This window comes from Haemaphysalis longicornis, unplaced genomic scaffold (assembly GCF_048455015.1).
Source record: "Haemaphysalis longicornis isolate Haplotype H1 unplaced genomic scaffold, Haemaphysalis longicornis Haplotype H1 scaffold_56, whole genome shotgun sequence".
In the NCBI taxonomy this organism is placed as follows: domain Eukaryota; kingdom Metazoa; phylum Arthropoda; class Arachnida; order Ixodida; family Ixodidae; genus Haemaphysalis; species Haemaphysalis longicornis.
In genome coordinates, this window is record NW_027526397.1 from 813,030 (window position 1) to 957,208 (window position 144,179).

General features: G+C 49.5%; 1 protein-coding gene and 1 pseudogene across 1 annotated transcript; one reads left to right on the plus strand and one right to left on the minus strand.

Moving 5' to 3' along the window:
- Positions 1-19,001: 19,001 nt before the first annotated feature.
- Positions 19,002-84,969, minus strand: LOC144140919 (uncharacterized). The gene is made up of 12 exons (XM_077672416.1): positions 84,724-84,969; positions 84,511-84,574; positions 66,660-66,897; positions 62,800-62,862; positions 58,839-58,899; positions 54,011-54,131; positions 53,580-53,730; positions 47,557-47,613; positions 33,130-33,199; positions 30,522-30,728; positions 28,981-29,255; positions 19,002-23,263 (listed from the first exon to the last, which is right to left on the minus strand). Exons 1-12 carry the CDS (start codon positions 84,812-84,814, stop codon positions 22,865-22,867), a joined length of 1,797 nt encoding a protein of 598 aa, XP_077528542.1. The 5' UTR covers positions 84,815-84,969; the 3' UTR covers positions 19,002-22,864.
- Positions 84,970-99,719: 14,750 nt separating this feature from the next.
- Positions 99,720-106,791, plus strand: LOC144140924 (uncharacterized; annotated as a pseudogene).
- The last annotated feature ends 37,388 nt before the right edge of the window (positions 106,792-144,179 follow it).

The following is a 144,179-nucleotide window of genomic DNA, read 5'->3' on the forward strand; positions in this document are numbered from 1 at the left end:
AAGGTCGAGCCCCACTCGGTCCCGAGATAATGCGTTCCACCTTGCCCGGGCCATTGCAGTGCCCTAATCCACACAATACACATGATATGCTTTTAATAACTTCACTCCAGGCAGCGAAAACGATCAACATTAAAAACTGTAATTCTCAGAAAAGCACCATATGGCGCACTTTATACCGGGATCATTTTAAAACTGTACAGTTATGTGGTACGCTGGCCACTCATTAACATAAAACAATGACCATATTACGAATGCACAAGTTCATTAAGCGCTGCCCATGTCTTGCAGACGCAAGATATTATGAAACAGTTAGGAATTCAACAAATAAAAGCAGGGTAAAACAAATCGCCAAAACCCCTACTTTTCAATATTGCCCTCATCGGCCTGCCTGAACAACTGGCGTCAATCCCCGACTTACCCCCGCAGGGGGCACCTTGTGTACTCAAGGTGTTTTGGTGAGTAGCGCCACCACGGTCCCGAGCTCCGCAGGGGTGCCTACTGCCGTAGGCACTTGGTGACTTGCAACACCACGGACCCGAGCACATGTGGGTTGGACCCACCCACGCCCCGGCTGTGCGTGGCTGAGCCGTGTCCGGGGAAAAGGAAATCCTGGTGGCTGAGCCAAAGCCGGGGTTGTTTTGGACCTTCATGGCCCCCCGGTAGAGGCAACACACCACTTTGGCCCCTGCTTCTCGCAGACGGTGCCCCCGGTCTGACCCGCCCGGGGGGAACCAGCCAGTCGCCTTTTCCTGCCTCCCTCTCAGCTCTTTCACCTTCCTGTCTTCTTTTCTACCCCTATCCTGTCATCTCTTCTTTTCCTCATTTCCACACATTTCCAGGCGGCGAGGGTTAACCCTGGGTAAGGAATCAACCTTGAGGACTTAAACAGGGTTATAGCAGCTATGTATGGCTAACGCGCATCTAGCGCGTTCCCAGGTTGGGCTCGGTGGTGGGCGGCCAGCATAGCTGCTGAATTGATTTCACTTGTTATGGCAACAAGATTTTCTGCATCCCATGATCGTCCTCCAAAACGGGGACGCAACGAAGCAGTCTAGCAGTTTTTCACTCCTAAAAAGTCAGAAAATTTCCTAAAGTTCCACGTCATGCACTGTGAAAAAGAAGGCTCGTCAATGAGACGTCTGTCACCATTCTTGGTAGCCAAAGTTCTAACGAATGAGCTAGGCGGCGGTTATAAAGTAAGCAAGTTGGGAAGCGGTGACCTTCTCCTAGAAGTACAAGATGCAGCTCAGTGTGCCAAGTTGACGAAAATAACCACTGTTGGCGACAATCCTGTGAGCATCAGTCCCCACCGATCCATGAACACTACCAGAGGTGTTATCTCTGATGAAGACTTTCTGAACTTGTCTGAGCAAGAACTCCTGGAAGGGTTCGAGGGCCAGAATGTTGTGAATGTTCAACGAATCAAAATACGTAGAGATGGGAAGGAAATTTCGACCAAGCATGTAATCCTCACATTCTCGACCAGTGTACTGCCCGATTCTGTCGAGGCAGGCTACGTTAAAATCCCTGTGCGTTTGTATATTCCAAACCCCCGACGCTGCTATAAATGCCAAAGATTTGGCCATGGTTCACTGAGCTGCCGAGGCAAGGCAGCATGTCCAAAGTGTAGCCTCCCCGACCACTCGTCTGACACCTGTGAAGCTCCACTCCACTGTGTAAACTGCATGGAAGAGCACGCCGCGTACTCGCGCTTGTGCCCGCAATGGAAGAAAGAAAAAGAAATAATTGCTCTGAAGTATAAGGAAAACATTACCTTTAGGGAAGCACGACAGAGACTGTTCCTGACACACACTAGCTTTGCCGATGTAGCGCGACGGGGGGCGGCGCTACACTCGGTTCGAGTTCCCCTTGGAACCCTCCCAGTGAGGCCCCAAGGGACACCCCAAGCCCCCTCAGTGCCGGTGGCTAAGGCCACTGCACATGCCACAAAAGAAGCGTCAAGGGCTGCCCCAGCACCCCTTGATGCCAACGCTAGGCCCCTTGCTGGCACTGCAGTGCCGGTCCCTGCTGAGAGGCAGGCTGCCGCAACCAGCCAGCCTAACCCTGCTGACGAGGCTTCGCAAGAAGCCATGGACACAGCGCCAAGCCCTCCGTTGCGTGGTACGCCGATAGGGCGCGGCACGTCGCTCGACCGTTCAAAGCAAAAGACACCTAGGGTCACGGCTCCTGGGAAGGTGTCTTGAGCCTGGGAGGGTAACAACATGGCACTTCCTTAATCCTTGTTCAGCATAAGCTGATGGTAACTGATAATGTAGTCCAATGGAACTGCAGAGGCCTCCTGAAAAACTTGGACGATATCTATGAATTGCTGTCACAACACCAAATAAGTATTATGTGTCTCCAGGAGACACACTTGAGGACGAACCAAACTAACTTCTTAAAGAACTACTCTGTATTTAGGAAAGACAGGGATGGCTGCATGCATCCCTCTGGAGGAGTTGCGATTATCGTGCAAAAATCAGTGGCATGCCAGTTCTTACCGCTACAGACCAGTTTAGAGGCTGTAGCCATACGAGCCATTATCTTTAATAAACTGGTAACAGTATGCTCACTGTACATACCTCCAGACCACGGGCTCTCCAGTATGGAGTTTGAAACATTAGTTGATCAGCTGCCAGAGCCGTATCTGCTAGTTGGGGATTGTAATGCTCACCACCCACTCTGGGGTTCTGCACGCACGGATGCTAGAGGACGCCTTGTTGAAAAGTTTCTGCTATCATCTGGAGCATGCATACTTAACAAGAAAGACCCAACATATTATAACACAACACATGCCACGTACTCCTGCATAGATCTCGCCATAGCCTCTCCAGTTCTGTTTCCAGCACTCCAGTGGAAGGTAATTAATAACCTGTACGGAAGTGACCACTTTCCAGTGAGCCTCAAGCTTGTAGACAATAAACAAGACAACACTCCATGCCCACAAAAGTTCGAGGAGGAGGCCGCAGACTGGAAAAAATTCAAAGAGCTCTCTGAGTGTCACTATACACTTATAGACAACCTTGGTATTGATGAAGCTGCTGAGACTCTGACCACCCATATAATTGAAGCTGCGCTGAAGTCCATCCCCCAGACTTCTTCTAGTAGGGTTGCTAAGCCGAAACCTTGGTGGAATGATGATTGCAGGCAGGCCCGTAAGGAACAGAATAAGGCATGGGGTGTCTTGCGTAGGTGCCCAACGACTGAAAATTTGGTACTTTTCAAGCGGGCAAAGGCCAATGGCAGACGGATTCGGCGTATTGCGAAACAAGAAAGCTGGAATCGTTTTGTGTCATCAATCACATCATATACTGACACGCGGAAAGTATGGAGGAGAATTAAAGCACTCCGAGGAAGTAACACTCTTACGTACCCTTTGGTAAGCACAAGTGGAGACACTTTACAAGACCAAGCGAATGCCCTAGGCAAGCATTTTGAGTATGTATCAAGCTCAGCTCACTATTCAAATAACTTCCTGAGACACAAGAATGCAGAGGAACGGAAGATTGTACGTGACAAACGGCAGTCTGAGGTAGGGTATAATTGCCCCTTCACTATGCAGGAGCTTAAAGTGGCGCTCACTACTTGTGGTAAATCATCACCAGGTCGAGACCGAATAACATACACCATGATTAAGCACCTGCACGACGACACGCTAGAAGCGCTCTTACTGTTGTTTAACAAGATCTGGCGTGCCGGGCAATTTCCAAAAGTGTGGAAAGAAGCTATTGTGGTGCCGATTCTAAAGGAGGGGAAAGATCCATCACTTGCAACTAGTTTCAGACCGGTCGCTTTAACCAGTTGCTTATGCAAGGTCTTCGAAAAAATGATTAACCGTCGCCTTATCTATTTTCTTGAGTACCATGGTATTATAGACAACCGCCAGGCGGGTTTTCGCTCTGGTAGATCGACAGCAGACCACCTAGTGGCTATTGAATCCTACAGCAGGGATGCATTTGTTCATAAGCAGCATTGTTTATCAGTTTTCTTTGACCTCCAGAAAGCTTACGACACAGCCTGGCGTTACGGTATTCTTTGCGATCTTCGCCGCCTTGGAGTTTGTGGAAACATGCTGAACAGTTTGAAAGATTACCTTTCGGAGCGCACCTTTCAGGTTAGGGTTGGAAATGTCCTCTCGAGGATGCTCGTCCAAGAAAATGGAGTGCCGCAGGGTGGTGTGCTCAGCTGCACCCTTTTTATTGTTAAAATGAATTCCTTAGGAACTGCACTGCCTCGCTCCATATCCTACTCGCTATATGTTGATGATGTGCACATTGCGTTTAAATCATGTAATATGTCCATTTGTGAGAGGCAAATCCAACTAGCTGCAAACAAACTTACAAAATGGGCAGATGAGAATGGCTTCTGTTTTAACCCAGAAAAAAGCACGTGTGTAGTCTTCTCTAGGCAGCGTGGTGTCCGCCCAGATCCTGTTATTAAACTCAATGAAACACCCATAGCAGTAAAAAAGGAGCACAAGTTCCTTGGGGTTGTGCTTGATGACAAACTTTCATTCATTGCACACCTCAAACGCCTTAAAGTTAAATGTTTGGATACAGTCAGGATCCTGAAAGTCCTCTCACACCAGTCTTGGGGTACTGACACAAAGTGCCTATTGGCCTTATTCAATAGCCTTGTGAGGTCCCGCATCGACTACGGGTGTCTTGTTTATCAATCTGCCGCGAGAACAGCACTAAAGATGTTAGACCCTGTCTACCATCTTGGCTTTCGTCTGGCTACAGGCGCTTTCCGAACAAGCCCTGTTTTAAGCCCTTATGTGGAAGCCAATCAGTGGTCTCTTGAAACACAGCGGAAGTACACTGGGTTGAATTATGCTCTAAAAGTGACATCCTTGACCGGACACCCGAACAGCACTCTAGGTAACCAGGCAATCAAGCTTTTTGAAGAGAGAGAGAGAGAAAATGACTTTATTGAAGGTTCCTGCGGAGGGTAGGGACCTCGGCCACGCAGGGCCTGCCCTTCCTAGACGAGTATTAGGTCGTCCCCGAAGCAGTGCCTCGCGGGCGTCGGCGCGGTCGGTGCGTGGTGGGTGTTCGGGTGTTGACCCGCCGACCCCCCGACGACGCTTCCCTGCGCTTCTGCCCTGCGAGAGCAGCCTCGAGCCGCTGGATAGTTCGTAGTTGCACCTCGTGCTCACCCGAGTTCATGGCATACGTAACGTCCTCGGGCAGGCGCGTTGCACCGTCTGCCTCCAGCGAGTGTCGTTCACATCCCCACAGCAAGTGGGCTAGCGTTGCGTTCGTTCTCGCGCACACACTGCACAGCACACTTTCGTAGACCTCTGGACACACGTGGCGTGCCAGTACCGGGGTGATCACCGAGTTCGTTTGTAGTTGTCTGTATAGCACGGCTTCCGCTCTGGTGAGCTTGGGGTGGGGGGGCGGCTTGAGTCGCCTGCCGAGCCTGTACCACTGTAGTATTTCCCCGTACGACGTGAGGGGTTCTTGTTCGGTTTCTGGGTGCCCGTCCGCCGGGGAGGAGCGGGGGGGCGCCTCGCGGTTGGAAAGTTCTCGCGCGGCGGCGTCCGCTGTCTCGTTGCGGTTGGGGTGCCTGCTGGCTTCGACGCTCGTGTGCGCCGGAAACCAGCGGATGTGGGTGACCGGCGTCGCCAGCTCGCCGGACGTTGCACGACACTGCACTGTACTCACTGCCCTATCGCACACTGTGTTCTTAGCGTAGTTCGCGATGGCCGAACGCGAGTCACTAAGCACTGTGGTACAGCGCGGGTGTGTTAGCGCGAGCGCGATCGCCACCTCCTCTGCCTGTAAGGCGGTCGTAGCACGGACACTGCACGCACTGTACACATCACCAGTTGTAGCCTTCACCGCCACGGCCACGTAGGTGTTCGGGCGGTCTGGGTATCTCGCTGCGTCCACGTAGAGGGCGCCCGTGTCGTTTGTGTGCGCCTCGGTGAGGGCCTTGGCCCTGGCCGCCCTGCGTCCCGGATTGTGATCGGGGTGGACGTTGCGGGGCAGCGGGAGTACCTTGATGCGTTGGAGCATCTCTCTTGGGAGGCTCTGTGTGTTTTGCGGTTCCGTCCCCGCTCGGCCGCGGCCGTAGCCAAGCCGTTCGAGGATATTCCTACCGGTCCTCGTGGATGAGAGGCGGTCGAGTTGCGTTGTTCTCTGGGCCTCGCTGATTTCCTCCAGGGTGTTATGGAGGCCCAGTTGCAGTAGTCGTTCTGTGCTGGTGCTGTTGAGTAGCCCCAGCGCGGCTTTGTAGGTCTTGCGAATGGCCGCGTTGATCTTGTCTCTCTCGTGTTTCTTCCACGGGTGAAAGGCCCCCACGTAGGCCACGTGGCTCATGGCGAAGGATTGTACCAGCCGTAGGAGGCTGGTCTCTTTCATTCCGTGACGTCTTGTGGATATGCGTTTGATGAGGCGGGTGGCGATGCCCAGCTTCGTGATGACGCGGTCCACCGTGGCGCCGTTGCTTCGGCTTGCTTCGAGGAGCATGCCGAGGACTCGGAGGTTGCTCACTTTGGGGATGACGGTGCCGTCGCTCGTGCGTAGTGTGATCGTGGTGGAGTCTTCCTCTGCTTTCTTGCGGTACCTGCCCGGTGGTGGGATGATGAGCAGTTCGGACTTTTGCGGGGAACACCTCAGCCCGGTGTTGGCCAGGTGGTCTTCAATGGCGTCGACTGCCTCTTGTAGTGTCGTTTCGATGTGGCCGTCGCTCCCTCCGGGGACCCACAGGGTAATGTCGTCGGCGTAGATGGTGTAGCGAACCTGTGGGATCCCCGAAAGTCGCTGGGCCACGCCGATCATCACGAGGTTGAAGAGCACCGGCGAAATCACCGAGCCTTGGGGGGTGCCTACGCTGCCCAGTTCCCTCTCTGGTAGCTGCAGGTCGCCCGCTTGTATTTCCACCGTCCGGTGCGACAGGAAGTCGTGGATGTAGTTGTATGATCTCTGCCCCAGGCCCAGGCGCGAGACCTGCGCTAGGATGGCTGAGTGACGCACCTTGTCGAAGGCGCTCTGTAGATCCAGGCCCAGCACCGCCCTGTTGTCTTGGGTAGGGACGGTCACGTCAAGGATGTCGTGTTGTAGCAGGATCATGGCGTCCTGGGTGCTGAGCCTTTCACGAAACCCCAACATGGCGTCGGGGTAGAGGCCTTCGTCTTCGAGGTAGCGCTGCCATCTGTTGTTGAGGACGTGCTCGAGCACCTTGCCCACGCACGATGTGAGAGATATCGGGCGCAGATTCTCGATGCCAGGTGGCTTGCCGGGCTTGGGGATGACGATCGTTCTGGCTGCCTTCCACTGTCGCGGGAGGGTTCCCGCGCGCCAACACCGGTTGAAGTAATCTGTGAGGGCCGCGATGGCCCCGTCGTTGAGGTTGCGGAGGGCTTTGTTGGTGACCCGGTCCGGACCGGCCGCCGACTTGCAGTTGAGGTTCTGTAGGGCCGCCCGGACTTCCCACTCATCGATGTCGCGGTCGAGGGTTGGGTTGGCCGGGCCGTGATATCTGTCGTGATTCTCGCTAGGTGTGCTCGGGAGGTAGCGTTCGTTGAGGCGTTTGCACGTCTCTTCCTGCCCCAGCTTCTTGATGGTAGTGTGTATGATTTGATCCAGGCGGTGTTGCTGGTACCCTTTGCTCTTCGTTTCGTCGAGGAGGTGGCGGAGTAATTTCCAGGTTCGACCCTGGTGGAGCTGCCCGTCCGCCTCGCTGCAGATGGCATGCCATCGCTGTGCGCAGAGCTCGCGGCTGTACTTTTCGATGGCGCGTCCGAGTTCGGCCACCCGCTTGCGTAGTGTGCGGTTATGGCGTTGGCGTCTCCATCGTCTCTGTAGGGATTGCCTGGCCTCGATCATGTGGGCCAGGCGGCTGTCGATTTGCTGCACGTCTTCGTCCGTTTCCACTTCCGTGGTCGCGAACGAGGTTGCTTGCACGATGTCTTTCGACCACTTCTCGATGTCCGTGATCTCGCCCTGCGGTTCCAGGCACTCCGCTCTGAAGCGGGTCCAGTCGGTGAGTTTGTGTTTTCTCCGGCTTCCGTTGGACCTGACGGCGGAGGTCGGTAGGTCCAGCTCGATGATAAAGTGATCACTGCCCAGGTTGTGGCCCGTGTTCCGCCACTCGACCCCCTTCTTAGCTGACGTCCTCGTGCGGACGAATGTCAGGTCCGGGTTGGTGTCGCGCGTGACGGAGGTGCCGATGCGGGTGGGCGCCGCTGTGTCCGTGTGGAGGGTGAAGCCGGCGTCGGCCGCCGCGTCCAGCAGGTCTCTGCCCTTGACTGTAGTGCGGTGGTAGCCGAGCTCTTTGTGTGATGCGTTAAAGTCCCCACAGCTTTTTGAAAAGCGACCTGCCATGGCTGAGCCATTCCTTCTGTCGGTGAGGGCACTGGCCGCAGACCTGGGAATATCCGCAGACCTGGGAATAACCAGCTTTGCTGACTTTGTCCCTCCATGGGATCTCTGCCCTATCTCTTATGATCTCTCTTTTATGAAGATTGACAAAAGAACCGCTCCAAAGGAATTAATTATGCAGCATTTTTTGTTTTTGCAGAACAAGTACAGAGCATCTGAATTCTACACAGATGCGTCCAAGTCAGCTGGTGCAGTATCATGTGCTGCACATGGTCCCAACTTTTCCACGTCAAAGACTATGCCTGCAGCCACATCTATATTCACTGCTGAAACACGCGGCCTTGTATTGGCTGTAGAATATATTATTGAGAACAATGTCCAAAAGTCAGTGATATTCACTGATTCTCAAAGTGCTGTGCAGGCTTTAGCGTCAGGAAAGTTACAAAAAAATCCAGTCTTTAATGAATTGCTAAAACTACTGTGCTCAGCCCACAAACAAGAACTTGAAATCACTGTCTGTTGGGTCCCAGGTCACTGCGGCATAGCCGGAAATGAGCAAGCAGACAGGAATGCTGTAACTGCAGCTCTTCGGAGTGACCTAGATATTCAAAGCGTCCCGTACGAGGATCTTAAAGCGTACGTACGTAAGAGGCTGCGCGACCAATGGCAGGAAGATCGGAATGGGGAAACAGCAAACAAATTGCACATGGTAAAACCCAAGTTAGGTAGATCGATCTGTGAGAAACGAGACAGGATCACAGAGGTTACTCTCTGTAGACTGCGCATAGGCCATACCCATGCTACACATGCGTACCTATTGAAAGGAACAGAACAGCCACGCTGCTTGAGGTGTGGAGGGTCGCTATCAGTCATTCACGTACTGGTAGAATGCAAACTACTTGAACCGCAAAGAAAGCTTCATTTTCCAGAATTGTACACACGCTTGATCCCTCAACACCCATTGCTGTTTTTATCAGACGAGCCATTTTTCTCTACCAACCGTGTTTTTAAGTACCTTCCAGACGTAGATTTTTTAAGGTATGTGTCGTATCACCCGTGAGCCGAGCCACCATCGCACGCTAGAACCCGGTAGGGCCACTCATTGCTACCGCAAAGACGGTGGCAAGGGGTGCACGTAGAAAATGCCTGTCATAGTGTCAAATGTTCTTAGTTGGCCCTCTGCACCAATTCTTGGCCCTCTACACCAACAGAAATCTGAGATACCTTTTATTATATATTGTCTACTTTATATTCTCACTTGAATAATCCTCACCATAGTACTGGCGCTCTTTGGCCTTGATGCCCTTGCGCCAAGAAAACCTAACATCATCATCATCAATCCCCGACTTACACCATGGTCTTTACGCCGACGATATCACGGTGTGGACCGGTGTGGGCTCGGTTGGGGAGATGCAGGACCGTCTCCAAATGGCGGCTGATACCATGAATGAGTATGCTTAGAACTGTGGACTCTCGTGCGCCCCAGAAAAATTAGAACTGCTCCTAGTGCGCAGTAAAGGTGGTAGGCGAGCCGATGCACCTTCAATGCACATCATGCTGGACGGTGCCACCATCACCCCGTCTCCGCAAATCAAAATTCTAGGCATGATTTTCCAAGCATATTGCGCAAACACCACGACGATAGGGAATTTGGAACGCACGAGTAGACAGATTGCTCACATGCTTCGTCGGATCACGGTTAAAGGAAGAGGCATGAAGGAGGCTGACACACTTCGACTTGTCCAGGCATTTGTCGTCTCAAGGTTCTCCATGTGACGCCCTATGCTTTACTAACGAAGACTGAGAAAAACAAGTTGGATATGGTCTTGCGTTAGGTGTACAAACAAGCGCTGGGTTTGCCATCCTACACCTCCAACGACTGTCTCCTCAAGCTTGGGCTTTACAGCACTGTGGACGAGCTGATTGAGGGCCACCTGCTCAGTCAGCGCTACCGGCTATCAAGGACGGATCCGGGCAGGCCCCTTCTACTGAGACTGGGAATGAAAATCCATGATCGCCCTTTGGAATCCACGGAAATAATCCTTGGCGAACTACGCCGAAACATCACAGTGGCCCCCTTGCCAAGAAGCATGCACCCGCAGTTCCACGAGGGACGGAGAGAGGCGCGAGTTAGAACCCTGGAGGAAAAATATGGCTCCAACGAAAAAGTTAATTACACGGAAGCCGCAGATTATGCAAGACGCGGAGTCATGGTGGCGACCGTAACGAAGATAGACAGACACGTCACGAGCCTCACTCTCACGAAAGTAACGACGCTACAGGCCGGAGAGGTAGCTATAGCACTGGCGATAACGCAAACACCTGCGGAAGTAATCATCACGGATTCTCAGTCAGCGTGTAGGAGCTACCTACAAGGCCGCATCTCACACACCACAATGAAGATCTTGAGCCAGTACGCTCTAAAAAATTCCCCCGCATTTCCCCGAGGGGGAGAATGTGAAAGTGCGAATGCCCGGTTGTCGGCCCGCTTGCGGCGCTTGCGCTCGGCCCCCGCAGCCCACCGCCTCGCCGCCTTCTCTTCCATCTCTTCCATCGGGTTTGTAGTATCACGTGTACACCACGCAGTTATCAAGCCGCTATAACGCCGCTGAGTCGCCAACGCACGCCGCTGACGACGTAGTTTGAATGCGTTAAAGATATAACGCGCGTCACTAACACTGATATCAGCGTCGCGTCCGTGGCTTGGTCGGTAGAGCGTCGCGCTGCGGCCGCAAAGTCCTCGGATCGAAACCTGGCGCCGGATGCTGTTTCTTTTTTAAATATAGAGGAGCACTGCGGACGCCGCCGCCGCCGGCGGTGGATGGTTTGGGGTCGCTTATAAAGTGCATTCGCACTTAAAAAAGGGCCTCGGTTGTCTGGACACCGGCTCACACTTCTGTCTGTGGCAATGTCTTTGCCCACGAGACTTCTCGAGGTCTAACCACCCGAGCGCCGCGAGAGATTTGGCTAGAGACAGCCATCCCCTGGACATCATTCCAGGAGGTGACGCAATACTACAGGCTAGCTCGGCTAACGCTTCCCCCTGCACACCCCTCTCTCAGCAAGAAAGAGGAGCGCTACTGGCGTTTCCCGCAAACGAACACCTTTCCCCATCCTACCAAGCTGCACTTTATCTGGCTTGCGCAATACGACCCGCAGTGTCGATTCTGCAAAGCACCCTGCACTCTATACCACATGGTGTGGCAATGCCAGCTCAACCCCTCACTTTCCGCGATTTCTAACCGCTCGGTTGAGCAGTGGGAGGGAGAACTGGCCAGCTCGAGCGCCGAAGAACAGCTTCGGCTGATTCACCGGGCTGAGACGGCTGGACGCTCCAACGGGGTCCTGGACTGAGAAAACCGACCATTTGGCTCTTTTTCTTTGATAAAGTTTACTCTCTCTCTCTCTGTCGTGGCTTGTGACAAGCTTGTCTATGGCCGTCCTGAGCACTGCTTGGCTGTTTCAGGTCCTCTTAGACAGCATTGCTTCCTTGTTCATGATTTTTGTTTTTTTAGGCTCGCCTAGCAGCGTGTTTGAGTTATATGTGCTCGGCAGGCAGCCAGTTGCACGCATTGCTTGCCTGTGCATGCGGGGCCCTGTGAGGTAAAGGATATCCCCGCAAAGTTGCACACGAGTACCTACCGTTAAAGATTATGCAGGGCGGGGTTTCAATCTACAGCCCTCCGGGTTACGAACCTAGCACGTTTAGCCTGCAGAATTCTGCTGGGAAAACGCTCTGGACGTCGGCCAAAACCTGCCCTTGCTATTGAATGTGTGGCAAGAATGTGTCTACTTTAAATGTGTCTACTTTAAACGTGATCTCCACTCGAGGCTTACTTCACGCACTTTGCTTCCTTGGAGCAAACGTTCTACAGGATCGAGTGGCGAGGCGAACTAATTTTAAAGAAGTCGGTCGTCCAACTGCAGTGACACTGCTGGGGCTGAACCCACTGCATTCACTGGAATGGTCGTCCCCAATACTGTCCTGCTCACCGACACAACAGGCCACCACCTCCCCAACAGCCCACAAAGACACCTGACACAGACCACTTGTTTTCAACAAGGCCATTCTCCCCCTCATAACATTCCAAAATTTCTCTTCTCACACACAAAAGAGCTCAACTATACTCTCCGTAGGAAAAATAATCATCATCGGCCTGTGTTTGCCCAGATGAGGATGATGGGCTCCTGCTGAAACGCGAGATATAACCGGACCCCGAGTACCTAGTTCGCTGGTAATACTACGAATCGTTTCCTAACGACGTCCGCCATCGATTGGGCCCACACACGACCCCGCCGGACCAGGAGTTGAGACGCAATGACCACCGACTGCCTGAGCGCGCCGGTGGCGCGGCTAAGCCTTGCTCAGCTGAGATTAGCACCGCCGTGAGTGACGGGCTCCGGCCCGATTTCCAGATTTCCGAAACAAGACAACACCACCGCAGGGGTCTTCCACGACTATGGAGTTTGACCAGATCAGCGGCCGCACTACCCACAAACCCGACCCATGGCAACAAATCTTACATGAGAGGCAAAATCGTAAGCAGCAAACAGTTTCGCCCGCCCCTGTCCGCAAGCCCACCCCCCGTGGTAATGTGAAGCTACGTCTTCCCGCCAATGATTTCAAGGTCGTATATCGTATTAAGGCCGGACTCCGCGTTGCGTCTTGGTGTGAGCTGCAGTTCACACAAGCCATCTGCGAAGCAAGCAAACTTCCTGAATGGACATCTTCTCCAGCGTAATTATCCAAACCCAAGTTACGCAGAACCTGATCGTCGCGAGCACACCCGGTGAAACGCTAGCTCTAACACTCTGCGAAGTGACGACCATCCAACGGGGGGCAACAACCCAAGAGCTCCCCCCTACCTCAAACCACTACTGGGCACGACTAGAGGAGTCATCACCGGCCTAGAGGTGGGGACTACGAATGAACAACTGCAGCTCATACTGGCCACCAACGGGCCGCGCATTTTACACGCCAGACTACTCGGCACATCGACTGCCGCCGTAATTACCTTTAAAGGCACCCGTGTGCCATACTACATAAAAGCATACGGCATCCTCACACGCTGTCGACCATACCGTCAAACTATCCAGTGCAGTGCTCTCTGCTGGGAGATGGGTAATCGGCAGGACATCTGCCCGAACACCGAGGTCATCATCTGCCCAACTTGCCACTTACGTGATCCCCCCATCGGACATCCATGCATCCCGACTTGCCAACTTTGTGGACTCAACCACCTTTTGGCCAGCCGCGAATGCCGTAAGAAATTAAAACCACCGCTACCACCCCCTCAGAGGAACGCCCTTACCAACCAAGGACCGGCCCCTGCCAACAGCTGGCCTTCCCTGGACGAGACCACCCCACCTTCACCACTCAAGAAACCCACCAACAAGGTAAGCTGGTCAGCCATGGCACTTGCTCCACCCACTGCTCACCCCTCACCTATATTAACCACCCCAACTACGCCAACCCTCCCTGACCAACGCATTCACCAACTGGAACAGGAAAATGCCAGCCTAAAACAGCAACTCGAGGCCACCAACGAACGTACTGTTGCCATTAAATCATGTATTGAGCAATTGCGTGCTCAAGTCGACAAACTGATCCACGACTCATCTCACGCTTCTGCAACACCCAGGGACACACTGCCTGACTCCCCGCGCGCTCACCCAAGCCCCCACGGACCTTTCCCGCATTGAGCGACTTATTTGCGATATGGGCGAACACATTAATGGCCGCCTTAACAGCCTTGACAAACGCCTTCATGCTCTTGAGGACAGCACGCGCATTACTAAAGCACGCAAAAAGCCCAAGATCTGTCAGATGCCCCCGGAATCAGAAGACACATGCTCGACCATCAAATCAGATCAAGAGGAGAACGAAGGCACGCATGATACCCAAAAACAACAACCGATCACCTCCGGCTCTCACCATCTGGCAATGGAACTGTCGCTCCTACCGCAACAAACGCCCCTCCTTGTTAGCATACGCACAACATTCCCCAGATATTATAGTCCTGCAAGGAGTGGACGCGGCGCCAATCACCCTTCACGGTTACAAATCTCACCAGACTGAACCCACCTCCCGCACCGCCATCCTCATTCGTACTGCGCATGCGGTACAGACCCATTCCTTATCGACGGACCTTGACTGCACATTCTGAGGTAAAATAATTCCACAAATGTGCAGTAAAGGTCCGACGGACCTCGACTGCACATATGTGGAACTTTTTTACCTCATAAGAAAACGCAACCCAGCTGATACATACTAAATATCTACAGCACCCCCTGACAACCCCTTCATGGCATCCAAGCACTACTACAAACAGTAGGGCAGCGAACCCGTGGCCACCGGCTTATTCTTCTTGGTTAAAGATCCCCAGGTGGTCAAAATTAATCCGGAGCCCTTCACTACAGCGCGCCTCATCGCCTACGTTGCGTCGGCGCGTTAAACCCTACAATCAACCAATCGATCAATCAATCAATCAATAAATATTCTTCTTGGTAATTTCAATGCCCCCACACGGCGTGGGGCTACCACTACGAAACTCCTAAGGGCCAGAACCTTTTCCATGCCCTACAACAACAGCATTTTCACCTGTGCAATTTACCAGGTCTCCCCAACCGTATTGGCACAAGCGTTGCCAGGGACACTACTCCGGACCTCACGCTCCCCCACAACGTCCCGCATCCACGACGAAACCCTGGGCAGTGACCATCACATCCTTCAACCCACGATATCACAGCAAGCACACCAAATCGGCACGGCCCGCATCACCAATTCGAAAGATTTCTGTAAACAAACACCAGCTCAGAAAATTGATTGCATCCACACATGGACACCTAAATTGCTGGACCTCTGTCGGCCACACACTACCACTGTCAACCTAACGCAAGAAACCCCTGCGGCAGACTCTCACCTCCTCCACTTATGGGAAGCTCTCCGCAGCCTCACTAAACGTTGGAAGCGCAACCGCACTAACCGTAAGCTTAGGCTCCGCATTGCAAAGCTGATGGAGGAGGCAGAGAACTACGCTCGCCAACTCAGCCAGCAGAACTGGGCAGAATTCTGTGTGAGACTTCAAGGTACCTTGGGCACAGGCCGTACCTGGCACATGCTCCGCTCCTTTATGGGCAAGACGGAAACGAAGGCTACCACACACCATCACATTAAGCGCCTCATCCACTCCTACCCTGGTACGGAAGACGAGCTGTTGAGTAGTCTCCAGCAGTCCCTCCATGAAGACCCGACACAACCCCCCGCCCGCTACCCGCCCTACAAGGGGCCCCCTAATCCCTCTCTCGACGCCCCATTCACGCTGCAGGAGCTAAAAGCTGCACTCCTGAAGCTCACACGCAACACCACCCAAGGCAACGACCAAATTCCGAACAAGCTTCTCCGGAACCTTGATCACGCGGAAATTGGCCATCTCTTAGATTAGTATAACCGCAATTAGGTTGCTGGCACCCTCCCCCAGCAGTGGCGGCATGCGGACATTACGCTGATCCCTAAACCAAACAAACCCATTACCACCGCAAACCTTCGCCCCATCTCCCTCACGTCCTGTGTTGGCAAGCTTTTACAACACATGGTGCTTAACCGCCCAACTCCTTACATCGAGGATAACGGTTACCTCCACACTACCGTGTTTGGAATCCGCCCGCACCTTTCTACTCGGACATTTTCTTACAAACCAAAGAGGATATCACTGATCACCTCCCCACCTCGAGCAAGCAGTCTATCATTGCCCTTGACATTAAAGATGCATTCGACAATGTCACACACCAGGCCATCCTCAAGGGACTAGCAACCACAAACTGCGGTCCGTGAATGCATGCCTATTTCACTGCATTTCTCCAAAACCGCACGGCCACCGTACGCCTCGGGCATCTGCGATCCACGAATTTTCCTCTCCGCTCCAGGGGGACACCGCAATGATCAGTGGTGTCTCCGTTACTATTCAACCTAGCGATGCAAGAGTTGCCACCATTACTTAACCCATGGTCAATCATGCTCTGTATGCTGATGACCTCACATTGTGGATTGCACAGGGCTCCACCAGCCAGCAGCTGGATTCCCTCCAAACTGCTGTTGATGGCATTCAGGAGTACCTGCAGGAGAGGGGCCTCAAATGCGCCCCAGAAAAATCTGCGCTTATCACACTGTGCGCTCGCGCGTACAAGAAACGCACCGACCTATTCCCAGATCCTGACCTCTTCATCGACAACCACCCAGTACCCAATGTTGCCTCACTAAGAATACTCGGACTTAACATCTCTAAGAACGGTAGCGGCTCTATCACCATCCCCCAATTCCAGCGGACGCTCACCCAACTCACTCAACTAGTCCTCCGTGTTGCCCACCGTTGGTTCGGCCTTCAAGAACACGATGCGGTTCGCATCATTCAGGCATTACTGACCAGACGCCTCATGTACGGGACGTCATACCTGGCCAACAAACCTGCGGAGCGAGACAAGCTTGTAAGACCGCGATCATTCGCCAAGCTTATAAAACCCAACTCGCCCTTCCGCCCACTACATCCACCCGCAAGTTGTTCCAATTAGGAATCCACAATACCTGGGAACAACTTCTTGAAGCGCACAAGCTGTCACAGCAATGACGCCTTCTTCTTACATATATGGGGCGCTGCACTCAATAACGCTTGGGTTATGCCACTCCCCCACCCGACGACTGCCTGGTCGGTATACCGCCTGATATCCGGAATCGAATAACGGTGGCTCCTATCCCCAAAAATATGCATCCGGAATACAACGTCGCCCGCCGAGCCACTCGTCCGGCCGCGTTGCACCAGCTACATTCCTCTAGCTCCATCACTCGGTACGTGGACGCTGCCTGTTACTCCGCCCAGCGAGCTTACGCCATTGTCGTTGTCGACCACCGCTTTCAACAGCTTTCGGCAGCCACTATTCGCACCACCACTGCCACAACGGCCGAAGAAGAAGCCATTTCGCTAGCAGCCACCACAGCCAAAGACTACGTCACTGTACTTAGTGACTCGCAACAAGCATGTCGCCGATATCTTCGGGGCCGCATTACTGCCACAGCTGTCCGCATCCTTCAGGCTCATTCCAAACTACCCGACATCCAACTCATCTGGGCACCTGGCCACGCTGACCTCCCCGGAAACGATGGGGCTCCACGCCGCTGCCGGCGAGTATGCACGCCAGGCCGTCTCCGACCGGCAGCCTCCTTGACCAGATACCCCTCTCACCCCCTTGATCTCCTTACCCACTACCGCCTCAGCCGCCGCAGATATCCTCCCCCTCACCCTCGCCTTAGTCGTCACGAAAAAATTACCCTCCGAAGGCTACAAACAAACTCGCACCCCCACCGTACCCTCCTCCACAAAATATACCCAACTCAATACTACATGACCTGTGCCTACTGCCCATCCCCTGGCACCCTATACCACCTGGTATGGGAATGCCAGCAATCCCCGTCTTCATCTCCAATCCCCAACTCTACTTACGAACAGTGGTTGGACCGGCTGACCAGCTGGGACCTTGCGGCACAGGAAGAAGTCGTCGCTAGAGCCCGGGCAGCCAGCCAGGACCAGGGCATCCCGGACTAAGGACGCCCCCCACACGGCTGGTACCCCTGCCATCTATAAGCACGAATTTGATTCTTTTCATTAAACGTTTATTTCTCTCTCTCTCTCTCCGTGGTGTTCAGCCCTGTTGGTATGCCTTAGGTCCACACCCAATTAAGATGTGCTATATGCCTCGAGAGGGCCTCACTTGTGTGTGGGTATAGGTTTTTGGGTTTTAAGCCCCTACTGGCATCAGCATGAAGTGCCAAGCATACAGACACCCCTTTTCATAAAGAAACTAGCCTGCACTTACCCCGGCTACTAAAACCATCAAATGTACTCGCACACTGAACGGCGTGGAGGGAAGACACCACAGTGTTGTCCTATGTGTCCTTTTACTTGCTATGCCGCCTCACTATTGTACTTACACGATTGTAGGTCGAACCCTCCGCATCGCAAGTCAAAAAAAAAGAAAAACAGAATACACGACTGCATTACACAACCACATTACATTGGTCACCTGGCCTACAGCTCGTCCTCTCTAGTGTATTCACTAGTGCTGCAGCTACCATCCCAATTGCTGCGGTCCCACAGCGCGTCGTCCTACACTGTGGGTTGAGTAAGAACAGAACAACAGTATTGCGAACAAACGTTTGGAATAATGTACTATTCGCAACAGGTAGAGTCAGAAAGCAAATGCACAGTTGCAATTACGCCGTTGGTCCCGGATTTCTCGTTTGCCTCGCCATCGCTGACAGTAGAAGTTTTAGTTTCAATTGTAGGTCGACTCCCCAAACTTCCGGTTTCCAAATTTGAAGAAATGAGTCGCCCTACAAGCGTGAAAATATGGTAGTTAGGCTGAAAGCGTTCCCAGTTGTTGGCTTTACTTACTGGTGCTTGTGACAGTGTCTAGCTTCAATGCTGTCATGTGCCTTTCCTTCGACCCTGCACACTGGTGCTGTTTTACAGAGCTGAAGTGCTCGATGGCCCTGGGCAAGGCCCCTTTCAACTCTTGTAAACTTTCCACCAAACTCTGGTCAAACCTCATTTCTAATCCTCAGCCTCAGAAGTGACCCACCAGCTAAACAAGGAAAGGGTGAGTCCCCCATTGTGCAAGAAGAATAACATTTATTCATCCATCTGTTCGATACCGCCAGCAGCCTGTTGGTTGCCAAGGCAGGAGTGTACACAAACATTTGCAACATTTGTACACAAACACATCACATACACGTGGAAGGAAAACAACAACAAACATTAAATGAGCACTATTCTAAGCGCAAGCATACAAATCTCTCTCAAGATCGCATTCACAACAAACAAAAAAACTAAGTGTGATCACATAGCATTTACGACTTTGTGATTGAACCCATGTGATTGGATATAAAAGAGACGGAAAAAAAGACAAAACACCAGGCACAACTACAATTGTGCCAGCTAGCACAAATTACAATAAAAACCCGTAAAAATCATGGCAGTGTCATAAATGCTCTGAATCGCCCACACATAACAAGTTGTTTACAACAGTACAGGCGAATTAGGAGACACAAACAAAGCTGTGGATGAAAAGAAAAAAGATTAGCGTATAAAAAAGGAAGAGCGAGGTCAATAGCATTCAGTATTAGACATGGCACACGGTTTCTAGAATGGCACTCTGCCGTCCAAAATCATAACAATCAGGATTAGAAGACGCAGGCACACAAGGGTGCATACAACTTGTTATAGAGCACCCGTCAAGAGAAAAGGCACCTTCACTTCAGAAATTTGAAGCAACTGCAGAACAGCTAAGTAAAAAACGAAGCACTGACCACGTGACACGAAGGTGGGCGCCAAACCTCTTCTCCCGTGTGTACGAAATTTCGGCGCCCGTCAAAGGTCCCCAGGTGGTCAAAATTAATCCGGAGCCCTCCCCTACAACACGCCTTATTGCCTACATTGCGTCAACGCGTTAAACCCCACAATCAATCAATCAAACCAAACATATCCTCCTTTGAAGGAAAGATAAATGGTGCACATTCATTTTAGGGCCTGGGACACGGTTGTGCTGCTTTTAGTTAGAAAAACTGAGCGTATTGTGATCCCCTCTAATGTTCTCAGATGAAATTTTTTTCCCCGTGAGGCTAGCGTTCAGGGATTGTACCTGCTGATGAAAATGACACATGAACCTTAGCCCTTCTGCTTGAATGCCCTCTACGCATGCAGTGTCTTTTTTGCGTGTGGGTCTGGGGTGATGCAGCGTGCATATTCCAGAAAATGACTCACCTAAGCATCCCTTTGGGCGAGTTCTAAATGGTAAACTCAGACTGGAATACTTGCGCTGCTTAGAGCAGTACAAAACGCAGACGGAGACAAGGAAACAACACAGCCGCAAGCTATCAACTGTTTGTTCTTTGGAGTGCACAGCAACGCAAGCATTAGAGCCTAAGTACAGTGAGCAACACACCGCATTAACCAGAATAGAGGTCACGAGTCCCTATTTTTTATGGATGATGTATGAATGATGTATGGTCCTGTTTATACGGTACCAGATCTGTCTGTGCTCTGCGTTTTGCCTTCCTTGTGCACTGTTTAAAGCATTGTTTCAAGAACCATAGTTTCTAGGTGATACCTGCTTAGTCTTTGGCTGCGGGACCTACTAAAGGTATGTACTCTGTCGATCGAAATGGAGAAACGTCGATTGCCCCCTCCTGCGCTCTTAGCAACGGTTTCGAAGCGTCTGTGTGATTGATTTTGTATGGGCCTACCACATTTACACGATTGTAAGTCGACTCGAATCTAGGTTGGTCTTCCAAAAATTGCATCTATCTCAACAACAAAAAAAAAAAAGAAAGAAAGAAAAAATGCAAGCGCTGCCTAGAAAATCTTCGCAAAAAGAAGCTCTTCCATCAACTACCAATACCCCTCATACGGTGGCTCTTCCATCAATGATCGATGCTCCCACAAGAGCCGTGCGCTCGTAGTGCGCGCAGTAGATGTTAAAAAAGAAAAGCTTTTGTATAAGCACGCGGAATAACCATGCGCTGTGGGTTGAGCGGAAAACTTTATTCCCAATTATGAGAACACATTCGCTGCGAGATCACAACCATACAAGCACCGGCAGCGGCCACTGCTGTGCGATACCAAAACAAACAACATGGCGGCTGACGGAAGCGGCCGCGCGCTATTTTCTTTTATTCATGAATACGTTACTCGCATTCAAGAAGCGTTCCGTTCGTCTCTAATAAACAAAATGAGCATTAGCGAATCCTTTGATTCAATACAAGGCGCTAACGCAGCCACTGCCATATCACATTGTTCAGTACATTTCGGAACGCGATGGTGGGAGGTTAGTCGCTCTAAGTATGGTGGACAGAGGGCACAGATTGGGAACGCCAACTTTCACAGTCAGCATGACCTTTATTGATGCCAGAATGTATGCTATGGCAAATTAATACGCTACGGTTCGACCAAAACCATGCAGACGAGGGTGCGAAGCTCTCCCCACCTCGTAGAACTCCCCTGATTTCTCGTTTCTCTTGCTGTTACTAGCGGTACACGGTTCGATATCGATTCTAGTCGGCCCCGCAACATTGGATTATCAAATTTGTAAAAAAGCGTCGACCTATATTAGTGTAAATACGGTACCTCCATCGGCCACCACCGGGGATTCCGTGTTCTAACCGACTCCTCTGAGAGAAGGACCGGCCCTAATTTTTCCTTTTTTTCATACGTTCCCGGTGAAAGTGCCCTGCCATCATTAGCATCTCCAGCCCAAGAGAGTGTTGGTCTGTCCTTGTCTGTGTCAGTGCTACCACACTTTCAATATGTCCAGGGACCCTTGGGAATGTGTACTCTAGTGCGAGCGTAGCTTGCCACTTCCCCTGCGGTAGAGTGAACTAGAGCAGAGTGGTACAAACGCCTATACTTTTAAAACATCAAAACAGAAGCCAAAAACTGGTAAAATTCATTAGTGGCGCTGCAATCGCAAGACTTCAAAATGTGGAGCAGTTGTAGAATACTCGCTTCACACGCAGAGGGTTGAGGTTCGATTCCCACAATTGCCACACTGTTATATATTTTTTGGTTTTTTCTTTTTATGTCCCTAAAACCTTAGACAACTACGCTTAAGGGTTGCTTTATTGACCTTTAGTTTTTATTTTCTATTCGGCACGACATGCAATAGTCATACTCTGACAGTGAAATCAATATTCGTGCTTCTTTGGGACAGACAGTCACGAGCAAATTTGTAGTTTGCGATTATAAGAAAAAACAGCACCGCATTTTTCTTAGCACTGAATACGTCATATACACATTTACACCATCTATACAAACAGAGTTTCATACAAATATTATTTTATGAAACCATATGCTTATACATGGTTTTGTTTTATGCGACATCACATTTGCTGAATCTTCGCCTGATAAGTCCGTGTTCATACAGCGACGTGCTAGTCTGAGCTCGGCAGTGGTTTTCACCAAATGCGAAAAATCGAGGGTAGATTAGAAGAAGCGTATATTTGGTGAACTGGTGTGTGACCGGTCCATATTTTACCCCAGAGGACTACTTGCTTCACGCCCGGTTTTTAACAGTTATGCGCTGTTTTCAAGCCACGGGGTGCATTATCTTCCATGCAACGGCTGCGCGTTGCAGAAGTTCATTTAGCAGACGACGTGAGAGTTTTTGCTGGCCGCCATCGCAAGAGTACCGAAAATTTATCTTCGAATTCACAGTAGTTATAATTAGGTGCATTTATTTAGGTAAATAATTATTTGCGTGTTTATATTTTTATATAATTATATAATAATTGATGTGTTTGTTAATTTCTTTTTAAATTATCCACGCAAAGGCTCAAGTTGCCACTGGCCACCAAGTGGCGGCTTGATGATCGCAACACTTCGGGGGATTCCTCTTTTGTTACCCCGTTCTTGCGTCATTTTTGGCAGCCCGTTTGGACCACTCCGTGTTCTAGTTCACTGTACCTGCGGTAGTGAGGGCGGGGGTCATCACACCTGCTCCTCCGGCCCCAGCAGCACGTCCCGCAGGTGTGCCAGTCCCCCCTGCCCGTCCCCTTGGTGTGCGCTGCCGGCCAGGGCCAGGGCCCGGTCGAGGCGGGCACGGGCCTCGGAGCGCAGGGCGGCCGCGATGCGCTGCTGCTGCTGCTGATGGCCGCCCCCCTTGGACGAGTCGTGCAGCAGGGCCTCGAGCAGGTGGGACAGGTGCTGGGGCAGCAGGAAGCGCTTCTCGGGCACCAGGTCCAGCCGGTCGGGCAGCGTCGTGTAGGGCAGCCGGGCCACCAGCAGGTGGCAGTAGTCGCCCAGGGCCTGCGCCTGCTGGCTCAGCAGCGCCGCATACGTCGTGTGGTACAGCTCATCCACGCTGCTCTCGCTCGCCATGCCCACGTCCTGCACCGGGGGAGGGCAAGGGCAGCACTGAAGCTGCACCAGTGGGTGGCTGCCGCCTGCTGGGTCCTTCGTCAACAACCCTTCACAGGACACTTTGGTCTTTGACAGGTGCCAAATTACGATCGAGGCTCAACAAAACTACTTCAATGTGCTTGCTGCCTACGTATAACAAATGGGCGACAAATGCAAATTAACGTGGCTATGAACAACAACAGGCAGGATAACGACACTAAATAGATGCGAGAGCCTCCACGACTAACCCTTACCGCTAGCCTGCAAATTCCCCTGTCAGCAGAAATGATGCTTGTGTCAAAGCTTGTAGCACCTTGGTGGTTCCAAGGCAGCAGCATTCCGTGAAGTCAGGGCATGGATATCAGAAGGCCTGCCAGGGAGTAGTGGCACCGCTGTCTCGCAACAAGATATTAGGACTGCTGTTTATTGTTCACCCTCCATCAACCATCTCGCAAGCGGGAGTAAGAAAGGTGACAAGCCGATACACCCAGCAAAGCATTCAGCGACCTTTGTACAGCAAAGTTTCATCATAAGATCGTTCGCAAGCATCGATCCTCGTTTCATGAAACTATCTATCCGAGTTACCCTCGACTTGGAACAACCTACCCATCGCTCATGTAACCAAATCCGTCATACAAGATTCCCCATGCTTTTCTGTCCATATCCAACCAACTCCAAAAAATGAAGGAAAGGGACCTTATACGACTCGTTCACCCAGTCCTTATACCAAGAATCACCTGTGTCACCCCCTATTTTACACTCCCTAAAGAGGATCTAGATGCGCTCAAGCAACCAAGCACGCTCTAAGCTTCTCCTGTTCTCCTCTACAAAGCATTAGACTCGATAACACCGTTGCCAAGCTGATAACACCGTTGCCAAGCCAGAGTCTCTGACTCGCCCAACCCTCCACAGGGCTTTCCCCTCCCAAAGATCTTTGCATCGCCATTCCTCAAACTGTAGCCGCTCAAGCCACCCCTGACGACCAACACCTTACAATAAGCATCCCGCAGTCCACCCAGGCCGACGTCTCGCTCGTAGCCAAGCTCACTAACGAGCATATGGCAAAGTCCCCAACGTCTGACATACAGATGGAAGCCCTTACTCCTTCTTGCTTAATTAAGATAAGGTCACAACCTGTGCCTCCGTCAACACCCTCTCCTCACTCAAGCTACACCTCTACCATACCTGCCAACTCGCAGACAAATATGATAGGGGTCTGTCGTCAGCCTGTGGTAGCTCCTCACGTCTGTAGTAGCTCCTTGTCAGGTAAGCTGGCCCTGACAACCCCCCGACAACACAGCAGCCATCACCACCCCACTCGGAACAACAACCTTGTTTCAACTCCAACTCACTTCTTGCTGACAGGCAACAACTATGGACATCAACAACTCTGCCCCCTTTTTTCCCCACGCTACCGAGGACACTTTGGACACTCCACCCCTGGTCCCACTCCAAGTCATCACCCAGCATAACTGCACCCTTGGACAAACCCTCCTGCCTCCTCATCATCCCAAACTACTCAAACAAGAAAAAATCTGTGTCTTTCCACTCTGTGAAGAAGTATGACCTGTGAAGCTGGACGAAGCCCACGGTGTGCACGAAACAAAGCAGTTTTGTTTATTTGCGATTGATCATACTTCCTAGCTAATTAACTGAATTAAACCTTGGAATCACCAGAGCTTTATTCTAGCCAACAATCATGGAGCTGTCTGTTTTCCTTCTGGGTCATTTGTGTTACACACCAGCCCAATGCGCCGGGACCACTGAGGACACCGGATAGGCCAGCATGAAATGTCTGACGTCTACATTTACATTTCTTGCCAGCACAACAGACATGTCATCAAAAGGACATGAAACCTATAGCTGCGCCTGCACGCCTCCACTCCTCCCCCTACTGCCAACACGTGCACGCATAAACTCGCAACCAGTTATGTACACGTGCTTAGAAGTGAAAGACACCGTCGAATAGGTTACTCTGAAAGATCTCTACGCTGAAAAAGTAATATTGGAGCACTATGTTACAAGCGGGAAAGTTACTCTTCATCCGGGAGGGATTCGCAGTTACTCGACGAGCGGGAACCTGCAGCGGAAACTGCTTTGTGTAGTTCTCGTGCCCATTCATGGTTCTGTTCGGGTCGACTTTTCTTCAATTCCCGCTTTTCCTCCTACAAGTGAACGACATGCGTCTGGTCCAAAGCGAGTTAAAACCTGGAAGGCCTCGAGCTTGATTCTAGTGGACAAACATGTTGCTGTCTCTTGCCCTCGCCGTTGTAGACATATTACTGTGTGTCTACACACCAAACCAGATCCAAACCGCTCGATTACGGACGATAGCGGACAGGGCGCTTTGAGCCATGAGACTTCCACGTTTAAATTTCCTACTAACACAACAGGCATGTCATCAGTAGCGGCATGAATCCCAGCTGTGCGCGCAGGCCGCCCTCGTTCTTCCCACACTTCAAGCGGCAATCGGTGATGGGTGCATAGTTAGGCGTGATATAAAACACTGAAAATGTTGCTCAGAAAGCCTTCCAACCTGAAGAAAAATTATGGGTTTGTGCTGGCGTTCCAACCGGCCAAGTTGCTCTTCAACCGGGCTGAATTTGAGCTACTCGGAAATGTGGAATTTGAGGCAGCAACGGCGGCGGCTGCATGCTTGTCAGCGGCGGCTTTCCGTTGATAATACACCCATGGGTCCCTTCGTTGATTCTCCACAATCACATGATAACGGCGCTATTGTGATTGTCAGATGATTGCGCAACCTGTTAAAGAGGCATCATTGGTGGCGGAGGGAATAAAAGTTGTGAAATAGGGGTCGGCAATGGCGAGGAGAAGCCCCGGAGCAGCACTGAGTAAATCAGCTTCACCGGAACGAAAACTGGGGGGTTTAGACATATATTGCTTCGCAGTAAAAACTACAGTGCAATCCACTTATAACGATCCTGCATATGATGATACACTGCTTATAATGATCGGTTTTACCGGGACCGTCAATTTTACCATAGAAGCCGTGTAAAAAAAAACAACATGACGATGTGATTTTCGTTTGTGTATTGCTCACAACGACCAAACCCTGGCTAATTGTGCCACATTTGCCGAGAACATTGTAAAATAAAGCTGAGATACTGAACGAGCGGTGGAAACACGATCGGAATCGTTGCGCAGGATCTCATTTAAAAAGCCTCGCAAGAAGGAATTCCTGCATTGCGCCTTTTAGACACTATCATCATCGACACAGCATAGCGGGCCGATCTGATCCGTGCCAATCCAATCCACCTTTGTTGGCTCTTCCTGCTGCGTAGGTGGCGAAATCGGTGAAGGGGCGAGGTTGGTTAATTATTTGCAATGGCGCCTACGCAGCACAAGGCTATATCGCTCGAGACGCAGCAACGAATTTTGAAAGATGCACGACAAGGGATGAAAGTGGAGAACCTGGTCAAGAAGTACGAGCTCTCGCAGTCTACGACATCCACGATCCTCAAGATTAAGGGCTCGGTGATGATAAAGGCTGGCACCGGCGGTCACGACAACGAGAGGAAACGGGTTAGTGAGTCCCTCCAGAATGATTTTGAGGAAGCGCTTTGCCAGTGGTTTTTGTCAGCGCCCTCGCAAACTCTGCCCATTAGTTGGCTATTATTGGCTTCAAAGGCGCGGAAATTTGCTTTTCTGCTCAGAAACACGGACTTTTTCTGGGAGGGGGGCGCATTCAGCGCTTCAAGGAGTGCCACGGCATGATTTTCAAAACCGTTGCGGGTGAGGCTGCGTCATCGTAAGTAGCGCTAGAGACGGGACACAGAAGAGGAGACACACACGACGATGAATCAAAACCAACTAGCCCAACTGTCAATTTTATTGAGGCTGCGTCACTTGGCATAGCGGCCAAGGATAAGTGGCTGGACGAGGCGCTACCCGATGTAATGACGTGCTTTGAGAAAAAGGACATTTACAATTCTGAAGCGACTGCGCTTTTCTACCACGTCTTGCCCAGGAAGACACACGCATTAAAAGGACACGCGTGTGTCGGTGGAAAGCACTCTAAGGTCCAAGTGACAGTGCTTCTGTGTGCGAACACGAATGGGAGGAACAGGGCGAAGTCTTTGGTGGATGGAAAGCCCGAGAAGCCAAGGTGCTTCAGGAACCAGCACATACCAGTGCGATATCGGCGCAACAAAAAGGCTTGGATGACAAGGATGCTCTTCGAAGAGTGGCCCATTGAATTCGACGGGGAAATGGCGAGGCAGGGGAGAAAAGTCATCCTGCATGTTGAAAACTAGCGCACACAACGTCAGCCCAAAGTGGTCTTCCGTGGAGCTAATCTTCCTACCGCCAAACACCACAGCAGGTCTTCGACCAATGGACGCTGGGGTAGTTGAAGGCCTGCCTGAAGAATAATTGCAGATGCCAAGTTCACGAGTTTGATGGATAGCCAGAGCACAATAGCCTGAGCGCAAAGCTTCTTCTGCTGTGTGTTCTGGCTATTCTTCACGCTTGCATGACTTAACATCTGCGATGCTTCTTGAATGGGAGTCATGAGATCGGAAGAGCCCACCTTGCGCTCCAGTTATTCTTGGCTTGCACAGAAGCCTGCATTTGCGGTCGTGCTTGTACACTTGGCGGTAAGCTTTAACCACTTCTGTACATTACATTTCCATTGCGGGGGCTTCTCGTCGTTGTTTCATAGCTGACTTAACCACCGTGCATTTGCTGAAGTAATAATAAATAGCGACTGTGCATGTCTGTCCTCCCCTTCGTTTCTTACACAATAGACAAAACTGCAGTTCGCAACTGGTGGCACCGCATCTAAACTGAAACTGAAAATGTCTGTTACAAGTGAGCTTGTAGATCAAAAGTCAAGGATAATTTGTCCTTTACAACCAACTATTTTCAACATCCGATGTCTGTTATAAAAGAAGTCAAGTAATGGGAAGAATAGGGCGGCCAACCACGTGGGTAAATAGTGTCTCTCATACCCGATTGTCTTTCACATCCATGCTTCTTGTAATGAGGTTCAACTGCACTTATAAAGTTCATGCGTCATATTGTAAGACGGGCCTCAACTACAACATCGCTGCCACGCCACCATATGCAGAAATGTCAGCACTGCTTTGAATGCCTTGTGGAAACAGGGTATGCCTAGACAAGGACCCAGCAGTACTTCCTCAGACACAGCGCGACAGTGCGAACGGGCCAATGATCTGGCTAATTGTTATCGAGGACGCACATAGCGGGGACAGTTGCAGTGAAACTGCGGAGTGAGAAACTGATGAGAAGTAAGTGGGAGAAGGTTGCATGGCTGGGGCTCCACTGTGTTTGGTAAGTTTGAACCCCGGAGAAGTATATATATATATATAAGGCGAAACGCCGCACTGCGGCAGGTGCGGGTGAGCGACGGGATAATGTCACAGTGAAAACAAACACGAACCACAAAGCTTTCTGAGGTGCGACGGGGAAGGAGAGGGTAGCGATACCTGATGGACAGCGGCCACGATTCACTCCGTGAATGCACAGCTGAATGCGAATCACAGTGGCCGTGTAGGTTGTTTTTTCCCGCGAGAGACACCGCTAGCTTCGTTAACCTAGGCCAAGTGCTTGTGCCGTTATCTGGCCGCCCTAGGAAGCGACGTTTCCCCTCCTGTCCTGTTCTTGCTCCGTGGTTCGAACTGCCGTTTCCGCGTCCCCCAGCTGAGTCCTCGAGCGGGACTCACCTTGTGCAGCCGGTATGCCCGGTGCTTGAGCAGTGCGCCGTCCGACTCGAGCACGAGCATCTTGACCCTTCTTCCCCATTGGGGGGCGTCGTTGAAGCGGGGGCAGGGAAGGTGCGCCATGGCCAGCGCCCAGTCGTGGGTCACGTGGGCGGGGCCTGTGGCCGCCTCGTCGTACTCCACCCGCACGCCCAGCTCCGATTGCAGCAGCGCACACAGCTGCCCTACGGCCGCCACATGGGCCTCGCTGTCGCGCGAGTACACCACGCGCACCTCCACTGCAGGCAACGGGGAGGGAGAAGGGGGCACTCGAGGTTGAGAACGCCCCCAAAGGGCCAAACCTTCCATCCCAACCACCCACTTGTCCTCTCTCTCACAGCTCTTAACATCACAGCTGTCAAGAGCTGTCGATGGTAGTGCCAACGCTGCAGCATCTGCACCTCCATTGACACTTCCAAAATGCACAGAAGAACTTACTCAGGTGAGAAAAAGTACCGAAGCAGAGACCTAGGGAAGAAAAAGCTATCCAAACGGCAACTGGATTCTAAAAATGGCTCTGTGACAAGCATTGTCAGTCAGAACATTCGTCGGGTGCTGTGCTGTCTGCTCGACAGCTTGTGCATCCCAAAAATAAAATGGCCAAGGGACTCAAATAGCAGACCAGCCTCGTTTCTTGAGAGCATAACTTCAAGGTAGACGTGTGCGAATATTCGAAACTTTGAATACTTTGCAAGTACCACTTGCTACCCCATTCAATTCACAGTGCAGTTTTACCATGCAAACTGTCCAAACTTTGAGAGTGTTTGGAATCAATGAACAGGGCAGTCAAAGTCGGCTCCGCCACGTCACTTGTAAGCTTAGAAAGTTTAAGGTTCACTGCATGGCATGCTGCTTTGGGTTGGTTTTCTTGCGTAACACCAAAGCTGCGCGAAAAAGCGTAACACCGCTAAGCCCTGTGAAAAATACAGTGTGGGTCACAGGACAAGAGCAATATAAGAGCAAACAAAATGATCGTAAGCGCCCGCTGCCCAATTAGTTCGTACTCATTTCAGAGAATATATTTTGCATGTCTTTCAGGATGGCTTTTGTCATGTTGAACACTGGGCAATTTCACGTATTCAGGTTCGCTGAAACAACTGTCCTAATTGCGTTTTAGAACTTCGAAATACTTCAAAAATTGTGTGTGCATTTGTATTTAACGCATCCCGTGCCTTTTCTTCCAATTATACACAATTGTGATTCTGTCTTTCTGTTCCAGTATTACCATTCCTGCATAAGCTCAAAAAGCGCCAGCAGAATTTCCATACGAATAAAACGAACAAAACACTTGCAACTACACACCCTTGTAACTGTGCATGTGGCCAATCCCACTGTACCAATGGCGGGCCTTAATGGCTCGCATGCCGTCTTCCTTCGCACATTTTCATTGCCGGAATAGGTTAGCCACGCGCAATGCACCCCGCTTCCTGTTCTACGTGAGGGCAGTTGACCACCCCTGCCTGTGGTGAAGTCTGCCCCCCGTGCAAGCAAGGTGGTCCACTTACCGGGTGGCTGTCCGTGTGGAAGGCTGCCCGGGGGGACCGGCAGGGTGGCCTTCTTGGAGCTCGCAGCCAGCCGGGCCCGGTGCCGAGCCCAGCAGACGGCCCCGGCCATCACCAGGGTCGAGGCCACCAGCAGGGGCACCAGCACCAGCCACAGGAGCTCGCCCTCGAGGGTTCCCCCTCCGGAGGGGCGGCCAGTCTGCTGCGGGGCTGCAGGGGAAGGGAATGGGGGGTGGGGGCTTTGTACAAGGAAAGCACCAACGGCCGAGCGGGGCATTCATGCTGAAAGTGTTGAACAGACTGGATTGTATACACAGCGTGACCAACTTGAAAGCTTCGCGCCTTCTAATTGCGACGTTGTTTAGCAAAAGTCGAGCGTGCGCACGTGACAGCAGGCCTCACCGCTACCACCCGGCAGTTCAAAAAACCAAGGAAATGCCAGGTGCTCGCGTGTGCGTGCCTCGCGACGACCGCCCAGCGTCCCTGGCGCACGTTTGTCAATCCAAGCATACCCACTTAGTCAAGGTTGCCCCCCTCACCCAAAAAAAAAAAGAAGTACAGCGTTCGATGTAATCACGGTAACACTTGCTCAGAACGAGAACCACAACGTCATAGTGTCCGCCCCTTCAAGGTAACATTCAATAATTACCACTTCCAAAAAACTTAAGGAAGCTCACACTTATGATTGTAGGGTTTAACGCGCCGACGCAACGCAGGCGATGAGGCGCGCCGTAGTGGACGGCTCCTGAATAATTTTGACCACCTGGGAATCTTTAACGTGCGCCGAAATCTCGTACACACAGGCATTTTTGCTTTTCGCCTCCATCAGAAAAGCGTCCGCCGCGGCCGGGAATCGAACCCGCAACCTCGTGCTCAGCAGCGCAACGCCTTAGCCACTGAGCCATCGCGGCGGGTCAGCTCACACTTATGGAAACAATGTAAAGGTCATTGCGGCAGCGAAGGAGAACCAAGTCGGCTGCGATCGTGGACTCAGACCACCATGATTGTCGTGAAGGTTGCATTGAGCTCCACTACCTTCAAGTCTTGCACATTAATGTGAGCTTCTCTCATTTTTTAACCCTGCACGGATCAACAACATGACAAGGTCGCTCAACACAGCTTGGGTAATGCTGTCTGCCCACAATTCCCGTATGCCTGATGGGAAACCGTAGACACGTGCAAGAATGAAAAGGCGGAGACATTTGGTATTTATAAACCCGCGGAGAGTCGCCGCATCCTCGGTATTTGACCCATCCAGTGATCAGCAAATTTCCGTCCAAACGAGATCAAGGTAACCTAACTGGAGCAAGAGCACAGCCACAAGATTCCAATGTCACAACCAGCGAGAACCCCTTTTTCCATGCCACTAATTCACAACAGTATCATTGAAAGCGCTCACCAACTGTTTTCTATGCCTGCATTCAGGACAATTTGGTGCGGCAGTGAGAATGATACGGAATTACTGGAAATTGCCAAGTGGTAAGAAAAAAAAAAGGGGGGGGGGGGAGGTTAAACTGCAAGAGGTTTGCAGCAAAGCCAATGAGCGATCCCCTCAACCAAGAAACCGAGTAACTAAATGTGACCTATTCAGCGTCATTGGAGTCGACTTTAGAGGACCTTACAGTTGACTTTACAGGACATAGCGCAAAGGAACACTACACTGTCATCTTTGCCCGCGTTGTCAAGTGAGCATTACACCTCCCACTTGTTCGCAGTAATAATGCACCAGACTTCCTGCACGCATTTCATTGTTTTATTCTGTTAAACCTGGATATAATAGAGTTGACTAAATTTCTAAGTTTTTCGTTACGGGCAGGTTTTTGTTACATGCAGGTTTTGAGCTACGGCTCGCGTAAATGAAGGAGAAGCGAAACCAAAATACTAGACATCAGTGATGGTGAACTGACCGCTCAAGGATTTATTTCACGGTAAGAAAAGTGCGTGATTTGCGCCTGCTGCTTTCCCACACAAGTTTAGGCACTACACGGCACTGCACAGAAACAAGGTCACTAACCCCAGTATTCGCAAACGTGACTTAAGTATCACTTTTGACACTTTTTGGTGCCTAAACCCATTTTAAGGAACAAACTGATGCTGAAAGGGCGCCTTCTCGCGGTCTTGATGCTCTTTTCCGCGCTCAAAATTGTTGAGAGGGTGTTAGCTGGGATACTGTACCGGGCGGCGACGTTCTTTCTCGCCGGCGGAGACAGCATTTAAAATTGCGAACGCGTCTTGAAAAGACACAAATTTTCGTTTTGTGGCAACAGAACTCATCACCCATGACACCGACACCGCAGATAGAAGTTGAGACACGCGACTACACGCCGAGAGGCAGGCCTAGCACCCAACCAACACCGCACTCACACTGGACACACACGGTACTTTGCGGTGCGGAGGAAGTTCGCTAAATTACTGCATTTCTCCAGGCATTTTTTTCAGAACAAGTGCAGAACACAAAGGTTTGTCAGCGTAGCAAGTTCGTAACATCAAGGTTAACCGTCGCAAGAGTTAACCGTCGCAAGGTTTACAGTCACCAGGGTGCAAGAGGTGGTTGGGTGGCCCGCAGCCCCTGCCTGCACACACAAAGCCCGGCCAAGGTAGGTGCGCTCACCTGGGGGCAGCTCCAGCATTTTGGAGTACAAGCTCACGCAGTTCAAGGTCCTGTCGCACATAGGTGTTACCTGGGCGGCAGGGTGGAGAGGGACACGTTGTCTTAGTTGTTGCACCACATGGGCCTCACCTGGGGAAGCAGGGGCGAAGAGGAGGGGGGGAGCTCATACTGCCCACCGGTACCAGCACGCAGCCACACTGCCTGCCGGTCTCGCCATCCACAGTCTCCGTGACTGAGCACCACTCCCTGGCAGCCCCTCGTAATTCACATCTTCACCCACCAAGGGTGGCCCCCCGTCACTCCTGTCAGCCAACTGAGGAATACACGGGCCTTCCCTTCTGGCTGGCCACTTTGAGATGGATATCAAAGTGGGTTTGTTAGCGTCAGAAACCCACTCCTTATTACTATTTTTTGGCATGTCCAAAAAATAGTAAGCATATTCACTCACGCTAACAAAAGTTATTACCCCGACGAGACAGAACTATTTGTTGGCTCGGAGGCTTGCAATGACGTAGAGGACCGACCTCGTCCGAGGCGAAGCTTGCATTTCATGGTTGCCCGCCTGAATTCGCTTCTATGTCCGCGATTTTTGACGGCAGTGGTTCTACCCGCACTTGTGTACAGCACCATCGTTACTATGGTTACTTAAGCAAGTGGGTCGCACATGGGACAACGCTTTTCTTGTTAGTGTTTTTTAAAGCTGGCTTTTCAGACCTTACGGACCTTGAGCAGGAGGTCGGGAGTAAATTGATTGTGCATGCACGAGAGTTACCATAAACGGCAACTTACCCGTATAGGTTTAAACAAGTAACCACACGCAGCGACGGTGACGAGCGACACAAAAAACGTAACTCAATGGGTACAGTAAACCGTCAGCATGGGTGGCAGGGACGAGCGAAACAATTTTTGCACAAGACGCCGGGGGCGGTGAGAGAGACGGCCCGACAGCAATGGGCCGTCGCTGCCGCTCGCCTTTTGCCAGCCAAAAGCAGCCCACAAGCGAGCGACAACAACAGGAGGCAATGGCGGCGGTGTATTAATTTTTTCCCTTGTCGCTGTCACCCATACTACCTGTTTGTTGTACCCTTGAGTTGTGGTTTTAACGTTGCTTGACGCCGTCGCTGCCCTTTACCATCGACACATAGCTCCCTGTGCCAGCGAAGTGTACCATCACGTCTTGATTACAACAAATGCAGCGCGTTTGGCTCCTAATGCTCGGTACTACCGATAACAGCAATCTTAGTTGATGTTTAATACGTTATTCAAGCTAAATGGCGCTCAGGAGTACGACAGATGACAATTTTTTTCAGACAGGCGAGCAAAATTTCCGGCCCTACTCGTGCTGAGCCTTGTCCACATCAAATGGTTCAGATGCTTTCATGAACTCGCAAAGCTCTCTTACGCCTTTAAAATTGTCCTGGGTAAGGTAATTTTGGTTACTGCGCCATTAGAGAGTTATAGCAGATCGGAAAAACGGTTCTGGTACGGTAACGTCTACCATCTGGACGCCACCACGCATGCGCAGAAGGCTACCGTATACCGGAGCGACTTGGCCGTACGGTACCTGAGACGTACCGTGTCTGTACTTTGGAAAGCGGACGGCCGCTTTGGAAGAGTTTGGGAGACGTACGATTGGCTCACGCCTAGTCGAACGGATGGTAATTATGAGATCGTTTAAGAAAAATGGGGTTGCAACAAGTGAAATCCGCGCCATTCTGACAGCTCAAGCAGCAAGCGAAACATGGTCCCGGCCCAACTTGTGTCGTCGAGCGACGCATGTACAATAACTTCTTTTAGGTTAAATAAAGGCGATACGGCTACATAACTAGTATTAACCGCAACATGGGGCCCGTCTGCAAATCGGCGAGTGAGGAACAGGCGGTATCAGTGCGAGGGACTCTCAAATACAACGAAACAGCCAGCTTTATGTACTGAGAGCCCAGCTTGACCTGCTGGAGCCATCTATTGAAATGGCGTAGAGGTAAAATGCCCGCTTCATGCTCACGCAGTCGCAGTTCGAATCTCCGTGGGGGCGTTGGATGTTTTTTAGATGCAAAGCATCTCTTGCTCTCCGCTCCGTCGTCCGTCGTCCATCCATCCGCCGGCAACACTGCCGCTCCAGGAGCCCTTTAAGGGGAAACGTGCTCGTTTCGTGCCGGCCCAGGAAGACACCGGCAACACTGTCGCTCCAGCATCTCATGGTCGGGGCTATGTCTCTCCCTTGTTGTGGCGCCGTCCACACCCCCACTGCGCATGCTCGGCTCATCTCGGGCCGGCCCAGGAAGACACCGGTAACATTGTCGCTCCAGGAGCCATTAAAGGGTAAGACACCACCGGGCGTTCAGCAAGCCGAGCATTAGCAGTGGGGGTGTGGACGGCGCAACAACAAGGGAGGGACATAGCTCCGTCACATTTAATAAAATACACTATCTTCCCGTAGGGCAACCCTGAGTAGTATGCGAAACAGCCATGGGCTCAACGCAATTTCCCATTCCGTAGTTCCGGTAAGTGAAAAGTGGTAGTTACCATGGAAACAAAACTGTAAATATAGCGGTAGCTACGTACCTCAACCTAACGGAAACGACGAACTGAAAACTAATGGGCACTTGAATCGACCCCATGGCTGCTTTGCATACTACTCAGGGCTCCCCTACAGGAAGATGGTGTAATTTTTTTTCTTAATACTGCCTTTAGCGCTTTTGAGAACTGAAAACTAATATTTCAGCACAGGAAACGCCGCAGACTCACGAAGAATTGCCAAACGACGTACAACCCAAGTCGCTCCTAGTCACGGTAGCATATCCGGTAGTTACGGTCTGCTGTAACTCTTAAAACGAGCCTTCCCGGTACGGTCCGGTAACGGTTACCGCGTACCGTACCGGAACCGTTTTTCCGATCTGCTATAACTCTCTAATATTACAACATATTTTACTCAGTTCATGCCGAAATATTTAGCGAAGGTGTGGCTTCTGGTTAACGCATTATTTGGTGGTAATTGTTCCCGCTAGGTGGCGGCAGCAACATCATGCTTTCTTTTAAAAGTTCTACAGAAATGCCTACGGCAATTTTAAAAGGCGGTATTTCTAAAAGAGTATTATTGTATTGTGAGAGTCTAATCTAAAGCGTCTGCGATTCCAGATATTTCAAGCGTAAGCGAATAGTACTTGGAAACTAGTTTCTGTGTCGTTTCCTTTGATACCAATTCGACAGATGTCGCTACTTGCATTACGCCATCCGGTAACTTGAAATACGGTAACTTGAAATACTTGAAACAGAGTGCCCAAACAAGTCCTTTCGTTTTCAGCGACAAACAGAAATTCTTGTCTCAAGTCACACGGTAAACAATAAGGTGCGCAGAAGACACCAGGCAATGCGGTTCATTTAGAATGCCGAGCACATCCAAACACATTCTTCCACGATCGTCACTTGACGGGAGGCAACGAAATGAAACTCCCTGGCAGGAGTTGTAGTTGCCACAACCACGGGCTGCACATGGTCTTTGCCTCATAACAGAAACACAGTGATGCGATGCTAGAAACAGTGAATCACCGAAGAGAGTGCAAAGAATCGTTTCGGGTACAACAGCAAATAAAACAGAAATGAAACCAATGACACTCTTGTGCCAGAAACGGAGAGCTCATCGCTCGCGCCGCGTGAGTCGTTTCTCCGGCGCTCGTGCACTTTATCCTTCCACCAAGAACAGGTGAGCCTCGATCCTGGTGTATAATTGCTTTGCACTCGGGTATAACACAAATATTTGCCGCTGTGCCAACGCACTCACACACGAAAAAGGTTTGTTGTAGCTTCTTGGTGTTTTTCCCCGCCTGAAAAATTGCTTATATCCAGGTCGGACTAGTACGTGAAGGAGTAGTTCAATAAATAGCCGTTGCGCGCTTTAATACCATTGACCACCCAAAAACCCCATCTCAGGGGCCCTTTGAAGGTGCCATGCAGACAACACACAAGTTTGTTTTATTCGAAATATTTCTCCTTTTATAGTGCCCCCAACACTTTTCCGGCAACAAATGATGCCGTATTCACAGAGAAATTAACCAACATGGGTTAAAATTTTGATTCTCCCGCCAAATCGTGTGTTTTTGCAACGTCAGCAATGAAGTCCTAAGTGTCGCGGATAGCGACGCAAGAAGGGAGCCAGACAGCCGGTCGCCCGTTCGCTGTGCTGATCGGACCCCACTGTCACGAGCGCGAGGCGCGAGCTAGACCCGTGCCCCGTGCCCGAGTGAACCGCTTCTTTATTATAATCATCAACAGTAAGTGCGTGCATTCAAATGAACTGCAGCCTTGCTTGCGTCAGCCCTCCCAGATGGTGCTACTATACTCATCCACAAACTGTTGTCCGCCGTTGCTTGGTTTTTGACCGTACTGGCACCTGGCTTGTTTTTGCTACGGTAGAAAGCAATCTTTCCGTGAAACACGGGGTTTCCTCAAAAAACAGGGCCACGTAAGACAACTTCGCTTACGCCAATCGGCCAGTGTCGTGTAAGACAATTTCAACGTGGCGAAGTCCTGTACACCTAAAACAAGCATAGTGCGCCCAATACCAACAGCAGCCCCCTTAGCCCCCCCCCCGGCAATGCTTTCTGATTGTAGTTCCTCAAGCGTTTTTTGCATGTGTTCTGCCGTCTCAGAGTTTGGAATGGGCACTCGGTGTTTGAAATGGGCACTCAAAATGGTTCCTTACCACTGGTGCCACCAAAGTTTAATGAGCTGTAAAATTAGTTCCAAGCGGTTCACTAAAAGCACTTTGATTATTGCACTCACCAAGGTTCATAGTAATGAAAATGATAAATATAGCTGTATAGCTTTCCTTTGTGTCTGCATCCAGGTGAATGTCAAACTTTCATTTGCATAGAGATTACAGTTTTATGACCAACACTGTCTTGCCTATCGTTTGACCAAAAATGGCAAATTATCTCTAATTATCTTGGGAACTAATTAACCAACTGAAAAAATAGTGCCACATTCGAGATCAGTGGGGAAAAAACAGCGAGACTGAAAAGTTTCACAAAGTCTATTCGAAAATTAAAAGAAGTCGTTTTAAGACCAGAGAAACCCCTTAAAAGTAGAATTTCGTCCCTAAAAAAGAAAGTAAGTAATGAGCAAAAGTTTCCTCACCTCTGTCCGTCTTTTGTGACGGCATCCAGCCAAAAGGGTGCAACTACAGTGCACAGCCAGTTCTCATATAGTACTTAGGAAGCCACACACCTGCTGCTGACTGACGGGAAAACAGTTTTCCCCATCATGCGGCAACAGGTGTTGGGCTTCAAGTCAACATTGGCAGTGAGCTGGTCGGTGCTGGGTGTGACAACAGCTGGACTATGGACATCCCCCCCCCCTCCCTCCCCTGGTCCGGTTATCTCACACGTGCCTGCTCAACGACCACGTTCAGGAGCTGTGCAGCCACCGAGGGGCCACCGACACCGTTCAGCCTGTTCTCTCAGGTTAAACAAAAGCGAGACCCCCAGGAGAAGCAGCACAAACTGATGCCCTCGGCATGGCGAGCACGAGCAGAAACACTCGTCCCTGAGACTGAAACGACAATCCACATGTATCCCGTCCACATGCATCTCGTGGTAGAATAAGCAACAGAGTGGACACTGCAGAAGTGGATACAGTGCGACCACGCTAAAAGGGCCACAAATCCAGGTGGGGACTTTATGCAACTCAGCCGGTGTGCCCTTGCCCATTTCATATTGTAGTAACGAAAGTCGAGCGAGTTGGTAAGGTTGAATACTTCTAACCGCTAAAGTGACGGTGAAAGAAAGATGTAAATCCTCACGGCAGCTAGCTAAGCCAGCCCTTTGCTGACCTATACGGGGAGGTGCAATTAACCTAAAGCAGAGAAGATCCCCAAAATTGAAAGGAACAGCGAACAGACCCAACGGAAAACAACCATTGTGTCTAAAAAAATTCGAGTATAATAGCCGAAACTGACCTAAAAGAGGAAAACCACAAAAAAATACAAAAACAGCAGCTGAAATTGACCTAAAGCTAATGTAACTACCTGAAATCCCATTTATAGTGCACACAGGTGTCGTGAATAGATCATGTGCATTATAAAAAATATAATCTCCAAGTACGACAAACTTTTGAAAAATAAAAGAAACAGTGGTACCGGGATTTTAACCTAGGTTTGGATGCTTGATACACAGGAGGGGCACCACTACGCCACGAGACCAAACGATTCTGAGCGATTAAATGGAGTGCCACAAGCACGTGGATATACAGTGGAACCCCGCTTATATGTCCCACGGATTTACGATGACCCGCTTCTTACGACAGATCACTGCGGTCCCGGCAAACTCCCCATAGAAGCAATGCATTAAAAACCCCCATGATATGACGCTCGGGTGCATGCGGTCCGCTTCATACGACGGACCCTGGCGAGGATAAACCGGCGTTTTTCCTATTTTGTACTCCGCTACGCCACCACGTGCCAACCTTCTTTATTCTTACCCCCCGTTTAACGCTGCTTGATATGTAAAGGTCTTCCGGCAGGCAGGACCACTTGCTGAAAGACGCTAGCAAGCAGGCGTGAGTGGGAGTTCACCTGCGACGGCCCCACGCGGCCGCAGTACGCCAACACTCCAACAGCGAGAAGTCGAAGTTCAGGTGGCAGGCGGACCGTGAATTTGAGGCTCTCGTCGAGCCGCCGACGAACGCGAAAACACATACGACGCAACCCCACGGCGATGACCGAACAGCCTGAAGAAGGTTGCGTTCGGGCTAGTTGGTATTCCATAGCGTTCATCTTAAGCGCAGAAGAATACAGAGACACAGAAGACAAGGGCAAGCGCTTGTCCTTGTCTTCTGTCTCCGTGTATTTTTCTGCGCTTGAGATGAACGTTACCGAACAGCCACTTTCCCGCCCGCTTGATCCAAGTTTCTTCTGTAGGAGCCCGGAATGTCGGCTGCCGGAGGATGCGAGAATGCAGACGTGGAGGTGGTTTGCAGTTTCAAGACAAGACTGTTTATTTTCAAAAGATGCGTGTGCTGAGAGCGTCTCCCAACTAGGGAAAAAAGGGGAACCCCCGCGTCCTTCAAAAGAGAGAGGAAAAGGCCCCCAAAGCGAGCAGACGGCAACGGCGCCAGGACTAATGCCAGGAGTCGGCCGGACAAGTTATGCCTCCCCACCTCCCCCGACGGCGACCCCCCTGTAGTAAGCCACCGGCGACGTCGCCAATACGCATCTTCCACAAAGGTGCACTGTCGTCAATCCGGCGGCAGACCGGAGAGAAAGGAAAAGCCCCGTCTCGCCGGAGACGCTTGCGCTGGGGTGCCGGGCGGCTTCCGCTACACTTCCTTTCACGACGCTCTGACCCTATATATCTGCTCTCTGCTTATCGATGTCTTTCAAAGCCGCGTTGGCACTCCGCGCCTTTCTTTGCTAGAATGCCTCAATTCACGCGCGTAGCCGCAAGGGTGGAGACACGTGCGCGTTGGAACCGCCATTTTGGGTCATTCGCTGGCCGCTGCAGCAAGTCACTGTAGCAAGACCGCGCTATACTTTTCGCCGCACCACGGTTTACTCGCTAAGTTTGAATCATCTTATCTCTTTCGCGTTGCTGGGTCTTGTGGGAAACGAAAACAACTGTGTTGAGCACTTTGAACCAATAGCGACGGCACGGGACCGTTAAAAAAAATTCCCCGCATTTCCCCGAGGGGAAGAATGTGAAAGTGCGAATGCAGGAGTTGAATTTGCGCGGTTCGGTAATGTTCGCGAAAGAGAGATCACACACACACACACACAACTACAAAGAAAGAAAGATGCATTTATTCACAGACACCTATTTGTGTGTTGTCGTTGTACTTGATTAGAGCGGATCTCAGCTTTGAAATTTCGTGTCAGTACTCCTTTAGGCGGGTGCATAAGCCCTTCTCACGCCCGATTCCTGGCCAATCCTCCACGTGGGTATATGCCATGCAGAGACACCTATTTGTGTTGTCGTTGTACTTGATTGCTAGAGCGCATCTCAGCTTTGAAATTTCGTGTCAGTACTCCTTTAAGCGGGTGCATTAGCCCTTCTCACGCCCGATTCCTGGCCAATCCCCCACGTGGGTGTGTGCCATGTCAGCGGCCAGGCAGCGCGCGCCCATCTCCCCCCGTTGCCAAGGAAGACGAGGAGCGCGCGCACCCGCAGCTGTTGCTATGTGGACGGACGGCGGTCAACGGAATTCAGGGTCCGCTCAACGGACCCTGAATTCCGTTAACGGACCCTGAATTCCGTTGACCGCCGTCCGTCCACATAGCAACAGCTGCGGGTGCGCGCGCTCCTCGTCTTCCTTGGCAACGGGGGGAGATGGCACATACCCACGTGGGAGATTGGCCAGGAATCTCCTTTAAGTGCATTTAAAGGAGATTCCTGGCCAATCTCCCACGTGGGTATGTGCCATCTCCCCCCGTTGCCAAGGAAGACGAGGAGCGCGCGCACTCGCAGCTGTTGCTATGCGGACGGCGGCGGAATGCGGACGGCGGCGGACGCTTCAGGCTCGCTTAAGAAGTGCATTCGCACTTAAAAGGGTGTCTTTATCATGTACGGATATGTCGGTGTTTTTTCATTTTCGCCTTGTAGCATCGTTCCTTTCGCTTGGCCTTGGCAGTTTCCCACTCAATTTTCCCCTCTCAATTTGCTTCACCACGTCGGCCTTACCCAGCGCGCGCAAGGGGGGTACGGGGGGGGGGAAGGGGGCTGGTGGTCTATAAATAGCGCCGAACGCGACGTTTGGCTTGCCGACTAGCCGGATGTAATGGAGAGGAGGGGGCACAACATAGGCGTTGCTTTTTTAAGAACTTGAAATTTCCGCTGAAGGTTCGCAAAACACTCGAGAACGCGCTAAATGTAGTAGTTTCAAAAAGTTCTTATCCCACTTCTTGTCGCGTGAGACCGTCTACTACGCCGGCATTTATCCGCATTCCTGTCGCAAGACACCCCGGTCATACGACGCTTTCCTGCGGTCTTTTGAAAGTCGTATTATCGGGGTTCACTCTACTACAGTGGAAACCCTTTTCAAGAAACCGCACGAAAGTGTCTTATGACCGGGGTGCGGGTAAATGCCGGCCTAGTAGACGGTCTCACGCTACAAGTGGGCTAAGAACCTATTTAAAGTACTATATTTAGGGCGTTCGCAAGTAATTTGCGAACGTTTATCAAAAATCTGAAGTTAAAAAAAAAACTAAATTTTTTGCCCCTACGTTTCCAGAGCCGTGAAACGAAACGAACGATACCAGGCAGCGATAGAAAAAAGGCGGCGAAGAAAGGAGTAGAGACTTTGAAAGACACTGGTATACAGAGAGAAGAGGGTGGGGGAGAGAGAAAGTGTTGTGAAAGATAGAAACTTAGATTGAGCGGGCGAGGAAAGCCGGTGCTCGGTCTTGGCCGTGGGGCCGCGTCGTATGTGTTTTCGAGTTTGGCGGCGGCTCGATAAGAACTTCAAATTAACGGTCCGCCACCGGCCGTGGTGGCTCAGTGGATAAGGCGTTGCGCTGCTGAGCACGAGGACGCGGGTTCGATTCCCGGCAGCGGCGGCCGCTTTTCGATGACGGCGAAAAGCAGAAGCGCCCGTGTGCATGTACGAGATTTTGGCGCACGTTAAAGATCCACAGGTGGTCAAAATTAATCCGGAACCTTCCACTACGGCGCGCCTCATCGCCTGCGTTGCGTCGGCGCGTTAAATCTTACAATCAATCAAATTAACGGTCCGCCAGCCACCTGAACTTTGAGTTCTGGCGGTTGGCGCGTTGCCGTACTGCTGCCGTATGGGGTCGTTGAAGGTTGACTCCCGCTCGCGAGTACCCATCTGCTTATTGCTTGCGTCTGTTCCGCAAGTGGTCTGGCCCGCCTGCGGACCTCTGCACATCAAGCAGCGTCAAACGGGGTTCAGAATAAAGAAAGGTCGAGACAAGGGGTCGAAGCGGTGTAAATGGTGGGAAAAACGCCGGTTTCTCCGCTCCAGGGTCCGTCGTATGAAGTGGACCGTGAGCACCTGAGTATCATACGTAGAGACCGGAACTTTAGGCAAAATGCCTATTTTTTAAGTGCGAATGCACTTTATAAGCGACCCCAAACCTTCCACCGCCGGCGGCGGCGGCGGCGACGTCCGCAGTCCTCCTCTCCCTAGCAACGGCGTGGAGCGGAGAGGAGCGTCGGTAGCATCGGCGCGGTGACGTCACTTCACCACGTGACCGCGCTCGCTCCGCCTCCTCGCCGTGGCTGCGCGGGTGCGCGCCGCTCCCCGCACCGCTCCTCGCGCCGTGACGTCATGGTATGACGTCACAGCGCGCCTCCTCTCCCCAGCAGCTGCCGCGCGCCTCTCTCTCCACCGTGACGTCACACTCTCTCCTCTCCCCCTCGCTCGGCTGCAGCTGCCGTGCGCCGCTGTCCCTCTCCCCTTGCGCTCGCCTCCTCTCTGAGCCACCTGGCTCGGCGCGCTCGGCGCGGCGTAACCCCCTATATATGCAGCGATAAACTGCCAGACCTCCGTGGGTCGGCTCGCGCGCGCTCACGGGCGAATGCCAACGGATTTTAACTTTACTCCCCCTCATAGCATCACCCCGTGCATTCGCACTTAACCATGTTCACCCTCGGGGAAATGCTTGGGAGTTTTTTCTTCAGTCCGTATCAAGCCTATTTAACATATAAGCACGAACTAAGGGAGGGGGAGCTTTTTAAGCGATAAATAGTTTATTGTGCCTATAGTGCCTATTTTGACTATATGGGCTTTTTGGAGCCTAAAAATGCCTTTTTTGTGTTATATATATGCCCTTTTTTTATTTTTTGAGTCGATGTTCTGCAGAGACTGTTCTCGCTTCAGCAGCCCGAAACGGGGTGTTTGCTTCATGACATTTGCGAGAAAAATCCACGAGCCGTGCCAAACACGCAAAAAGCCCAAACCGTGCCCTAGCCACCACCACCTGGAACTTGCCACCTCGGCCGAGCCGCCAGAAAACCATGCGCAGCTATACCGGAGTCAAGCTCACCGACGACACCCCGGTCCGCTCGAACTGTTTTGTTTGATGTCTTTCTGACGTGCTGTGTCCACCGACCAACAGGGAAAACTTCTGCTCGCCACAAAAATCGGCATTGCTTACCATACATCCTGGACGACGCCAACCTTCGGGATCGCAACTCATCCAAGTATATACAGCCCGAGGGCATCCCATTCCCAGAGTGGCTACACTCCGTATACTTGGTCTGACCATCCAGGCCAACGGGCGTAACACGACTACGATTGAGACCCTGTCACACTTCTCCCAGCAGGTAGGGCGAATGCTTGCCCGGGTGGCCAACCGGCGCCAGGGAATGCCTGAGTCGACACTTCTCTGACTGGTGCGCACATTTATAGTTGCGAAATTTGCGTACGCGCTACCCTACCTTGAACTCTCAAAGCTGGAGACACAGAAAGTCGATGCCCTGCTCCGCAAAGCTTATAAGCAGGCCCTTGGACTCCCTCCCACCACTTCCACGGCGTTATTCTCAGCTCTTGGAGCTCACAATACGATTGCTGAAATTACAGAAGCAGTGCGTACAGCGCACATTCAGCGTCTAGCGAAATCTCCTGGAGGTCGCACGCTTCTCACGCGTTTGGGGATCACCATACCGCTACTAACCCCTGACGATCGCTCCTTACCGACAACTGTTCAAGCAGCCATACACGCGACCCCACTACCTCGCAACATGAACCCGGATCTACATCCAGAGAGAAGGCAAGCATGAGTTCGGCAGCTAACAACAACACTCCGCCAGCAGTCCAAAGTATGGTACACTGACGCTACGCCGTATGCCCAACGACCCAGCTGCTGCGCGGTCGCCTGCAACTATCCAGAGACCAGCTTCACGGCCTGCACCGTTCCAACGCCGAACAATGCGGCTGCTGAGGAATGCGCCATTGCCCTGGCCATAGTGCGGATAACGGCCTCCGGAACCCCAGGAACCATCGTCAAGGACATCCAGGACGCCTATCGCACTATATCGAACGGCCTGGGAAGCCCTCACACGCTAGCAGTTTTACGGACGATCCCTGATATGCACCCACTTCCGCAAATCCACCTCGTATGGGCACCGGCAAATGCTGGGCTGGAGGGCAATGAAGTGGCACACGATTGGGCTTGTGAATGCACGAACCAGGACCCATTCGATAGACCCGTCTCTCCCAGCTTGCACTGGCACCCGTTGCTCACATACCGCGACATTCTTCACTACTACCGCGAAACTCGTCAATGATACCCTAACCACTCCCGCCAGTTTACCCGACAACAGACTACCACACTCAGACTCATACAAACGAATACATACCCTCACCCCAAACTGTTCAGCCGCATATACCCAGAGACTTATACCGACCAATGTCCAAGATGCAAGACTGATGAAGCTACACTCGCACACTTAATCTGGGCTTGCCCGAAGGCACCACCGACGTTAATCAAGAGTCATCACGACTGGGAGACAGCTCTGCGCAGCAACGACCCGGAGATCCAACTGCGGCTGGTCCGCCTGGCTCTGGACGCGCCGGCACCGGTGACCCGCCCTCACGAGGGCACCGGGGTGTTGGGGCGTGCGGGACCCGGGGGACTTGGCCGTTCTCACACGGGTCGCTGAAGTGAGGGAGCTTGGCAACATAGGCACCAGCTGAGGCCCACCGCTGAGGCTCCAACGCCTTGGCTGCTGGGCCTCCCGCAAGGGGCTCAACGGAATAAAAGTTTTTTTCTCTCTCTCTCTCTCTCTCTCTCTCTCTCTCTCTCTGCCCACGTGCCCTATAAATAGCTAACAGAATAAAAACACAGCAAACAAAAAATGAACGCGACACAGCCGCGTACATGCTGCGCAAGCTCAAAGACGCGTGCTGGAAGAAAGCACGTGCAAATCTTAGACACCAAAGTTTCAAGGTGATGCCACGAACACGTGCACTGTGAGCCGCCGATAATGGGTGCACCGCCGGCTGGCAAGAGGCAGTACGCGTACCACGAAGAAGGAACGAGAAACGGAGCTTAGGATGGGGATCTCAGCACTTTACTTGTAGTCTAGTCGTGACACCCGTCATCTGCCGCGGCCGGGTAATATTTAAGGGCATTTAGAAACCTAGTATTGCGGGAATTAGTTCCGAATAATCTTGCGCGCTGTCTAATAATAATCGGTGTGTAGCGCATAGTTACTGAATGCTGTTATTCCGGCAGCTTCTCTAGTCATCCGCTTCTGCAGATCAGAATAGCTCAGTAATTTTTACAGAATTATTGCACTTCCCTGTACTTTCAATGGGATTAATTGGTGTTGTGAAGAGCTTAGGAGGTCGTTCTGCTCCGTCAATGAATATTAAGTTGCCGTAAAGATCTTTTTTCGAAGGACAGTTATGACTTCAAGGGGCAGTTACCCATTGTGTCTCTTCCACCAGAGCTCGTTGTTACACCTCCAGGAACTCGGCTGAGGGCAGAAAACGACACCAAAAACACTACGGTCTCTATGAATAGCTTTGCAACGGACAAAAGCGTCGCAGCCCAAAGTATTTGCCTCACGCTACACTTCAACATAACATGGCACATTCGTGTGCTTATTTTGCATTTCAGTAACAGAGAGAGTTGGCGCCACTCTAAGAATGCAAAGTTCATTTTAGAGGTTCAGGACAGATCTGCCACAATCCGCGAAGGGTCTGTTGATTAAATCTACCTGACGAAATTTCTGGATTCCACGTGCTTAAATAACTTCCGAATGTTCTGGGCAGCCAAAATTGTGATATTCCAGATGGAATTAGATCATGGAGCGTCCCGAAGTACAAGAACGCTTCGCCAACTTCAATGTACGTTGAGCGTTGTTTTTTCGCACACAATTATTGACTGAAAGGGGGTACAACTTCACGCAGCGAACCATTGAAATTGGTGTGGTTTTCCATGGCTTTCAAATTTTTCTTTTGGTGTTGAATCACCGTGAATTTTGCGTAAATTTTGAAATATGAACTCTTGTGATGCTTATGTACCGGAGGAAAATAAACCTCCCTTCCCGCTGCACATTATTTGCCCGCGGTGTCACTGCACGTCAAAAATTTGTGCTAAAGTATGCGTCTGAAGTAAACAGGAATTGAGCCTATATATGCCTAATCGAGAGTATTTGTTGCCAATATATGCCTAAATGGCACTTGTCAGTGCCTATAATAGGCGCCTAAAAACTGGATTTTTCGTGCCTAAAGTTCCGGTCTCTAGACTCATACCATCGGGATTTTTAATGCATCGTTTCCATGGGGTGTCGTCGAAGCGGGTCGTCGTAAGTCCAGGGCACGTATCAGCGGGGTTCCACTGTACCAAACATGCGCCTAGATGGCGCCATGCGTCACTAGGCTGTGCTGACTAGGAAACGCCTATACGCCGCCTGGGAAGCGCGTCTAGCTTTAGGAAAGGGTCTCCCAGTGGGAGGCACTCACCCAGACACAGTAGTTTCCAGGGGGCACGTCCTTGAAGCGGACATCCAGGGATTGCTCCTGCATCGCAAGCACAGCAGTAATCATGGCGCACACATCACCCCCCGCTGCTTCAAGGCTGGCGGCCAGAACCCTTCTATGGGGCATAAGCAACAAACCCACTTCCTGCGCCCACCAGGCCCAGGGCCAGCTGACACCACGTGAACATGCCCCACAGATGGTGGGCGGCGGTGTCCAGCACGTGAGCACAGTCGAATCAGTTGCCCCAGGGCAGTATGCAAGGGCCTGTCGCTTCAATGGGGCAACTTCAGGAGCGGTTGCTCAATTGGCGGTGAGATGTTTGAGTGGCGACCCCTGGCTGTGACGTCGGCTTAGGGACTCGCGCCGCTGTCGTCTGCTACACTCCGCTTGTAAGGGGAAGCGGTGCCTGTGCTAGAAATCACCCGCTTTCATGCTTTCGTGAATTATAAAGCGTATTTCTAGTATTTCAGTTATCTATGCCAGCTTCTGACACATCTGGATGAGTTCAAGCTGTATCCCCCACAAGTTTGCAACACGCGAGGAGAGAGAGAACGACTTTCCTCAGAGCATCGGTCAGAATATCTTGTGTAACTCGCCCTTTCTAGCTTTTTCGCAAGGTTCAGCGCTCAGAGCTCCGTGATAAGTATTCAAAATGCGTAGGGTTGCCTGCAGTATTTTTGAGATACCCTTATGAAGACTCAACAGTCTATTGCTACGTGCCAAGCAGCGGGCCCCTATACGCGCATCGTAGAGCAGGAAATAAAACGGCTGTCTTCTATTTCTTTCGTTGTTGTTGACTTGTATCACACGAACGTTTTTTTTTTTTTCTGTTCCCAACCTATTAATTTTTCTGCACCGTCCCAAACGTCTTATTAGTAGGTTTGGGTATGTTTCGGAGGCACACGAAGATGGTGTGGATATTTTGTTCAAGCTGTATTGGATTTCGTTGTGGCTGGTTACAAGAAGCTGCATATCCGCAGCGTGCGTTGTTTATTCACATGCAAATACAATGAGAAAGTTTGTGCTACGCAACCGCGATCGCGCTCCAGACCACGTTGTCCAGAGTACTCGAAAGCGGCTTTTGTGCCCCGAATTTCTATCGTAACCATCGTTATCATAACGAACTGACTCTCAACCCGAAAAATTATGACATGATTACGGCGTTGACGGTTTCATATACTCGCTAGCGAACGCAATAAATAGCGTACGTGCATATACTGCAAGAATTGAAACCGATGAATATTTCCAAGGAAGTCTTTGTTGTTTTCCAACTCTTCCAGGCGTAAGGAACTAATCCTGGTCTTCTCGGGATAGCGTTCTATGAATTGAAGGAAATTATTTTTAGACTGTTGTCCTGGACTGAGGACGCAGCCGAATAATTAGCTCGACTTTAAATTAGCTCAACTAATTAGCTCGAAATAAAGTTTTCTCCTCCTCCTCTTGAGTACAGTTCTCACATAAAGCATATCTGAATATTCGGAAGATATGGCTGTGCGAAATGTGCCGAAATATCCCTCCAGGTATGAAAAAACATAGCGTTACTGTATCTTTACCGTAGACGTGACTCGTTTTACTCAATAAACCTCCATGCTGGTTGGAAGCCTGGCATAAAACCAGCAAGCGCCTGTAAACACAGTAAGTTATTTGGAACTCAACCTACATTTTGCGCGCCATGACAACGTAAAGTGATGTGATACAATACTTTAGAGCGTTTGGCAAGGTTGCAAAAACTGTTTTACCTTATATATGATTACCGGGGACCGTAATGCCCTCTGCCAAAGCCGACAGCCCCAAAGGCATGGAATTTGTTTTGGTCTTGTATTTTCGCTGTTGTCGGTTACTAGCATCTGGCTGTTCCCTTTGTTCGAAAGATTGCTTAATACAGAAGCTGACGCCTAGTTCCGACTCTTCGCGCTCTGCACAGGACCGGCTCCGAAAGGAATGGGGTGACGCCGGCAATGTTTCTTCCGTAGCGGTATCCAAAACTATACTTTAACTTACGCCCTAAGCTAGTGTGTGCGATTTTAAGCCTATTAATTATGATAACAAGTTACTCACATGCAAATTCTGGTGCGGACAAGCATCAGTCGTCAACGGAGCGCAAAGATACAGCAAGGAGAGTGACCCGAGTGAAGCAGACGACGAATGCGAGAATCTTTAAGCCGACGTCACGGGGGCGCGCTTCGCAGCACCGCCCGTGGTCGCGCTCACCGCCAATAGCCTTTTTGCTTCACTTTCATCACTTTTTTTTTTCATCTTCCAGACCTTGCTGCTGTGAAAAGCTGGCTATTGCGACTGAGAGATTCAACTGCTTCAAACACTCCACCTAAGAAGCTCACGTCCCCCCTTTCTTTAACACTTTCGTGACCGCGCTTATTTCCAGCGATAGTACGCTATCGATGAATTCAAATTAACATTTTGGCGTTCTCCTAACGCTTATGGACCGCTCACGCCATCCAAATGGTAAAGAAGGAAGTATTTGATCAGTTTCACTTTCGAGTTTTGTTTTTCCGCTGCGTGGGGGATTTTTAAATGTCCTTCGCCGCCGAGGTGACGAGCTCACGTGGTTTCAGTTATGGTGTCGCCGCCGCTCGCCGATTCTTCGCGTGAATTTCGACGGATTACGATGTAACTGAGCTTGAATCTCTGCACGATGGTAGCAGCACAGGCACAGAAGACGAATTAGATTTGTCAGACTTCCCTACCCCTACGATCAGCAGGAGCGTAGCCAGGGGGGGGGGGGGGGGGGCACACCGGGCCCGTGCTAACCCCCCCCCCCCCCCCGAAATGTTTCGTGCCAGGCTCGGGCGCGGTTCAAGTAGCTTGACGAACCGCCTGAAGTCGCCTGCAGGTGCGAAACCTGCAGTTTTAAGGACATTCTTGTTAATATAAAGCTGAAAACAAGGGCTACGTCAACGTCTGGTCCCTGTACCCGCTCCAGATGCAGTACATGTCAACATATACAGCCCGGCCGCATTTCGCGTCGGATACGCCGAGCAGCGCCGGGAACCCGCCGCGAGCCGATCGAGGCAGTACCGTTGTTTCGCTGGCGGAACACCACGGCAGGGAAATGGCGGAGCAGCAGTAAAAGCCTCATATAGGCATACATGTGGTCTGGACTTAAGCGTGTCATTCCTTGTCTTTACACTGGTACAAAGTTTAATAACATGGCAGAGCATGTCACTGTATTTTGTTCAGTCAACTATCAATCCTTAATATGTTTATTTTTCTGCCGACATATTGACTATTGCAGTTTCATAATTTCTGCTATATGAAAAGCATTGCTCTGCCCATCTTGTATATTCTCCACATCAACAAAACTGCAAAATTGTCTTTATTGCGGAGGTTTTTCTTTTAGGCACTTTTCTATTGTTTTTTGAACTCCCTGTTCGTTAAAATCAGCATTCTGTATTTGCTTAACTGGAATTTCACTGCAGCCATGTCTTTTCAATTCAACGGCTAGAAATAGAATGAAATTTAAAGAACGTGCAACAAGCTCAACATTCAACAGCCGTGCAATAAGGTGTTCCGCTAAGAGAAAGTTTAAATTTCATGTTACTTGCACAAAAAATAACAAAAAGGTGATTACTTAAGGACGAAATTGCGCGTTTGCTAGCTTCACCGCTATAAAATACGAATGTGCCGCACGTACAATCCAGTGCGATTTGAAGGTTATAGCGGGAAAGCTACTCTTTCAAATGAAGCAGACAGAACACCAGCTATAGCAAATCTTCCACGCCAGTTTCGTTATCGTCGGCGTAGATATAAGGCAACCAAGTCTGTGCTTGATAACCACGAATGTAAAGCTTCAAATCCAAAGGGTGGCAAGTCAGTCGTGCGGGCCATTGTTGTAGCATTGAACAGCCGACAAGGGAGAGAAGAGTGAGAAATCTTGATTTTCATGGTTCGAAACGAAACCGTACCCCGGTGGCACGCTTGGCTGCTCGATGCTGGCGCGGTAACCTTCAAATCGTGCTCGACTGTACTTCATAGCTGATAAAAAAACTATTAGTCCCTTTCCTAGAGGAAGATATAAAACACGCAAATCTTGATAGTAAACACCAAGTGTTGGCCTCCACTTCCGCCTGACGAACTTTGGGGACCGCGGGCCACTCACGAGCACATTCATGATCATGCTCACGAGCGCGCGCCCACATAACGGCCTGCTCTAGGGACGATCGGATCACCCGTGGCCTACCCGTAGACCGGCGAACGGGAATTTAGGTAATCATCATCATCATCATCCTGTAAGCTCTTTAAGGTGGGCTTTACTGTTAGCGTTCAGCATACACAAATCGCATGTTGAAGTCAGTTATTTCAAGCTTCGTTTGAAAAACAACGCGCATTGCCTTGCCTATATATTTCTCCCTCCCATCTTTTGGTCGACCCCCCCCCCCCCCCACCCCGAAAAACATTTCTGGCTACGCCCCTGACGGTCAGCAAAAGTGCGTCAAGTCGCCCCGGACCATCACCAGGTGTGCGCCCTTGAGTTTGGCTTCTTTCTCCGGTCGCTCTATCACAGGCGCGCGTTGTAGTAAACAGATCCGGCCGTAATCTAAAGGCCACAGCTCTTATCTGCAGGGTGTCGACTTCGTTCGGGCGAGGCCATTTCGCGCCGACTGCATAGAGAGTTGAGTTTTCTCCACGAAGACGGCCTGAGTTGACCTTGACGTAACGCTCCGGATCAGCTCGCTGCGGTTCGTGTTTATATTATTATTTTAGGTGCGGAGCGCCCTAGGACCGCACATTGTCCATCCACGTCCGAGCGCATAGCATTTACAACCGCAAAAAATCACACAGGCACCGGAAGGATTCGAGCCTGTGTCTGGTAGACCAGAGTTAGTGTCAGTCGTCTTACCTATTGGGCTACGGTCGTGATTTAGTTCCCGAGAGTCACACGGCTTACTCCCTCGCCTGTAACAATGCGGAGAACCTTAGGACCTCCCAATGTCCGTCCGCGTCCATCCGTGCGCACACCACCATTAAGCGAAAATCAAGCGAAATTCGATTTGAGCCGGGAGTTGAAGTTTCATTTAGGAAATAATCAAGATGTAACTCACGGTTCAAATCGAATGACGGTTGGGGCGCCAATCGGATGTCACTTGGGGCGTAACTTGGATATCATTTCGAGTCCCCGTACTCAGCGCCCTCGCCATCATCCACGGAGTGGAGATGCTACCATTTTTTGTATGCAAATAACGTCTGTACTTACGCTGCTCATATTTACAGTATTAGCCTAGAAGCGTTTTATGTTCAAAGTGTTTATCTCAAATTGTATTTACGTCTACCGTGTGGTTATCAATTTTTTCGTTTTTGTTACTTTCTTTTCACAATTTTCTGATAAATTTTTAATGTATCGGATGTTTGAAATTATTACTTTTGGAAAGCCCAATTTTTTCCTCTATCATATCATAACCTAGCATCTATAGAATATTTCCTGGACCACCCAAAAATATCCGCTGGGCACAAGTGTTTATATAATTGCATGTATGTAAATAACTTTTGCACTTACAAAGTTTATTTTTGCAGTATTACTTTATAATGCCCTTATGTTCAAATTGTATATTTCAGAAAAATTTTTTGTAGCCTGTGCAAAGAAACTTAGATGCTTTCATCATTTTGTTTTTCTTTTCGTTACTTTTTTGGTTTTTTTACTGTTCCTATAAAATTTGGTAGGAATCAGTTATTTGAAAGTATTACTGCTATAAAGCCCTATTCGTTCTCCCTCATTTAGTATCTTACACTTCGGCATCACTCATTATCTGTGGCAAAAAAAAACATTTCCAGGAAGGGAAAAACAACCGATTTTTCCGCGGTCACGAAAGTGTTAAACGCAGGGCGTCACCTTGCTCTCAGCCTGAAGTTCTCAAACCACATGCGCACGAAACGCAACCGCGAACCCCCCCTCACAAGCCTGCACCCAAGATCCACAGAAGGAAGGCACACCGAGGACTCTTGCCCCGTGTGCGCCCCAGGCAACTCGTGTGAAAAGCTCTTGTACTCACCCGCAGTGGGTGCACTTGGTAATCCACATCGTTGGTGACATTCTCACAGTCCCCTTTAGACGCAGCCTCATCGCGGAGACGAAACAGGGTCACCCACAATTTCTCGCAGCGAGGGTGAACGTCTAACTCCACGTAGACCTCAATGGCGCGTCTGCACAGCAGGCAAGGGCAGGGAGGGAGCTCACATCAACAGCCTGGGACTCACCGCACACTATACGAGAAGCAATCTGGCGCTCCTTTCCCACACACTATATCCCTATGGAGGATTACCCGCGCTGCGTCTAACCGAAGAGCCCCAATGTCAGGCACACGCTGCCTATGAAGGTTGCTAATTAAAGCTTCCCCACGAAACAAGCTTCCACGGCCAATGGCTGAAACATCGCGCACAGTGACAGCTGCGGCAGTGAACAGGCGCAAAGGCAAGAACTCACCGGTAGTAATCTCCTTTAGGGATGACCATGGCAGACCAATTGCGGCACGGCTCCTCAAGTGACCGCTTCGCAAGTGACCGCTTCGCCCGAGTGGGTTCCTTCACCAGGTTGGGGCCCATGTCTGTGAACACAACCAACAAGACCCTTCCACACCCTTCCACACTTTCTTTTTCTGCCAAAAATGCAGTGAAGGCTGCCCTCGTTACTAAAGAAACACCACAGTCCCAGTGAGTTCGCGCTTTAACCTAAAACGTCACATCTTTCAAAGTTGTCCCGACTCTTTTGTGGTGCCAAACGATTGCCTCGTTTGTCTAGAAATGAACAACAAATGCCGTCAGCTTTTTTCTCATTTCCCTCCAATTTTTCTTTAAATTTCTTTTCAAGCGCGACAGAGTGCTGCCGCGTCGGGGAACGAGTAGGGAATGATGGTGTGATTCTCCACCATGGCAGTCGACGGCCAGGGAGGTTGCAGGCCCGATTGCACTTAGTAACCTCAGACCTTTGCGATTGCTTGTGATATAAAAATAGGCACTGGCAGTAGCACAGGGTAACAGGTCTCACATTCCTCTACTCAAATCTTGCAGTTGTACCATAACGTGCCAGAAGAACAGCCACCCAAAGTACAGAAATATCAAGTGAAAAATATTGGATGGGCGAACTTTCGGGCCAATCGGAAAGCACAAGCACGTGACCGCATGAACACATGTAAAGATGATTCGCGTTTATTTTGCGCACTCATCGGCACTAAAGCCGTCGATCTTTTTGGCGTCTTTCACTAAATTGAATATTTCATCTGTATAGGGGAGCGGGCAGTGTTTCGGGGAGGGCGTTTTCTCGGAACTTTACGGTACCTGTATGACAATGCAAAGCCCTTCACTGAAAGTACTCACAATTATTTACTTATTTGTTTATTTTATTTATTAAAATACTCTCAAAGCCCGAAGGCGTTACAGAGAGGAGTGGTTAACATTTCATACAATATTAGTTACAGCCGTTTTGAATGATGTAGGATCCGGAATGCTGGCGATGGAGGCGGGGAGGTGGTTCCAGTCGTCGCAGGTCTTGGGAATGAACGAGTGAAAGTAGGGGTTTGCGCGACAGGTAGGAACCCCTACCTTGAACCTGTGATCGTTATGTGCGGTGTTGTAGGATGGAGCAGAAATGAGAGCCTGTTTTAGAATGGGGTTAGTAAAGTAAATCTTATGAAAAAGGCACAAGCGCGCAATTTTCCTTCTAGCAGCAATTTCACTGAGTTTAAGAGAAGATTTAATTGACGCGATGCTAGCGGTTCGTGAGTAGTTTGTGACAATGAATCGAGCAGCCCGGTTCTGAATGGCTTCCAAGGATGAAGACAACACCACCATACGAGGGTCCGAAACCGATTATGCATACTGTAATTTTGATCTAACAAGGGTTTTATATAATAAGAGCTTTAAAGACACTGGAGCAAAAGCAAAGTTACGGCGTAAGAAGCCAAGAATGCGATTAGCATTATTAGTACTAACATAATTAATATGTTCATGCCATTGCAGATTAGTGCTAATGTGGACGCCAGGGTACTTATAAGAAGAGACAGAAGATAAATGTACATTGTTAAGTTCGTACGGAAATAGGTACTGCTTGACGCCAGAAGAAACTCTCATTATTTTACATTTCTTAACGTTAAGTTGCATCAGCCAATTATTGCACCAAGAAGATACGGTATTAATGTCGCATTGGAGAGAGACGGAATCTTCCGGGTTAGTTATTTCACGATAAATCACGCAATCATCAGCAAAAAGTTTAATTGTAGAAAAAATGCTGTTAGGAAGTACATTAATATAAATTAGGAAGAGTAAGGGACGTAACACAGAACCCTGCGGTACTCCAGATGTTACGTGTTGCAACGGTGAGTTACAATTGTTAGCACTTACATATTGTATTCGGTTAGACAAAAAACACTCTATCCACTTGAGTAAACTGTAAACTGCTTCCTATGTTAAGAACACTAAGTTTTAACAAAAGAAGTTGATGGGAAACTGAATCGAACGCTTTTTGAAAATCTAGAAAAATGCAATTGGCAATGGCACCCCGGCCTGTTATGGAAAATAAATCATTAGTGAAAACTAAATGTTCAAAAATGAAAACTAAATTTTGTTCAAAAACAGTTGGTCGCAGCTTTTGCAAAAACCATGGACTCAGCGGAAGTACCTGCAACTCTTTTCTGTAAAAAAAATTAAAACGAAAACACTGAGACGAGCCCCCACCAATCCTGCCTTGCGATCCATAATTTTGGATGTCACAAATTGTAGCCGGAGAAAGTGTTCGGGGTGATGAGACTTGTTTCTAAGCTTTTGTAATTTTTCGCATTAATAAGCAAAACGTCTGCCATTGCAGGTGGCATATCGTGCAAGCCGATACCATTCACCGGTAGGAGCCCACTTTCCTCTGCACTGTTGCGGTGGCCCCCTGAAGCAGTGGGAAAAAGCGTGCACGAAGTGCACCACATGGGATCTGCTTTTGCAAAGCAGCCCAGCAGCTTTTATAGCCTTTGTGAAGTGCGCACACTGCACTGCCGGCAGATGCCCTAGCAAAGGATGTCCCATGTTAAGCTCACTTAAAGGGGCCATAAAGGTAAGACAGGCTTGCTAAAAAAAGTCTGCTTTGTCTTCGTAACAATGACGCAATTTTATTGCCAACTTTGAGTCAATAGCAGAGATATTAAAGAGAACATATGAAGCAGAGCCAGCTCTCCAGCCACTTTCTGGCCATTCCTCTAGGATGTCGCAGAATCTTGTTTGTGTTTAATTCTAAGTGGCCGCTGACCCAATCCACTGCCATGATACGTGACTGGACCATTGCAGTGGGGCCATCGTGTCACTGGGCCATTGTGTTGTGTTTGAAGGCTAATGGGCACTAAACCCACTGATAACCATGCTTTTAGCGCTGCCCCATACCATCACTCCTGCCTGTATTACGTCAATGAAGCGCGAACTTTGAAAGTTGTTCTATATTTCTTTCGTTTCATCGGCTAAGAAAACACCCTTCGTGGCTGGAACAGTGCATTACCAAAGGCTACGCTGGTTATTTCAAATTAAACAAAGTTGCATTTTGTCTTCATGGCCCCTTCAGAGCTCCCTATGACGTGCAGGTTTCGCCCCCTGCAACCCAAGTGGTGGGGCAGGGTGGGACGAGGGAACAGCCCGTCTGTGGGCGGACCACACGCGGCCACGTATGCAAAACGTCCCAGGAAGCGTTCATCACAAGTGCCGCACACTTGCACAGTTATATCCGCGCCACACGTGCACAAAAATGCCATTAAGTGCTTAAGGCCTTAAGATACCGGATGACATTATTTGGGCGGTCCGTGTTACACGCTAAAACGCAAAGACATTAAATGTGTACGTGCGTGATGGTAATAAATGACCAAAAAGAGAAATGCACTTCTATTGTAGAAGTCTTTAGAGCGGAAAAAAACCTTTTTATAAGGGTAAAAATGTTGTTGTGAAGTAAAACGAGTGTTTTTTAAAGGAGCCATGAGGAGAAAATACAACTTCGTTTAATTTGAAACAACTAGGATTCAGTATCTCACTCAGCTCTATTACAGCCACAAAAGATGTTTTTTTACAAAAAAAAGCAAGAATTATTTAAACTTTCAAATTTTGCGCCACAGTGACTTGTTATGAGCAAGAATGGCGTCATACGGGCCAACAATAAAACGTAATTTTAAGTGCGTTAACTGCACGTTAGCATTCAAGTGATGCGGTAAAATAGAACTAGATACCCCATTACAGACGTCCAGTCATGTGTCGTCGCGACAGGTCAGTTAGGTGGCCGCCAATCACACAAACAAGGTTCCGTGACGTCATAGAAAAGTTGCAGGAAATTGGCTAAGGGGTCGCGACTGCTTCACACGTTTTCTTTAATATCTCCGTTATTTGTTTTAAGATTGCGCTGATATTGGTATCATTGTTACCGGGACTAAGCAGTCTTTCTAATTAACCCAACTTGTATTTTGTCTTCATGGCTCCTTTAAACAAATGGTGCGAGCCGTGTCTAAAAGTGGCTTCAGCAGTTGCTGTCGCCTGCCAGCGGTAGCCAAAACCGAAATGTTCTAAACAACAGGTAACATGAGCGAGAGAGAGAGAGAGTAATTAACTTTATTTTGAGGAAGTGTCTCGAGGAGAATCGAAGTCCTAATGATGGTGGCAGGTAGCGGGCTGAAGGGCCCCCTCCACCTGGACGTCTTCTCCTTGACTTAGATTGATGGTCCCGTGGTGACAGGCCGAAGTTGCCTGCTAAGCACTGGCTCCTCCTTTATCTTACCTCAGGGGTCATGCCCGCACGTTCCCATGATTTGGGCAGCCGTGCTCTTTCCCAGATCAGGTTCAACACGAAAATGACTGCTTCAACTGTGTCTTTGCGCCAGCGTTTCATCATCTCATTTGTTCAGATAGCCACGTGTGGGGCTATTCTGGAAGGTACGAATAAATAGTCCTCAAATGTGAATGCAACTCTCGCATGGCGTTTCCTCGTTGTGATGAGGCACCACAGCCTTTTTGCGTTGAAGAAGTGCTGTGGTGTAGCGGGCAGAGCTGCTGGCTCGTTCAAAACGCTAACACAGGGCATGTCCCCTCTAACGATTGGGAATGTGTATCCTGTCCACCGCGTACACTTGACCCTCACCCCACCCTGTGCGCTTCTGCAGTGGAATTTACACATGGAAAGCGCATGCCCAACCTTCTACCTTTGTGGCACACGGGATGCATCCACCTTTGACTTTCACGCACCAACCCGTACCCCGTGAGCGCCTGCTCACAAAAGGGCTCTGCTGCAAATGGGTTCCCACCTAGTGTAGCCTTGATTTCAGCTGGCCGCAGCGACGTCAGGTTCCCTCCAGGGGACACCACCTGCACACAGAGCGTGAACGTTTCATGGCCAATCAGGTGCTTGGCTTATAGGAAATTGACCTGTCTGCCAGACCCTCTCGGCATGAAATTTAAGGGCTTGGTGCAGTCAACTGGAACGCTGCAAGGCTTTGCAAGATGTCGAAGCAGCGTTCCACACTCCACTACGGTAGAAGATGTCCTAAAAATGCAGCCATGTGATTTCTGTCCCTGCAATCGAGCCTTTTAGAGTGTGAGGTAATTCCAGTATCCCGTCCCCAAGTGCAGGATAGCCAACGGGACAGTTCCCTGGTTAACCATTCGACATTTCCTGTACTGTTCCTTCCTTGATTTCAGCCAACGTCCTCTGTTGTTTTTTCATCACTCTTTTCGGGGTCAACACTCGCCGACAGGGTACGCATGCCCCAAAATTAAAGCTATTGCTTAGCCCAAATACTGTGAAACCTCCATTACAGTGGTCAGCATAACTACAGATCTCTGGAAAAAGCTGTGAAGTAATTAGACAGGGCATATTAGCAACTTACCACATAAAACCTGCCTTCTAAGTTCTAACTTCTAAGAAAGTAATGTTATACACACATGGACCACCTTTAGCCTAGATACTGAAATGCTTGAAGAGTTTGACGATAGTAACTACCTTTGGTCAGTGCCTATCCCAGCTTTGAGAAAAACCTGAGAAGGGTTCAAACTTGGGCTGCTTCGTACATAACTTTGGAAGAAGCACAGGCGTTTGTCTACTTATGTCTACTTATCTTCCCATCCCATTTATTGTGTTGTCGCTTCCTTCTGAGAAAAAAGTAAAAATGAAAACAGTACTCTCAACTAATGAGCGTTAAGCTATATCTGTCACTGAAAAGGATGGTTATTGGTGTAGATAATCGATGTGTACTTATGTAATCATTCATCCCATAAAATATTCATTTATTTATCAGGTACTTACGGCACAGACATTTGGGGACTAAGAACCTTGGAAGAAAACTTATGTTCACGAGAATAAATTGCTGGGATAGTTGGTTCACAATGTACTTAAAGTGGAACCAGTGAAAATGATGCAGAAAAGGAGGGGAAGGCCCAGACACAACCAGTGTGTGTGGGCCTGCTCCTGTCCTACCTCCTCTTCCGGTGGTTCTACTTGTTCTGATAGGAATACTGATAGGAGCAACAATTAGAGACAAAAAAACGAGCACCTTAGATAAGGCAGCAAACTCGATTCAAAGACAGCCTATCTTAAATTACGCAAAGGAAAGGGGTTGGGCTGCTCATGCAATGCAGAAAACTGGCAACCACCAGGATAATGGGGTGGCTACCAAGGGCCGTGACAACAAAAAGGGAAAGATTGTGAACTCAATGAAGGGACGAGATGGGGGAAGTCTGGTGGCAAGGAGTGGACAGCATAGGGCAGGAGAAGATGCAAGTCAGTGGGAGAGGCCTTCGTCCCACAGTGGACATGATAACATGCGCACCGGAATCTTTCCAGACTTTTTCAAGGGTACGTCTTGTTGTGCTAATGCTGCAACAAGCACAACATTGTCATGAGAGACATAGCTGAACAATGTCCCACGCTGCCATGGTTCAAGACAGAAGACGATGAAGATGACCAAGAAGTGGCTGTGTCCCTGCGCATGCTGTCTTATGGCCGCCATGTGCATTCTGTAAATACGTCCATCCCATCTGCTTGTAACAAGATCACTTCCCATCAATCACAAATCGTCTCATCACTTCTGCTGCGACCTAACAATATTTTCCGCTCCAAAAAAGCGAGACGCTACCCTCCATTTCTCCTGTGCATAAACACATCCTTCGTAATCCCAGGGAAGCACTACAGTGTGCGCTAGAAGTAATCACTCACGAATACCATCACTAGTTATCTCTGAAACGATTAGGACAGGCATTTTACACTAGCGTAAAATCTGCAAGCAACACCGACTCAACATTTGCAAGGGCCAGCCTGGAGACAGACTGAGGAAGAAGCAAAAGTGCAGCAGAGATGTGCGCATCACGCAATGACAACTAGGCGATTGGCCCAAAGACCGAAGCCACTGGCACGGCTCAGCTCTGCGTATCTGTGACTTTTGCCCTTACGGATAAGCGCATGCCTGCAATGCCAGCCCGAAGGAGTCCGGACAGAAGCCGCCATTTGGCCTCAGAACCACTTCCTCTTCTTGATTTGGTGGCCAAAAAGGTGCGAAATGAAAGCCCACCAAAGGTGGGCAGAAAATCATTCTGATATCCGCGTGGCATGGGCGGCAAATCTGATGCTGCGAAACGCAAAAAAATTACCGCGAGTTCGAATATTTTAGGCATGTTTTTGCCTAACTTTGCGTCTTTCGGCCACAGCGCGTGGTCAAAAGGGCATATAAGAAACAAAATCGTGACGAGGGCTGGTTGGTTGAACGTACTGAATAATTTGAGGCGCTAAACGACGGGGACCGGAAGAAACACGTGGACACAGACAAGGCGCCTTGTCTGTGTCTACGTGTTTCTCCTGGTCCCCGTTGCTTAGCGTCTCAAATTATTTGGCATATGAAAACGTGTGGCGTACACCCTTTGTCAAAATTTTCTTGGCCAAACCCAAGCCTGACGACAAAGAATTCCAAGAATAAGTTTTACCGTAAATATGACAAAATCATGTTACGACAGCAAGAAAGAAAGGTGTTTTCTCTAGCTTTCCAGCATGAAACATTTCAGCGTCGCTCAGGACGTAAGCTTGAACATTGAATTTTTTGCGGCCTCCACACTTTCAGCTTGGCCTAGAAATTTATGCCGAAGTCTGTACATCACACAGGGTAGTGTGCAGGGACACTGCTGTGAGCACTGCAGGAAAGCCTGGACTTGGCAGAAGCCCATTGTGATGCACAGTGAACATTGCGTGAATATATCCCTTCAAGTTTTTTTTCAAGTAAACATAAGACGGCAGATGCAAGAGCTGGCAGCTGCTCCGCGTCTTTTTCCGCCTCTCTGGTTATTTCAGTCTTGTCACGAGGTGTCAGAGGCATTTTTTGCAAGCATCGCGCGCAGCTAGGAAAGATAAAAAATCATATCCATGGGTGCCTTTCACCGATAACGAGCCACCGAAGACAACAAACGCAGGCAGGTGCCGTTGGAAGATTCCCCAAGATGTGCCGAGGGACAAAGTGCGGGAGCAGCTAAGGGGGAGCTTGCAATGAAGCAAACTGGCTGGACGGAAAATTGAAACAAATGACGGTACGGGGTTGTGTTGAAGAAAAAGGCGGGGTAAAAAACAAAAACAAAGAACGGGATGATGTGCCGAACTGCCTGAAACAGGCTGAGGGAGGAAAGAAAACAGAGGGGACGAGAGTCACCGCACTTGCTAGAGCAGAGAGTAGGTACTGCATTGCTGTAGAAAAACAAATGTGGCGGAAAATAGCAATAAAATGAGAGGGACGCTGGTCTTACACACGCCATAGGCCTTGCCAAGAGCATGAACCGTCGTATGAAGCGGCACTGATGCAACATGTACCAGCACTTCTGCCTTGACTTCAACCCCATTAGCACACACACACACACAATCACACACACAATCATACACACACACACACAATCACACACACACACACACACACACACGCACACACGCACACGCACACGCACACGCACGCACACACACACACACACACACACACACACACACACCTGCGACGCCAAACGGGCGAGAACAAAGCAATCAAGAAACCACAGATAAGGCGCCTCTATGTGTCGTTTCTTGCCTTTGTTCATCCTAGTCTGTGTAGCCTCGCTGGATTCTTCTTTAAGGCACACACCAACAATCTCAGCAACAAGTGTTGTTAAACTGCATTTCCTCACTAGCCTCAGGAAACAGATGACACAATATCTGGTGCGCAAGCTAGCCGTGCGTGTAAGCCCCAGGCCAGCCCAGCTCACCACTGCACAGTAGAGGCCAGGTTCCAGTCCAGCAGCTGGGAAGAGGATCTTCTGCTGACCAGCCTGCAACAATGAGAGCAGGGCAGCCGAAGCGGTGTTGCGCACGTCCACATGGTGGAGAAGGGGAGCTCGTGCAAATTTCTTCACAAGCTCTGTTTCTCGAGTGGTCTCACTTTCTACAGCGTGCATGTGTTGCAAATCACGTTAGCATGTGCTTTCTTCCTACCTGTTACCATGTAGCAGCTAAGGACATAAATCGGTACATTGGTAAAGCACCGATGTGATGTTCACCAGAAATGATTTCACAGAGTAGACCGCTTATAACGTATGTGCACTATAAGCGGTGCCACACTATAAACAAAACAGGCGCGAATCGAAACATATCGCAAGCTACCTTTCAATCATTGTTTATCGTCACTCAAAAGAACGCCCCTTAAAAACAGAGGTACAGTCCTTATTTCGTCTTTTACTCGCATCAGACACTGCTACTGTACGGTCTTACAAATTGTGAGTGTGGCTTTAACTTTGTGTGTATGTTTTGAGAGCTTTGCGTTTCTCAGCGACCAGAAGAACGGATGCCGCTCGGAGGGAAGCAGCCAGCTTATGCCGGTGAGACATCGTGCTAAGAATGCAAGTGGGATATTTTTTTTCATCTGCGTCTTGTTTGTGGTCGCGATGCCAAAGGCGACTGCTTCAGCCCAACGCCAGGTAGTGGGAACCTCCCGTACCGTGGCTCGGCTCTCTATCTCCAGGTGTTCTGAAAGGAAAAGGGTAGTTAATTGCCTGCCTGCATGAAATTGTAATCGCAACAGCTTACTCTGCCCAAGGAAGAAGTGGGGTTTGTGACGCACTACCTTCAGAGGTGTGCCAAAAGGAGGGGCAGTTGTGGTTATCACGCATGTGCAAACGGAACACACGAACTGAAGGGTGCCTATTTTTTTAATTATCTGTGTCTAAGTTTGAGGGCTGCGTCGGATGGCTGAATTTTTTTCTATTTCTTCTTTGGAACCCTAAAACAATGCCTCTGCTACACCACTCTATCAGCGGACCTGCCAAAAAGCCGCACTACGAACAGTATTGTGCTTCGGGAAACTGCATTGTAAGCGGTGGGCTCATGCATTGAGTTCTATACGAGGCCTACCGGTGGCCAGGAAAACCCGCGTTATGTCTGGACCCGCAATGTAAGCGGTTACGTTATAGAATGTCTACACTGTAGTTTTTTTAGCGGCGTCTTAAAGCAAAATCCTTAAATTTGTTTTTTTTTGCATTTGCAAGGAGAACATTTGTCATAACAAAAACAAATTCGATGTATTCAAGGCCACCACAGATAATGCGGAATTTGTAAAAACATCCAATTTACATTCGCCCCACATAGATAGGTTTTACTGAAATCTTGGAACTACTCATTAGTAGGGATGTGAAAATATTCAAAACTGTCCTATTTTATTTGGCTTCGAATCAATCAGCAATACTTGAAAATTTCAAATAAATTGCCGAAGTACTTCGAAGTTCAAAAACATCCACCAGTGTTCTTTGCTGCTGTGCTCTTTACTGTTGGCGAGGGGCTTCCCCTATTTCTGTGGTGGCGTGCGGCTAAAGGCAAAAAAGAGGCGCTTTTAGGCAGTGTCTGCTTTCTCCTTGGCATCACTCTGTAGAAAGTAAAATCCAGCCTCGTATTTCCATAGTCCCTGCCAACTTACACCTGATTTTCTGATGAAATGCTGCACTAATTAATCCTTTTTCCCAGCGAAGCTGTCTATGACTCCTTTCTGAAAATTTTTGCATCCGTTTACTGAGTCGCGTAGACAAGCAATTCTGAGTCTTGCGGCAGGCAAAGCCAACTTTCTGCTGAATGCTCGGTAGCTCTCCAATCTAATGCAGGTACATTGAAAAAAAAAGTATACCTAAATTGGCTGCTAGCAAAACTCAATTATTACGTCGAGTGTTTACCTTCAGTAGATTCCCGTTAAGACGAACCCTAAGGAATCGTAAAGATAAGTTCGTATTATTTGCAATCCATTCTAAGTGGAGGTTTTTTGATTGTGGGAATTACAAGAGAGCAAAAATGTTGTTCGTCTTAACCATAGTGTTCGTCTTAACCGAGTTCGTCTTAACTGGAGTCCACTGTACTTGTGATAATTAGATCATAGAGAAGGTGGCTGTAAAGTTCATACAATTCCCGTCTGGTGTCAATACATGGTGCCCTAAGAGGGAGTTATAGAACATGACTGTACATCTTGTTTAATCGGAATTACCCCCAAACAACTTATATGACAATTAGCCGCTAAAATGATTCTAAAGTTACACAAAATTTCATTTACATTTCGTAATTACATAGTTCACAGTGAAGGTCTCAATATTCTAAAATTTCTGCAATACATGGGCTTTTGCAGTAAGGAAACCGACAGCCCCATGTTTGTGCGCAAGAACCTTAGTCCTTGCAAGTTTCATTCCGCTAATTGACTATGAAGTACGCTCAGTGACAAATTACAAACAATCGTGTTTTGTTTCGCATACTCGTTGCACTGTGGCCATCTTCACTGGCCTTCCTTCTTCGCAGAGTGGAGGGGCACAGATTCTTTTAAAGCCTGTAATGTTTCTCTTCTTTTAACAGTGACGTGTGCTTGCCTTGCTTCATGCTCCGGGACACTGAGATGAAGCTGTCTTGAGGAGCAGCCATTGACATTGCGGCACTCACAAAGGTGGTTTGCAGTGCACGTTTAAATGTGTTGTTAGGACTTGGAAAGGGAGCCGCGAGCAAGGGCAATGCAGGGATGATTTCGTCACGCGATGAACGCATGCAGAGCAGGGTTTATGAACAAAGCTAATCTTTCATGCGTTACGTTGCCTCACATAGAGTTCTTCCTTTTTTGATAGCTGACATGAAGATCCGTAAAAATTTCCTTTACGTGTATTTTTTATAACAAAACATATTGTACTAATCATGCAGTTTGTCCAAAAATATAGTTACACTACCCTAATTACACTGTACAATAAAGTGCTTGTGGTTGAAGTCACCACACGAGGCGGAAGCTGCCCTCATATGATATATAAACAAAGCTAAGAGCAGCAGGATAGCTTCTTTGTGCGTCTTTTATGCCACATAAAAGGTCTGAAAAAGCTTTTATGCAAGCCTTTCATTTTTCTTCAAGCAACAGTTACTGAAGCATGTTTAATAAGAAATTACAAATTTCAGTTTTCTAATTAAAAGTCGTTCAACATCTGCTTTTCTTTATACCTGTTTGAACAAAATCATTCTTCAGTTTGTATTCGCTTCAAAGGCAAAAATTACTATTCGCGCACCACTACTTTTTAGATATTTGTACAGGTCCCACCTAAAAAACGCATCAATATCTCAACGTGCATGCATGTTGTGATATTAAAACACTTCAATGGTCAAAAACAATAGCTTATTGGTTTATTGAGACCAATAGCTATTTTGGTATTGGTGTGTAGATGCTTTGGTTTATAGCACTAGGCCTATAAACCAATGCAATTAGTTGCGTAGGTACATTAGCCTGGGCTTATCCACCAAATTTTTCCAATGCTCTCTGGGCACTTCCATTCTCACATTGGTGCCCTGCCATGCGGGTATTAACCCTGGGGGACTGCAGGGAGAGCAGCCGCCCCCACTGCCGTCTGTCACGTTGGGCTGCATACTGTGCAGGTGTTTGTTTGGGTGCTTAATTTGGTTTCGAAATGGGCAAGCGCTCTTATTCGACGTCAGCAATGCGCAGTTTAACGGTGTAATACGTACGACAGGGTGTTCAAGGCGGCCAAGTCTGGGTGTGCCGCCGTGCCACTCTTGCTGCAGCTGCTCAAGAGGGCATTTCTGGCCCCAGGCGGTGTTCCACGCTCACCTGGATGGTCTGCTGCTTCACCAGGGTGGAGGGGCCCCCACAGGGGAGGCCCCCCTCCCCCCCTTTGGTGGCCCGCACCACCAAAAGGTCCCAGCCGGGTTGCGCATCCCTGACGCCCACCTCCAGTGCCCCGTCCGTGTAGTCGATGCTCGGGGAAAGCAACGGGCCTCCGGCCACCAGGGTCAGGGTGAGCACCGTCACCCGCAGCATGACTCCCTCGCACAGGGTGGGCCAGACACTGCGTCAAGAAAGGGTGGACACTCACACAGAGCACCTCCAAGGTCCCACCACGGCCGGAGATGAACTAGAAACAAGCATCCTCACGCTAGAGTTCGGAAGAAAGTGCGTGACCCCCACCAGTTGGACACAGAGTGGCTCTGAAAATAAGTTAAAGCTGGCAGGGACAGGCACGAGTGCTCCAAATGAAATCGGACCGCTAACACGTACCAAAGAGAAAAGTGCACAGCCCAACACAAATTCACAGAGGAGGAGGTGATACCGTCCGGTGTTAGAGAACAGAATGCGTGGAGAGGCTGGGATATGCAGCGCACCTCAAACACCACGTCAGCTTGCCATGTTTAGGTCTGGGGACAAGATCGGTGTGCCCGGTGGCTGATGTGAAAGTCCCTGCGGCCCACGGGGCGAGCTCCTCAGGCCTATAGAAACGAAAGACCCCGAGGCTTTTCCCACAGCCCCGCAGAGTCTATCGGCAGTACAAACTCCCTTTTGACCAATCGAGCAAGCAGGGAGGTTCCTGGAAGCAGGAACAGCTGCGAGACGGCAAGAGAAGGGAAAGGCCCGATGCCCCTCCAAGCTAGGGAGCTTGTGGATTATACGGCACTTTTTAGACGCCCACCACAAGCTCCCACGTATGGCTGGGTGACTACAGTCCCCTCAAAGGCCAACTTGCTTCCCCACTGGGAAGACCCTTGTGGGGCACTGTGATTTGATGCATTAGATTTAGGTTGCGCTCGTCCATGGAGCTCTATTCTCAAAGGCCACGAACCCTGCCAGTAGGGAGGCCACTGCATGCCCACCAGGCGGTTTGTGCCAAAAGCTCCCACTTTGCGAAGCTTTCACGTACTCAAAATTATTTACACAATCGCAGTATCACATTACTGCGCAATTATCTCGGATACCACAGAACTGCAACACAATATGGCCTGTAAATGAACCAGATGTGTGGACAAGTAACCGTGTGTGGGTGTTTAATGTACAAGGGCGTCTGTGGCCAAGGAGCGCCAGAACCATTTTGTGTGGTCATTCCGTGTGTTCTTTGTGGCTAAACTCGGCATGGAATGAGTGTTGCGGTAATGAAAATGCTGCTTCTGTAGCTGAACAGGGCCCTTAAATCAAAAAATTACTCTGATCATAACGACGAATGAACGTGCCAATGTCAAGGTGTGAAGAGCACCAGAAGCCCCAATACACGCCCCTTGCTCAAACAAGCGCTGGGAAGGTCTGGCTCACATAAGGAGGCCCTCAGTATGGCCTCGCTTCTAAGGGGGTCGGAGGTTTTGCTCAGTAGAGGACAAGTGTTAGAAATTCTGTCATAAATGTATGATAAAACACGTTCAGTTCAAAACATTGGTTCATCACATAAACACAATGAAGGGTTTAACGGAATATGATGCTTGTAAAGTACAGAAAAGTGCCGTCATCTTGCAAGTTCTAAGCATTACACTGCACTAAAATGTTGTTCAGTCGTTCGCAGCACCTATCACATCTTGGTGTACGTGCGTCATTTAGAAAGTAAGAGTGTGGGGCCTATTTTAAGTATGCAAATGTATACCTCAACGAATATGTTGTTTTTATACAGCAGAGCTGTTTCGCTTACAGTTCCACCCTATAGTGTTACCACAAAAAATATGAAGAAAAGTACTGAGCACACGTGGGCGTGTGCCTTGTGAAGAGTGTCCGGCGTCGTCCAGTCTTGCGCTTGGGCTTGCACAACGTGATGAGCTTGCAGTAACAATACCAAAAAAAATACCAAGTGCACGTGAGCGTGCCCTTGTGAGGAGCGCCCAGTGCCGGCCAGCTCAAACTTCGAGAACACTCTGCCCAGCGCACGTGGTGTGCTCTCTCCCGTACCCTTCTACGCGCCAATTCACGTGCGTTTGCGACTGAAGTGGGGAGCACAAAAGGCCAGTTTTTCGAAGCCGGTTGGCGTGGGTTCTAGTGCGTGCTAACGCAGTCCACTTTGGGAAAGGTGTGCACACCTTCATGCAATGCTCAGTGAAATTGGAGCAGGGGTTGCTAGCACCCGGTAAGAACTTTAAGCAATCAAAGCTCACTGCATTTTTTTCACCTGAAAAAGTTTTCGTTCACTGAACACATTGTGTTCTGATTCCTAGCAGTTGTGGCGCAACTAAAGATCAAATTGCTTAGCTTTTCTCGAGTAGTCGCTTATATCGAAATAATGCTTATAACGAAATATTTCGCTGCCCTTCTGGCCGGGGGGCCCCAGCACTCCACCGGGGAAATATAAACTTTCCGCCCATGCCCCACAATCAATCTGTCTTTGGATAAACTGCTCCAGCATTCTCTGCTCGACATCCTGCCGTGTAGTTCAGGAAATGAACACTGAACGGCGCCCCTGTCCTGTTGCATATATTGCAAAGCGAAGTGGTACAACAGCATATTCCGGCAAGGTTATATGCAGTTGACATTGTTCTTTCAGCTGATAACCAGAGCGCTATGCAACAGCTCATAAATATTCGTGGCCAGGAAGCCACAGACCCCAGGTTAAATTTTAGCACTGAAAAATAGGGACTGCTGGCTTTCCAATGACACTAGCACTGACGCTGTGTCAATCAAGCATGGCGAATTACCCATAGTCAATAAGTATAAATACTTGGGAGTGTGGATAAACGAAGAAGACCTCTACTGAAGAACTCACGAGGAGCAACCTAAGAATACAGGAAAGCGAAACGCTGCTATAATAAGGAATAGAGCTCTTTGAGGGTATAACAAATGTGAAGCATTGAGAGGAATATGGAAAGGAGTTACGGTTCTGGGCCTCACCTTTGCGAATGCCGTACTCTGCTTAAAATCAGACGCTGCATGCTTTGAAGTGAACTAGAGAATGGTAGGCCGTTGGGCCTTAGGAGCGCATGGTAAAACAGCAAAGCAGTGCAGGGTGATATGGGCTGGGCGTCGTTTGAAGTTCGAGAAACTCGGCGTAAAATATGTTTTGAGAGCAGGCTGAGGGCAATGAGTCGACGTAGGTGGGCAGCTAAAGTTTTTAGGTAACTACACATGAAAAGCATGCGCACGCAGTGGCTAAGGAATACTAGAAGGCTAACGATGAAATACGGAAAGAACAGTGGAGATTCAAAGACAGCCAAGGCAACCAAAAAAGGAGCAAGACAGATAGAAACGAATAAATGGAGAGAAAAACTGGAAGGTAAACGTCGTTAGCACTCGTTAGAGATGTGCAGGGCAGATAAATTGGACATCACAAACAAACATTTCTACGATAATTCCAAGGGCAGCGCTTTGCTTTTTGAGGCTTGAGCAGGTTGCTTGCGAACTAAGAGCTTTGCGGGGAAGTATATATAAAATGGTGGGGCATGTGTGGTCTGCGGTAAAGAAACAAACTATGCGGCACATAGTGTTGGGATGCAAGTGTATCGATCCAAGTCTACATGAGGGAAATATTAGACTTCCAGAAGAAGCCCCAGGATTTTAAAGGTAGCGCAGAGGGAGTTAACCTTAAGGTTCTTGCGGCGACGGAACGAAGATTAGAATGCTGGTGGACAAAGAAAAAGCAGAGGTGAATATTGCTTAGGAGAGCTACCACCTGTAACAGAAAAAAAGTATTTTGTGACTGCCCTAAGAGCAGCGCTAGTGTTAAACGAAGAGTGTTAAACTTGGATACATTAGTTTAATTTGTAAAATGACATGTCATTACCCCGTTACAAAGGGATACCACTAGCAATCATCACCATTATCAACAAAGGTAGCTATAAGTAGGGAAGCGCTTGAGTCAGGTCCTCAGTTAATGGGCGGGGCTTAGGCAGGAGGGGCTCAGTGGTGACGTCCCCTAATTTGCGCTTTTTATGTTTGTTTTAGGAGAAGCGGCGGCGCGGAATCGTGGCGGCATCTCGAGAAGATGGCTCGATGCCATAGAGGATGCTCCATGCACTGCGGGCACCACTAAGTTCCAAGATGTTTTTGTGTGTCCGTCTTGTTTCAGCTGATCAGTTGGGGATTTCAGTCGACGTCAGCATACGTGCGTGAAGTGGGTGATGCGTTAGGGCCCGGTGGACAGCACGTGCGTTCGAAGATGCGTTTGTGCGTGTTTTCGTGTTGTTATTTGATCAGTTGGTGCGTGCCTGGAGTGCACATAGGTTATGCATGAGGGCAACAGCTTTGAACATTTTTTTTTTCTGTGAAAGTTGTGCGGTGATGTGCCGCAGCTATGACGTGTGTTTCTGCGTCTGCCCCGTTTAAGCTCATCAAATTGGTGCTTTTAAACTGGGTGATGCGCTAAGGCACCGCTTAAACTTTTTGAACTCCCGTGCGAAGTGATGCGAAGCTCGCTCCAGCAGTGTGCAATTCTGATTACTACCCTTTTACCCCTGAAGGAAAAAAAAAACAGTTCGCAGTGGTTCGTTTACGTGCAATATCGTCAGTAGACTGAAGGAAAAGACAAAATCGCTACACTAGAGTTTCCTTTCTGCGGTAGATGTCGTTTACATGCTGTTAGCAACCGACGGGAATGCGACTATGTTGAAACAATATGCTAAAAGACACAAGTGCAGTGTAGTGCACGTTCAGTTAATCTCCAGAATTAAAACAATCAGCGGTTCTCTTTTATTACATAGAGACTGCAAATGCACACAGAAAACCATTAAGGGAAAGCAACAATATGTACTATTCATTCATGTGGATATGTACAGCACTTAAATACTGGCGCGTTCCACACATGGACGGAAACAAATTATGTGCACTTTAGAAGTATCACTTCAGCAATGTTTAATGTGTGCCCCATGCCTGAAATCATCACGATGGCGGGGGGGGGGTAGATACCTTTAAAACGCGTGACGCATTTTAAACAAGAGTTCATGTAACTACATTTTGAATAACACTGTGTTATTATGATGGGATGAAAGTGGATGGGATGAGGCATTTATTTAATGATAGAATCGCCATGTTATAAGGAATATAGTGAGCCTAGGCATACGTTAACAAAAGTGAGTTGTCAAATTAATATGTGACATTTAAATTGCTATAGGGTCCGGTCATTTAAAGGAACTACAGGCCGTCCTGAAACATTTAAGTAGAAAAGGTTTGGGAGTGCGTATACGCAGACAGTGTGGGTGTTTATATGCAGGCTTTGAACAAAACAAGCAAGTTGGCTAATGAACACAGCCTTTGTTGCGAAGTAAAACGGAAAAAAATTCTCAGTATTCTTGGATCACCATTCGCGCCAACCGTGATGTCAGCGCTTATATCTTTCGAGTGTATATTCGCAGTTTATGCGATCTCATTCGGCATGTGGCTTGACAAAGAGGGTTTAACATTTGTGCGTGTCCCCCGAAAGTCTCCCAGCACGCCTTCTAGTACACCAGTGCTCCTTTGTAAAGAAAGCTGAGGTAATTGGTCGGGTTGCATCTTGAACAGCAGTAAGAAGCACGTGTATTGTCCCTCTTCCTGTGCCTCGTCTTCTTTGCACTGTTCAAAATGCAGTGCTGTTCGTTCACGGTCAGAAGCAAGGTGTTTCCTGATGACCTGATGGCTTTCCTTAGCAAAGGCCAGGGCCTATGGCTTGAGCAGTTGTTGGGGTATTTCTGAGCGGCAATCTACTGCACAAAGAAATCGGCTCACTTAAAATGACAGACCTCAAGCCTCTTGATAGCATAATCCAGAGCCAAAGGGCCTGTGCTGTAGAAGACAAAACAAATTTTTCTGTGAGGTTACGGTTCAATGTGATGAGCTTTGAGGTATGCTTAGTGTAGTTGTCACTTCGTGAGGTTCAGGCTGTGCTTCAGTGGGGCCTACTCTGATTTCTCGGAGTCGGGCTCGCATGTCAGATACAAAAGGTTTATTGAGGTAACTTACAGGACGCTGTAGGAATTAAGTGTTAGCATGCCTAAAGACAGTGCAGAAATGTTTACAGAGAATTTTCATTACACTGAAGTCCATGCAGGTGCATTCTTGCAGCAGCATCTCCACTGTGCTCCAGGCAGATGGCTGTAAGCACACTTGGTACTGTCTAGCTGTACCTGCGGCACCCACATCACCCTCCTAGCACTCCAGTGCAGTGTTCATTCTCTGCATCATCGGCTGCTCTGTCATACAAGTACACTGGGGTATTGCCACTATATGCCCTCTAAAGGGATGGTGATCGCACCACACACCTTCTGTAATCTCGTGGCCTGTCTGGTAGAAATTTCTTTACACGAGCAGAGATAAAAGTAGTCAACGATTTCTGTTTTCCCCGGTTGGTGTTCTGATATTTATTCTTCAAAACTTTGTTTTGGCCCTCTGTACCATTATTTGTGGTAACGACTACATTAAAGTCAAGGCTGTATATGCCCTCACCTACATATCTTTGACGGCCAGCCACTGGCATTTTATGTACGACCTCAGCTTGCTGTTCGAGCACTGTTGCAATAATTGAAGTTATCCGTAAGATAAATTTACGATTTCAGTTCTCACACAAATAAGTACAGCATCCTTTGACTGCACATAGCAGTCCGTTTTTAAGGCATTGGCGCAAAGCTTGCTCCCTATAGGAGTCGCATGGAACAACTTTGAGTTCAGGAAAGCGCTCGTTCATAACATTTGTTTCAGCTTGACTGTAGTCACCATCGAATATTCAAATTAGTGTTTAAAGTCAGTTCAAAGTCAGTATTCTATTCCCCGAACACGAGCTTTAGGTATGCAGGTTCTTGTCTCGTACTGTGATAAAAGCACCAAAGGTCAAGTATCCAAGTGACGTGTTCACAATGAACAAACGAAGCGGCAATGCGTAACTTGCTTTATTAGTAGCCTTTGAGTCATGCAACTGGCCTTATTTGGCATTCCTAGTAGAACATATTCTGGATTTAATTTGGTTTGTCCATTCATTTCATTTATTAGCAGGAAAAAATACATGGAACCATGCCTCAAAGGTAATTACGGAGTTTAGTTGGCGAGAACTTTGGAAATTAGGGGCGCACACATACTAGTGTGTGGTGTGTTCTCAAGCAGTCTACTTCAGAATTTTTGAATGCTTATGGACTGCACCTGATCAATGTCTGTGGTCAAAATTTAATTTCGTGTGATTTCATCATTGTTGTGTAAATAAATAATCAGTGCTGTGGCGTTTGGTGAAGTGCTTCAGACTTGTGATTTTTTCACAACTCGGTATCAAACTGTGTGCACTTTCCAGTCTTGAACGACTCCTGAAGATAATTATCGGAAGCTAGAAAACCTGTCCAGGTTATCGCCATCTTTCATAAAATCTTGTAAATTTGGTCTCCTGTGGATCATTATCCACATCGGGATCCATGATTATTAGGCAGTGTACTTGAGTGAGTGAGAAAAAAACATGTAGTTGAGCCAAATATAATAAACAACAAAAAAAACGTGTGTGGCCTTTTCCCATTTCAGAAAGCCGTGAGTTGTCGCTGCTCGGCTCGTGCGGCCAAATTTTCTTAAATTTCAGGCCGCTTGTCAGCCCGCACTTGCATTGCTACGCGAATGCGAAAGGGCGGGTGGTATGGGCATTCTCAATAACGTTAGGGATTCCTACACGAGGTGGTATAAGCTTCACAAGAGTGGCAGTTTTAGGGGTATTATTACCTGGCATTGATGGGGGGGTGTCGTGAAAGCGGCCGCGTGAAGTTTGGAGAAGGTATAGTGGAGGCGGCTGCGAATGTCCGTGTAGTAAGAGAGAATGGGTTGGACGAAGTGCGTCGTCTACTCTCGCCGGGCACGCCTGGAAAATAATGTCACGGGCAGCGGTGGAAGTCGTACCTTTCCCTTGGAAGCTGGCGAGCCCAGGAGAACCAGGAGTCTACACTGTTGTTAATGTACTTATATTCCATGAAAATGTATGCTGCAGTATGTATTTTTCGTGGCAAAGCGCTGCGGCAAAACGCCGTGTGGTTTTGTTTTGATGTGTTTACGACGAAGCAATTCCCTCTGCGCTCACAGATACGACGAAGAGCAGAAAACACCTAGGAGAAATTTGCTTTTTCTTGTTTTTTTTTTTTCTTTTGACGTCATGGGCCTTCAGGCTCCGCCCATTAAAGGGACCCCGAAAAGCTTTGTGAAGGTGGCAATCAAATGCATTCAGGTGGTAGAACACATAACGGGGGATTTTTGAGCCAAGTGTGAGCCCCATACGTTGTACGGATAATTTGTAAACAATTTTTGAAGATCGCCTTTTTCAGCCGATGAGCGCGACGCCGCAGCGAGCCGGCCGCAGCTGACGCAACGGCGACCGCGGCTGACGCAATGGCGAAGGCGCCCCCTGATTCGCCCAATTGCCGGCGAGGTTGGCCGCCGGCGGCGTCACTGTTATACTGGCTTCCGGCTGCTCTCCCTCCTTCCTCTCCCTCCTTCTCATCTAAATGTCTCAGCCGCTCCTCAAAACGTATCTTACTTTGCGCTTCCCTCGCCTCAAATGAAGCCCAACCCATATCGCCTTGTACCGCCTCATTTGTAGTCTTACTGTGAGCTCCCAGTGCTAATCTGCCGACTGCCTTTTGGTTAACCTCCAGTCCCGACAGGATATCGGACTTTAAGCATAATACGGCATTAGAGAACGTGAGCGCCGGCACAATTACCCCTTTCCAGGTGCCTCACACTACCTCGTACTTATTGTATCCCCAAAGTGCTCTATGTTTCATTACTGCTGCATTTCGTCTCCCTTTCAGTTTGAGGTGTTCTTCATGGGCATTCAGGTAGCCTTTTCCTTCATTAAGCCAGATCCCCAAGTATTTGTACTTATTTACTAATGGTATGGCTTCCTGTTGAATTCTTATTGGTGCTGTATGAGCTTCTTCGTTGAACACCATGACTCCAGATTTCTGTAGGTTAAAATGTAGGCCTAGGTACGTTGCCTCATCCCCACAAATGTCGGCCAGTTTTTGGAGGTCTTCCGCATTATCTGCCAGCAACACTATATCGTCCGCGTACATCAATCCCGGAATCCGTTGCTCCACCAACTCTCCATTACTTCGGTACGACAAGTCAAAGCCTAATCCACTCTCCTCCAATCGTCTTTCCATTCCTGTAATGTACAGTGTGAACAGCAATGGCGAAAGGGGGCACCCCTGTTTTAAACCTCTTCGAATGTACACGGGCTCTGTGCCTGTACGTCCTTCCCATGTAATATGCGCCTTGTTATCCTCATATATTGCCCTTAGCAGCCCCACAAATTCTGACCCAATCCCCTCTTCTTCCAGTATCTGCCACATCAATCCCCTGTCTACGTTGTCATAGGCTCCCTTTATGTCCAGAAAGAGTAGCCATGTTGGTCTGCCCTGTGCTGCCGAAATTTCGATGGTCTGGGTTATTACGAAAATATTGTCTTCTAAGCGTCGACCAGGCCTAAATCCATTTTGCAATTCCCCTAAAATACCGTTACTTTCCACCCACTTCAACAACTCGAATTTTATGGCTTGTATAGCTAATCTATAGAGCACTGACGTGACTGTAATCGGCCTGTAAGAGCTCGCCTTGTCCTTCTCTCCCTTGCCTTTATAAATCAAACTCATTCTGCTTTCGCGCCATTGCGTGGGAATCCTCTCGGATTCTATAGCGCGCTCGAAGGCTCTATACAAGTGCGTCTTTCCCGCTGGTCCCAAATGGTTGATAATCTCTATTGGGATACCATCCGGTCCTGTTGCCGTACTTTTAGGAACACTGTGTTCTGCCTTTTTCCAATCCAAAAATTCGATATTGAATTTTTTATCTGTCGCTCTTCTATTGGCCACATGTGTCCGGGTAGCCGATATCTCGCGTGTTTGGCCGAAAGTACTTGCTATGACTCCATGTAGGTATTTTAATGCGCTGTCCCCCAGGAGAACGTTACCGTCCCCGTCCTGTATCTGAGTCTGCACCTCTTTAGTCGTCGTTCCCAATGCTTTTAAATGATTCCAGAATTTTTTGGGGGCGCTCTTATCCTTCTTACGTATACCTGATACCAATTTCAGTTTTAATCTTTGCTTGTACTAGTTTTTGCACCTCAAATTTCTTTTCTCGGTACCGGCTCCACCGTAACTGCACCTCTTCCTCCTGATATCCCATTTGTTTTGCCTTTCTGTGCAATCTAGAAGCCCGTTGTCGCTCTTCAATAGCCAGTTTAATTTCCTTGTCCCACCAGCTTCGTGGTTTCCTTTTACCCCTCCAGCGGTTTTGTTTCCTTACTTTGTATATTTCCTTCTGTATACAACTCACAACCTCGTCATATTCCCACACCTTCGTGGGCTGGGCCTCTAATTCTCTTTCGATGCTATTGACGATGTGTGCTATCTGCTTTTCGCTCAATTTCGGGAGCCCAACCTCCGGTGTTTCCTGCCTAGCCCCTCCACTGTCAAATTTCAGGATTATACGCCTGTGGTCGCTGCCCAGGCTGTTTTCTCCTTCTTCATCTATCGTCATTTTGGTTCAATCGCTCGTTCGTGTGCTCTGAGACCAGGCCGTAGTCTATGCAAGACTGTCTATTGCCGCTTGGCCACGTTATCTGCCCGTCGCATTTATGCTCCCGGTTAACTCCCGCTTAACCCTTCAAAGCGAGTTAGGCGCCCTCAGTGGGCGCACTGTTGACAACAATGTAGCCTCCAGACTTTTGATAGCTTCCGCCCGCTCCTCTTGGTGTCGTTACGGTTCAAACTAGGGGAGCTGCCCGGGTGTTCGTTGATCTGCGTGCGTTCCGACGTGGGGGTTTGGTGGTCGTGGCGAGTTCAGTCTGCCCTTGTGAATCCGTTGCTGGTGCGGGTTTAGTTATTTTGTGTTCATTGAACTGGAAAAACATCAATGTAGGGTGCGGCGCGTATTATTGGCCTGTGAGTTTTTTTACAAAGGGAACAAATAAGCCCGGTAATAGGCAGAACCACTGCTGCACGCCGGGCTGCAATACCGGCCACGTTAACAAGAATTGTGGCCCTAAGGTGGCCCTTTGCAGTGTGCCAAAAGAAGCTTCTCGAAGAGAACAGTGGAAGAGGAACCTCCATCGCGAAATTAAACTGCTGGACAACCACCGCACTGTGTGCGATAGCCCTCGTTCACACAGCCGTTTTTTACCCCGTCACGTCACCGTCTTCCGTCACGGGCGACGGTTTATCGGGCGATTTCTCGCCGAAAACGGTGCGACAGTGACAGGAAGCCGAGCTCTATGTTTCCATTCCATCAACGCAGCAAGGCCACGTCCAGAGGTAAACCAGCCAATCAGAAAGCAAATTTCTACGACTAAACTTAGCAAAAAGTGAGCACACGTAAAAATTTAAGCCTTTACTTTTCAGATTAAAGGGACACTAAAGTGAATTTGTCAAGCTCCCATTTTTGCTTGCACTGCGTAGACTGGCTCAAATTAGCACACTTTTCATCGTTTATCCGGTTGACAAATCGGTAATTATTTTACAAAGCGCGAAAGAAGAAAAACTACCATTCGCGGTTTGCGGCGGCCGCACCAACTAAGGCTGTGACGTTGAGAGGAGGGGCGCCGTGATTGGACGATGCCCAAGGTTAGCAATCACACAAGTTTCGGTTTCGGTTCTGTAAAACATAACCAATGGCTTTGTTGGATGGGCATTCTCAATATCTCAGTAATCATCGTACCGCGCTTCTGCCATGTTGTCGGCTGTAAAATGCACAAGATAAGCCTCCCAGGACGGCTTGTAGTCGTAGCATTCACTAGCCGAGACCTACGCAGTGCATGAACGCCCTCCGCGTACCCGCAGACGCCCAAATGTCATGCGCTTTTCCCCCATATTTGGAGCTTGCCTCCCTCATGCCTGTATCGTAAAAAGCGTGTTCGCACCAGGCCAAGGGTCTGTTCATTCTGGCCTGTGCCCACTGCCTGCAAGCAGTCGGTGCTTATGGCAACAGCACGCCAACGAGAACTCGCTAGCGCGCCAGTGCCAGCCTGCGCTCGTTTTGTGAACTAGTTCGTGTAGCCATGAACGTTGCGGCCCCAAAAAAGGTGAACTCAATATAGAAAACATCGGCGGAAAACAAAAAAGTTATTACAAAAAAAAAAAGAGCACGTACCCGCGGGGATTCGAACTCGTGACTCGCAAAACATCCCCGGTGAATTCCTAGCGCCCCAGACTGCTAGGCTACGGAGGGGAACGCGAAAGCTTTGCTAATATAGGGTATATATTGTACAGCCGGTTTACACTTTTATTTAGTTTTGGCATTTCAAGCCGCTTAGGTGACTATTTGTTGTACTGCGATCGTGCAGTAAGCGTCGCCCGAGTTTCCACAGTAGCTCACGTCTAGCAATTGCATTTCGTAGACGGAAAAGCGTTCGCAGATGCGTAGTCGTGCTGCTGACCGCTGTGCTTGTTCGCCCAGCGCAAAAAAGTGCTTCCCGCGCCCTAGTTTTACGCTGTACGGTAAAAATATCAGTTGATTTTATTTGCTTAGTACCTATATTGACTTCGCTGACTCTTCTCCCGCCTTCAAGAGGCCTTATATTTTCCTACTGGCGTACCAGTCAGCGAAGCGTCGCATGTGCAGCGCTTGTGTGAAGCGACCTTGACTTGGAGCTAGATACAGTGTACAAACAAACCAAGTAAAGAAAGGCACATTCTTCCATTCACAAACGTGTCCTGGCTTCGTTTCAACTAAGCGAACCAATTGCAACCAAGCAATTTTTTTTTAACCTCCTTGATTGCGACGACCCGCCGGCGGCCGGCGGACGAAACGCTGGGCCGACTGACTCTGTCGGCCGGGGAGCCGTGCAGTAGCGCAGCCGTGGCGCAGCCAATTGCCAGCTCATCCCCTCCTGACGTCACACGAAAACGCCACAGAAAATGGGCGAGCGTAAAGAGAGGAGGACAGCGTTTTCGAATTAGTTTTTCTACTAAATAAAATCGCGTAAACGCGCCCAGAGTGGTCGAAACATGGCCTGGGGACTCCGGACTACAATTTGCGCTAGTAATCCCGCAATGTTTACATATCACTTCAGTGTCCCTTTAAGCATGCCCAATTTTAGGCTAAACTGATCACTAGGCAGGCGACCCTGTACTCTGACGGAGAGCTCCAGTACAAACGCTACTCCGTTACGTTACCGTCGCGGTTTTTTTGACGTGAGGGTGTAATGACGGAGAAGGTGACGGCTGTGTGAATGAGGGCTTACACTTCAAGCGGAGCTCCGTCATCCACGATTACGTCCCTGTTGTGCAGGGGCAAGAAGCCCGTATTCCTCGCGGAACGTCACGATTAGCACCAGATGCTGTGCCGACCATTCTACCTAACCTGCCTAAGTACATATTGAAGAAAGTACCGCGGGAGGGGCCGTCGAGAAAGGAAACGATCAGCTGGGGAAGAAGCGAAAGCGTCCCCCATTGCACGGCGTAAAGGGCGTTTCGATAGTACCGAAGGTGGTAGCAGTGAAAACGAGATTGCGCCAAGTGCGCTTTTACAAGAGTCAGTCGGAGACTTTCGCTTGCTACGCTGCGCGACCCGGGGTCCAGTCTTGTAGCACAGAATCCCTCAAGCCAAATGATTTTTTATGTTCTGGACGAAGCATGCACTTCGTAGAGAAAACGACACAACGTTTTACTGCACATCTGGGTTGAACTCTAACGTGGAACTAGTATACGAGAAGGTAGTGATGTTCATTCGCATCAGGCTGTCCAAGTTGGTTGTGACTCTTACGCAATTAAGATTGTGAAGTTTTTATCGCCGTACGGCTTCACGTCTTTGTCAAAGGAGTTAACATGGACAAGTCTGGCCGACGGGAACGAGCCAATCACAGCTCTAACTGAGCAAATAAGGCGGTTGCTTTGCATTTATGCTCAGCCTGGCCTCCACAAAATAAATGTTTGCCTCTGCTCCATTGGGCAGAAAGGGCTTGAGCTTTTTTAATCTGCTGAATTTTTCTTCGGTACGAGAAGATAGCGCACGTATGCTTAACGGGTATGTGCTCTTACAAGTTATCCGCAACACCTGGTCGCTCCCAAAAACAACGAACGAAGGAAGTAAATTTTTTTCTAGAAGGAAATAAAACCTACTCTACTACAATGAAACGCGTGCCAAATAATTTTGCGTGCTGGGTTAGTTAGGCTTGTAGAACATCAGCTAAACAAGAAATAAGATTTTGTAAAGCCTTCTACGACAAAATTATTCTGCAGCGCGCAACAGCCGGTTATCTTCCCTTCAGGCGGGTAAGCATCTATAAAAAGCATTTTGCAATTGTTCGAAACCGAGAACACGTACTAAAATCAATGTTTTAGAACGGCAAGAGTGGAGGTTAGGTTTGTAATTACATACGAAGTCATCTAGAAGCACGCAAGAGAGCGAACGATATGCACTACGCTTGAGCATCAAGCGCTGCACTCTTTACCCCACATTCACTCGTGAGAGGCTTCTACCGAATGCGGATCCGCGCTTTTTACACACGATATTAAAGCGCACAGCATTATAGGGACCGGGCAGCTGGACGGGTGGCGCCACCGCTCGGCGCTCCCCTCGTTAGTGGAATGAGCCGGTGCATTGGACTACACAGCCTCCCGTTGTTTTATGGAGAAATGCATTATAGTCGGGGGTTGTCGAGTGTCCCTTGGCCGGCGTGCGCAGCGCGTCTGATGATGATTGTGGCATGATGCCCCTAGGGATTGGCCAACCAAACAATCCATTACGAGATAGCTTCGCGTTCAACCACCATCGTCATCTTCCCGTAGGGGAACCGCTGAAGAAGAAGAAGGAGAAGAAGACAAAGCTGCGAAGAGGAGGGCTGCGTGAGTTTTGGCTACCGTTATCCTCCTCGGCCGGCGCATCTTCCCGATCTGAACCCGGTCGAAGAGCGGCTCATCGCGCCTCGACTCCCCTTCATGAGCATCAGGCGGCTGACTCGAGGCAACGGGCAGTTTGGAATCAAGGGACAGGCGGTGAACGTGCCTACCGACGTATCGAAGGTTGTGCGGTGCCTTCCTCGCATGGTACCCGAGGACGTTGCGTTCGACGTTCGCATTTCTGCATCCTCACAATCCCCCTCGGGGAGGTGCGGGGGAATTTATTTGTCGTGCTTGCTTCGGTGCTGTGAATGTTTTGGTGTTGCTGTGAGCGGACATGTGAGATGAAACGAAGTCTAGACAGATGTGTTGGGTTCTTAGATGCAGTAACGGCTACGTAAACTTGTCGGACGCTTCTAAATCTGGGTATCGGCTACAATGGCATGAGCGCTTTTTGCAGCGATCTACGCTTGGCTCCACCCGTTCTGAGTACGAATAAAAGTACGAATAAAAGTACTATTATTAGTATTCATTTCTTCTTAAATGTACTAACGGCTACATAAACTGGGTTGACGCTTCTAAGTTTGGGAATAGGCTACCCTGACATGATCGCTTTTGCAGCGCTCTGCGCATGGCTCCGCGCGATCTGAGTAGGAATAAAACTATTAGGAATATTAGAATTCATTTCTACCTCTTTAAATTATCTTCACTGGTTTCAATGACTACGGTTTTCACACCAGCTTTAGCGCTGGCATACCTCGATACGTGTGCTTTGAAGAGAAAGGCACTTGCGTGCGAGATGAATTACCGTGTAGCCGTAGAAATGTTGCGGCAGTTTGCAGTTTCTTTCTGTAACCCTGAGCTTTGTGCCTTCGGTTTTGGTGAGAGACACTCTGATAGCATGGGAGCCTGAAAGCCGAAGTGGAACTCCCACGTTTGTCGTGGTCATTTTCTCAAGAGCCAAAGTTATTAACCGACCCAACAGCCCAACCTACAAACCATCCCTTCTCCCCTTCCAGTTTTACCATCGATAGTTTAAAAATGTGGCAGTGTTAACGACAGCCGGTGTTCTTTAATGCTGAAGTATTCTTTACAGAGTACCTAAAAAAACCGTGTAATGCCTCGTGAACAACCAAAAACGCGCGATTAGTTGCCTCAAATATGGGTGCATCAGCCCAAGCCCTCCGGCACAGACATTTCCGACACGCTGGAAAAAGTTTGTACTTGGAGAGGGATGCATGGAACTTCAAACTTAAACAGCAAAATCATCTAGCCCTCCTGTCTAATGATTACGATGGTTGACCGCAAAGCTTTCTTCGTGCGAAATCGAATGGGAAATGGTCAAAGTCAAAGACCATGCGATCAAAAGACCAAACTGCGTGCTGGTTAGATTCATTGCTCAACAAGCCAAAGTTTAAATTCAGAAGGCAACCAAGGACACACACCAGAAAGCTTTGCGATAAACCATCATCGTCGTTAGACGGAGTAGTGCATGGTTTTTCAAGCGGAGGTGGCAGCTTGTAAACCAACCGCAGCATACAGTTGTGAAACTGAGTACAGGTTTCGGGCACCCTCCTGTCTCGCTTTCTTCAGCCACGCAGGAATTGGTTTTTGAAAAACCATTTACTAACTAGCCAGCAACCATTGCAATTATTGTAAAGCAATGCTTCTCTACGACAAGCAATAACGTTCTACTATCATGCGGTATTTATTCTGTAAACGATTCCCGATGACTGTAGTGAGAGCATTCTGTGAAATTAACACGTTTCAGCCGTAGTTAATGAAGTTACGGAAGCGTCGTCCATCACAATTTCTGTTTTGAGGTAAATCTTAGAAGGCGCCCTCTAACTTTGTCTTTCGCTTGTGCACGGCGCCGTTTAGTCATCAACTGCCAAAGGCCAGCGTCACAGCATTCCTGAATCTGTCGCACACACCGGCTTTGTGGGTGCATTTAGCTGCAATATACTCCTCGATACGCGAAACTGCATGCAGGCATGAAAAAATTGCATGAAGTAACGGACTTTCACTTCCACCTTGACTTTCAGCTTGGCGCATAGAGCGTCGTCTGCTATATGTAAATACTGAGTATGGGTGTAAATCACACATGGCATGCCTCGTAAAGGTCACATCCACGGTCAAGATTTACCGATCTGAAAAAAGTCCTTGTGGTTATGTACGCTTTGCAAGCCGCACCGCAGAAAAACGACAGAAAGCCATGCACAATAACGCTGCGCTGACCGCCACCGGCATTCCACTGACGAGCGGTTCGCCACGGGCGGCGCTGTTCGCTGAAGCGACGGTGGTGCCATTCAACGGCCGCCCGGTCCCTATACGTCGGTCCAGCCGTTTGCAGTAATACTTGTGGTGTTCCCTGCATAGAGTTAATACTACTGGTTCCCTGCGAGCCTACGCGACCATGTACGCGCGAGCTTGTTTGTGGCGCCCCTACCGCTGTTACGACAGCAGCGCCACCGCAAGCGGCCGTCCTTGTCGACAGGGGCGGCTTCACTCCGCCCGGCCCTCTGAGCACACTACACTGACCCTATTCTAGTTCACTATACTATAGGTATGGTGAGCCACCATAACGATAAGTTTCAGCCGAGCATTTTGGGAAGAAGGCAGTCATTGGAAGTAACACAGAACATCGGTTCTACAGCGCTAAGGTTTTAAAGGAAAGCGATTGCGATTTCCGTTTATTTTGAATATCTACAACAACCCTCATTTCTTCCTCTCCCCACCCTATTCCCGTCGCATGCTCAAACGGCATGCAAATAATTAAGCATGAACCTCCGCGGCTATGACTACTGCAGATGGTTTAGCATGATCGAGCTCCAAAAGCGTCACCTACCGAACGACTACGGAATAACGGTAGCATTTTGGGCACATCGGATAATCCGAGCACCACTCAGCGTAAAGGTCAACGACTATTAAGAGAGAGAATAGGTACTCACATTGTTGCGCTGTACTGTATGCGCAATCGCACTCTATCGACGACACTGGACTTGCGTAGAGATCCTACACATCAAACAGACCGCTCACAAACAACACGCGACTTGTGCTTAAAGCAAGGTTACAGTCAAAGCTTAAAAACCAAGAGGGTACAGAACGCGCGCGAGGAAAAACATGAGCGCGCCATGTACACTTGGAGCGCGCGCAGCTCTTACCGCGGGGAAGTAAAACAGCTCGCCTGAGCTTCGCTACGACTCGTGGCTCAGGTTTCGCAAGGCGAACGAACGAAAAAGACACCCGTCGCATCTTCTCGGTTGGCGTGCCACAGGTCCGAGCAATCCTCCTGCTTATCGCCGTCACACTCGTTTCCGTCAGCTCACGTCCTCTGCTGTAGCAAGTTTGAGAGACCGTGCCTTTTCCCCATCCTTTGATAAAAACTACACCGCGTTGTCTGTTGCAACGGACGAATCCATGGCTCCGTCGGACCGTTTCGTGCTGATAGGCATGCAAGTGGCGCAATGCCCTACACTCACAGGAAGGCAGATGTAAAGATCCACCACACTGACAGTAGCCATCGAGACGCAAGTTTCCGAAACCCAACTTAACCCTTTGAGGGTGGAATTTTTTCGCCGAATACGAATCCCCAGGGTTGATTTTTGTTGTTGCTGATTTAAATCCTTCGGATGAATCTATTTCGAGAAAAAATTATCGTAATTTTTAGGGTTACCATACAGTGACAAAAAATCGTTTGTGTTGTTACATACATGTGGTTTATTCATAAGTAACACAAGAAAAATTCTTAACAAAAACGAGAGAAGCCGGCACCTTTTGAGTGAATCGAAATCAGATAGACATCAGTTTCGCGGGCGCAAAAAGCGGGAAGCGCCGGAGGACGATACCTCAACCAGCCGCTGCGCGCGGGCGCGCGGCCGGATGCCCAAGTGATAGACGGGGCACCGGTCGCTCCTATAAAATACAAAAAAACATGCGCGCCAATACACTCTGTGAATGTGCTTGGAAAGCAAAGCTCTAAGCGGCACCAAAAAAGATTACCCATGCGACATCACTTAAATTCACTCACGTGGCTCTACAAATAGTGAAACCAGAGACAAATGCACTTAGCCACACCCTTTATTACTTCAAAGAGATATTATTTGCTAAAGTCAAATCAACGCACGATTAATGAACGGTGTTTAAGCTGTATTGGGGAAGCATATGAGTGGAAACTCTTTTTTTATAAAATTAAAGGAAGCTCAAACTCGGTGTTAGACGATTTCACTTTTCGACCTCTGCCGCCGCCGACAGAGGCGACAAAATCTGTCAGGGGTGGAGAAGGAGGAGGAGAAGAAAATACTTCTATTCAGATTTATGAACGGCCCAAAGGGCGGGCCAGGGGAGTGGTTCCTTCTTCCCTGGAGCCCACATGCATTCCGCGCCGCCTGTGCTCTATCCACCAGCTGAAGCTGTGTAGGCAGAGAGGGGCTGTACAGCAGCATCTCCCATTGCTCTTGTTGGGTAGTTGACAGAAAGCGAGGGAGGTGCTCAGGCCTAAAGTCGCACACCCGGATTATGTGGCGGATTGTTTATCATCATCATCACCAGCCTATCTACGCCCATTGCAGGGCAAATGTCTCTCCCATTATTCTCCAATTACCCCGGTCCTGTGCTAACTGCGACCAATTTATCCCCGCAAACCTCTTGATCTGATCTTCCCATCTAAATTTCTGCCGCCCCCTGCAACGCTTACCTTCTCTAGAGATCCACTCTGTTACCCTCAATGACCAACGGTTATCTTGCCTTCGGATTACATGCCCTGCCCACGTCCATTTTTTTTCTTAATTTGTACTAATATGTCCTTAACACGCGTTTGTTCCCTGACCCACTCCGCTCTCTTCTTGTCCCTTAATGTTACACCTATCATCTTCCGTTCCATTGCGCGCTGAGTCGTCCTCAATTTAAGTTGAACCCTCTTAGTGAGGAGGAGGAATAAACATTTATTCAGCTGTATTAGTTCCGTTGTGGGAGGCCTCCTTAGTCCAGGAAGCCTTGGTCCTTGGCTGCCCGGCGGGCCCTGTCCACCAGTGGTTGCTGGTCTTGAGGGCGTGAGCTGGTCAGCTGGTCCTCCCACTGCTCCAGTGTTGGGTTTGGTTGGGGGTTTAATGATGGCGATTGTCGGCACTCCCAGACCATATGGTAGAGAGTGTTGGGTGTGAGGCAGTGTTGACAAGTCAGAGTGTATGTTGTTGGGTAGATGGCATGGAGTAGTGTTCCGTGGGGGTAGGTGTTAGTTTGCAGCTGTCTGAGGGTAATGGCGTCCTCTCTGGTCACGTTGGGGTGTGGTGGGGGGTAAATGCGGCGCTGCAGTCGGTAATGGGCGAGGACATCCGTGTATCTTCCTGGAATGTCATCGCTGGAGGTCATCGATCTGTCTGCCAACGAGGGGAAGGCCCGGAAGGTATGCTCGCGGGCAGCGGCGTGTGACGCTTCATTCCCCTCGAGGGATGCGTGGCCTGGGGTCCAGACTATGCGGAGTTCGGGTGGGCTTTGTAGATTGTTCAGGATGCGGATGGCTTGACCAGAAACACGACCTAGTTGGTAATTGCGGCAGGCGGTTTTGGAGTCTGTGATCACAGTGAGGTAGTCTGAGCCCGTGGTAGCAGCGAGGGCTATGGCAATTTCCTCTGCAGACTCTGTGTCAGGGACTGGGATTGTGGCCGACGTGAGTTCTGTGCCATGGTTGTTGACAACGCTGACGGCATGCGCAGACTTTCGAGGGTACCGGGCAGCATCTGTGTAGCGGACCGCTGGTTTGTTGTCTCCGTAGGATTTTCTGAGGGTGATGACCCTGGCCTTTCTTCGGTATGCATTGAATACGGGATGCGTATTTCTGGGGATAGGAGCAACGGTAATAAGTTGGCGTAGAACCAGGGGAATGCGCTGTTTGATGTCTCCTGTGCATCGTAGCCAAGCCGACGTAGCGTATGACGACCCGTTTTGGTGAGTTTAAGTCTTTCGAGTTGGCTGATTTTGTGAGCTTCAGCGAGTTCCTCCCAGGTGTTGTGCAGACCAAGTTTCATTAGCTTGTCGGTAGAAGTTGTCGGAGGTAGACCAAGTGCAAGCTTGTAGGCCTTCCGGATAAGGACATTCAGTTTGTCGCGCTCGCTATTCTTGAGACTGAGGTATGGAGTGCCGTAAGTAATCCTACTGATGATTAGGGCTTGGGTCAAGCGTATTATGTCGTGCTCTTTGAGACCATGGCGTCTGTTGCTTACGCGGCGAATGAGATGACTGACTTGAATTACTGTTTCTTGAACTTTTTGGATGGTTGCAAGGCCTGCTCCGTCTCTCTGTAATATTAAGCCGAGAATCCGTAGGGTATTAACCAGGGGTATGGGGTTACCATTGACTGAGAGTTCAAGGTCGGGTATGGGGGCTGGTGGGCGACCTCTGCTGCGTTTCTTGAGCAGTAAAAGTTCCGATTTGTCAGGGGCACAGGAAAGCCCGCGAGCCCTGAGGTATTCTTCCGTGATGTTTATTTCTGTTTGGAGTGCGTCTTGTTGTTCTCCTATTGAGCCTGTACGCGTCCAGATAGTGATGTCGTCTGCGTACAGCGCATGGCTGATTCCTGGTATCTTGTTCAGGAGTGGCGGTAGCCCTCGCATTGCCAAGTTAAAAAGCAGTGGAGAAATGACAGAACCTTGGGGGTGCCTTTTGGTGGTGTTTTTAGAGTTGCCGTGCGGAGTTGTCCCACGCCAATCGTGGCCGTGCGGTCGGTGAGAAAGTCGCGCACATAACGGTAGACTTTCTCTCCGCAGTGGGTAGATTGCAGGCCTTCGAGTATAGCTTGATGGGTGACATTGTCAAACGCGCTTTTGACGTCAAGTGCGAGAATGGCGCTCTTGTGTTGGCTGCTGAGATTATCCAATAAGTCTTCTTTAATTTGAAGAAGGATGTCCTGTGTTGAAAGTCCGGGGCGAAAGCCAAACATGGTGTGCGGGAGGTACTCCTTGTCTTCCAAGTACGGTGATAGTCTGTCGTGCACCATGTGTTCGTAGAGTTTGCCCACGCAAGAGGTAAGGGAGATTGGGCGCAAGTTGCGGAAGTTAATGGGTTTGCCTGGCTTGGGAATCATGGTGATGTCTGCATGTTTCCACTGCGCCGGTAATTGTCCTCGCTCCCAGCTTTCATTGATGTATTGTAGAGGCTGTCAATGGTTTTATAGTCAAGGTTTCGCAGTGTTTTATTGTTGATGCGATCATGTACCGGTGCTGTATTGCGGGTCAGTTTGCGGATAGCAGCGATAATTTCCGTCGTCGTGAAAGGGGCGTCTAGGTCCGGGTTAGGTCTTCCAGCGTAATCGGGTAGGCCCATGGTCGGGGAAGAAGCGCTAAGAGAGGCGCCAATATGGTGGGTCGTGATGTCGCGGAGGAGTTCTTCATCGGTACCGGGATAGTTGTGGATGAGCCGCTGGAGGTGGTGTCCCGTAGTTGCTTTGCTTTCCGTGCGCCCGAGGAGAGACCGGAGAATGAGCCAGGTGCGGCGATTGCTTAAGGTACCTTGTAACTGTTCGCAAAGCTGCAGGTTCCAATTTTGTCGGCTGAGGGTGTTTGCATATTCCTCAGCTTGTTTAGTCAGCTGCGCTATTCGCAGTTTGAGCTTGCGGTTGTGTTTTTGTTTCTTCCAGCGACGTATCAAATTCCGCCGGGCATCCCAGACATGAAGCAGATGCGCGTCCGCCGCTGGATTGTCCATCGTAAGCTGAACTGTTTTAGTGTGTTCATTAACAGAATCCAATAATTTTTAGTCCATTCCTCGATATCAGTGAGAATTTCGGGCTGCGCGGACTCACGGAAAGCGGTCCAGTTCGTGATTTTCGCTTGCCCGATTCTTTGGGGGATCCGATTATGTTTTACTAGGATGCGAAGGATGTGATGGTCGCTTCCCAGGGTTTCGTCCAGTCTTGTCCATTGGATGTTCTTGGTATTGTGGGAGAAGGTAAGGTCGGGCGTCGTGTCACGGGAAACGCTGTTGCCGATGCGAGTGGGCAGTGTGGGATCGGTCCAGAGGGTAAGCTGGTGCTGCTGTGCAGCGTTATGTACATCTGCACCTTTCTTAGTTGTAATGGTGTATCCCCATGCGGTGTGCGGAGCGTTAAAATCGCCAAGGACGAGCAGTTTGTGTCCATGGGTGAGTCGTTTGGTCGTTCGGAGGCGTTTGTCGAGGCCCACAAGAGATTTAGATGGCGGGCTGTAGATATTGAGGATAAACAAGCTTGGGTGAATCTTGTTGCGTGGTAGTAGTTCGACGAGGGTTTGTTCGATAGGGTTATCGAAGAAGTGCTGTTGGGAGGTGTGCTGCTTCTTCGTAAGAATTGCAGTACGGAAACGACCGAGAGCGATGTGCGTATCATATCCACTTAATTTAATGTGCTCTGTTTCAGTTTCTTGTAGGGCAATAACATCCGGATTGTGTTGCTGGCTGAAGTAAAGGAGGGACTGTCGCTTTCAATTGAATGACCTACAGTTCCACTGCCACACGGTGAGAGTAGGGGAGGTATCTGAGCGGGAGAGGTCGTTAGTCATTGTCGGGTAGTTCGCCGGTTTCTTGCATATGGGCTTCGCGCAAGGGGTGCGATTTGGGCTTTTTGTGCGATTGTTGGTGCTCTTCTTCGAGACTTATAACGCGCTGGTTGAGGTTCAAGCCCATCTTGTCAACTTTGTCGTTAAGAGCTTCTTCGAGACGAGTCATGCGGGCGTTGAGTGTTTCTCCTAACTTCATGATGGTATGGGTAGTGTTCTCGAGAGCTTTGTGGACATTTTCCAAGTGGGACGTGAGGTGTTGCTCTTCCTGTTCCTTGAATTGCGTCAGCTTCTGGTCGATCTTCTGCTCTATCATGAGATTTAGCTGCTCAAATGTCGGGAGTGCAGGGACCTGTGGGGCGTCAGGGGTGGGCGCGGGTGCGTCTTGTTGGAGAGGGCGCAGGGTCGCTGAGCTGCTTTGAGATGTTTCAATTCGGGTGATAAGTTGTTCTATTTGGCGTTCTAGGGCTTCGATTCTGCTTTGGGCGGCTTTCTCAGTGAGTTCAAGCCTTTTAGTTAATTCCGTGTTTTGGCTACGTAGGGTGCTGACGGTCTGCTCGTAATGTTGGGTGTTGGTGTTTGATGATAATCTGTCTGGGAGCGGGGGAAAGGGGTTCGGAGCAGTGGGGGGGGGGGTGCTTAAGGACTTGTGACCAGCTCACCTTGGTGTTGTCTTGCGGTAGCGTTCACCGAGTCTCCTGGGCGGGTGGGCACTGAACGGGGGTGTTTCCGGAGTATTCCGGATACCGGATGAAGCGCTCACGGATGTGTAGAGGTGGCGGGCTTGGTCGAAGGCGTTTCTTACAGTCCTTGCCGGCTGTTTCATGTGGTAAATCGCATAATTTGCATTTTGGTTGGCGCGAATGATTTGGCTGGGGGTTTTCATCCCCGCAGAGCTTGCAGACGTTTTTTTCTGGGTTGGGGCAAACGTCCTGGCGGTGGCCGAGTTCTCCACATGCAGAACAGAACTGCACGGATCGTCGGTAGGGACGGCAGCGGGTGTAGGTGCTTCCAAACTTGACGTAGAAGGGGACATGTGGCCCGTCGAAAGTGATTAGGGCTGATGTTGAGCGTCCGATCATACGTGCGTGAAGTATTCTAGGACCAGTAGTAGAGATCAGGTCGGCTAGGTCTTCTTCAGTTGTACCCGCTTCGATGCCGTGTATTAGTTTCCATGTTTTTGCCCCGTAGGTGAGTACCGGTAAGATGCAGCTGTCATACACTTTCTTCTTGAGGGACAATGGTAGGCTGCCATTCATTATCTGAGAATGCCTGCCGAATGCACTCCACCCCATTCTTATCCTTCGAATTATCTCTGCCTCATGGTTGGGATCCGGGGTCACAACTTGGCCTAAGTTGTGTGTTGGCCTAAGTGTGTTTCTACTCCTGAGCAAAATTTATATTCGGTGTCGTAGCCATTCGCGTGCATTGAGTGAAGACGCGTCCGTTGGTATGAGTCGTAGGGTAGTTGTTCCTTGGAAAGTTCATGGTGCGGTGAGGGTAGGATCTGTCTCTGAAGGCGATAATGCTGGGTTATGTCCCTGAACGTGACAAGCGGGTGACTGTCCTCGTGCAGCTCCATAGCAGGGGTGGGGGGTAGGGGTGGGGGGGGGGGGTGTGAAAGCACAGGCTTGTTGGTGGGCGTATTGTTTGCCCTCCATGAAAGCTTGAGCAGGCGTCTAGGTGAGCTGAATGGAACCGGTTGGGCAGTGTTTTTTAGCACACGCAGTGCAGCTTGAGACACCCACCCCGACTGGTAATTCTGCTAGGCTTGTTGGGAATCGGTGACTACCATCCGAACCCATGGTTGAGCGAGAGCCAAGGCGATGGCTGCCTCTTCTGCTGCCGTCATGTCTTGGGTCTTGAGTTAGGCACGCGCAAGGATGTTGGTTCTGGTGATAGCCACGATGATGGCGTACTGCTGCCCTCGATGTTGGCAGGCGTCTGTGTAGATAACTGCATAATACCCGCCGAGGGTGGTGTTGACCGCTTCAACCCGTGCTTCTTGGCGACCCTTTTGGTGTTAGGGGTTCATATTTCTAGGTAAAGAGAGAATCTTTGGGTCTTTTCGCCAAGAGTCCGGGAGTGACATTTTGTGCTTCCCAGCCAATCTAGTGAAGGTTGTGGCGACCCACTGCAGTTCTGCCCAATCGGAGCTTCTGGTTAGGTAGATGGCCCTCTATCAGCTCTTCCATCATGTAGTGAAACCCCATTCTAAGCAGCAACTCCGTGGACGCACTCATGGGAAGACCATGGCCCGCTTAACCGCATTTATAATCATTATATCAAGCATCTTTATGTCCTCCTTGCCGAGAAGAAGATAGGGGGTGACGTAAGTGATATTCTAGAGAACGAAAGCTTGAATTATTCGAAGCGTATTGGCTTGCTTGAGGCCTCGCTTCTTGGTGGCAACACGCCTGATAATGTGTGATTTGATTGATGCTCTGTTTGAGGCGCTGCAAGGATCGTCACTCTTGGTGTCGGACTGGAGATGTAGGCCCAGGATCTTGATGATGGGGCTTGGAGTGATGGCCTGGCCATCAAGGAGTATTTGAGTGTCTTCCTTGATGCGTCGTTTGGCGTGAGGGCGGACGACAAGGAGCTCTGATTTTTGAGGTGAACACTGGGGGCCACAGGCATTAGCATAGTGGCGAACTGGAAGTGAGATTGCATGCGTTGGTATGAGCTTCCTTCAAGTTTTGTAAGTCCTAGCGCATGCTCAAGGTGCGCACACGGCCGCTACACGTGCCGTAGGCGGAGCGCACAGCAGCGCGAGAGGTCGCGCGACGCTATCACGTGGCATTCAGCGAGAACGCAGGGGGTAAACCCGCAGATGTGCTTGGTGAGTGCACCGCCTGTCTCCTCCGTTTCCACATCGGCTCGTAGCTCAATCGGTAAGAGAACGAGCTCACGCTCCGTTACTACATTAGTTCAAGGTGCGAGTCCTGGCGGTGCCAGTAACTTCTTTTATTTGTTCGCGGGAGTTTTCTGTTGACACCAACGGTCGCGAAAGAACCCTTGGGAGGTAGAGGTAAAAAGCTTTGCTTAAAAAAAAAACAAGAAAAAAGCCTCATCGGTTTCGCAGGCGCCCTTGGTCTGTGGCAGGCGCAAGAAGCGAGAGGCGCCCGGGCGCCCGGTGGGTGCAGAGCATGGAGGAAAGAAAATTTTCTTCTTCCATGGTGCAGAGCCTTCTATTTAGAAGAGTTCGGTCAGTGGGAGGAGCCTGTCAGGCTGTGACGTAACGATCACGAAAAATTGTTCTCCCACCACCATATTTACGCATAACGTCATTAAAAATGGTTGGTTCCGCCTTATTTACGCCGCGCCCATAGAGAAAGCATGGCAGTCGCCGCAGGAGGCTACAGGGGATGGTTCCGCGGAGGAGGGCAGCGTAAACATGGCGGCGCCCGGGTGTGCGAGGAAGCTCGATTGGTGATGTAAGAAAACAAGGCAGCGGAAAGCTATTTTCTCGACGATAAACAATTCTTGTCGTTAACAGTCAACACTTAGGCTACTGGCTTATGCACGCAGAGTGTTACCGGCCGCTGCAAATAATATTTAGTGTTTTCGTGAGCTCATAATCGGCCGAAGTGTTCCGTAGGCTTAATTTACGCGTCGACTGACTGTGGGGTAGAGTGAACTAGAAGTATCTTCTAGCTCACTCTACTCTGGGGCTGCCATTGAAAATGGTCTCTCTCGGCTGTGTTGAGCCACGTTATTAAATTGGCGAGTTGCGAATAAAAAAATCATAAAATCACTTGCATGTGGACATGGAAATGTAAAAGTAACAGCGTGTATCCGCGCGACCTGCTTTGAATAGTCTGAGCTAGCGTCACTAAATAAGCTACGCTTTTATGTAGTGACGCTATTAATAGCTATACTTCACGCCCGTTTTATAATCCAGGCGGTGAGAGCAGTCGGTATTGATTTTTACACGAACGGCCGAACCACTATAATTCACTGAAGCCAGGGCCACCGTAGCCGTCATTAAAGTTACGTATGATCATCTGCAATCGTTAATAATGATGAACAACTAACAGTGACTCTGGCCAGTCAGTGCTCGGAAGCGGTTTGGCCGGTTGGGTGAAAATCAAAAGACTGCTGTCACCACGCATCAGTTGTGCTTCCTCTGGACGGAACTTTAGTGACAGTTGACATTAAAGCGCTCGGATAAGCTCGCTAAGGTGGCTCAGAGGTCCGAGTGAAACCGAATACACCGACGTACTTTAAAAGGTTTCGCGGATAAGTCCGAAGTATCTTTAAGAAATATTGCGGATACATCCGACGTATCTTTAAGAAATTTTGCGGATACGTCTGACGTATCTTTAAGAAATATTTCGGGTACGTCCGACGTATCTTTAAGAAATTTTGCGGGTACGTATGACGTACCTTTAGACACAGCGAAAAAAAAACACAGAAACGCGCGTACGAACGCGCTGAAAGACCTCTCCTTAAAGGAGCCATGAAGAGAAAATACAACTTTGTTAATTTTAAAGAACTAGAATTCAGTATCTCACTCAGCTCCATTACAGCCACAAAAGATGTTTTTTAACGAAAAAAAAGCAAGAAGTATTTAAGATGTTTCAAATTTTGCGCCACAGTGACGTGTTATGAGCAAGAATGACGTCATACGGGCCAACAATAAAACATAATATTCAGTGCGTTAACTGCGCGTTAGCATTCAAGTAATGCATTCAAATGGAACTAGAGGCCCCATTACAGGCGTCCAGTCATGTGTCGTCGCGACAGGTCAGCTAGGCGGCCGCCAATCGCACAAACAAAGTTCCGTGACGTCATAGAAAAGTTGCGGGGAATTGGCTAGGGGGTCGCGACTGCTTCCCACATTTCCTTGAATATCTCCGTTATTTTTTCGAAGATTGCGATTGGTGTCATTGTTATCGGGGCTAAGCAGTCTTTCTAATAAACCCAACTTGTATTTTGTCTTCATGGCTCCTTTAAAGCTGAAGTTGGCTTCACAGCACGTTGACGCTGCTCCACGGTGAAGCCGAACAAAAACCAAGGTGCGACTGCGATTTTTCTTTTTTTCCAAAAAATATGTCGGTGTCCTTTCAAAGGCGTACCATGCTAATTTAATTGAACTTTTAGGTCCGAACGTTCGATTCTGAACGGTTGAATACACACGCACGCACAAAGGCGCATTAAAAAACAGCTAGCAGAGTTAAGGGGAAAAGAGTTGGATAATAAAAAAGTCGGACAGTGGCTACCGAGGCGAGCAGCAAGACTACGACAATGAGTGTCAGGAAAAAAAATCGGAAATAAAATAAAATTTAGCATGCATGGATTCTCTTTAGTGAGGTTGACACAATATGGTAAATTTTAGTGTACATAAATAGATCGAGTTTCAGGGGAGCACGTGCACAGACAGCAGGAAGTGACCCATTGGTGCAAATCTGCATGCAGTGAAGCTGATGTTCTCCATGAACCGCGGAGCTGTTCCACTGAACTTGGTGATGCCTTTCCGGGTGCTGGCCTTGACTGATAAAGGATGTCTTTATGGAAAAGACAGACACGCAAAGGAACGGCAGCCATCCTCTTCAGTAAGTACGCATAGAAAGTTAAACACATATCCCAAAAGAACACAAATTTGCATATTTTTCCCTCAATAATTGTTTTTGCTGAATTTTTGTTGGTGATTTAGAACTTTTAAACTGTTTTGGCTCATTCTCGTTTAACCAGCATCAGTACTAGTGCTCCTGCTTCACCAGATGTTCTCATGAGCATTAGATGCCAAAATTATGTCAAGGTCATTAAAAATAAATATAAGAATAACATGGGCATTGCCAGGTACTTATATCAAGAACTTAATTAGGTCATTCTCCAATTTCTAAATATGCGCATTTGTCAATGTAGGTTGCTGATATCAGTGACAACTATTGGTCACCTCCACCAATATTCTGTCCATCCCTGACAGCCCGCTTGAATTCTCTAGATGCAAAATATGATTATTTTTTTGTATAAAAGTAAAAAATAGCATATGAAAAGAATAGCAACGTACGTGGAGCTTCTTTGTATGCTGTCGTGAACCATGGTTTCATCTGGTTTCATCTGGGCCCAGTTACCAAGAATACATGGTTTCAATTTTGGTCCCAGTAGCACCAGCCGCAGCCGGGTGTGCTAGTGGTTTCATGTAGTCTCAATTGTTACCACATGAAACTGGTTTCAACTGGTCCCAGCTAGGTTATTGTTTTAAACTGAAGTTACACGTCATGTAAATTTTTGTATTTCGGATAAAACATAGTTCCAGTTCCAGTTACGTCCGCGTTATTCTTGAGAAATCTGCTAATAAAAGTTTTTCGGCCCTCATTCTCAAGCAACTATAACTTTTACCTTTTGGCTATGTCTCTTAACAGACATACGTTTTTTTACAAGGATAAGGAGTTTCAATGGGGTTATTGAACGATAATTTGCAACTTTGGCACACCACAATTGGTTGTGAATCAATCATCCCATCAGAAGAGAGCTGTTTGGTTACACATTTAAATATTAATTGCATTAGGCAGGCACAAATTTAGCCTGCGCTACGCCCGGAGCAGCTTAAAGGGACACTGAAGTGATTTGTAAACAATGCGGGATTACGAGCGCAAACTGTAGTCCGGAGTCCCTGGGCCCTGCTTCGACCACTCTGTGCGCGTTTACGCGAATTTATTTAGTAGAAAAATCAATTCGATAATGCTGTCCTCCTCTCTTTACGCTCGCCCATTTTCTGTGGCGTTTTCGTGTGACGTCAGCAGGAGAGGAGCTGACAATTGGCTGCGCTACTGCACGGCTCGCCGACCTTCCGCGACCGAGTCAGTCGGCCCACCATTTAGTCCGCCGGCCGCCGACGGGTCGTCGCAATTCGTTCGATCAGTTGAAACTAAGCCACAAAACGTTTGGGAATGGAAGAATGCGCCTTTCTTTACTTCGCTAGTTTGTACACTGTATCTAGCTCCAAGTCAAGGTCGCTTCACACAAGCGCTGCACAAGCGCACATGCGACGCTTCGCTGACTGGTACGCCAGTAGGAAAATATAAGGCCTCTTGAAGGGGGAGAAGAGTGGGCGAAGTCAATATAGGTACTAAGGAAATAAAATCAACTGATATCTTTACCGTACAGCGTAAAACTAGGGTGCGGGAAGCACTTTTTTGCGCTGGGCGAACAAGCAGAGCGGTCAGGAGCACGACTACGCATCTGCGAACGCTTTCCCGTCTACAAAATGCAATTGCTAGACGTGAGCTATTGTGGAAACTCGGGGGACGCTTACTGCACGAGCGCAATACAACAAATAGTCATCTAAGCTGTTTGAAATACTAAAACTAAATAAAACTGTAAACTGGTTATACATTATATACCTGATATTTTCCATTCCCGCCAGCGGCTGAGCAAACTCTGGTACGTTCTTCAGGTACTTCACTGTTCGCGTAAGAACGTACAGGCTCTGCATCGTGTGTTTGCAGTGTTTATATGGGGGTCCACGTGGGAGCAAACGAGCCGGACGAACTTGTTTCGGCGGGTGCGCGTCGGGGGTCTTTCTCTATCGCATTTGTTTTTGCGACAAGTTGTCAATCGGTTTTTGTTTCTGCGTGACGTGAATGATCCTTTCTTGCGCACTGTGTGTCAGATGAGGCTAGGTAGGGCGCTACCTGATTTTGTTGTTTCTTCTGCGTTTTTTTACTTTTGGTGCACCCAGAGGATATTTTCGGGAGGTGGTACTGGCAACAAAGTTTTTACGGGCCCGCTTCACGCTTGAATACTTATCAAACGTGACGCGCAAAAGACTGTATCATGACCTCACGGATATTGTTTTGCCTGAGCCGATGTACAGATCCATGTACCGTGCAGGGCCTGGGCAGGACGTACTTAAACGAGTAAAGAGAATGGCAGTGCCGCCATGGGTTAAAACGTTCTTTTTTAAACTTCCCGTGGGCGTCCTTCCAGTAAAAACCTGGCAAAAAGAGAAAGGTCTATACATTCCATGGGGGGTAGACTGTTACTCATGCAAAAAACCCGAGACGGTTGAACATGTTTTCTTGGAGTGTTGGGATGGGGTCTTCGTTTGGGATGTGCTTCAGCGCACATTAAAGAAGGACTTCCCCCTGGATGCCTACGGGATCAGGTTTCTACCCATTCAAAGCGAGGATGGGGTACCATATGACCTCGTCATGGTTCTGGCCCTGCACGGCATTTGGAAATCGCGCATGGCCATCCGCCATCGCGACATCGATGCCAAACGGTCCAAAGAGTACTTTTCTGAGTCTGTTCGTCTGATTATTGAAGTTTGGAGGGCTCAGCCTGAGCCTCCGGAATGGTTGCCCGTGTTTGAAACTTTAACAAACATGAAACAATTTTAGCCATTACTCTGTTAGTCAAGTGCTGGCTAGCGTCTTTAAGAGTGTAGTGTTTTGTTTGTGTGTCAAAGTATGGCAATAAAGAAAAAAAAAGCCTTCTCTGGCCTAGTCGTCTGGTGCGCTAGGTATGTCACCGCAAGTGTTTTGCCAGTCACAAGTTCGAATCGCCGCGGGTACATGCTTTTTTTTTTATGAGTTAACTTTTTCGTTTTTTGCCGATGTTTTCTATACTTGGTTCACTTTTTTTGGGGGGGCCGCAACGTTCATTGCTCCACGAACTAGTCCACAGAACTCGCGCAGGCTGGCACTGCCGCGCTAGCGAGTTCTCGTTGGCGTGCTGTTGCCATTAGCACCGACTGCTTGCGGGCAGTGGGCACAGGCCAGAATCAACAGACCCTTGGCCTGGTGCGAACACGCTTTTTACGATACAGGCATGAGTGAGGCAAGCTCCAAATATGGGGGAAAAGCGCATGCATTTGAGCGTCTGCGGGGAAGTGGAGGGCGTTCATGCACTGCGTAGGCCTCAGATAGTGAATGCTACGATTCCAAGCCGTCCTGGGAGGCTTATCTTATTCATTTTACAGCCGAAAACATGGCAGAAGCGCGGTACTACGATAACTGGGATATTGAGAATGCCCATCCAACGACGCCATCGAATGTCAAACATGTTGTTTTACAGACCGAAACCGAAACCGAAACTTGTTTGATTGCTAACCTTGGGCATCGTCCAATCACGGCGCCCCCTCCTCCCAACGTCACAGCTTAATTTGTGCGGCCGCCGCAAACCGCGCATGGTAGTTTTTCTTCTTTCGCGCTTTGTAAAATAATTACCGATTTGTCAACCGGATAAACGATGATAAGTGTGCTAATTTGAGCCAGTCTACACAGTGCAAGCAAAAACGGGAGCTTGACAAATTCACTTCAGTGTCCCTTTAAATGCAGTTCATGCCAACGTTAACGGTGGTTCATGCAGCTAATAAAATATTTAGGTGAACTTTTTCTGCGCCGCATTTACATAATTTTATTACACGTAATGTTCTCCTGGCCACCAGTGAATACTTGGGCAACGTAATACACCCAATCAGCACAAATGTTGGACAGTCGTCTTTAGGAGTGTTTACACCAACGTTCTTACACATCGCAAGGCGACAAGAACTTGTAATGCAGAAAAAAATTGAGTAGTCCACCTCATAACGCTGCTGGCAACATTGTCTCAAAGGAGTTTTTGAAGTCAAGCCAAACCACGGATGAGCCAAACTAAGCTAAGCCGATTGCATATTCAAAATGGCGGTGAAGCACGACTGCGCTGTAAGCATGGAGGGCTGTAAGTTCAGTTCACCGAGTTAAAAAGAGTGCAAGTTGGTCCGTACCTTAAACAAGTGAACTGCATCGTTAGTAACAATTTATTCATTGAGCGACAGCATCACGTAGTCGAGTAATGGCGGCGCTAGTTTGTTGGTGCTTATATTTTCGATGAGACGTACGAGGCTTCTCCAATGCGGTTCTAGCGGACAATGAAGTCTTCATTTGTGCTTCCAAATCACTTTTGTTCAAGTGGTTCGCAGAAGTGTTTCAGCTGTGCAGTCACAACAAGTGCTTTCCTATGCATTCATCCTGCTCAGAAGAGGCGTCATTATGCACTTACTGTTGTGCCATGTCCCGAGGTCTGCTGTTTGCTAGACCGCGAAGGTAGGACCACGTGTATATCCAAATATTGTATTGTGTATCTTCTTCACTTCCCAGCCATTCTGCTATGGCAGGAACATGTCACAGCTTGTTTTGAAACTGTAGTATTAAAGTTTATCAGTCTAATAAAATGTTTGTTTATTTGCCGTACTTGTTTTTTCAATATAAATCATGACTGGCACTATCTTGCGATGAGCTGCGAATGATTTCTGTTATATTCCGTCTAGGCTAGAAACACTCCCATCTGGGATTGAAATATTCTTGAGCAGTTTATCTTTCATGTGCCTTCTGCTAGTACCCTGTCTGAGAATCGTGTGTTTTGTCGATCAGTATACCACTGGTCCGCAAGGATTACGACCAGTTGATACTGGTTTTAAACACTACTGATCCCAGATGCTACTGGTTTACCCCTGCTGGTCCCAGTCCTACTGGTCCCAGAATTACTGGTTTGGTCCGAGTGGTTCCAGTGGCTACGGGATTCAGCTGGGAATTGTCCAATAAACCAGTTGAACTGGAACCAGAAGGGATATTTTTCACCTGAGAATGCCAGTAGCTCTGAGTGAATTTCGTTCTTTTGTGAAACTAAATGTATTATTCAAAAGTCTGTGAATTCGGCTCAAAATTTGTAGAAAGAAAAGAAAATTTATAGGGTTATCAAAAGGCAGTTCTTGCTTGGATAATGTTTTTGCTATAGATAAACATATACCAGTAGATAAGCTATTTTTTGAAGAAGCTCTTGCATGTGAGCAGCTTTGCTCACTTACAAGCATATGTTAATACTGAGCCAGCAGAAGCAACCAAAGTACCTTTGTTGCTGATTTTGTACGTGTTTAAGCTTAATTTTCATGTACCAACTGCAGGCATGCAATTGCAGTGCCACCAACATTCCCATACAATGTGTGGTTCAATAACCCAGTTACCATATAATACTGGACCAAGTTTAGTTTTGACAATAAATCTCGATAGCCTAAAGAACCTGGAAGAGGCAAAAATGCAGCACCTATAACTAAAAATAATATTTATGTTCAAGCATAAATGCTAAGTATGTCACCATCTACATTAGGTTGATTGCAACTGGGTTCGAGAGAATAATCTAGAGATGACGTAGCAACACAAAACTCTCTAGAGCTCACCAAACACGTGTACCTGTTTGAAATGCAGTAAACAGTAGTTAGAGCATTTAATGCTTTTTTTGCTTTACTAATCACCACCTTCATATTATTGCGAGCAAAGTGAATTAGTATGCTTGGATACTTCCTTGCACAACATTGCCACAACAACTGAATAGAAACTTCTGGTTGTATAACTGAACTACTGTAGGCACCCCTTTGTTAATTTAAATGTGTTCATGTGACAAACTTGTTCTTAGATGATATGTAAAGTTTTTTTTTCCTGGTTGAGAATGTTTCTGATTGCTGTTGTTTTTAGGCTGTACAGAATGCTGCTGAACAACACCATGGAGACTGGACAGCTGAAACTTTCAAAAAGAGGCGCATCAAAATCCAAGGCACAAAGAAGAAGGGATGTGTTGCAACGATGCACATAAAGAAGGTTCAAGTCTTCCCTGACTATGCTGTATGTATGGCAAGCAGTCATTTCAGTGATAACATTATATGCAATGTGTTCTGTGCTACCGCTGCTTTTCCTAAAACCATTTCAAAGCTGCTACATATTTATTACTTTTATGTTGAAGCTGGTAGGCACACATTAAAGAAGGTTTCTTCAAAATGCTCCCACCCCTTTTAAAGGCTGTCATACGTCAAGCAAACCATAAAATTAGTAAAGCCAATTTTGCTTTATCACAGCCAAAAAACAAAGGGCTGCTACCAACTGTACATTTATGTGCAGGGACAATAAGTGCAATACTAAAGGCTTACACAATAAATTACCGCCATTTTTTTTCATGCCACCGTAGCCTTCACTGCATGTTGGCTTCTGTTGGGAGTCGCATTGATGCTAACAATCGTTATTAGCATTTGAACCTGCAATTTCGTGGGGAAAAAATTCCCTTCCTAGTACTAGTGGCCAGCAAATATCTTCTGATGAAGCATAAGCTGCCAAGGGCGCTAATAAAAGCCAGTGGCTTGTATAGGTAGAAACGCAAAGATATCATGAAGTAGATGCTTTTTTTCTCATACTTATGGTGCAATGAACAACATTCTTCAGGTACAGTGTTTATTAAAATAATTGGGAAATAACTCATTTTCCTGTTTCTGTTCTAATCCACGAGTGGCTTTATAGATAGCGAACTGCCCATCACAGCCGGTGCTTACGGTAGCCAGCGTTTAAAACAACTGGCGAGTGGGGATGGTGCAGGTTGTCAGGTGGCACTGAATTAAATTCACAACTTCGCCAGCTTTGCTACACTCACAGTGCAATCTGCAACTACTGAAGTAAAATTCAACAGTTGTACGGCAGCACCAACCTTTACCAATTAGTATCTATAGTAGCAATCAGTACATATTGCATTGTAATGGTCAGTTCGGATCCGGCTCTTGCCCATTCGAAAATATTTTTTTGCCATCAGTCACAAACTTCTTTAACAGGTGCGGCTCCTTCATTAGAATAGGTGCCACATTTGTCAAGGCCCCTTCGAGGTGGCTTACAAGCCCACAAATGGGAAAAGGGTATGACCTCTCGTAATGCCTGCGATGAGAGCCGGAGCTATCTTCAAAATATCTTCTTCAGCCCCTGCTCGCACACCATAGTCAGAAAACCCGAGGAAACCTTTGCCCTGCGGCTGGTGGTCTTGCACAGCAGCCTCAACATAAACTATCACATACAATAATGTGCTCATTAAAACTATGGCTTAAAAAAATCCTTTAAGCACTCAGTTGAGCCCCAGCAAAAGTGTACCCCACGATAAATTTGCAAAAACGAAGTGCGGTCACCTGAGAAAAAAAAGGAAATATAACCACTGTGACAGACTGAAGAAGCGCCCATAGCCAAAGTAGAGCAGATGAAAAAGCCACTCAGCTTGTTTGGCTTTTTTAGTGATTTCCGAAGCCACTGTAATTGCTAGCGGTTTGTTTGATCCTCACTTTTTTTGCGCACAGGAATCATTATGCTTGGGTCTGTAGCTACTTAAAAATCTGGTCAATGTTTGAAAGCCAAATCACTGTGCTGTTGAGCATAAGCACGTAAGCTTAATCCCGTCCATAGTGGCAATTTTCTTGATGGAGGTGGGAAAAAAACATGCTAGGCCTGTGTGCTGGGATTTCAGCCTTTCTTTTGCTGTCACTTAGTTAAATCTGCATCAACATCAAACAAGCCACCCAAATAAATCTCTGTGGTGCAGTGCGGTGGACTATACATTCAGAATATGTCCACAACAAAAAATGTGCTTTTGCCAGGCCGTGATATACAGTGAATGAAAATAACATGAACTTAATGCTTCTAGATTGATGTCCGAGGCGGCTCCAGAAACAAGGTTGTCACGGCAAAATCAACGGCCCTGAAGAAGTCAATGACACAGCTTGCGAGCAACCAGCCACCAAGGTCCGAGATAAGACTGTACATCACGATGTCAGAAATGGCAGCTCATACGGAACACGACTTTGGCCATTTCACAAAGCACGGACAGGCAGTGGACCAGAACATCATGAATCGCATCGGTGACCTTGTTCACGAAGGAATCACATCCGTGAATGAGGTGAAGAAATGCCTGAAGTATTATATTCAGGATGTGCTGTTTGCGGGTAAAGAAAAACCCGATACCACTTGCAGAGCATTTTACCCAACCTCAAAAGATGTTGCCAACCACATCCAGGAGGCCTTGAGGAAGGAACGCTGCAGTAATCTTGACCGAGAGAACATAATTCGGATGGTATCTGAGCTGCAAGCAGAGGAAAAAACCTCTAAGGTCTTCCGGCCATACTGCCAACCTGACGAGGCAAGTGGAGGTTCTTGCAATGAAGACGAACACGTCAACGTTGAAAATTTGCTGGCAAAGGAGTGCCAACAAACCCTGCTTTTCTCCTACCAATCGCACTTCATGCAACAACTGCTTACGCAGTACGGTAATAATGTTACCTCTTTAGATGCCACGAATAGGACAACTGACTACAACCTGCTACTTTTTTTAGTAGTTAAGACACCTACAAATTACATGATAGCTGGTGTTTTTGTGGTGCAATTCGAAACGGCAGCATGTATTGGTGAGGCTCTGGCTGTTTTTAAGAACTGGAACAAAAACTTCTCACCAGAATACTGGATGATTGACTGCTGTCAAGCAGAGATTTCCGCAATCCAAGACACCTTTCCGGAAAGCGAAATTATGCTCTTGAACTTCCATCGCGAGCAGGCTTGGGAAAGGTGGGTGAAACGGAGAGAAAATGATGTACCACCAGACCAAAAAGACGCTCTCCTGAACCATTTCAGGAGAGTCGCAAACTCAAACTCTCAAGATGAATGCGACAAAGCCTACAGCTCTCTAAAAGCTTCTGTTTTTTGGCAGAACCCCAAGGTGGTGGCATATTTTGAGACCCAGTGGATGCCAGTAGCGAAAATGTGGGTGCAGTTTCGTCGAAACAAGTTTGCTGTTGTCCTCACAACTAACAATGGCACTGAAACACACAACAGACTCCTCAAGGAGTACTACCTGAAATGGAGCCGCGGCAAAAGGAGCTTGTCAAGCCTGATCACCACGGTGGTAAAACAGTTCCTGCCAGAAAGACAGAACGTCTTCATCCAGAAGAACATAGAAAGATCCTCCTCGTACCGCGTCTACCATGAAAATGTGCCAACCTACCTGCACAATAGACCTCCGAAAGTGATCAAGCACATCATGGCTCGTATAGACATGGCAGAAGAATATGAGCTGGAGCACATGGCCAAGTCAGCATGCGGAACATTCCATGCTGCACATGTCAGGATTTCATGAGGCACAAGCTGCCATGCAAGCAGTTCTTCGCTATTTTTCGGTTCTTTAGTGAACGGTCATTGGCAAGGCTACCTAAAGAGTACACCGAAGGGCCATTGCTAAGTCTTCACATAGACATTCCTGCTGCACCAAGTGACTGGGACGCACCATGTACGTCTGATGCTGGCATGGACTGTGATGCAACAGACGCAGCGCCAACTGTGGCAGAGCTTCCAAAAACGGTGTGGGAAACCAGTAAGAAGACCCGACGCCTACTGACTGATGCACTACACCGGATCGCCAGTGTTATCATGTACTGCAAAGATGAAGACAAGAAAGGGGAAGCCTACCAACACCTTCAGCAGGCATACAAGATCCTGGCAAGTGGATGCCCCAGCTCATCGAATCGCTTGGTCATCCGAGGCTCCCCTACCAAAGGCGGTTCCAATCAAGCCACCAGCTGTGCAGCAAGGCGACTTCGCTTGGAAGCACTGCAACGAGCTCCGGGTCACACAGAAAGTTGGAAAACACGAGGAAGGGTGGGTAAACGTGCAGGTGAAATGCGGGCAACTTTCAACGTTTCACCATAAAGGAGAAAGGACGCGTCCATGTGACAACTGCCTGGTTTGCGCCTGATACCATACCAGTCACTCACGCACCTCACTTTACCTCATTCACTTTATTTTGTCGTCTGCTGGTAATTATGCAAATAATTATGTAATTATTACAAGGCTTCCCCAAAATTGCCATTTGTTGTTTCTAAACCTGTTTACATGAATGATTTTACTTGCATCTGTGCACAAGTGTCATAACCTTTTAATCTGTAGCATGCCTTGGTTTATACGTATACAGGCTAAAGCTGCATGTTCTGGCAACACAAAATGTGACATGTACTAGAGAAGCTGTGATAATTACTATGTGCTACCCATAACTTTTTTGCATTCAAATGTTCTTGTTTACAGTTTTATTGTATGATTGCACGTCACTAAACACATGCTTAACAAGCACACATCACTTCCCATTACTTTCTCTTCTTGAGTTAAAAAACACTGCCAATAACTACTACATTCTTTTTTTCTAGTTGAATTCTTTGTAAACGATAACATTTTTGCTATGGTGTACAGTAGAGCATCATTATCATTTAGATGTTAGTGTGACTCCATCTGGCATTGGGAATGTTTATTAATTATTGATGTTACTTATAAAAATAACATTTACATGTTCTAGTATGTTTTTATCAGTGTCATTAATTTTTCATACCTAAAATAAAAGCACCTATATGCTTTTATATGTATTGTTTTCCATGTGTAAATCACTTCCATGGTTTTTTCTTACCTAGGAGAAAAACACGTGTATGTTTGTATGTGCGTTGTTTACCATTATGAATTACAAAATTTGCGCTAACTGGACATAGAGAGAAAAGAAGACAATATGTCCGGTTAGCGCAAATTTCGCAATTCATAATGCACCAACTAGCCCAACAACGCATTTTACTGTTGTCTACATCACTCAAATTGTGTGACTCAGGCGGAAAAACATTTGTAGTTTAGTTGAGTTGTTTTCCATGTGTACGTGAATTATCTTTCATTGTCTGTGTGCCTTGGGTACTGGACCCCCTGTCAAGCTGTCATACGACAAGCCTTTATGTCCTGTTTTGCTGAAATAAACCTCAAACTACATATATTTTATCCTTGACGTGAAAACTACCTCTTAATGCTTTTTTCTGTAGCACCAGTGCCACCTGTTTCACCTTCCACTATAATTGAGTGAATGATTGCAGGGTTTAACGTGCCGACGCAACGCAGGTGATGGGGTACGCCATAGTGGAGGGCTCTGGATTGATTTTGACCACCTGGGGATCTTTAACGAGTGCCGAAATCTCGCACACACGGGCGTTTTTGCCTTTCGCCTCCATCAGAAATCCGGCCGCCCCAGCAGGGAATTTCACCCGCGACCTCGTGCTCAGGTGCACGTTTTAGCCACTGAGCCACCGCAGCATGTCACCTTCCATTATAAGAAATTATGTATATGGTAATGGCCCTTTCAACATGCACCCGCACGAAATTTCTGTACTTATGAAGTTTTTCATTACTGGTGAGTGTGAAGGGGCCTATGTTGAAAGCAGCCTTGTTGATGCCCCGTTCTTATATTTTTTGCCCCTTTGAAGGTTAAAGCTTACTCGAAGGAGTATTGACATGAAATTTCCAATCTCAAGTAACCATGTACAGTAAGCCCTCATTAACTTGATGTAAAATACACAAATTTTTGAGATAGGCGGAGAAGTTATGCAAAATGCCGCAAATTTGTGACCGTATCATTGAAATGAGAGCGAATGCTGGTAACAAAACCTCCACTGCAGAGAAGAGCTTTCGTAATAAAGGTAAACAGGAAAAACAAATCTTTATTATTGCGGAAGAAAGAACTAAGTGATGCTTGCTTGTTTCGCATTCAAGTCTGGTTCCGGAAGGGCGTTCTCGAGCTGCTCAATGCGTGGCATCAGTTGTTGGTCGCCACCGCTACATTCTACCTTGTTGCAAAGCAGGCGCAGCATGTTAGCGGTTTCTGCCATTGTAGGCTCTTGAGGCTCCTCGTTGTCCGCATGATCAGCTGCATTGTCCACAGCTATCTCAATGATGTAGGCGGCGGACAGCATTTCCTTAACAAGGAAATCAGCCTTGTACAGTGCGTACTCCTCATAAATTTGCCACTCATGACTGCGTTCGGTGCGTAGTGGGAGCTGAGACTCCGAATGCAAACCTTATCAGCTACCTGTAACAGACTTTGCCTGTGCCCTCTCTGCAATGTACTGCGATATCAGTGGTCCCCCGAAAAGATGTTTTGTGATAAAGGGGGGCAAATACGTAGTGCCTACAGGAGGTAAATGCATGGTGAGAAAATGTTTCAGCTTAATCGGTATTCCAAGGTATCTGAGTTTGAGTTAATGAGGGATTACTGAATGTAGGTTCTTGTGCATGTCTGGCTTTGAACATCCGCAAAGCAACCTCAATATTTGCAAAAGGCGAGAACAGCCTTCAGGCATAAGCTTCGTCCAATGCCCACGAAAAGTGCTCACGAAACGTGCAAGTTCTGGTGCAATTTATGGCTACATCCTCTTTGAAGAACTTGATGGCTATGATATAATTCTCCCTTTTCAGGAATGAGTATGCGCACAAGTGGCATAGGTGAAATTCGCACCCGCCGCGTTGGCTCAGTGGCTAAGACTGCTTAGCATGACGTCGCAAGTTCGATTCCCGACCGCGGCGGCCGCTTTTCTTATGGAGGCAAAAAGGAAAAGCACCCGTGGGTACAAGATTTCGGTGCACGTTAATGATCCCAGGGGGTCAAAATTATTCCGGAGCCCTCCATTACGGCGCGCCTCATCGTCTGCGTTGCATCGGCACGTTAAATCCTACAACCAATCAATCAGATGAAATTCGCAAGACACCAGATGAACTTTCTAACAGTTTGCTCTGCTTTTCAGCAGCTCCACCACCGTAGAGTGTGCATTGCACGGAAGAATTTTATGACATACAGGATGCACGAACGGAGAAATGTTTTGTAGGACGTGGACGCCAAATACATTCCGTGTACTGGCTATTTGGGTGCATTGGTTGGACAGAACAGAGAAGAAACTACGTAGCTGCAATGACAGGTATGCAAGACGTGACCCACCCAGCACTCGCGTGTGTGATAAATTGCTTGCCCAAGCCCTCTCCTTCTCGCCAATGCAGACATTCAGTGCAATTGCCAGGCATGAATGCTAGTACAGCAATCTTCACGGAAGAGAGTTATTTAAAATGAAGCACTCGTAATCCCCAACCAAGTTCTGAAAAGCATGAAGTCAACATTAAAACATTATTCGTTTGTCCGCAGTGTCCACAAGGTCTTCGGCACCTCACTGCACCTAGCCTTAGCTAGGACTTCGTGCTGTGGAAAAGATTGGCTCGCTTCCGCATTGTGCCTGTTCGTTTAGACAAAAATTAAAGCACGCAGTTGCAAGCAAGCATCAGCAAAGACCAGGGCCGTAGCCAGAAATTTTTTTCGGAAGGAGTTATGGGCTATCGGAAGGCAGGAGTTTTATTGCCCGGAAAATTTTCGGAGGAGCTTCGAACCCAGCCCCCCTCTGCCAACGTTCCTGGCAAAGACTGCACCCAAGGTCTGATGAATCTACCACACACGAATGCTCGAGCTCACCGCCCTGCCGCGATACTTTTTTTGTTTTGTTTTGGTGCAGTACGACATCGGCCATTCAAACTTTTTATGGGCCTTGTACTGGTACGACAGCGGAGTTATGGTGTAGTCAGTGACTGCCTAGCAGGCAACATGAGCAACACGCTTACAGCAGATACGCGACGCGTTCATCAACCAACAGCTCGACGCTTCTTTTGACAATCGTGTAAGCAACCGCCCACGACAACATATAGCGCGGGTAGCGGCTACGTTGACAAACTCGGGCATCAAACAAACGCCAAAGCGAACCCACCGCTGCAGAAGGGCGTATTTGCGCAACAGTGATTAAAAAACACCTTACTGCAGGCATAGCTTCTTACGCAATATGCAGTGCCTACGTGATAAAAGTAAAAAACAACTAAAAATACCCACGGCCCAGGAAGTGACGAAAATGGCTTTATCACGTGACTTTTGGCTGTGACGTCATGACCTTGATTTGTTGATGGTCGGACAGAGCGTCCCGGCCAAGTTCGGTTTCGGAAACTTGCGTCTCAATAGCTGCTGTAAAGGCCCGTTCACACTTGCAACGAAGCGTCGCGACGAAGCGACAGCGATCGCCACCCTTGCTGTTCACACTAGCACGCGACATCGAGCGACGGCGACGACGATTTTTTGCTTTTTTTCCTCCATGCTTTTGTCTCGCGCTCGGAGTGAGAAGGTGACTTCACGGGAGTTTCGCCGCTTGTGGAGACTCAGCATCCGGGTGCTTTGGCAGGATATGACGTCAGGAAGTCTCGCCTCCTGCTTCCGCTTCAAAAGCGATGGCGCGAGAGGCTGTCCCTATCCGCACGCCTCGCGCGGATTATTTTTAGGACTGTCCGCACGCCTCGCGCGGATAATTTTTAAAACTGTCCGCACGCCTCGCGCGGATAATTTTCAAAACTGTCCGCACGCCTCGCGCGGATAACTTTTAAAATTGTCCGCATGCCTCGAGCCCGAATGCAGTGCCGTGTGCCAAGTTTCTTTTTCTTTGAGTTATTATGTTTCTTCCGCTCTCAACTTGGATGCTATCTGTCGTGTTGTCGGGGGTTTTACCGAAGACACCTAGAGCGAGAACTGTTAACACGCACGTTTATTCACGGTAGCCATGTTTTTCCGCTCCCTGCTCCGCCGTTCCCTGACCCAGCATTCCCCGCTCTGGTACGTGGCGCCCTCTCTCGAGAGAGTGCCGTGATGGTTGTATCGACACGACACCTTCCCCTTTTGAAAGACAAGTCCTCGACTTGGTCACAGGTTCAGGCGTGGCGGTGGTCTAATGGCTCGACCACTGCGGGTGGTGTGGTTGGCTGCTTCTGTGTAGCCATTCTGTGCTTGGACCGGAGGTGGAAGTTCTGGTATCGCTTGCAGATGTGCTTTTGTGCGACGGACACTTCCTGTGGCCGTCTGCACGATGTAAGATCTCGGTGCATTGGAGGCTTCAACAATGGTTCCGTGTTGTTGGCTCCCTTGTCTAATCTGGACAACTGTACCTGGCTTTAGCGGTGGCCTGTCTTTCACTCTACGCCGCTTGTTGTAGTGTGTGGCTTCGCGCTTACGAATGACTTCGTTGTTTTGCCGGTACTGATGCTGATATTCCCAGTTCGGCTGAAGGGATCCAGGAAGAGTGGGGACATTCGTTTTGAGCTTGCGGCCCATCAGAAGCTCGGCTGGCGAGTAACCCTCTGGACCTGGTGTGGCTCTGTGAGCAAGAAGGCCTTCCGCTACGTCCGTAGATTTCCGGAGGATGTTCTTGGCAGTCTGGACAGCTCTCTCAGCTTCGCCATTGCTTTGTGCGTAATGCGGGCTGGAGGTCACGTGTTTTACTCCCCACCTGCTTGTGAATTGGAGAAACTCAAGTGAGCTAAACTGTGGACCATTGTCAGACCTCAAGATGTCCGGAATGCCATAACGAGCAAACAGATCGCCAAAGAAGTGGACGACATGTTTGGTTTGTGTTCCGCTAAGCTCTTCCAGTTCGAAAAACTTTGAGTAGTAGTCGACAGCCACTATGTAGTTCCTCCCTTCATGGTAGAACAAATCTGCGCCCACCGATTGCCATGGCCGTTCTGGAAGTGGTGTCTGAAGCAAGTGTTCTGGTGCCACTGGACGGTGCGCCGTGCAGGTTGGGCATCTGCCCACGTACGTTTCTACGTCCTGGCTGATTCCTGGCCACCACGAAGACTCTCGTGCCCTTGCTCGGCATCTCACAACGCCTTGGTGTCCCGTGTGAAGTCGCTGCAGAACTTCTGTGTGCAAAGAGGGGGGGAAGACAATCCTTGTGCCCCGAAGTAGAAGTCCCTGTACGACTGACAGTTCATCGGCGACACTAGCATACTTGCGCACCTCAGGAGACAGCGTTTCTGTTTTGGGCCACTTGGTGGTACAGTAGTGCATGACCAGTGACGTTGTTGCATCTTTTTGCAGTTCGGCTCTTGTCCTGTTCAACATCTCAGTCGATGCTGGCAGAGGTCGGCAAACTCACTCATGCGTCCACTCACTCAGACTCATTTGGACTCAAACTCACGCGTGAGTTTGAGTTTGAGTGAGCGCGAGGCTAGTGTGGCATGGTGAGTTTGAGCTTGAGTGAGTTTGAGCCGAGTGATCACGACTGAGTTTGAGTCCGATTGAGTTTGAGTCCATTTTGAGTTCTGAGTACATTTTGAGTTTGAGTCCATTTTGAGTTCTGAGTAAATTTTGAGTTTGAGTCCATTTTGAGTTCTGAGTACATTTTGAGTTTGAGTCCATTTTGAGTTCTGAGTACAATTTGAGTTTGAGTCCATTTTGAGTTCTGAGTACATTTTGAGTTTGAGTCCATTTTGAGTTCTGAGTACACTTTGAGTTTGAGTCCATTTTGAGTTCTGAGTACATTTTGAGTTTGAGTCCATTTTGAGTTTGAGTTCATTTTGAGTTCTGAGTACAATTTGAGTTTGAGCTCATTTTGAGTTCTGAGTACATTTTGAGTTTGAGTCCATTTTGAGTTTGAGTCCATTTTGAGTTCTGAGTACATTTTGAGTTTGAGTCCATTTTGAGTTCTGAGTACAATTTGAGTTTGAGCACATTTTGAGTTTGATTACATATTGAGTTTTGAATACATTTTGAGTACTGAGTAAATAGGAGTTTTAAGTCCATTTGGAGAGTACATATGAGTAGCCTAGCAGGCCGCTATGGTTTGCTGTTAAGTTTCATGCGTCACTGTGGGCTCAGAATTCAAGTTACCTGCGGGTATGGCACCAATCGCGATCTGCATGATCGGTTGGGAGGGAGGTGGTGTCTGATTTTTTTTAGTTTCTTGTTGAATTTTTATGGCCATAAGCACTTGCTGTATACCTAATTTTCGCGGCTGGGCGCGTGAGTGATAATTGACTGGTGAGGTCATAAAAAAGGGTTGTCTTAACTTTTCCTCCTGACGGATCCACTAAGAGCGTGGGAAAGGGTGGTGGGAAAGCACACGGCGGCGCTGGCGTGCTGGTTGTTCGCCTGCTACTGTTAACGGCTTGATATACTAGGGGTCACAAAGGAAGAGGTGAGAGCCGGGGGGAAATGGGGGCCGGGGCTGACCTTTCTACTGTTTCAAATGAATTAGCTGAATTGACTGGGCATCGCCCCTTAAGACAGAATAATGACCACATTAGATTGGGTGAAAAGTGAAACTGATGAGGCTAAGGCGTGTAAGGTATCAAATGAAAGGTCCGGATTAACGGAATAACGCGGGGTAAATAAAAAAATGCTTCCTGATTGTAGTCATCAGGCAGTCATAATGAGTCATAGATTGGGTTAAAATTCAAAATGACGCTGCGAGGGCATGTGGGGAATCAAATTCAAGGTCTCGATGTGGGGAATCATTCGGGACGAACATGAGATATGGATATATCATGACGTAGTCATGGTAAATCAAAGATTCGGTTAAAATTCAGGTTCATGACGCTAGGGCGTATCAAATTAAAGGTCTCGATGAGGGTAATCACGTGCTTCCTGATTATTATCATGACATAGTCAAAATGGGTCATAAATTAGGTTAAAATTCACAATGATGCCACTGGGTGTCCGGGGTATCAAATTGAAGGTTCCGATAAGGAAAATCACGTGGGACAAAAATGTGGTAGGGCTATATCGTGAGATAGTCATGGTTAGTCATTGATTGGTTTAACGTTCAAATTGATTCCGCTAGGATGTGATGGGTATCAAATCAGTGGTCTTGATGAGCCGAATCACGTGGGAGAAATACAAAAATGCTTCCTGGTTATAACCATTAGATTGTCATGGCGAGTCTTATATTGGGGTAAAATTCGAAGTGACCCCGCTAGGGAGTGTAGGGTATCAAATTTACGGTCTTGAAGAGGGGAATCACGTGGTACAAATAAAAAAAAAGACTTCGTGGTTCGAATCATGAGATGGTCATTATGAGTCATAGATGGGGTTAAATTCAAGGTGAGGCCGCTGAAGCATGTGGGGCGTCAAATTGAAGGTTCCAGTTAGGGGAATCATGTCGGACACCTAAATAATGCGTCCTGGTTACAGTCATGAGTCATGGTTAGTTTGACTAGTATGAATTCCATATGACCCTGCTAGGGTGTGTGGGGTATCAAATTAAAGGTCTCGTCGAGGGGGTCACGTGGGACAAATATGAAAATGCTTTCTGGTTATAATTATGAGGATATCGCAAAAGGTATACAGCAAAAGGTACACACTCACACTCTCACCCTCACTCACACTATCACTCTCACTCACGCTCTCACTCTCACACTCTCTCCTCACACTCTCACTCTCACTCACACTCACTCTCACACTCACTCCCACTCCCCCTCTCACTCTCACTCAGACACACTCACACTCTCACTCAGACACACTCACACTCTCACTCACACACTCTCTCACTCACACTCTCACTCTCACTCACAATCACACTCTCACTCCCACTCCCACTCTCACTCACTCACACTCTCACTCAGTCACACTCACACTCTCACTCTCACTCACACTCTCACTCACACTCTCAATCTCACACTCTCACTCTCACTCTCTGACTGTCTCAATCTCTGTGAGGCCATGTGAGTTCTGAATTCATTTTGAGTTCTCAGCCCATTTTGAGTTTTGAGTCCATTTTGAGTTTTGAGTTCATTTTGAGTTTGAGTACATTTTGAGTTTTGAGTCCATTTTGAGTTTGAGTTCACTTTGAGTTTGAGTACATTTTGAGTTTTGAGTCCATTTTGAGTTTTGAGTTCATTTTGAGTTTGAGTACATTTTGAGTTTTGAGTCCATTTTGAGTTTTGAGTCCATTTTGAGTTTTGAGTCCATTTTGAGTTTGAGTACACTTTGAGTTTGAGTACATTTTGAGTTTTGAGTACATTTTGAGTTTTGAGTCCAAATTGAGTTTGAGTACATTTTGAGTTTGAGTACATTTTGAGTTTTGATTACATTTTGAGTTTGAGTACATTTTGAGTTCTGAGTACATTTTGAGTTTTGAGTTCGAGTGAGTTCTGAGTTTTGAGCTCAATGTGAGTTTGAGTTTGAGTGAGCGCAGATGTGCTGCTCAGCATTGAGTCTGAGTTTGAGTGAGTGGTGATTCGAAAAAAAAAATTGTGAGTGAGTTTGAGTGAGCCGCGCCAACTTTGCCGAGGTATGGATGCTGGTAGCTGCTCAACTGTGAGAAGTTCGTACTCTTCTATGACCGATGCGAGGTGTTTGCCGGAGCACTGTAGTGGCTTGCGCGACAACACATCAGCTGTGTGCATGTCTTTTCCTGGTATGTGTGAAATTGTGAAGTCGTACTCCAGCACACGCATGCGGAGGCGCTGCAGACCTGGTGTCATCTCGTCAATGCGTTTTGTTGAAAACAAAGGCACCAAGGGCTTGTGATCAGTCTCTATGCTGAACTGCAGGCCGAGCACGTACATCCTAAAGCGCTCACACGCCCACGTTGTGGCTAGTGCTTCCTTTTCCACCTGGGCGTACTTTTGCTCAGTCGGCGTCATTGCCCTGGAAGCGTATGCCACTGGCTGTCGCTTGCCCTCGTCATTTGTTTGGAGAAGAACTGCCCCTAAGCCATACGAGGAGGCGTCTGCTGATATCGTCAGAGGTCTTTGTGGATCATAGTAGCACAACACTGGTGTCGTCGTCAGATCCTCCTTGATCTGGTCGAAAGCTTCCTGTTGAGGGTGGTGCCAACACCAAGCAGCTTCATTGAGCAACAGCTCTCGGAATGGCCTGGTCTTGTCGGCAAGTCCCGGGAGAAATTTTGCCAGCTGGTTTACCATGCCCAGGAACGACCTGAGTTCAGTTGTGTTCTCTGGCGGTGGCATCCTTCTAATGGCTTCAGTTTTCTCCGGGTCAACAGCGATGCCGTTTTCGTCAAGGATGTGCCCCAGGAACTTGACTCTTCGTTTGCTGAATTCACACTTTTGTGGATTGAGAGTCATTCCTGCATCCTTAAACCGCCGAAGCACTGCTGTGAGGTTTGCGTCGTGCTCAGCTTGGTCTCTCCCAAAAACTACGACGTCGTCCTGGTGGCACGCTATTCCGGGGAGTCCCTCAAGGATGCGCAGCATCTCTCTCTGAAAGAACTCTGGGGCTGTTGCAATGCCAAAGGGAAGACGCAGGAATTGGAATCTGCCAAACGGTGTGATGAATGTGGTCAAGTCCTGGGACTCTGGTGCGAGGGGTGTCTGCCAGTATCCAGAATTTGCATCAAGCTTGCTGAAAACTTTAGCATTTGCCAGCTTTGCCAGGTTTTCTTCAACTGTAGGCATGATGACCCTTTCCCGGATCAGTTGCTGGTTCAACTCGGTGTAGTCAATGCAGATCCTGATCTCTCCATTCTGTTTCAACGCAATGACCATAGGCGCACACCATGGTGTCGCGTGGTAAACCTGCCGGATCACTCCAAGATGCTGCATTCTCTGTAGTTCTTGTTCGACTTTAGGCTGGAGTGGGACTGCTACTCGTCGAGGCGTTGTCACTGCGTAAGGCGTAGCATTTGCTTTGAGTGTTACCTTGTAGACAGTTTTCATTTGGCCAAGTCCTGTGAAGAGTTGGCAGAACTCTGGCCTCGCCTCGGGAAACGATGCTCTGCGTGCTGAGCTTTGTTTGCCAGCCTCAACTGCGTCCAGGTGTGACAATACGTCAAGAGCACGTATGGCTGGACGTCCTAACAGTGCTGTCTGCAAGCCTTCCACTACAAAAATCTGTTGCTGAACACACTTGCCTTCCCACGAGATTGTTGCATTGAACATTCCTTTCGTGTTGATGGGTGTCCTTCCAGGCCCAAAGAGTCTTTTATCTGGAGTTTTCAGAGCTTCCATGCAGCTGCCGTCGTACTGTGAAGCAGGGATTACACTCACATCTGCTCCTGTGTCGACTTTGAAGTGGACAGGACAACTGTTCACGAGTGCAGCGATGAACCAAGGTTCCAGGGTGTCTGCCTTGCTGACTTCTCCAAGGAACACTTCCTCTGTGTTTGCTGCCCCTTTTCTCCTGGTGCTGGGTGCCCTTGCTCTTTGCCCTGCCGGTTGCTGACTTCCCGACAAGCACACTGTTGCAAAGTGACCAGTTTTCCCACAGTTGTTACACAGCTTTCCGAAGGCTGGACACTGCCTCTTGAAATGCTGTTCTGTACTGCCGCACCACTTGCACAATTTTCTGCTCGTAGTGTGGAGAGTTGGAGGCTTGCCTGGTTTCCGCAGCACTCTTCCGTGGTTCCGGCGTTCGCTTGACCGTCCAAGTTCTTCGATCGCAGCACCGTGCTCTGTTCTGTCTCGTAGCTCGCTCTGTTGCTTTTTGACGATTTCAGAGTTCCGTGCGATTTTCGTAGCAGACTGAAGCGTGAGTTTGGGATCTAGCTGCAGCTTTTCGCTTAGTCCAAGGTCTAAAAGTCCCACAACCAACCGGTCGCGAATGAGGTCGTCTTTCAGTGAACCGTATTCACACGTCTCGGCGAGTTTGTGTAGGTCTGTGATGAACGCTTCGACTGACTCGTTCGCTTCCTGCTTTCGACGGTTGAACTTCGCCCTCTCGAAGATTACGTTCGTGCAGGGTATAAAGTGTCCTTCGAACTTGCTTTTCACTGTTTCGTAGTCCGCGAGGTCGGCGTCTGTCAGGCTTAGTGACGCCAGTACGTCTTCGGCTTCCTTCCCCATCGCGTACACGAACGTGTTCACCTGTGTTTCCGCGTCACGGAGGTGAAGTCCTGACACAACGCGATAACGTTCCCACCTTGCGATCCAACGTTTCCAATCGTTTGGGTCCCGGAAGTCCAACTTCTCTGGCAGTTCGACGGCGAACGGGTTGAAAAAGTTCGCGCCATTGTGCGGGCGCACTGCCGCTGCCTGTTGAGCGTCGTTGTCTCTTCCGTCCGGCATGTTGGTCGTGTCGTGGCACTCACGAGATGCTAGGCGACTTCTTGTTCACCGCTGCCACCATGTCGTGTTGTCGGGGGTTTTACCGAAGACACCTAGAGCGAGAACTGTTAACACGCACGTTTATTCACGGTAGCCATGTTTTTCCGCTCCCTGCTCCGCCGTTCCCCGACCCAGCATTCCCCGCTCTGGTACGTGGCGCCCTCTCTCGAGAGAGTGCCGTGATGGTTGTATCGACACGACACTATCCGCGTGTTACGTTGTTGTGGCCGGTTACTTAAAGGGAAACTGAGGCAGTTTTCAATTTGCTGAATACACAGAAATTCGGAAGCGTTGACCTTAAACACCTAACCTACGAGGTCTTTTTCTTTTTTTTTGGTTGAAATAGCGGCGTAATAGGCGAATAAACAAGCGCCATCGCCACGCCCCCGCGACGCGCGGAGCGCAGGGGAGGAGGACGGCACGAGAGTGAAAGGGGTCGTGGTGACGTCGTCGTGAGGAGCGATCCTCCTCCCTGTTCTGTGGATCGGCCGCCGCGGCAAGTGTTCGGCCCCTGCTGCTGCCTTTCTCAGCGTGCCGTCCGTTAGCGTTAGCTTTCCTGGGCCCCGTGCTGTGTTTTGTTTTAATTTAGCAACTAGTAGTGGAAACTTTTTCAGTGCTGCGTTGTACTGCTTCACAATCGTGCCGAGGAAGCGGAGTAACCATGCCGAGGTTCTGCTCGGCATTCGGTTGCAACAGCACCTATGGCCGCGATAAAGTGGTCTTTCACAGCTTCCCGCGGGAGCCGAAACTCGCTGCTCAGTGGGTTGCTACTGTAAAGAGGGAACACTTCAAGCCAACAAAGGCGAGTGTGTTGTGTTCCAGACATTCCCAGACAGGCTGCTTCTAGGCAGTATCGGGATGCCATTCTGTCGAAGTGCAACCTCCAGCACAGCCCTGTTGAGGCACACATTTTTTTAGTTTTCTGGTGGTTGTGGCGCACCTGGGGTGCCTTTGCCTCTCTCGAACCTCCCGTATCTCCTGGCAACAGCAGCAATCTTCTTCGTCGGTCATTGTAACGCAGTGCGCGCATGAACACCTGTTATGAAAACATGCTTATCGTGATATGAGTGCCTCAGAAGGGACCACTACTGACCAAAGCGTTTCAATATAGCTCATGCTGAACGAAGTGACGACGCCACTGCAGTTACAAAAGCCCCAGCGGCGGGATATCGGCTCTAAAATCTGGAACAGCAGTGGTGACGTCGCAAAAAACATGTGAGGAGCGGCTCTCTGTAATCAAAATTGGAGTATTGTGTCGCCCCTGCACGACTGAAGCCGTTGGTGCGTACTGGCGTGTGCGCTGCTTGTACTGTATGTACTCCTGAACTTCTTGTTGGATCACGGACAAAGAAAAAAGAGCTGTGCGCTGGTGCCGCGGCAGTAATAATATGGATGTTATGGATGAACCCCCGGTGAAAAGACCTCTGTAGCACTTAAAATTTGCACATAAATTAGTGCGTACGTCAGCAGAAATTTAACCTCCTCTAATAAAGAAGGCCTTACTTTGCACCATGGTACCGCATTTTCGAGAAACACGGTGCGAGAAAAGGGAAATTAATTGTTGTGGCTCAAGACGCCACTTGCATGTTTCGAAGGAAATTTTCCATTGAAAAGGTGGTTGCTTCTCAAAATCAGCGCAGAAAATGATTCACAAATTGCATACGCAAACCATACACCCTAAAAAAAAAAAAAAAAAAAAAAAGGACTTCGGCGGGAATTGAACCCGCGAAGTTGAGCGCACGGGCGCGACGCACGAGAGCACTGCGCCACCGCACAAATGGCAACACGGTGCAAAATAGCCTAGGTAATAGATGGAGGCCCATCCTTCCGTGTCATACGTCGGTGTTTACTAGCTGGTTTACAGAATTCCTGGCTGGTAAACTGAAATTTCTTAAATAGCGCTTGCACAGCGAGGTTCCCCGAAGCCCCCACAATAGCTTATCGCCATCAACTCCGCTGCTTCGCGAAAGCGCTCGCAATAATGTGTGTGCACGGCTGCCGGCTGCGACTGCGATTTCCCACTGCGGGGATAGTGCTTGCTGTACTTTGGTTTTACGTTTCACATGAAAAACCTTGGCCGATATTGATGCCTTATTACCCAAATTACCCTACGTAACTCTTCTTCTGCACGAAACTGACCTTATGTTTTGTACAGGCGAGCCGATCGCACCCCATTTACAGCTTGCAGCTCCGGGGTAGCGGCGGCGCCGAAGAGCACAGCCGAAGCGTCGAAAGCCAAAACACGGATTGCATTAGCGCTAGTGTTGAGTTGCATGGGCTTCGTGGACCTTACTGAGTTTATTACAACTATAAAAATCAAAATAGAGCCGCATTCATTGCGGCACGGATGTTGTCGGGGAGCAGTTTTCGCTTCTCGGTCGATTCCCGACGACGCGTCGGGCGACCGGTCGGGTGACCGATTTTGTTGGCTTCTTCGGTCGGCGAACCAGTCACACTACGGCGACTTTCCATCGGCCGACGTGTTTGTTTCGCCGTCGGCGTAGTATGACAGCGCGGTCGGGCAACTCGGCAGTTGGCCGATGGCTTGGCGACTCAGCTGTTTCCCAGGCGGGTGAACGTTGACGGTTGGGACACGTATTCCTCGGAAGTGTTGTTCGTCGCCGGCACTTGTCGCCGTCGCCGCTCGTGCACGGGCGAGAGGCTCCAACAGTACGGGTGTACGATAAACTCATTACTTGGACTGGCCATCGTGGGATCAATTAAACAAATGCAAATACGGCGTTTTCTACCGCGACGACCCGCTGGGAACGCGTTTCATGCTCCGCCTCCTCCGAGGGTCCTCACGACGACGTCACGAAGACTTGACCAATCACGAACGGCGGTGAGGTTCGCCACATGCCCCTAGGCGCCCGTTGTTCATTTTTGCCAAAATTAAGTGCTTTTTAATAGTTTATGCCAAGTTTTGACTTGATTTTCGAGTTCGCCGTATGAAAAATGATAAAATGGGAGCAAAAGCTCTTTTTTTGTAAAAAGTGCTTCAGTATCCCTTTAACCCAAGTGCAGCGTCGGTCTGCTAACGCTCGGCTTCACGCTGCGTGCTGTCCTGAGCCAGCTCACGGGTGAAGCCGGCGTGCCAAGCCCTCGTCGGACGACGAGAAACGGCGACCACGACGACACCGATCCATCTCCTGAAGAATCGAGGACGAAGTTTGCCATCGTCCGTTCTGCACCTCCTCTCCTACAAGTCGCGTTGCCATCAGCAATAACATGCCACAATGTGCCAGAGATCACCACACGAACTAATGCCGTGCTGTAATATGGCGAATACAGTGGGGTGAAGATGACTGTGTGCATCGGGGCGTAGAGCTTGACGTACTGCCACATTCGGCTTGTGATTGCGGTGACGGCGTAGTACATGGTAAATGCGCGAATGCGCATTTACCATGCGCATGGTAAATACTGGAGGTATTTGTCATTGCCCAGAGGTTGTTGTCATTCATGTCAAGTACAATTAGAATGCAGTAGTTTTTAGTGGTATTATCCAAAAGGAGGGGTAGTAATGTGGAGTGATATGTGATTGTTAAGCGCATGATTATTGCATTTTATTGAGTTCAGGAATCACCACAGTTGAAACACCTTACATTATACAATTTCAATGTCGAGGCAGTAAAATGTGGTGTATGACGGATAAACCAGACGGCGCCACCGTCCCTGGGCGTACGCTTGAAAACCGAAACCCAAACGTAAACACGGGCGGCCGGAGCGGGGCCGCGGGAGGCGCGGAGAGGGGGGGAAAGGAAGCGCACTGGCGCTAGGTTGTACGCTTGCATCTCGTCTTTTACAATAAACCCAGTATCCGTCTAAGAATATGTGTGGACATGAGGGAGCCTAATGTGGCCATAGAAAGACAGAGGCACATTATGCCGACGGTAGAAGACATCATTGGGATCTTGAACGGAGCCAAATTCTTCTCAAAACTAGACTTGAACGAAGGATACCATCAGCTAGAGCTGGACGAACAGTCACGACAAATAACAACGTTTTCGACTCACATCGGACTCAGGAGGTACAAGAGACTTCCTTTTGGAGTCAATTCGGCGGCAGAGGTCTTCCAGGACGCCATTCGACAAGTCCTGCCTGATGAAGATGGAATCATCAACATCAGTGATGACATCTTGGTGTCGGGACAAAACCTGGAGGAACACGACCGGCGACTCCGTCTGGTGTTAAATGCTCTTCAGACTGCTGGACTGACACTGAACAGCAAGAAATGCGTATTTGGCACCACCAGCCTGAAGTTCTTCGGACACGTGTTCTCAGCAGAAGGCATCACAGCAGACCCAGCGAAAGTAGAGGCGGTGAGAAAGATGACACCTCCAAAGAATCCAAGTGAAGTCAGAAGCCTCCTTGGAATGATCAACTATTGTAGCAGGTTTATCCCTCGCCTGGCACATATTGTAGAACCGCTACGTGAGCTCACACATGCCAAGAATGTGTTTGAGTGGAGCAGCAAGGAACAAGACGCCCTAGACAAGGTCAAGGAAGAGCTGGCTGCCAATCACTCACTAGACTACTATGATGACTGTAAGGAGACATACCTCATTACAGACGCAGGTCCCGATGGAATCGGTGCAGTGCTTGCACAAGAAAAACCAGGAAAAGGAGGAAAAGAGGAAACCAGCATCCTGGCCTACTACAGCAAAGCACTAACTCCGACAGAAAAGAGGTATCCGCAAATTGACAAAGAGATGCTGGCAATAATGTCATCGGTGGAACACTTCAGGGTGTACCTCGCTGGAGGAAAGTTCACCATCAAGACCGATCACAAGCCTCTGGTCTCTATCCTGCAGAATCCAAGGGCGAAGCTGTCTGCTAGGCTCGAACGACTAAGCCTTAGATTGCAGCAATACGACTACGAAGTCGAGCACATCTCTGGCAAAGACAACCCAGCGGACTTCTTGTCAAGGCATGCACACGAAGATGAAGTGATGCCGCAAACAAAAGAAGGCAGAGCAACTCAACAGTATGTCCGTTTTCTGAGCAGGGTAGCTGTGCCAAAAGCTATGACCATGACTGAAGTTGAGACAGCCTACGCAGAAGACCCACTTATGCAGAAGCTCATCGTTGCCATCCAAGAGGTTGATAAGAAGGCATCTGACAAAATGTGGGAAGAAACTGCCTTGAAAGCTTACGTTCACATTCGCCACGAGCTCACAGTGACCGACAACAACGTCATTCTTCGAGGCACAAGGCTTGTACTTCCAGATAAGCTTCAGAGGAGAGCGATAGAAATTGCTCACAGAGGACATCAAGGTGTCGTAAAGACGAAACAGCTGATAAGGGAAAAAAATTGGTTTCCCGGTCTGGACAAAAAGGTGGAGGACCTGATCAGGAACTGCCGTGCTTGCCAGAGCACTGTTCCAAGAGACAAACCACCACCTCTTCAGATGACAGAACTACCTCCAGGGCCATGGCACACTCTGGCAGCAGATTTTGCAGGTCCTCTTCCCGGTGGAAAATACCTCTTGGTTGTGGTAGACGAGTACTCAAGATTTCCCATGGTCGCAACCTTGCCTTCGCTGAACACGCCCACAGTGACAGCGAAAATGCTGGAAATGTTTTCCATTCATGGAATGCCACTGAAGGTAAAAACGGACAATGGACCCCCATTTTTCAGCGCTGACTTTGCGAGCTGCATGGGAGAAAACGGAATAAAGCATCACAGAGTGACACCTCTGTGGCCGCAAGCCAACGGAGAGGCTGAGAGATTTATCAAAAACATAAAGAAGACTGTGAAAGCAGCAGCAATAGAAGGAAGAAATTGGGAAACAGAGCTGCAAGAATACCTGCTCAACTACAGGGCGACCCCGCAAGGAACAACAGGTCTCTCTCCAGCGGAGCTTCTCTTCGGGAGAAAAATCAAGACAAAACTCCCAGGGGCAGCAACCGAAGACGAAGACAAACAACTCCGAGAAAGGGACACGCTCAAGAAACGAAAAATGAAAACATACGCGGACGAGAGACGTCATGCAGCTCCACACTCTCTTCAGGTGGGAGATCGAGTACTGTTAAAGCGCCCAGTGAGATTGGCCCACGAGTCGCACTACGACCCAGACCCATACGTAGTAACCCGCGTACAAGGGACTGCGATCACAGCAAAAAGAGCAGGGAAGAAAACGATCAGAAACTCATCATTTTTCAAAAGAATCGAAGGGTCCTCCGAACACACATCTGCCGAAGAGGACGCAATGGCGGGTTTCAGGACTGCTACAACTGCAGACGACTTCAGTGCGAGCCCTGGGGCCGACGACACGCCTGCTTCAAACGAAGACACCGCGAGACTTCCCGCCGAAGCTGAGGAGCCAGAAAACTCCGAGGGAGCCGAGGATTTACCACAGCCTCCACTTCAATCACCCCAAGCCGAAGCGGCGCCGCAGCTACGGTGGCCACGGCGTTCAACAAGAAATAAAACGCCGAGCCGGCTCACGGACTACGTCGTGGAGAGACGCTAGGCGAACATTTCCAAAACGCAGTGCCTATTCTGTGGACCAGTCCACAGGATAATGTTCAGCTTTATTCTGTGGACCAGACCACAGGATAATGTTCAGCTTTATTCTGTGGACCAGACCACAGGATAACCTTGGGCTTTATTCCGTGGACCAGACCACATGATCATGTTCAGCTTTGTTCTGTGGGCCAAGATTGCCAAAATCATGGCCAAAATCGTGGTAGAGTAGGCCACGTACACTTAATATTTGCTTTGTAGGTGGTTGGTCTACAAACATTTGCGGGGGGCAGGCCAACTTAGCGTTTTCTGCGTGGTTTGTCCACAGGTTTGTGATCTGCAGTTTACAAAAAACCTAGGCTATGAACCTAGTAACACATATTTTTGATGCCGATTTTTAACGTACCGCAACATTTTTTTTTAGCAAGCCTGCCCCAAAGTCAACTGAAGCGTGTATTTATGGCCATGCCAAGCTTGTTGTTTCATAATGATGATAAATTCTTTTATTAGGAAGGGGAGGACCGAAGGTCGTTGGAGGGGGAAGAGGGGGAATAGGGAGGGAGGTAGACGCCCGCTAAATCACGCTCGCCAGGCCACTGGCGACGCCAAACTCGGCTAAGGTCACCAGGTGTTGAGGATGTTCGAGAATGTCCCTATGTAATATGCTTCCATATCTGAATTTGTTCCATAATAAACATTGCGACTATTACAACTGTTCGCGCGGGACAAATACGGCGCAAACTGAGCGTCCTGTAGCGTTAAACGGTCGGCATCATGTCATCGGGAGTTGAAGACGTTTCTTTGCCCGCCTAATTTTTGTGGACGTGAACTCGGCCGCATTTCGCCGCATCGTGGTGTGGAACGTAGGGCTCGCCGCTTCGGACGTCTGTTGATTTCGTGTGTACTGTTATGCTGTGTACTAAATGCCTGACGACGACATTACGCTACCTGCACCGCTTGCTGTGCGTAAGAAGAACTCGATAGCCAGAGCGCGCGACATGGCTACGAGCGGCAGCCTGCCGCCACCCTCGACCAGCGCGCCTGCGGCACGCGCGCACCTTCTCCACCGCCGCACGAACAGCTACAGCTGTCCCCGCAGCCTGGACAGACTCATGGCCTCCTGCGGGACCATCCTCCAGCAGCAGGAGCGCGCACAGCAGATCGTGGGAATGCTGGGGGGCAAGCCAGTTTTTCTACGCCTCCCGGAGCGCGCGCCTGCTGCGCGAAACGCCGAGCCGACCCAGGATGCGACCGGCGTAGCGCCACGTGCTCCTGACGGGCCCCGCGCGTGCCCCGGCGTGTTGGACTCCGCGCGGGCGGCGCTGACGGCCGACAGCGAGGGCGATGCCGCCGCTGCGTCCTGTACCACCACCCGGCCCACACAGGAGGAACCGATGGATGAGACAGCGCTCCTGAAGCGCCCCCGAGAAGCGTCCGACGGCTCGGACGACGAGCGTCCCGCCAACGGCGGAGCAGACGACACCGGGGAGGCAGCCATTCCCCGCACCCTCAAGCGACGAGCCGGGGAGGCCGGGGCGACGTCACGAGCCCACGTGACCCCTGTCGCGCCGCCCCCCCTCGCCCTTCTAGGCCCTGCCTCCGTTGCGGCCGAGGCTGCTGCGAGCCCCAGCGAGCCTCTGCCGCACGGCGTCGCCGCTCCGACAAGCTCCGCGCAAGATGGCGGCGCCCATGATACAAACGGACGGGCGGGCGGCGCGCTCGCCGTGAACGTCGCGGCCGGCGGCGGCTCCTCGGGTGCCCCCACGCCTCCCGCACCTGCCGCCGAGTGGACTCTGCAGCAGAGCAAGGCAGGGCGGCGGAAAGCCAGGAAACTGGCTGCGCGGCGCCCATTCACGCAGCCGGCCGCCGGCACCTGCCTGTTCCGCCCCGCGGACCGCACCGCCTCCTTCCTCACCATATCGAGGGAGGCCATCGCCCGGCATCTCGCCGCCACCCCAGGAGTGTCCCAAGTGAGGGTCAACACCCGTCTGAACGTGGTCGCGGCCGACGCCGAAACGGACGAGTGCCTGGCTGCACTCCTGGCCACTCAGAGTGTGGCTGGCATTGCCGTCCGCGCCGGCCGCCCCGCGAGTCGAGGCACGAGCCGCGGCCTCGTGTTCGGGGTGGACCCTCACCTAACCACCGAGGAGATCCTGGCAAACCTGGACTGCGAGGCGCCGGTAAGCAGCGCGGTGCGGAAACCGGACGGAGCAGTGCTGCTGGAATTTGCTGCCCCCTCCCCCCCTTCCTTCCTGGCGGTCTTCAAGCTGCTGCTGCCCGTGCGAGGCTGCAGACCGCGGCCAGCGCAGTGTGCTCGCTGCGGCCGCCTCGACCACGTGACAGTCTGCTGCCGGGCCAGTGAAAGGTGTGCACGCTGCGGCGGAGGCCACACCGCCCAGCAGTGCACTGCCTCAGCCCTTCACTGCACCAACTGCGGCGGCCCGCACGCTGTCACCAACCCTCGCTGCCCCCGGTGGCAGCACGAACGCAAGGTGGCCACGGCCATGGCACGAGCACCCCAGCCTGTGCCCCGAGCTGAGGCCGTGGCAACAGTGCGCACTGGGCAGCCACTGAGCTATGCGGACATGGCCAGGCGGCGCGCAGGCCAGCGGCAGCGGCCCACCACCAGCCAGGGACACCAGCAGCAGCAGCGGTCCACCACCAGCCAGGGACACCAGCAGCAGCAGCAGCAGCAGCAGAGGAAGCCCACCAGGTGCCCACCTGCCCAGCAGCCCCCAGCCGCACAGCCCGGGGTGCAGCAGTTGCCATCAAGCCCTGTTGCCGCCGGCCCGGATCAGATAGTACCCATTCTCCTGGCCCTGGTCCACAGCCTGGTGGGCCGCCTGCCTGCTGAGGACCCTGCCCGCCTGGCCGCCACTGCCGCCCTGGCCCAGCTGAACCCCTCGACCGCCCCCCAGCATGGCTAGCAGACACTGCAGGACAGGCCAGCGGCCACGCATCCTGCAGTGGAACTGCAACCACCTGGGGCCACGTCAGGCGGAGCTGGCGGAGCACCTGCTGCGGGAGCCCTTTGATGTCCTGGCACTGCAGGAGGCTGACCTCTACGCACACTCAGTGCGCCTGCCGGGGTTCCTGTGCCACCCTAGCGCCACCAGCTGCCACCTGGACTCCTGCGGCAGCAGGCCGTGCCGGAACACCAGCCACCCACAACGCAAGTCCCAGGCTGCGGTCTATGTACGGGCAGCACTCAACAGCGTCCTAGTTGATCTGGCTGCGGTGGCAGAGGGCCCTATGGAATGTGCCGCCGTCACGGTGCGTATGGGGAACACTGACACCACCGTGGCCAGCGTCTACGTGCGACCACAGCAGCCCTGGGACGCCACAGCGGTGGGCAGGCTGCGGGCCAAGCTGGGCCCTGACGCCGTGGTGTGTGGGGACTTCAACGCCCACCACCCGGCCTGGGGCAGCCGTGGCACCACCCGCAGGGGCAGAGAGCTCCTGGATGCCGCCACCTCCTGTGGGCTGCTTGTGGCCAACAAGGGCAGCCCCACCTTCGTCCGCCGTGGCCCACGGAACACTGTCCAGCAGACGCATATCGACGTGACCCTGGTGTCGCAGCGGTGCGCCTACTCCTGGGAGACTGCCACCAGCACCTGGGGTTCGGACCACTACCCCATCCTGGTCACTCCCAGGGGTGACCGCAGGCGAGCCGGCACCAGGGCATACAGCGTCACCAGCTGGACTAACTTCCGTAAGGAGGTGGCGAAGTGCCTGGAGGACCCGCAGGTTGACATCCTGGCAGCCGTCGTGCGGAGCGCAGACAAGGCCACGGTACGAGGAGAGGTACCCCTCTGCACGGCACTGCCAGACCTGGAGCTCCTGCGCCTTCGGGCTCGCCGCAACCAGCTGCAGCGGCGGGCCATCAGGAGCAAGTGCCCAGCTGACTGGACGGAGCAGCGGCGGGCAGATGCCCAATGCAGACGGCGGGCCCGGCAGCGCCGCACGCAGGGCTGGGAGTCCCTGTGCTCCTCCATGGACTCCCGCAGAGACCCAGCCAAGGCCTGGCGGGTCTTCAAGGCCCTGCTGCACCCTGCCACCACCAGCAAGCACCCTCTGCAGTCAGCCGCCATTACCATGGGCATCACCGAAGAGGCCCTAGCAGAGCTCCTGGCAGACCAGTTTGCCCTGTCGGCCCAGGCCCCAGCTGCTCCTGTCCTCCTGAACCCAGCCCCAGCCGTCCCACTTGACCCCTGGGCGGTGGCCCTCTGCTCGGCAGAGCTCACGCTGCGAGAGCTGCGGGCCGCCCTTGGTCGCTGTCCCAAGCGCAGGAGTGCTCCAGGAATCGACGGGGTAACCTACCAGATGCTCCGCAACCTGGACGTCACCCACCTGGGGCCACTCCTGCTGCTGTTCAACCGGGTCTGGGCGACGGGAGTCCTGCCGCCACTCTGGTTGGTGGGACTCATCTCACCGATCCTGAAGGCTAGCAAGCCCCCCACGGAGCCTGGGTCCTACCGACCGGTGTCCCTGACGTCCGCTGCAGGCAAGCTCATGGAGAGCACAGTCCTGGCCCGCCTGCAGTGGATTGCCGACCGACAAGCGGTGTTCCCAGAGCAGCAGAGTGGCTACAGGAGGCACCGCTGCACAGCTGACTCGCTGGGGGACGTCGTCTCCATGCTTGAGCAGGCCTGCCACACCAGGGAGGTGGCCTACCTGGTGCTGCTCGACATGAAGGCGGCCTTCGACACCGTCCCCCACAGCGCCATCCTGGAGGCCCTGGACGGCATGGGCGTCGTGGGGCACCTTAGGAGCTACGTGCAGGCGTTCCTGTCTGGCCGGACCCTACGGGTGAAGGTCGGCCGGGCGACAAGCAGCCCACGGAACGTCTGCTCTGGGGTGCCCCAGGGGAGTGTGCTGAGCCCGTTCCTTTTCAACTTGGTGCTGGCTCCCCTCCCTGACTGCATTCCCGCTGGGCTCCGGTATCCAGTGGGTATAGCAGTCTACGCGGACGACGTCGCCATCTGGACACACGGGCCTACCAGATTGGGCAAGCACGTGAGGGCGTGCCTGCAGAAGGCGCTGGGAGCAGTGGCTGCCTTTCTGTCAAGCCGTGGCCTGCAGCTCTCGGAGGCCAAAACGCAGGCCATGATGGTGCACCCGAGTGGCGCCAGGGCCCGCAGGGCAACACCACCCATCACCCTCAATGGCCAGCCCCTCCCATGGCAGCGCCAGGTGAAATACCTGGGGCTGCTCATTGACTCCCGGCTGTCATGGCTGCCAGCTGTGCGGGCACTGCGGCAGCGCACTGCGGCAGTGCAGCAGGGCGTGCGGAGGCTGCTGGCACGAGGCAACGGCTGCTCCCACCAGGTTGCGCAGCGTGTCTTCCACAGCATGGCCTCCTCGGCTGTGCTGTACGCGCTGCCCCTCGCCAACCTGAAGCAACTGCGGTGGAAGGTGCTCGAGCTCGACCAACGCCGGGCCATCCGGCTCTGCCTGGGCCTCCCACGCCGATCTCCTGTGGCGGCCACGTACACCGAGGCAGCCACTTGGCCAATTGAGCTACGGGCCTTCCAGGCAGGCCTGCGCCACATAGACCGCCTGCAAAAAAGCCCGGACGGGGCCGCCCTGCTGCACCGGTTCCGTGCCCGTCCAAACTCACAGATGGGCAAGCTGCTGCACATCTATGAGGAGGACATTGTGGTGCCGCAGCGACCCCCTCTGGAGCCTCCACCGCCCGGCACAGGAGAGGCCCTAGACATCAACACCAAGCTGCCTGGGGTGCGCAGCAAGAGGGCCACTCCGCACCAGGCCATCTACCAGGAGGTGGCTGCCCTGCTGGAGAACAACGCCAGCCTCCACGTCTTCACGGATGGGTCGGTGCTCCCCCGCACGGGCAATGCGGCAGCCGCCTGCACTGCCCCGGCACTTGGCGCCAGCCGGGTGTGCCGCCTACCCTTCCCTGCCTCGTCCACCACCGCGGAGCTGGCCGGCCTGCACCTGGCTGCGGACCTGCTGCTCGAGCGGGCAGGCCCAGACCGCAAGGCCCTCGTCCTCACGGACTCCCGGCCAGCCCTCCTGCGGCTGCAGTCGGCCGACCAACCGGGCAGCTCCAGTGGGCACGTGGAGCGGTCACTGGTGGCCAAACTCCATGCGGTGGCGTCCCGTGGCTGCACTGTGCAGCTACACTGGCTGCCGGCCCACATGGGCATCCCGGGCAATGAGGCAGCCGACGCTCTGGCCAAGGGTGCCCACCAGCCAGGTACCCCTGCCTCCCAGGACGTGACGGCGTTTGACGCCCCACGCCAAATCCTGGCCCGAATGGCCCTGACCAGACACCCAGACCCCCGAGTAGTTTCTGGCCAGGCCCCGCCCGTTCTGCCAGGGCGTCTCACCAGGGATGTCCGGAGCCTGCTGCTCCGGATGCGCCTCAACTGTTGTGAGGTGGCGGCCCTGCTGCACCACCAAGGACGACGCGCCTCCCCCGCCTGTGCCGACTGCCCCGAACCCGAGACGCTGGAGCACCTGCTCCTGTCCTGCCCCGAGCACGCAGCACACAGAGCAGTGCTGCAGGCTGCACTCCAGCGTCTCGGACAGCCCAGACACAACCTGCAGGACCTGCTGTTCCCGACGGGTCCTGCCAGCTCCCGTCGTGAAGTGTTCAGACACCTCCTGGCATTCCTCGAGGCCACTGGACTAACCCAGCGCCTGTAGCTGAGGCTCAACAAACACTCGCGCCGAACACTTGTGCCGCTGTCGCTTATGTAATGCCCCCCCCCCCCCTCTTTTCTCTCTCTCTCTTTTTTTTTTTTTTTATATTCTCTCTTTCTCTCCCTTTTTCTCTGCTTCCTGTCTTTCTCTTTCACACCTTTTCTATTCCACCCCTAGCCTCCTCCCAAGTCTTTTATCCCCTCTTCCCCTCCCCACCGCACTGGGTTGTATGCAGGTGAGCTCCCTACTGAGCTCAATAATATCCCCAGTGCACTTTCCTTTCCTTTCTTCCATCCAATCACTTCTCTCTGCTGTGCGTAAAAAGGAATGCTGTTCTGATTAACGGAGATGAAACCGTCGGGGAAGGGGGTAGAGGTATACAGCTTTGCTGTAAAAGTATCTTGTCTTCGAAGCACGAAGCGTTCTAGTTCGAGGCGTAAACGAGAGTCTCGGTGTTTTTCTTTTTTTTTACTACGCTTTTTTTTCCTTTATTGCATATTGAACAAACAGTCACGTCAATGACTACGACGCTGGTTTAAAACACATCAGTGTCGGTTTAAAACCCGCTCACCGAACTTTGGTGGGCGAAAACTATCATACACATCGAAAGAAGACAATTCTTCCAAAATACGTAAGCTCCGGGCACTGCATATTAATTACGCGTTACGAAGCGCTCTAGCGCGAAGCGTAAACGAGTGTCCGGGTTTCTGTACTGTTCCGGTAAATAAAGATTCCTATTATTATTATCCGCTCGTACAGCCGGCTGTGAGGTAGGTCGGTGCGCCAAGACAGCACATGAAAGAAAACAGCGTGTTGACGGAGTCACGCAACGTTTTCGTCCGCGGCCGCACAACCGAATGCACTGAAGAGGCAAGGTTCTCGCACAATGGTAAAGACAAACGCAAGCGAAAAGAAGTAACTTGTAGAGCAGACACGCAACTTAGAGCTCAGCGGACCGGCGCACGCCGTCAACGCTGCTCCAACTCGCGACCAGAGCGCCCACCCGGGAAGGCCCAGTCAGCGCAGTTCTGAAACTGAGAGAGAGAAGTGATTTGGTCCCATGTTTGGTCATTTGGTGGAAGAAAGGAAAGGAAAGTGCACCATACAACCCAGTGCGGTGGGGAGGGTAAGAGGGGATAAAAGACTTGGGAGGAGGTTAGGGGTGGAATAGAAAAGGTGTGAAAGAGAAAGACAGGAAGAAAAGAGAAAAAACTGAAATAAACGTTGCACGATACGACCGCGCCGAACAGCACCGCCAGGCGCCGCCTCAAATGGTCCACAAAATAATGCTGAGCATTATCCTGTGGTCTGGTCCACAGAATAAAGCTGGACACTATTCTGTGGTCTGGTCCACAGAATAGGCACTGCGTTTCCAAAAGCACAAGAGGAAATGTGGTGTCTGACGGATAAACCAGACGGCGCCACCGTCCCTGGGCGTACGCTTGAAAACCGAAACCCAAACGTAAACACGGGCGGCCGGAGCACCTGACGTTCAGGAACGGTGGACGAGCCCTACTGCGCATGCGCCAACTAGACATAAAAAAACAAAGAAAGCAACTTTTTTTTTTTGCTGGACGTGACGTCATGGTTTTAAAAAAATGGCGGCTGTTGTACGGTTACTTCGCTGCGATCTTCTCGCCGTAATTTTTGTCTGCTGTTGCTGCGGTGCATAGGTGTTCGGCTTGCGATTGTGATAAGGGCGCTCTCGAAGAACTTCTGGAGAGCACTCACGGTGGCGTGCAGCGTGTGATTGAGACACTGAGTGTGTGCGGCCGCCTTATTTGCGCGTAGTGCGTTACGACGGTGAACACGGGCGTTCTGCATCAGTTGTGCCGCCTCGATTTGCGAGAGTGATGAGTGCGCTCGCGACAAGCTTCTGCGCTGCATTTCATTAGAGCACCGTGTTGAGGCCGCTGGGCGTTTCATCTCCGACGTGCGAGTGCGCGTATGCCTTCAACTTCAAACGGCGGTGCTATCATGGCCAGCCGCGAACGATCGTTCGCACGAAACTCTTGTCGCTCACCACACGGTCATTGACTAAAAAATATCAAGACAAGACTATTGCGACCGGCCAGCCACGAACGATCGTTCGCACGAAACTCTTGTCGCTCACCACACGGTCGTTGACTAAGAAATAACAAGACAAGACTATTGCGACCTACAAAGGTGATTCCTGCGCGTCGCTTTGGTTCGTCGAATCCCGTGTCTTGTAATCTCTCCGGGGCTGCATATTCTTGTTAAATCATTGCAGAGGACTCTTGGCGCGCAGAAATGAAAAGTTTGTAATTATCCACGTTAGCTTCGTTGATCTCCAGAGGGTTGCTTTCCTGACGAGCGTATTGATGCGTATATCGCGGTATGGGAGCTGTACAAATGTGTTGACGGATGTGGAGGGGCACACTTTGTAGCTGTTCTTGGGGCGCTGGATATACGAGGAGTTCAAGGGTGTCTCGTCTGGTAGGTGGTTGAGGCGGGAGGTTTGGGAGTGATGGTAAGCTTCGTGCAGTTTATCTAAGGTATTATGTACTTCCAGTTCGACCAACTTGCATGTGGGTGTCGAGAGGGCACTGTTCGGTCTGTGAAAATATTTATTTCGCCCACCACCATATTTGGTGCCCGTTTGTGCTTCTGCTATCAGCCTTCGTCGTGTTCTGCTTGTTCCTACACAGTGACAAAGTTTGATAACCGTAGCGGGACCCCGCACGACATGCGGCAGTGGGCCAAATTAACATTCTCAAATGCAATTTCCATAACACTGTTGGACACGAATTCTTGTAACTTTGTTCCTCCTGTGGCTACACAGCCCGTCACCATGATGCACAGCATGTACTAAAAGTCACATGCTTTGTTGTTCCTATTTCAATGTATGTTAATGGTAGATAGGGCAGACAAGCCCCCAACTGGCGGTGGTGGGAGCATGCCGCATTGCTGACGACTGGAACAGAAACCGATTTGGTGCTCCATTCCAAGACTCAATGCACGCCAGGTGGCTGCATGCCAGAATTTATACGACGAGAGTGCTGAAGTTGTATGGCACAAAACAGGAACGAGAAATCTTTGAGGCCTATGTGATAAATGTGGGAGACAGATGCACTATACAATACTGAATAATTAGTGTGAAGTGTGCAGCAGCTGTGATTGCTTTTTACATGTGGTGTTAAACCAGTGTCATATGAGGGTTTTGTTTACTTTGTAATCACTCTCAGAGGGAAATGAAGCTTCGTTGACGAAGCTCATTCCTGTCCCTATCCTTTCCTTGAGTCATGCCTGACATTTGACCAAAATTTCCACGATGAAGTCTCAACTAGCCTGCGTAGCCACCTTCATTCAGTTCACTGTTTTGATGCATATTTAAGCACAAAACCCTGGGACGTCTGCCGTTAATCACTCATAAGAAACCCTTGATGCCCGCCACACTCACCACTACCACTTCCACAACTTTGCAAAAAACAGATGCAAGCACAGCCATGACAGATTCCACCGTGCTTCCCAGTATCATGTCCCTTTATCAAGGAGGATGCATCACACCTCAAATACACTACGACGCATACAAAAGCTAGTGATCATCTACCTCATCAGGACATCACGCCTTTCTACAAGGGAATGAGGCGGCACGCACTGCTGCCCTCAAATTTACTAGCCACGGATTCATAGAAAGCAGAAAAGACCTGCCAGATTCCCTCACCAACCTCTAAGTCCGAAGCCGTTGTACAGATGTCTACAAACCCACACATACTACAACACAACATATTACCCAACACAGGCCCCTATGAATGCCCACCCTGTAAAGGAAGGAAGGAGAGAGAACAAACACTTATTTCTAAGTCCAGGTCCTAATTTGAAAGTTCAATTTACCGGATCCACGTAGTACTCCTGAATGCCTGGTCCTAATTTGAAAGTTCAATTCACCGGATCCACACAGTACTCCTGAATGCCTGTGCGGATCCGGTGCACGTGTTAGTAGAGAGCTTCCTGGGCAGCCTGGATGTTCACTGTCAGCGGGGAAGACAGCCAGAGCTCCCAGGAAGTGATGAAAGTGAGGGATTGGGTAAGAGATGGTGGTGTGAAGTCCCGATTAGAATGAGGGATGGATGGGTAGGAAGAACACCTGGGGTAGGAAGGATGGCCAGGGCACCGATAGATGTGGTGAAGAATGTGATGGGAGGGGAGTGAAGAGGTTTGAGCCTGTCGAATGAGGCACGCAGCCTCACAAGTTAGACGGGAACTGGGGGGTGGGTACAGGGTGCGTGATAGACGTTGGGCGTGTAATTGGTAATGGCGGGAAGCGCGGTGTTGAGTACGAACCGTCGGTGGGTGGTACAAGAACCCGGGAAAGGTACTCGGGTGAGCGCGTCTGCTAAGGCGTTTCCGCACATGCCAGGAACCCAAACCAGTGTGAAGCGTGGCCGAGGATTCGATTCAAGTCCCGGAGTGACGAAATCAGTGGTGTGTGGGTGGGTCTCATGGTTAGCGAAATTACGAAGGGCTGACTGACAGTCGGAGAAGATATATACTGGCGTGGTGGTAGGAACAGTATGAGTAGCGTGCTCTATTGCAAGGGCAATGGCGTATTTTTTGAGGGAGGTCGAATCTGGTGGAGAAAGAAAGGAAAGCATAGCAGTGTCTAAAGAAGGGAGTAGGAGAAATGAAGCCATACCCGTTGAGTTTGGGGGGATGTAGGAGATAGTACAGGGAAGACAGAGAGGTTAACCATCCAATCAACTGCACCCAATGCTTATCAGTGATTTCAAATAAATGCATCAAACTAGCATAATGAACACCTTATGGCATTTTTAACTTTCATTCATGAAATTATTTGTATAAACTTATTGTACACTTACACTGAAGTGACCAGGCAGTATATTTGAAGGTGTGTGAACATTCGCAACTTGGAATACTGTGCGAGTACTTTTTGATATTCGATTTGCAGCTGTTTCAAATATTTGAAATTTACAAATAGTAGAGGAACGAATGTTTGCTCAATCTGAAGACGTGCAAACTTTCAAGCTTCACTACATGATAAGACCTTGCGGGTTGGTTTTTCTGCATGACACCGAAGCCGTGCCAAAAGCCTAATGCAGAAGCCTTGCACCAAGCAAGTGTTCGCTAACTGTGGTGTATGTTAGGTCAAGTGCAACACTACGAAAGCAAAACTTATAATCTAGAATAGGTTTCCTATAAATATAATAGCAGAAGTGAGAAATAAAACGTTATTGCTGGTTTGTTGGTGAGGTCCCACCGGCAACTAGCATGCCCAGCCTCCTTTCAATCATTGAGGAGAGTGGGGGGCTGCTGCCTATCATATTAAATATACCTAATATGCTTACTGTGTTCACAGTATTTTGAGGAACCCATATTTCTTTATGGCAATGTATGCAAAATTCTTGTTGCACTGGTTTGCATGTCTATGTTTTATTTTCTCTGCTACATTAAATTTTTTTTATGTCAAGCGCAAGTGCCTGAACAGAGATGTGTCTAGTTCTGACTGCCTAAGCTGTCTTTTTTGGTGTAGTTATGTTTTATACACTCTAGAAACACCAAAACAAAGATAGTGTGGTTTGAAAATATTCAATTCGCAGCCAGCTGTTACTATTCCTATTCAAAAATATTTTATTGAATTCACAGCCAAGTTTAACTTGTATTCAATTCACAAATGCCAAGTTGGTAATCACACACCTTTAAATATATATACAAAAGGTAAGTTGTCATTTGTAGTGACAAAAAACACTCAGCTGCAGTGGCGTCGCTAAGGGGGGGCCGGGGGTCCCTGGGCCCCAGGTACCAGCCCCTCGATAAAGGGGGGGGGGGGGGGGGGGGGGGGGAGTTCCACTTGGGCCGCTACAATGTGTAATGCTGACGTCGAAAACTGGAAGACAACTGTAACGAGACCACAGCTTTGGCCTGTTCAATTTACGTCCCCACTGGTCTATTCAAATTTGTTTCCTGGTACAATGGAAGAAAGCGAGGAGAATTTTGGCATCCAGGAATGTCACGGTAGTCGAGGATGGGCACGGCTTGAGGAGTTAATTGGCTGCAGGGTGAGCGGAGGCGAACAAGGAACGATTCCTAGAGAGGGGATGCGTCGGTATATGACTGTGACGCTCGGAGGGGTGTAGCGAGCGAGCTTGCTTTTCAATGGGACAACAGGGGCCTAACAAAGCCACGTCCAGGACCACTGTTGGGGCGGCGGACGAGATCAGTAGTGGGGAGGAGTGAAGGGGGGAGGCATCCAAGCCTACGAGACTTTGGTCATGTGTCCTCGGCGGTTATTTATGTGGCTTTTTTTACGCACATGAGATGTTGTGTATGGGTCATGGTGAATGTTTAGCATTTTCTGTAGTCTTCGCAGTGACGCGTCGAAGACCGTGTACCCTGGTCCGGTTGTCATATTTTCAGAAGGAAACCAAGGTGAAAATGACCTGAAAAAATAAATATGGGGAAGACTGAATCTTGAGGAAGCGGGGACTGATAATTAAAACGAAATGAAAGTAGTGAAACATGCAATGAAGGTTGGTGCGGGGGAGCTAACTGTACAAATTAAGCCTGTGTTGGGAGGAGGGGCGCCAGTGGAAGAGGAGAGGTGGGAGCTCAGGTGTCCAACATTAGGTGAGACAAATGGGTTGTCGCGATTTCCCCTTGGTTGCACCCGATTCCTTCAGTGCTTGCACTAACCAACCGATTCGCGATTTAAGCAATTGCGAAGGATCTGATATCGGGTGTTGATAGCTCATATTTTTTGTCGTTGACTTTCCTTCATCGTGCCAAGCGACACAGCCAGCACATGGCAATTGTACGAAGATGGCATTATATGGAAGGGGCGTATCCCATGCAGCCTTGTGTAATTAAACTAATAGAACAACGGACAAGTAGCTTGTCGAACAAATTATGCAAGAAATAGAACAGTTATGTAGGCATTTATTTTATTTACCTAACTTTTAATCAGGTCAGTCTACGTTTTTTTATTTCATTCCCCTGTAAGTTAAGAGCAATATAAATGAGCATCTGCGTTGCGAACATAAATAAAGCGGACAGCCGTGTGTTCATCTTCTTTCCATATTATCATGGCTTTCGTGTGGCCGTCCCAAGGAGTTTTAAGTGAAGAAATATTTGAAGCGGATGACCTAAATATTTTGCTCTGGTAGGTTCATCTTTCAAGGTGGAGGGTGAGAAAAAAAAGGACAGGACAACGAAATTAAGTGCATAACAAAAAGATAAACACCAGGTACGTCACCCACTTTCTATCATTAGGCACTCGATCCGCTGAGTGCTCCCATCCCGGAATATGGTCGGGAGACCCCACGATAATTGAGGTGGGAGTGAGGGGCAGTTTCTGTGTTAGTGAAAGCATTCTGCTGAGTGCTTTGTGTACATTACTAGAAAAAAAATGTTGAAGACTGTGCGGCAAAGGACAGGACGCCCGGTGTCGTATGCAAGATTTTTGAGCTGAGTGCCCCTCCCCATGCATTGGGGAGGAAAAATCTACTGGAACGACTCAGGCAACACGACGACGACGTCTGGCTGCAAAACATCAGACCACAAAAGAGGCTTCGGTGAAACGCTCCAGAAGCGTGACCAACTGGAGGAAAAGATGCAAAGAACATAAATCCTTCCCTCCGAACCCTCCCACTTGTGTACATGCGGGCACCGTGCTCCACAGCGAGGCGCTTTGTGAGTGACCGGCGCTACAACGCGACCCCAGTCACCCCTGAAGGAAGAGGGAATCGAGATGGGTCCCAAACGTCTTGTTCTTGGTTATTACTTTTGGTTGGAGAGGGCGATATTATTTCCTCAGCTACTGGGAAAAGGTTGTTTCATCTAGGATCTGTCTTGGACTAGTTGACCGTACGACGTCAATGAAATCGTTGTCACCAACACATCGGGATAGACGCGACCAAACGGTTGTGAGCCAGCGTGTGGCGCTGATACACTTGGGCCCGTACGAATCTGATATTTTACTCAAGAGCTTCATAACCTCCTTCGATTCAGATTTCCTCCATTTGCTGGTGGCTGCTTCACTGGTAAGCCCGAACCTCACATTTTATACTTTATACTGTGTTCGTTTTCCCAAGACGCCAATGTCAATTAACGTATTTGCAAATGTGTGGTGGAATCTTTTTACAACGTACGAAAGGAAACGACAACATTGTCGCAGACAAACATCCACACGACTAGCCGTGCACTAGCCACTTAGACGACTCGTGTACGGCCAGTCGTCTCTTTCAACGCTAAATGTTCCCTTTCTATCTGCTTCCATTCTCAGTAATCACATAACCATAGAAATAAAGAGACCCGACAATGTATCTATTTCAAACGTACTGAAATTCTCACTCAGAGAAATTTCCAGCAGTTGCATGCTGCCACAGAGGCTGCCTTTAGTGACAAACGGGCAGGCGCAGGCGGTTTTTCCGAATTTATGGGGCGGCTGTTTCTTTCACATTTTATACCACTTTTCCTGCACAATACTTGGAAATAGCTTTTTTTTAAGTCCGGCTGTTTATTTGCTGGGACAACTTCTATCTCTCCCCCAGCCTTCTTTCACCAGGCTCCGCCTGTGGTCCTTCAAGCATAATTTGTTCAAGGTGTGTTCCTAGACACAGGAAAATTGATGCGAATGAAGCGACTATTTGTCTTGCATGTGTTGCCTTTAAACAGCCCTATCATTGCTGGCCACCCTCCTCCAGGCCCGCGGGACGTCTGCATGATTTAGTCGCCACAGCGGGCTGCAAAGCTTTCCGAACGCCTGTGGCGACCACCTTATAGTGTCGTTTTCTGACAAGGCCCGAGACTCTCTCACATCTCCATTGCTCTTGCAGGCATCCATTCGCTTGGTATCGACTGTAGATGTGGTACTCTCACACTGCCGCATATCAGCCTTCACTTTTCCCCTACCCTACTTTGGTTTGGCGCATTACACCCTGTGCTGCCGCAAGTAGCTCTTGGCCACTCCTTTCTCGGCTGCTAATGGTGTTTTCATGCTCACGAGTGACACACCATGATGCTCCTTACTGTTAGGATTTTTATCGATGTCTAATTCACTGAAAAGGTCGGTGTTGTGTATCAAGATCTGCACCAGAGTCATCGTCTGGGGTTCTCTAAACCAAGCTCGTGTAGCTATTATTGCCTAAATAACACACGGCTTCTTATCTTGCTGCTTACTTTTCTAATATATTGCCAGTTCATTGTAAATAACTACAGATCAAGTATCCTGTGGCTTCATTTCGCATCGCATGTCGCATATTATGCATGCTTGCATTGACGTTTCGAAGCCCATGCATTCAGTAGCTGTAAAAAGTTTTTTTTACATTGGTATCCAAACGAAAGACACAAAATTTGTCGAGACCAATCGCTCTTGTCGCACAATGAGGGCAATGCCAAGTGACAAGAGTGACAGAAATCGCTTTTGGTAACTCCAGTCCCAAGTGTGAACCGGCCTTCATATGCTAACAATAGAAGACATTAATATTATCAATAATAACAATAACACTAGTTTTATTATTAATAATTGTTTTGTATATGTGAGGGGGAGACAAATTTTCTGGGCCCCGGGTGCAAGTTTACCGAGCAACGCCACTGCTCAGCTGCCATTGCCACACTTCTGGAGAGAGAAAACTGACAAGCAAAACCTCATCCCTGACTAATTTCAGTTTTAAGTTGTAGTGGTACTGTTCGACAAGCAATAACTTATTTGCGGTAAGATTGCTGCAGACAAGTCCTCAGTCACGCTAAACACAGAAGAAATGAACTTGAAAGCATTGCACATCATAAGATCTGTTCCTAAAAGTACCAACTGAAGTACAATATTGTTCTTCGGCATGTGACAGCACACATCAAGGACATATTGAGTGAACTGTCCAGCATCTGTTGAATGCATGGCATTATACCAGCTTGAACGTGCCTTAGAAGGGGTAATTTTAAAAACGGTAACTTGAGAGGGCCCACGGAAAAAAAATGCTTGGCACCAGGGCTAAGTGCAACTAGTTAATATTTTCTCATTCACTACTTGAAGCCTGGATGTGTATTATTAAGGCTTGGTTCCTACAGCTGGTAACAACAAAAAAAACCTTTGTCCTGTGCGCAGCCCTACCTCCCACCGGGCTGCATGTCCTATTATCAGCTGGCTTAAGGTTTCAGACCAATAAAATGATTAGCAGACAGATTATGGTAGTTATTACACCTTCGCAAAGGCGAACATTACCTGCCTGCCTCACGACTCCGAACACACAATTATACCTTCGCACAGGTTAACTCCGTTGTACTGGAACAAAAACACAACCCTGTGGTCTACGTAGAAGTGGTCTACGTTTGCAGTGGCTAGCTTGGTTACGATGGGAGTGGTCATGCGCCATCCCAGTGCCCTCGTCTGACCGGCGTTGCTGCCTCTCGCCACGGCACGTAGGCGATGAAACGTCCAGCGGCCTCAACACGGCGCTCTAATAAAACACAGTGCAGAAGTTCGACGGGAACGCACTCATCACTGTCGTAAATGGAGGCGGCAGAACTGATGCAGAGCGCCTGTGTCACCGTCGCAACGTTCTACGCGAAAATTAGGCAGTCGCACACACTCAGCGTCCCGATCACACGCTGCACACCACCGTAAGTGCTCTCCAGAAGTTCTTTGAGAGCGCCTTCATTACAATCGTAAGCCAAACACCTATGCACCGCTGCAACGGCAGGCAAAATGGGCAAAATCACGACGAGAAGAGCGCAGCTAGATGACCGCGCCATTTTTCTTAAATTATAACGTCACATCCGGCACAAAAAAAGTCGCTTTCTTTGTTTTTTGATGTCTAGTTGGCGCATGCGCAGTAGTGCTCGTCCACCGTTCCTGAACGTCAGGTGGCCGGAGCGGGGCCGCGGGAGGCGCGGAGAGGGGGGGAAAGGACCCCAAGCCGAAGCGGCGCCGCAGCTACGGTGGCCACGGCGTTCAACAAGAAATAAAACGCCGAGCCGGCTCACGGACTACGTCGTGGAGAGACGCTAGGCGAACATTTCCAAAAGCACAAGAGGAAATGTGGTGTCTGACGGATAAACCAGACGGCGCCACCGTCCCTGGGCGTACGCTTGAAAACCGAAACCCAAACGTAAACACGGGCGGCCGGAGCGGGGCCGCGGGAGGCGCGGGGAGGGGGGGAAAGGAAGCGCACTGGCGCTAGGTTGTACGCTTGCATCTCGTCTTTTACAATAAACCCAGTATCCGTTTAACTGAGTGTTTTAATAAGAAGCAAGAACACTACAGCAGTGCTGTTGCGCAACTCACCATGCTTGTGATGTCGGCTTGTGAAATGAGAGAAGCCTTAGTAAAACTTTACTGAAGGAAATGCTGAAGATAAACTAATCTCTGAAATCCGCTTTCACGCGCTAACTTTTTTCTGCAAGCAGTTGAGCACAATAAGGTTTTTTAAGCCTCATGTCGTTTTCAATTTTTTTTTGTGGATCATGCTCCTCACCTTCTCTTCCACAGATGTTAACTCCGGGTGGCTGCTGTTAGCCTGAACTGTAGTTTATGGCCTAGTTCTTAGGTGAAGCTGTGCATACATTTAGACAGTGTTTTTTGGGTGGAATCAGTGCAAACGAAACGAAGAGAGGAGAAGAAACATAAGGACGGCCGCTGGCCTAACAACTGATGTTACACATGCTGGATTTATCACGTAGCCATAGCTTTAGCCATGAAAACATTCTGGCTTTTGCATGCATGACAAACTGCCCCCTGCACTGTAACTAACCTGAAGTTGATATTGGAAAGTGTTCGGTATCTTTCAGCAAGCTACTTGATCAAAAATAGTACACTGGAACCTGCCAGAGGCAGCGAGTCATTACATAGTTTCAGTAAGCCTGCCAGTGCAGAAGGATCTAACATGGGGCCAAATGTGAAGAATATGCAAGATTTTTAAAGTGACAAATATTCAGTCTCATCTATATGCATTAAGTTGACTTAATTCCTGAGCCATATACTGGGTCTTTACAGTGACATTTTACCTGTTGTTCACGGGTAGTCGCAAGATTCTCCACACCACAGGAATACATGCGAGCAAGAAATGTCAGATTGCCTCTTGGGGAGTACGCAGAGAGTCCAGGACTGATAATTGAAAACCCCTGCCGTTGTCGCATAACGACTTCTGTTGAGCACTATTTGGCTTCCAAGTTTTTTCTACTCCTCCTACCCATTTCTTTCTTCCTTCACAGGTTGCCTTTTAGTGTAAAAACAGGGAGACCTAAAAAGGATTGAGAAGAAAGTGAGCAAAAGGGTAGAAATGGCGGTAAAGGAAAGGGCACTGAACAGTAATGATAGCGGGAACGGTGGAGTATATGCAGTGCAATCAGCAGTCCCTCACACAGGCCAACAATCAATAGACTACCTTCACTGCACACACCGCCAATAATGGCCTTGGTGCCACAGCGAAGGATCAGCACCTTCCCCAGCCATAGGTCGGCCGGTCTAGACTGCCTTTGTGTGGGAGAATCTTCCTCCTGCTGGAAACAGTACAAGGCAGGGAGCAGATGTAGCAGGACATTAGAGGGCAGAGATTTTTGAGCTACAGAAGGCAACAGGACCTGATGACAGTTACTTGGCAAGGATTCACATAAGGCGAAGGGAAAGTGTGGTCGGCAAAGTGGTTACAAACATTCAGTCTGTGCTCTTGCAACTACTGTATAGAGATCTTGAACTGCGGCTGTAGATACCCTGGCAGACTCAAAGCATCATCCTGTTACTTCAAGTGCTTCACTGTGTTGATTGAACTAGCGTACACATTATCTTGTGTTGTACAGTACTTACAGCATTGACAGCACAGCGTACGTCTTAGAGAATGAGTACAGGTGACTTCACGTCTGGATGGGTGAGGCTTGCAAAGGTTATTCACCCTCCTCTCAGTGGAATGGCTGCTTCTGTGTGCAACACAAAGTGGGCCTGAGAAATAGTAGCAATGGCTGTAAAACATCACAAGGGAAGGTGTGAGGAGGCTCGCCGTGAAAATGAATATAGCACCAAGGCCACTCGCAACTGGAGGAACATCGCTCTTTTTTGCTCTCATTTACAAAGTCCATGATAATGCTGAGCTGGGTGTGTTCCTGCACAAGGAAATAGACGGACACCAAAGCACTGCGTCAGAGCGGATGGCTTAACTGTTAAAACCGTCATCTTGTGCCGTTACTGGCTCTAATTAGTCCAGGCAGGGCAGTCGCAGCTGCAGGAGGTGCACTTCTATGCAGACATGATACAAGTTTATTTTATTCGAAAGATTTCATGTTTTATAGTGCCCCCAGTGCTTGTACGGAAGCAAGTGATGCTTTGTTCGCTGCAAAATAATCAATTTAAGTTAAAATTTTGATTGTGAGTTTTAAAGACGTCTGCAACGACAACATAAGAGTGGGTCTTCAAGCTAAACTTGATGTGAAGCGGAGACTTGCTTACTGTTAGTCAACCTAGATAGTGCCAGCATACCGTAGCGGGCCGTTTTCTG

What these genes read in the sequence shown, in the direction of transcription:
- LOC144140919 (XM_077672416.1), bottom strand. Translation starts at nt 84,814, where the DNA reads ATGCGACGGGTGTCTTTTTCGTTCGTTCGCCTTGCGAAACCTGAGCCA. An exon ending in TGAAGCAGCAGACCATCCAG is followed by an intron (nt 62,863 to 66,659) that starts GTGAGCGTGGAA and finishes TCATTGTTGCAG; the next exon opens with GCTGGTCAGCAGAAGATCCT. An exon ending in CTGGCCTCTACTGTGCAGTG is followed by an intron (nt 58,900 to 62,799) that starts GTGAGCTGGGCT and finishes CTCTGTGTGCAG; the next exon opens with GTGGTGTCCCCTGGAGGGAA.